General features: G+C 32.5%; 1 protein-coding gene across 7 annotated transcripts; it reads right to left on the bottom strand.

Annotated features, from left to right (window-relative positions):
* Positions 1 to 63,294: 63,294 nt before the first annotated feature.
* Positions 63,295 to 138,426, bottom strand: LOC128990730 (zinc finger protein 85-like). Of its 7 annotated transcripts, none has more exons than XR_008490560.1 (4): positions 138,238 to 138,426; positions 136,516 to 136,595; positions 122,877 to 124,847; positions 63,295 to 63,437 (listed from the first exon to the last, which is right to left on the bottom strand). XR_008490560.1 is itself a non-coding variant. In XM_054413294.1 (4 exons), exon 4 carries the CDS (start codon positions 115,413 to 115,415, stop codon positions 114,393 to 114,395), a length of 1,023 nt encoding a protein of 340 aa, XP_054269269.1. In that variant the 5' UTR covers positions 115,416 to 115,721; positions 124,674 to 124,847; positions 136,516 to 136,595; positions 138,238 to 138,426; the 3' UTR covers positions 114,272 to 114,392. The 7 variants fall into 7 exon arrangements, 4 of the variants coding, with proteins under 4 accessions (XP_054269269.1, XP_054269278.1, XP_054269287.1 ...); XM_054413294.1 differs by lacking the exon at positions 63,295 to 63,437 and adding an exon at positions 114,272 to 115,721 and having other exon boundaries at positions 124,674 to 124,847; XM_054413303.1 differs by lacking the exon at positions 63,295 to 63,437 and adding an exon at positions 114,272 to 115,721 and having other exon boundaries at positions 124,698 to 124,847.
* Between the last annotated feature and the right edge of the window lie 5,753 nt (positions 138,427 to 144,179).

Here is a 144,179-nt window from a genome sequence, read left to right as displayed (position 1 = left end):
TTATTTCACTTTCTTACAACTCCACACCAACTGAAGTCTATGGTATAAGTAGGTTACTTGAATGTGGTTTACACATTTGTAGAATTAGTTAACAACAATTCCCTTATGTAGGTTTGCACATAGACGTATGAGCTGATATTAGTAAGTAACAAAGTTATCATCGTATCCATTTTGTTCTTTTAACTTCACCTCAAAACACCCTGTGGCGGCGTCGTAAAATATCCCTCTACACATCTTTCAAAGCAGTAAAAAGTTTTTCATTGCTAAAATATCTCTTGATAATTGACCTAACTGCAATCGTAGTTGTAACAAACCTTTCTTGGAAACTATGGTTTTCACTGGTTGAAATGGGGTAGGATAATTTAAGGTGGTTTTCATCATTTAAGGTCGCTCTCATTTGCCAATAACACACTGTACAATTAGTGGTAACATTTGTAATTTTCAGTAATGTCTGATTATAATATTCATAGTTACATAGTCTTTTGGTATATGACTGAACTATAAGACGAAATTGGGAAAGTTTAATGAATGGTGAAACTCTACGAATTCAACAATCGCTCCATTCAAACGAAAGCTGAGACGACGATATACGGTAACTAAATCGTGACTTGAAACTTTTGATCTGACTCCACTAAATTCCCTTTTGCTTCAACTTTATATAAAATAAGCAACCCAGTTAGGGATGAGAACTTTTAGTTGGAAAGAAATGTGGTTAAAACATTGTGGTTGTTAGAATAGTTTGGTGAACCAAAAATGTAAAGTTATTAGTATCGTGTAGTTTTCTGTGTAATGTAACTGGAGTAGGCCTAAGTTTTTTTTTTTTTTTTTAATAAGAGAAAAAGGGTTGGCTATAAATATTTTACCAAGAGTTATTAGTAAGCAATAACTAATGTTTAGTTATTAAAACCAGTTTTCATAGAAGTCAGACGTAAACTAATTCTTTCATAACTGGCTTAAAACAAATATTACTATTCAGTTGCGGTTATGATACTCTGGCAAATATATAATTAAACTTATGTTAATTGAATAATTTCCCATACATTTGATGATCTAATTATGCATTTAAGTCTCAAGACATTTGTCATACATAAATTACTTTGTTATGCTTTTTGCATAACATTTTACTTAGCACTTACATTTAAAAATGTTTTAATTTATTTGCCAAATCAATTTCATAGACCCATAGATATAAACTTTTACCTCTTCAAAGCATGTGTCCCAGCTTGTAGTGATTCTATTGTCCGGTTTCATCAATTGACAATTCCTATCATGGATCCAGTCAACTTCGATACTTGTCAATTAAAAGTTGTCACAATGTTCAACAATAAGCTTGTCTGGACTTTGCACCACCTGTGGTCTGAAAGATTTTCTTCATCGACACCTCTTGAATGTTAATTACCAACAACTGAACGGATTGAAGCTGAAATATCCAGTTTTAAACTGTCTTGAAGTACTTGTTTTATTTAAAAAAATTATAGTTTCTGAAGCATGTTCATTATGATCAAATAAGGAATTTGTACAAGTTTGGACGACCCCATACAACAGGTTAAGCCTGAACACAATGCTTCATATTGTCATGCCCTACAAGCACTCGACAAACTTAAGTTAAGCCCAACAATGGAACAGGGAAATAAGAAGCACTGAACTGTATTTGCACATGCTTGTTATATTATTGCTTATTGTGTAATAAGTGTATTCTTGATAAAAATCTCCCTCCGAATTCCATTCACAATGAAGAGTTGTTAATGACACAGTATTTTGAACTGGTTGGTATGTACGGTGAATTATTGTACTTCAGTTGAAATTTGTTTTTAATTATTTATTAACGTATTTGTTTTTCGAAGGATTTTGCTTTTTTACTTATTTTGTAATGGAAATGTCTAAACCGTTTCCATCGTAATTGATATTCAATGACAAATTGCATCATGGTTCTGTAACGACTTCGCTTGGAATTGAACCGGTGACCTTAGGATTGAAGACAAGCACAATAACACTCGGTTACTAATACAATTGTGTAGAAGCTTAAACACAATTGTGAGCGAGGGTGTTTTTAAAATGTTGATGAGATTGTCCTTGCAGAAAGTTTCTAACATTAATTGTGTATAAACAAATTTAAACGAAGTTCCAAAAAATGTTATATTGTTATTATGCAAGGCAGTACCTACTTAAAAATGTTAATATGTAACGCTACATTTGTTTAGGTTTCTTTATTTTCTACTTTTAGGTTTGTCTGTTCATAAACCGAATGGACATGACGGAAATATAAATAAATATAAAGAGTAGTGTTGTTATAAAAGGACAATTGCTCTTTAAATCACTATCCTAGTGATTAAAGCTTGACAAAAGCAAATATGCCAGTTTTCATTAGTTCACCCTATATAGATCAGTTCTAAGTATGGTTAGTACAACCAGAGATATATAAATGACTACTCCAATCTGTTTCCGGGTGGATTGAAAACTCTGTCGTCGGAACACTTCCCTTACAGGGGGTGGTCTCCACTTCCGGTCACTTTGATGACTTCTGCTTCATTTCCTGTCTACTTCATCAGGATTCCGAAAATTAATGGAAACCCACCACGATTCCCAACATTAACTAGAAATCATGTAAAAATGATACTAGGTACACTTGCATTAGGCAAAAAGCTGGATGAAATAGATAGTTTTTTTGCCGCACTCTGTATTTCGTAACTGCGACCATATTCAAAGTATTTCCCTTCATTCTTCATACTAATATTCATTATTGAACAACTCGTGTGGTTCTTTTCTGATTCCTCAAACTGCTTTATACACTACAATTTAATTTATCCAGTGAATTTCAACTGCATATATAATATTATTATTTGATAAAATAAAATCTTATCTATCTACTTACCTTATAAAAATATTAGGTATATAGAAAAATCCTGGCTTATTAAAAAAAATTTAAAAAAACTATTGTAAAGCTTCTTATCTTATCTTCTAATATATTGAAAATATAAATACCTCATCCCTCTTAATAATGTATATACGTATACAGTGTTACGTTATGATATTAATTTTAAAACTTGGTTTTATCATAACATCATTTACAAACAAAATTTCTACGACTACCAGAAGCGCTAAGATTATTTATCTATATTCTGTTGTAAAGATTTTATTGAGACAATAGCTTTATAGTTTACTTTAAGACTTTTAATACTTTTCATTAAAATAGTGACCATACAAAATAGGTATTTTAAGCCAAGTATGAATGGAGATGAGTGTAGGATGAGTGGCGCGATCTTGTAGTCTTGTTAGTGACTAACTAAGGCCGACATATTCCTTAGACACATACGTTAATTAATAGCACAGCAATCGTTATAAAAATACTTTATATATTAATTCAACAGTAAAAGGGGCTTTATGGGAAGAATAAATGGGGAAAATTGCAGCTTTAACTAAATTTCTGGATAAAATATAAGCTGCTAAAGCTTTAAGTGTCTGTGAAAAAGAAAAAAACTTAAAACTAAAGGCAACATATATACATTTCCTATCAGTCAAACAAAATGCATGTTATAAGAAAATATCAAATCAGTTGTTTTACTATTCTACACAAATAAGACAGAGAGGATGATTTTATTCTGTTGATCTTGAGAACACGAACAACGCCCGTGGTGAGGTTAAACATCCTTTTGCTTGAACTCATCTCAATAAACTTTGCTGGAGAAATATCAAAGTTCATATTTTATTCAGTTTACTTCACGAATTTCATAGTTTTTTGGCTATATCCAACAAACCTAAAGCTGTTTAGCATAATTCTAGTAGAAATTATTAGTCCCGACAAAATTTTAAAAAATTACAGGATATTTTTTTAATAGAAAATAAATATGACTTGTTAATGAAATATTTTTGTTAAAAGTCCTATCAGACTAATTTAAATTTGTTACGTCTATCAATTTGGTACAAGGGTAATTTTAATACTGTTTACTTTAAGAAGGTTTATGAATATCACAAACTAATGAGAATATATTAAAGTGTGTTGTTATTTATGTTAAAGACGGTATTCAGGGTGGTTATAAACTCTATCTCTTCTATGTTTTTCTATCATTTATATTGAAGTTTTTTAGTTGTTATTTTTTGTGAACTATTGTATTATTTTTTTGTATGTATACAGTTGTACATTAAATTTAGCATTTGTACCAGTTTCAATTTATCTGTAGGTCTAAGAGGTAAGCGTTGAAAATGTGTTAACCATAAACTAGTGACTCGTCATGCCCAGTACACCCGATTTCCACTTTAAAAAAGTGGTACAGTTCAAACTCAAAAGGCTTGTACCATTTTCAAGATATTTTGAGGTAAAATAGGAATTTACTGAAAAGTTTGGTTAATTTAATCAAATTAAAATCAAAACATGAGGCATCAAATGACACTGATCTTTTCCTCCTGAAAACAACAACTGTGCAATTGAAATCCATAGGGTTATTCCGAATATTTTGCATGTGTAACTCTGGATTAATTTAGATTGTAAGATGTGAGAAGTAGTTTATGGTTTTTGGATTTTTCAGTTATCAGTAAAACACTGAGTTAGACATTTTAATATATTTCTTTACAGTACACTGGAAGAGTTTTAAAGGAGTGAACTATTGTAAAAGAAGCTCTTGACAGTACCAACAAATTGATAGCCCAATATTTTTTTTCAACAAAGGATTGATAGTATTTAATTAAAAATGTTGAAGCTATAGTTCTAGTTTGTATCCATGGGAATTTGAATGGGCATATTTATATTTAATGGTTGCCAAACAGAAAGGAAATGGTAGTTGCTAGTTTCTCAGTGATAATTTACATTAACTCCACATCTGGGATCTACAAATAGCTTGAAAACGGCACAACCCTTTGGATTTACAATTGAACAATGTTTAGGGATGAAAACTTTATGTTATTTGACATTTCACTTGACTGTCTCTTCATTTGAATTTTGGAAGTAGTCTCCTACATCTTATACGTCATGTAACTCCCCACCCCAAATGTTAAACTACTACAAAAGTATAAACATGTATTAATAACCCTATAATTTAAAATCTATCAGAGTACAAATTGTTAGACAACATAGGGAAAAGACTTTATGATCACCCTGGGTATATAGAGAGGGTCAGTCAGTATCTAGTTAACGTAACCTTAGTTTGGTGGGTTTGTTGGTTGCCCCAAGTCCATTGTAATGCAAATTGATACATCATGTCCAACTGCATCAACTCAACCGATTTTGAATCAAGTCTGACAGCCTTACTTGTCTAAAATGCCGATGTTGCATATTAGACCTGTATTAGACGTTTCATAACATTTTTTGTTATATTTTTTAAGAAAGAATATTGTTCACTATGACTAACTATGCTTTAAACAGAGTACAGCTAGTCTAGCTAGTAGAACGTGTACGTAACACCAGTCCCAAAGGGAGATTATAATTATTGTTTAATATACCAATTATACGTTTTAGTTACAGTTAATCATAGCTAATTATAGTTTATGTTTCCCGTACTTTAATTAAACGAGGATCTTGCGCTGTTTCCCATTACATTATAAAATTACTGTATATCAACATGGGGTTTTTTTCACAAAGTGGTCCTTAAATTTTAACCACTTTCATCATAACGTTGAATCTTAATAAAAAATAAGAAAAACCATTGTTTTAAATATATAAGATATGTAGAATAGAAATACAATATAATTAACAGATTATAACCTGTGTAATAATAGACATTTAACAGGGCATGTGTCTGTTGTGTAGCTCAAAAAAAGAAAATCCACACTAATTTAAACATAAACATTCCAGTTTTAATATTCATGAGAAAATATGTAAAATATTTTAACTATATGGCCGTTTTTTTTAAGTATCCGTTTCAGTTCAGTTCTTAGAATTGAAAAGTCTCTCAAAACAGCATTGTTTACTTTCATAACAGCATAGTTTTACTCATAACAACACGGGTAACGGCTAATCAGGCTCAAGGATTGAGAGAACAGAAGTAAAATTGTAATGATTTGAACTTCGACTAATCAACTGTTCAGACCAATTTAATTTTTAAATGGTGCAATCAATGTAGGCTACAATGTTTCGTTGCATCACTGCCAGTGGCAATGAGAGGTTGTAAACGAAAACATAACCTCTCTTTGAAGTTATGTATAGTGATTTTAGTAATTAAAACACTGTCGTAGATAAAGAAGTGTACGCAACTCGCATAATAGTAAACGAATAGAAAATTTAAGGTACGAGCTTTCTATAACACATTGTTTAATCTAAACCATTTAACAGTAGGATTTAAAATAAAACCATCTATTTGGACCAAACCAAAAAAAATTCAGCTTAATTGAATGATTTTGTCGTATATAATCCAAAATTAAAACCAGAATAAAACTTAGTTCTTAAAAATTGGTGTGCCAATTCAGAATGTTGTAAAATATTCTTTTTATACATGTTTTAGCCACAGTGAATGTTGGTAAAATATTAATCTGTATCAGTTACTTGAGTTTAACATTGGTTTACGTAAACAAAACAGAATTGTCAAAGAATCACCAAAAATATTTTTATCAATTACCTGGTTGATACCAACTTGTCCATAATACACTGGGTAACTTCCCAAACACCAGATCAATGTACAATGTCAACCACTCCAACATGACCATGTATAGCCAGCAGCAAATCCCTTAACATGACGTTCCTGACAATTAAACGAAAACAATATAATACGTTCTAAAAAATATTTAGAATAAATACGATTTTTATGCAAAACGACAAGGGTATAAATAGTTGTGCATTGAGTATTTGCATTTATTTTATTTTTATTTTTTTATCATGTTTATTCTTTTATTACTTATGGTGTTAGTTTGTTATTTAATTAAAGGTTGTGAGAATTACACACTCCCTTATGACCATTTTAGGTGTTATCCCAATAGAAGAATATTTTGATTTGTAAACAGGCTGGATAATTCATTTAAATATATTTCTATGACAAAATGTATGTAAAACTATTCCAGCTTATGTAAAAAAACTATTGTAAAGCTACAAATTTTATATCATGCATTTTAACAATTTATGAAGTAAAAACGCACCATAAACTAGACGATAGGTTTGTTAGTTATTGATATTAGCTGATTAATGTTTCATCGTTAACATATTTGAAAAGATAAGACACCAGTGAAAGAAATAATCTAAAAACTAATCGCTATTTTCAATATTCTTCTGTCTGCTAGATATGTAAACGTTACAACTACTTTTGTTGTACAATACCCCCTACTTTTCTGTAGTCTAAGAGCCAAAATTGTGTTCAAAATTATTTCCATCCCTATAATAAACTCGATGCCATTAAAGAACAAACAACACTTGAAATGGATCATTTAAAGACCTTTAGACTTAAAATTTTTAATATATAATAAGGTAAAGTGGATACTTTTACGTGAAAATAAGCAAATATCTTATCTTTTAGTAAGCTAGTATATCACTTTTCTATTTTTTAAATGAATCGTACTTTAGTTCCAAATACCAATAGTTATCGATTGTTTAGTTAACTAAATAGTTGCATTGGTTGGTATGGATTTAGCATTTTCAGAACGTTCTTTAAATCTTGATGCTATTAATTACCATTAAGCGTTACTTGTCTAGTACATTATTGAAATTCATTGACAAGCGTAATTTCCCTATCCAATGATGATTGGAGTGCACAATCCAAATAGTCAATTAATTATCATTTGCATACATTTACCGAATTGCATTTGAAAATATTCTAAGATAATACAGTGTGTTCAAAAAGTCCCGGAACTGCTATTTTTTTTCCAACATAGACACGGTAGTATCATTTTGTATCATAAAACCTTAAATTTTTTAGCAATCATCAATTTCCCTCTCCTCCAGGGGGTGGCCCACAAGGAGTAATAAGAAAATCTTTAATGTAAGAATAGGTTAATATGTACATCAAATTAAAGGTCTTTACTAGTAAAATACAATGCTGCAAATTTGAACTCAAGCGGAGAACTGAGTCAAAAGTGGCAGCCGTTCAAATATATCTTGAATCTGCCATTTTGATTCTTTAAACGGCTGCCACTTTTTACTCAGTTTTTACATATCGACCTATGCATACGTTTATGATATTCTTCTGACTTCTAGCGCCTTCCTGAGGAGGTAGCGTATTAGTTTACGCTATTTACAAAGCAAATTCAATGCATCTTTGAATAGCTGTCATTTTGTATTTTAATAGTAGTACCTTTAATTTGATGTGCATATCAACCTATGCTTACTTTAAAGATTTTCTTCTTACTCCTTGTGGGCCATCCCCCTTTAGGAGAGGAAAATTTAATTGCTTAAAAAGGTACATGTGTATGATAAATATCTATATACAAAATTGTACCACCGTATGCATGTAGGCTAATGAGCTATTAGACAGTTCCAGGACTTTTTAACACACAGTATATTAGGAGCCTGACAGTGGTTTCCCATTTATAATCAGTGATTACATAAAAAACTATACTTAGTTTAAAAACTTTGAAGAAATTATTTAAAATCTTTAAATGGATTAAAATATTTTCTTTTATTAAATATATCTTACTTTTAGAATGTTTATAAAAATTTCGAACACATTTATATTCGAATGTTGTGTCCATTTTATACATTACTCCTGTCCATTTTATACATTTTCTTCAACTATTTTAACGATTATTAATGTAAATAGTAAAGATGAACAAAAATAAAACCAAACAATTCATAACATAATTTCGCTATCGTTGACATTATTAAACTGTTCTTATCTGGGGTTTCTTAAAGATTATTTTAAAAAGTTGTTTGTGCCTAATATTATGACGAAATTATTTATTGCTCTAGAATAAATAGTTTGAAAGGAAGTCTGAAAATGTAGAATAAAGTTTCATAATTGGATCCAACAGTAACTCTGTAAACGAAATCAGTTTAATTGAAAACTGTTATTCTTGACAACTTTCTTACTTGGAAGAATAGAAACCCTCAAACTTTAGTTGATAATTTCGGAAACGCATTCCTCTTATTAGTAAACAATGAAAGGTTTGGATCGTATTGTTTTAAGAAGCTTATTAGGACTGTCATTATGTAAATTTCAGAAGTAATTCTGCTTCAAGAAACATACAAATTTGGATATGTAATCAAATTAAACAGTTACTGTAACTCCTGTAAATCTAATCTTATAAACTCATAAAGATTTTATAAATAATTTTTCCTACAGTTACCTAACAATGTACATGTTCTCTCACTGATTTGAGAAAGCAAAGTGGCCAATTTGCACATCAGTGAGACAATGTTAACATTGTCTCACTCTAATGACTTTGTCTCACTCACTCCAGATTTGCAACGTGAAGGCACGAAATAGTGAGCGCGTAACATGCAGACAAGGTCGTATGCGCGCGACATACGTTGGCAGCACTGGCTGTTATCAGCTGGTCAGCTGTTGTACTGTTGTATCATGAAATGTAATATTAAAAGTTCACTTCTGTGTAAAAATATGTCACGTTTCTTTACCAATTTATTTTTTTTATGGTAACTGTAGGAAAAATAAAATGTGCAACTCGAGTGCAAAGTGCAATCACCTCACTCGAGAAACCATTCCTCACTCGCCTACGGCTCGTGAGTAAGTGTTTCTCTCGAGTGAGTCAATTGCTCCCTTTGCTTACTAGTTGCACAAATAACCATATAATCCTTAAGTTTTTTTTCCTTATCCGTGGTACATTAAAAATTTTAGTGAAATGAGTGATGTTTACACATTGTTTGGCTGAAGATTCTGTGTTTAGACAATAAATCAGTGATTACCACTATAACACACCAACAATCTCAGTTGTTTGTCAATTTCAATCTAAATTTAGTTTGCAATCCGTATAGTGTTTGTTTGCTCCAAGTATTTGCATAAAATAGTTGAAGGAATATCCTCATCCTATCGAGAAATGTAAAGCCTGTTAAAACGCGTCTCTTTCATTTCAGGGATATTTTTAAGTTCATAGGAATTGTATTACACAATTCCTATAAATTTAAGCCAAACAGTTAATGTTTGGCTACAAAACCAGAGACATTTCCTTAATAACAATCTCAGATAGACGTATTGGTCTGGTTATATCATAGAAAAAAGGTGTGGACGGAGTCCTTATGTCTACTCCCGTCTAATCCTTTTATCTATGGTTATATGTGTTAGAAAATAAGTTAAATACCAAGAAAGAAATAATGAACAACAAACCATCTTATTTAAAATCCAGTAGGAATTAACCTCCAGCTGTTCAAAGTTATTGTGTTTAGTCTATGCTTCAAGGAAAGTGTATTTCAACAATTCACGAAGTGTCGACAAGATAACACTTTGGGCTGAGGTAGCCACTAGATCGTCAGCTGTCAGAATCGAACAGCTGACAAGGAGTTGCTAAGCCGCAACATCGCCCTTACAACTGAACTGACAGACTGGGCAAAGTTGTAAATGTTTCATAAACTGTCTCTAGTTTTGCAATGGTTTTGTTTGTGGTTGATCTAAGGTGGTTGCGTAAGTAGTGTAAGGTGGTATATGTTGTTGTGGTTTTTGAGTGGAGCAGTGCTGGTTTAGTAGTTATGACCTATATACCTAAATATACCTATATATACCTAAATATACGTTATGACGTAGGTATTTTATCCTGAAGACCAGAGTTCAAAATGCACCAACCACAAATGTCGTTATATATTTTATTTTTGACGGTTCAAAGCACACCATAAATGTTCACCTACAAAATACTGGATGTTTTTTTATACGTAACCCAAATGATAAGTACTGTGAGACATTTTTTTACGAAAAAAAGCTTATGTTGGTATTCCTATTTTTTATGTCAATAACAATCACCTGATATGCATTGTTGCATAGTTGTCTGTGAGGGTTAGTATTATTGGAAATTTGAATCCTCTAAAGAAAATTTTACTATTTGCTATCTTATTTTACAATTGTTTATATCTGTTTTTCTAAAACTATTCTAAACTTTTTTTGGGGAATAGAACAGTTCAACCGTTGAATTATTTTGCTCTCTAATATGATACCTGTATTTAATGAATCACCTATTATAACGTGAAACATTCAGTGAAACTTATGGTACAGGTACAACATATCAATATGTTACAGCTTGTACATTTGGAACGATAATAACAGTATACGACATTACTCGAGTAATATAGCAAGTGACCCCATAACATACATGGGTTTATGTTATTACGGTCCTAACAAAATATTGAGCATAGCACACAGTCAACTATCAAACAGTCATTTAACAACATACTCATTTCTTAAGTGAAAATATACTGTCCATAGAGACTACCCGGACGTATAATAGATAGTTTGCTATTATGAAATAGATGTCGTTTTCTTCCTCAAAACAAATTCAAATATATTTGATTGTTTTATTTTATTTTAAAAGCAAATATTCTCCTACAGAGTTTTGTCAGTATCAAAAACGTATATGAAATAAATATGAACATTATGTGTTTGGTAATTACTTCAATTATGGAATGATTTACAGTGATTAAGTTATAGTGATAAAAACACTTAAAACAAAAGAAAAGTTTGAATAGTTTAGAAAACAATTTGTAAACATAACATTTAAGTAAAAATGTGCCCAAATTTTAAGGAAACTCGATGACCGATAAATACGCAGGTGAAATAAAAATTATAAAGAACTTGGTCAATCCAGTGTCCTTCTACTGAACACTCTTTCTGTCTATCTATCTATCTATACTATTATAAAAAAGAGGTGGTTGCTGTATGTGTGTATGGGAAAAGTAAACTCGAAAAATACTGGTCGGATTGGGCTGAAATTTGGCATGATGATAGCTCACATTCCCGATTAACATATAGGCATATTCTTATTTCAAAAATCCTTTTGGGCTCCGCCCCAGTGGCTCTGGAGTTTCCCATGTTAACCTTATGAGAAATGGAATTATTGAATCTTAACAGCTGTTTCAATAAAACAAGTTGGTTCTGTTCTATGATGTTCAATAGCATTAAAGTTACAAGGATTACCAACAGGGTGCAGCACTATTTCTTTTACATTTATGACAACAGCTAATTTGCAACCAAAAGGTGAGTGAGCGTAGCGAACGAACTTCAACCTGGAGGCGAGTTAGCGTAGCGAACGAGCTAACCTGAAGGCAAGTGAGTGCAGCGAACGAGCTCCAACCTAAAGGTGAGTGAGCGTAGCGAACGAGCTCCAACCTAAAGGTGAGTGAGCGTAGCGAACAAACTTCAACCAGGGCGTGATTGAGCCATGCGAACGAGATAATCTTGAAAATTAAGAAGTTAAACGGGGCAAAGCCCGCGGGTTACAGCTAGTACCTCATAAATTGAAGCCTCATATTTCAAAGAAAAATACTTTCTTCAAGATAAACAATCCTGTCCTCTCCCTTGAACACAGTTATTTATTTTTAGGTTTTCGATCCTTTTTCATATGCTCAGACATTTTTATGCAGTGCGTCTTTCGTTCATTTATCTCCAAATCTATACCCGAGTTTCTACTTCCACTACTTAAACATGTCCTTCAGATCATCAAGGTTGCTAGTGACTGTTGGCTAAATGATTAAGATAGGCATGCGCCTTAATCATTATACGAGTGACGTTCCCTCGCAGATCCAGTAGAATCATACATTTATGCGAGTTCAAGTTGACAAGTTGAAGAGCAAAGATTATACAGCATCTCCCTGCCTAACATCCCGAGATATCTTAAACGACTTATTTTTTCTTAACTACAGCAACCCCCATGTATTTACCGGTGTCATTTGGAAAAAGTAATCTACGAGAGTCGTATCTGGCAAGTTTCGAAATAAGTATTCTCACAGTTTTGAAAGGAGTGGTTTTCCGAGACACCCTATAATTCTCACACTAAGTACCCTCTCGCTAAAGCGATGTTTGGTAAATGAAATACGTAGAATTTCTTGAAAATTTCAATTTTTTCGTTTTTCCCTTAATTATTTAAAGTAAAACAACTCTTTAATGTGTTTGGTTTGAATTTTTTAAGCTCTTCAAAATAACCATTTTGAAATACTTTATTGAATAGAAGTTTATTTAACTATCTTTCTAACTTATTTTTCGTGTTATATACAATACTAAATATTTCTGTAGCTATATTTTTACCCAATTACTCTTAATAGTGTACTTTCCAATTTTGTATTTAATTATATATTTGTTTCGCAAACCAAAGTAAAAATGTTAAACGCATTTAAAGATTTACTAAAATATACAGTGATAATTCTTTTCAACTACAAAAATTCATATTAATCAGCCTAATAGCAGCTATATACATTATCCAGCAGACACAAGATATAGAAGGCGGTGATTTATATTTGGCCACTGATCGTTGACCGCTGCAGGTCTAAATCAAACCAACAAGAACTGAGATGTCACTGCCACCATGATTTACTGCAGGAATATATCTGTGTCCAAACTATTTCATTCTTTCTTTTCTTCAAGTGGAAAACTCAATAAATACAAAAAATACTTTTACAAAGAAGTTCTTTCTAATCTGTAAGATTGTACAATATGAATAATAGTTTATTTACAAAGTTTGAATTTTCTGAAATTTGTATTCAAGCCTTGAAATTAAACTATTTTATAGCATCACTAGCTGTGTGCCCGTTCTACGCACGGGGATCTTATTGTAGTCAGTTATTGAAACCTTTTTATTAAGAACAGAATTTGGTTTGCATATTTTCAGATATGCTGGCAAAACTATTATACAGTATATAAACCTTCGCAAATACAGTATCTGACAGTTTCAAGCCAAAACAAATGCTTCGAAATTAAATGTAACCTGGGTCGTGTTGGTCCATATGTTAAATCCAATGATTAAACTAAAAAATGCTTTATAGATCTATGAGGCATAGCCCTAATGTAGGCCTATAATTGAAAGTTACCTTCCACAATGGTTAAAAGTATTTAAGGTACTACTTCAACCTCCCAATTTAACACTTTATTCGTGTTGACATTTTCATTATAAAGGTACTTTTGTCCTTTCCGTGAAACACTGAGAAATAAGGACATTAATGCTTTACTAACAGACATACACACAAAAATACAGAACTTAATTAGGGGGTTTGCTACGCTTTAAGCATAACAAAGTACTTGTAAAATTAGTATCTAAAATATTTTGTTAATGTCATCAAATTTCATCATAACAATGTATATTTGCTTGGACCGATGATGACCCGAAATGACGGCTTACTCTATGAAATGAAGACGACTGGTCCAGGGTGGTCCAGCCACCCTGGTATAGACGATTGGTAATTTATAGTAAATATTACCAAAATAGGCCACGAACTATTGATACATAAACAACGTAAAGCGTTTAAACAATTCATTATGGTTAGTTGAATAAATGTTTTACTAAAGTGCGTTATCGTTTTCTTAGCATAAACTAACATTTTGGAATCAAGAAAGAAAAAGCAAAAATTGTACAGTTAAGACATCAATTAAATTGAATACGCCTGTAATAATAAATAAGGTGCAACACCAACGATAACTAATTTGTAAAGTACAGTGATGTGTTGGTACTTAAAAATGATTCTTGCTACTACCAACAGTACCAACGGTTCTAATGAATAGAACCGGTACCAAAAACCAACGTTCACAGTTGAGAACTATAGTACAGCCGACCAATTATATGAGTTAATCAAGTCCCGAGGTTATTGATCTCTTGGTTTTTGATTTTCTCGTAAAACGTTTTAAAACGGCAATCAAAGTTATTTCCCAATAATTGCTTTATTTGTAAACAACTTTTAATGTAAACTTATCGGTGTCAGTTTTTTTTAAAAAACAACCTCATACAAACAACTTTTTGTTATTTAATAGATTAGGCCCTACGTACCTATTCTCTAAACAATGATTGGTAAAGGCTATCTAATAACATTAGAAGGAAATGTGACAAAAATCACACAACGTTGGGTTTTTGGACGTTTGTAATTTTATTTCTTAAGTAGGTAGGCCGTGTATTCTAGGGAAAAGTACCGGTATCAAGGATCGTCGTCGAACAGTTTGTTATGAATAATTGGGTAGGCGTACGTACCCAAGAGCATGGCTGTATGGTCCAGCGATTGCATCACACGGTGAGTAGGTACTATTGACTATATATATATATAGTCAATGGTAGGAACAGAAAATAACACATTAGAAAAGCGAGTTTAGCATCATCCGTAAACCTCTGTTACAATCAACCACTGCAGTTGTGATTTTTTACTTACCACTTTACACAACCGCCATTGAAGCGCCGTGTCAATGAGTGGAAACCATATTTCTAAGCCATTGGCGACGATCATTATTAAATTTAAAGTTTCCCAGCCGTATACAACACTGATTCAAGGTCTTCTTTCTGGTTATCAAAACTCAAGAACAATTTATACACAAAGAATCTCTGGTTCCTGAACTGGATGATGCCTAGTTATTTAATTTCATTTACACGGTTACACTATTACACTATATTATTGCACTTTCGATTAATTAAATCCGTTATGTAAGAAAAACGTTTTTAATCACTTGGGATTTACATTCAAAACGTGATTGAAAAAGGTTGCGGTATTTGTAAACAACATTTGTAAACATATCAGTGACAGCTAGGAAAAATAATCTTGATCCGAACAGCTGTTCGTTATTTCATAGATGATTATGCAATAAAAATTGGACGAAAACTTGACATAAATCGCACAAAACTACATTTTTGAACGTTCGTAATATTATTTACAAAGTAGTGAGGCCATATTTTAATGGCTAAAGACAATCTCGCCAATCCAGTGAATACATTAAAGTGACTTGGATCTTTATAGGTACTCTCGTTTTCCAGGAGAAGATAGCGTAAAATGCCATCTTGAGTGTTACAGACAAAGGGAAAGACAGACAGACAGACAGACAGAAATTGAGATAAGACTCGTTTCTGCTTATTTAATGTATAAGACGTAAAAATAACCTAAAAATATATAATTCTGAGCAATGTACAGACAAAACTCTAATTTTATTTATATAGATGGAAAGCAAAATAAACCTTACTAAATATATTTGAGCAACCTTAACTTAACAAAACAGGTGAACAATAAAAAAATATATTCTTGGCACCTCTATTCTGCACCCACAAAACTTTCTTGATTTTTTTATATTTATAAGATTTAAAACAGATAAACGCTATAAGAAAACAAACTCTGAGGTAAAATAACTTACAGCCATATAGTAGTACTTCTTTATAGTCTATCTATAGATGCTCTACATAATCCTCAACAAATATTCTTTTGACAATCAATACGTTTATAGTGGTTAGACAACGTCTTACCAACGAGGTACAACCATTACGGCCCACCCGTAATATTTTCTTTTACCAATAATAGCTCGGTAAGTTGTAAAACAGGCGATAAAAACAACTTCGCTTCTACATTCATATCATGATGTAAAAATGTCAGAAATAGTAAATATTTGGAATTTTAGAAAGAACCCGTATGGATCATAAACATAAAACATACGGTAGGTATCATAATCCATAAACTATATTATCATTGATACCCAAAATGACATTTTTATAACGAAACATTAGTTCACTGGCAGGAAAGTAAACATGTTGTTACTTTGGTATCATACCGACCACGCCTAAATTGGTTAACCTTAGGTTAGGTTAGTTGGTTATCTTATCCTAACCACACCTAAATATAACACAGTTTAGGTGTGGGTGGTGTAATACCAAAGTACCAACATATTTGTATTAATACTTAAATGAAACTGTCAAAAAACTTACAAACCAGCTGTTACGGCTATTAGTATAGACATTCGGGCCAGTGACGTAATTTGTCTATGTTTACGATCCATGCCGTTTCTGTTCTAATAATCGTGAGGAATAGTGGTGCTATAAACATATGTCATAAAACTCATGTTATGTTAAAATTATTTTCAGTCAGGTGTTTTAGTAAAACATAAATAATTCAAATACATGTTTATTTGTTTACTTCGGTGAAAATAGTGAATTCATAGTGTCTCTACGAACTATTTAATCCGTAAAATATTATACAATTTTAAATTCCACCATGATCCTTCCACTCTTCATTCCAATCTCGTCTTCGTTCAATGTCTCTCCCCACTTTACGGCGTTTTCGAAACAACTCATCGTCAACTCCAGCATTCTCTGCATATTCATCAGTTGTCTCTCTGTGATGTCGAACTTCGCAGAATACATCGTCGCAGGAATTGATGGAACCAGTGGCGCTAGCCTGATGTACTTATTCTTCACTGGACTTATATTATTCTCTTTCATCAACATCTTGGCGGTTTACAGAGACAACCAAATTATACTCTACTTCTCATTTTTTCTTTGGTTTCTCACTACACTGTTCTGGTTTTCTATGGTAGCTTTGTTATATTCTGATCGAGCCACGATTCCAGACCTTTGTATTAATCACAGATGTCCTGATTCTTTCTGGCTCAACGAATGGTACTGGAGCTCCTTCCCGATGAGGAACTCTTCTCTTAATGAAACAACTTTTGGAAACTCCTACTTTGTGAACAACTCTACCTCCACCTCGAGTAGACAGGAAGCGGACTTTTGGTATTCCCTTGGCTCACTTCTAATCTGCTTCAGCTTCCTGCTTTATCTGGCTCTGCTAGGCAGTCTTGTTTGGAACCATTGCTCTGCTGTCTGTGCTGCTAGGAGAGCGGGTGGCCAGACTCCAGTAGGACCAGGGGGATACTTGTATGTCGTCGAACTTAGAAGGTGAGCATTGAAGTTAGAATCTATAAGAAGTTATAAGGTAGAATAACATAGTTGTCGAACGCAATAGTTCAAGGGCAGTGTTTATATGACTGTTGAAAAAGATATTGTTAGTTGAAATCCAGCACACACACACTTCTTCACAACACTTTCTTCTTAGATGACTTCTTACAAACGAAGTACAAACATTTGGGCCCACCAGGTAATATTTTCACTTACCAATAATTTCTTATAATAAGGTGTAGAAGATCCCGTAAACACAACATCACTTCTATATTCATTTGGCGATGAAAACATGTATACAGTGGAGAATAGTACAGTAACGTACCTTATGTTTAAAAACAAATTTCTTCAACAGAGACGTTTTTTAATACATAATTTGCTTCTAAATGAAAGGATTTATAACGATACAATTTTCCTCTTATTTTGTATGTATATATATACCTTAAAGTATACATAATTATGTATAACTATGTTATTTCTTCTCAAATATTGGTAGGATTTAGCATAGAAACATTATCTTTTGGCAGCTACTAAGGGAGCAGCTACTAAGTATCACACATGAATGTACGCTACGTCATAAACTCCAGTTGTGAATTTTGCTTAGTAGCTTTCTAGCTTGGCATTTTTGTAGGTGTATATATGAGCAGTCAATAATAGACCTAATGCGATTTAATGTTTTAGTAATATTTTAATTCCGTAGGCGCAGTACAATTGATGAAAGTAATAACCCAGCGACTTCTACAGTACAGAATTCGCAAAGGAATCAAGACAACCAGACTGTATCCCCAACTGGACAGAATCAGCAAAAGATTTCAGCAAACAAAACCGACACACAAAATGGTCCTAAAACTACTATCGCTAAAAACAGTGGTTGAAATAGTCTTAACTGATCTTTGAGATTACTCAAACTCAAATTAATGTGATAATGTATTTGTTAAAATTATACTTTCATTAATTAAATAAATCTACTTCATTTGTCTCATTTTCTTTTTTTGATCAAACAAATTCGAATTCAAGACAAAACAGAATACGTTCAGAGGTTGTTTGAATTTAAAAAATATGGACGCTATTTTAGAGCAATAGAAATTTTTTGGCGGTTTAGTTTCCTTAAAGAATGTTTTAATATTATAGTTGGCTTAAGGAAGCTATGTAGATGAAAATATAGCTTGTCTTCACAGAATTATGTAGGCCTGTATCAGTTTTTTTTTTTTTTTTTTTTTTTTTTTTAACAAATTTATTTGATTGGCTTGGTAATATAAAACGTAGTTTAAGAAACTAAAACAAACTAAACGGCAATTGTAATTGATTTAACAGTCCTTTGATGTGCTTGTTAACATTCGTGGTGAAGTTTAAAACTCGTTGAAAGCTTTCATAAAAACAAACACTTTATGAACACAGTTGAACACGCCGGCTGAGGCTGCTTTGAACACCACTCTCTCTACCTAATTTTCTATTTATTGGTTCAAAAGTTGCAACTTCGTCTACCTCCTAATTGTTAGAACACAGCTCAGTCAGTATTATTAATCACCCAAAATAGCAACGTTTAAAGTAAAACTCTTTTACCAATAGGGTTATAGGAATACATTTTCATTGACCACAATCAAAACCAAATCACTAGTGTAGTCTCTGACATTGACTCATGATCCTGCAAGTAAACTTTCATCCTATTGTATAGTTCAAAACCTGACGCATTTCATGTCCGATACATAAGGCGACTTAATTTAATAACTTTTAATTTAATATATATTTTCCCACAACTACTAAAAAATATTTGTCAAGACCTCACTGAGATTTGAAAAGTGAGTAAATTCGTTTAAAAGATAACTGCTAAACATGCATGCATAGTACATAAACCAATCCTACATTAAAATTGTCGTTTACTAGACCTTTGAGGATGAAAAGATTAGAAGGAGCTGTGTTCAACCTATGCCCCTAGTTACATAGTTCCATATATATAGTACAAAATGTAGACAGCTACAAGTACATGAGATGATTTTAATTCAGCAAATGTTCAAATAATAATTCTGTATCAAATAATACTTTCTCAATACTATTAACAATACTAGGCATATATTGGAGGGAGTGAAAAGTCCGTAATCTTAAAAACCATTGAACGAAGACTTATAAAATAGTAGTCAAGCGAATTTCCTAATACCATAGATACAACATAGTCCCCGCTAATACACAAAACATTTAATTTTATTGCTCTAATTCAATGCTGTCTACTAGTTAAGTGTTATTAGTTACCGATTTCAAAATATCTCACCAATGGTGTCCGACGTGTTTGTATTTGTTTAAAACTTGTTTAACAACAAAACAGTTCAAAGAGTTTTGTTTGACCATGTAAAAGCATAAAATGAGTGCTGGCTCTATCCTAGTTTTATCGAATATTTAAACTATACTTGATTTGATGAGTTTAGCCATTTTGAAATAATTATCTGACTTACAATTTTTCCTCTAAATTTTTTCCTCTAAAGTTTTTGTACAATACATGTAAATCAATGTCTGTGTATCTTAAATATTCAGCTAAGAAGTTATATTTTTGATATGTTACGCTCGGGTCCTTAATAAAGTAAAGTGGAAATGAAGCTGAAGCCATTTGAGAGACCGGAAGTAGGGGAAGCTTCCTCTAAGGGTGGTGATGACGGTGTATTGAATCAACCCGGAACAGATTGAGGGAGAGAAGTTTGTATGTCTTTGGTTTTATGTTTACATCCTTAAAATGTACATAGATATAAAATGAAATCTAACAAGCAATAAGGAAAATGTAAATAGCAACGAATTTCTTAATTTATAATTGGATTAAAGAAAACTGCAAATTTACTTATAGCAATTTGTAATTTTTTCTTCAAGACAACGTTAAGAATTTAAAAACTAATACATCTAGTATATAATAAATTTAAAATGAAATAATGACACTGACTATTGAGATTGGTAGGTTAATATCTTTGGTAAGTTTTATTAGTTTCAAAGGACAACCCAGGGAGATATTATTATACCTGTACACGATATTAGATTTAACAAAACAAAGTAAAAACTATTAGCTTGCACACCAAAGATTGAAAATAATTTTAAAAACATCTCAAGAATAAATATACACTCTTAATAATAAGTATAAACAAAGATCCATTATATATCGTAAAGTTTTCCAAGCATGCTGTTAAAGATACAGTACATCCTCTATAGAATCGTAATGGATGAACATTGCTGTAGGACATTGTAAAGAATAAAGATTAAGTAAAGAGAAAAAAAACAAGCATATTATTTAGAGACGACCCAGTATTTCTTGTTTCAAAAAGGTATTGTTGTGTTTATATCAAGCTTATTGACCACTCTTTTATTATTACAATGTATTTAAGTGCAATCAAGGCCATTCTCTGTAGTAGCCTAGTCATAAACATATTCAATAAGAGATCTCCTTTAAATTTTCTTGGAAATAAATTAAGTTGGTTTATAGTTTTAGAAGTGAATAAATAATATATTAAGTACATATACTTTGGTAATAATTATATTAATAATGGCAGAGCGATTATATAGATCAATTTCTTATTAGAGGGGGTTTCTATTTCAAACTCTACACCTCGTCTAGTTTGATACACTGGAAGATGAATTATCACTGATAATTGAAGATGTCACACCCTGTGATAAAATATATTGCAGAAATATAAGCAATCTTGCAAGAACAAAGGCTACTAAACAAAAAGGTATTTTACATTCTTGCCATTAAAAAAAACATTAAAAGCATTCAGGGCTTGGAACTGACGTTATTGAGACCATTGCACTTTTCGAAGTAAACACATAACTGAATTTATTTGTTTATTACTTATCTTCCCGTTTGTGATCATAATCATATTGTTCATTACGACCCAATATGCACAATTATTACTTTCAACCATTAATTATGAATTGAGTGATTTCGGCTATTCCAAATGTTTCGTTTGTACTATGGACTTAGATAATAAATTTATGGACTTAGATAATGGACTTAAATAATGGACTTAGATAATTAATGGACTTAGATGTAATAAATTTACATAGATCAGTCCAATAGGACTAGGACGGTGGCGTCGTCCTGTAATCCAGGTACTAGGAGGTCACGAATTATGGATATTTACAGGCATGCAATGTGGATGCGATGCTCCCTGGTGTGGATATACGTCCGCACTTGTGAGTACTACGACTTTCCGCAGTACTATCCTGATAACTAGACCAATTCGTTAGTTACAAGGGGAAAATATGGTTCGGTTGTATTGGCTATTAATTAACATTAACAGCTGTGTCTAAGGAACATGTCGGCCTTCACTAGAAAGACTATAAGATCGGGCCACTCATCCTACACTCATATTTCTGTTAACATACCATAGTGGCGTCCCCATCTTTAACAATTTATATAATCTATATATATAAAAGGCAAAGCCCTCACTGACTCACTTACTCACTCACTCATCACTAATTCTCTTACTTCGAGGAGGCTGAAATTTGGTACACTGATTCTGTAGGCATTAAATAGGAACTAAGCTGTTTTTATTCTGATCGGACTCTCGGGCTCCGCCCCAGTGGCTCTGGAGTTTCCCATGTTAACCTTATGAGAACTCATGTTTAAATGGAATTAATGAATCTTAACAGCTGTTTCAATTAAACAAGTTGGTTCTGTTCTATGATGTTCAATAGCTTTAAAGTTACAAGGATTACCAACAGCGTGCAGCACTATTATTTCTTTTAAATTTATGACAACAGCTAATTTGCAACCAAAAGGTGAGTGAGCGTAGCGAACAAACTTCAACCTGGAGGCGAGTTAGCGTAGCGAACGAGCTCCAACCTAAAAGTGAGTGAGCGTAGCGAACGAACTTCAACCACGACGTGATTGAGCCATGCGAACGAGCTCACTTATGAAGTTAAACGGGGCAAAGCCCGTGGGTACAGCTACTTGATTTATACAATAATTGATGATTATCTGGATATATATAACTATTATCTGGATATCTATAATAATTGATGATTATTATTATATTGATGATTATATAATAATTGAAACATTTTAAGAAGTAAAGTTTTAACATGTTTATAATAGTTTTCTAACAGAAACTAGCGTTTTCTAGTGATAATGTTAAGCTATATTTTTTTAGTGAATGCAAAACATTATACTTACACTTAGATTTTTAAGGATGCTAGTTTACAGCAGGAGTAATTGCGCTGTATGTGCAATGTTATGTTAGTTTCGATGGTAGCAACATGTGGTCATGTAAGTTATGGGACCTTCCATGTTACTTGATGTTCAACCATGAACCTACGGTATCAAAGTGGCCATGTTTATCAACCTGTACACTGTAAAGTAGATGACAATATACAATTGAGAGTTAATTTGCATTGCGACATTTTATAGATCATAAACGGATTTTTACTCCAACTTTATCTCCTAGATTTTTTTCTAAAACGAAATCCGAACTAAAGTAATTAGGTATTTTCGCTCGAATATAATTTTTATTGTTATTAGTTTTTAAACTGAGTGAATTGGTATACCAGAATTAAATCCCATCTCACAAAAGATTTGAATGGACATCTTTCTATAACTGAGAATTATTCTGAAACATTATAGTGCTAGAACAGTCTTGCGTTTCGAAACATTCTTATACAGAGTTGGCCAGCCGATCCTGAAACAAGAAGAATAATGTTAAATCTAAGTTCATTCTGAAGAAGTTTTTTTTATTGTGCTTTTAATGTTCTTTTCCAATAAAGAAAATGCTGGAGAATAAGACGACTAGGATGTGAGCCCCTTTCTTGGATAGCGTTAATTTAATATCTAGCCTATACACCCTGTACCTAATTTAATTATAATAAAAATATAATAACAAGAAATAAAACAGTATAAAATTAGTCTATTATCAAAGAATTTAGCCCTAACTTGTTTTTGGATAACTTTTTTATCCTGTTTTATATAATACAAGTTACCAAATTTGGTAAAATTTTTCCCGTATTAAAAACTCTTATGGATGTCAAAAGTTTTTTTTTTTTTTTTTTTATAGAAAGTTTGACAACAGTATTAAAACGAGAATAATGTATGATTATTTATACAAATAAATTACGTAACGTTGGTTTTAACTTTGTCTTATATCAAAAAAATTACCGTGTTTTTCCTTGAGTGTAGCATTTAATTCCAATGGTATTATGATTAGGATTTAACATATTTCTCTAAAATCAATAAAACCAAAGTGAACCAAAATCATCAATAATTGATTCAATACATCAAACAAACAATGGCTCTTAACCGTTACAACAGAAGAATTTAATCAGTTCAGATGTGTACACTTCTCCAGCAGACACAAGATATAGAAGGCAGTGATTTATATTTGGCCACTGATCGTTGACCACTGCAGGTCTAAATCAAACCAACAAGAACTGAGATGTCACTGCCACCATGATTTACTGGAGACCAAATGGAACATTTGTCAACATCAGAACTATTTCAGATATTTTCACATCGATGTTAACCGTTGCAATAAACCTGGTGAATCAGTGAATTGCTAGTAGTAATTCATTTTGACAAATCGCCCACAAATCTTACAATGTCTCAAACATTTTAGTGGATTGTTTGTGACTTGGTTTTAGTAATTTATCGTGACAAATCAGAAATTACAAAAAATCTTTTTTATACAAATATTAGTAAAAGTATTTTTTACCTGATAAAGTTAAAACAAAGAATAGAATAAATTTAAACTATTTTAAGTAGAAAGACGCCTAATTATTTATACCAACAAACTAGTCTAAAGTAAATGTTTATGAACATTACGCCCATAATTGCCATTGTATAATGTTAAGTAACATTTGAAATCTAGGTACTTTCCTGTTAAAGGGAACATTCATTATTATCGATGATTTTTCTCTCGATATATCGATATTAACCGATTGAAACATATCAGCTGACAACTACGATAAATTTTGTTCAGTATCAACAAACAATAATGAAATGAAACTGTTCTAAAAAAAATAACCTAACATAACTAACCAAACTTGCTGTGTAACATTTAAAAATTCCGTGTTTAACTTGTTTTTCTGTTATCAAGAGGAATTTTTAAATAGTACAGCAAGTTCGGCTGGTTATGTTAGGTTAGCTTGGAACGTTTTCATTTATTATCCATACAACAGACTATTTTAGCCTAAACAAGATTAGTTGTCAAATTTGTAATGGATCGGAAAATAAAAATATCGATATATAAAAAAAAATCATCGATAATAATGAATGTTCCCTTTAACAGGAAAGTACCTTAAAGGGTACCTATTTTAAGTAGAAAGACGCCTAATTATTTATACCAACAAACTAGTCTAAAGTAAATGTTTATGAACATTACGCCCATAATTGCCATTGTATAATGTTAAGTAACATTTGAAATCTATAATGCGTTTGTGAATACAGAAATTAAAAACTTCGAAATTATAACGGAAAATTTCCTCAAAACACCCTCAGATACAACAAAAGGTATTTTTTGAGAAAATTGAGTAAAAAAGAGCTATTATACTGATTCAAAATTAGTTAGATTGTTGCAGCTTTGGACGTGATGTATCAATTTGCATTACAAGGGACTCTGGGTAACATACAAAGCCAATCTAAACCAAGCTTACACACCACAAACATTAACAGAACACTGACTAGCCGTTACTACACCTAGTGTATTCCCAACTTCACCACATAAACTATTTTTCCCCAAAACATAAATATCTATTGCGGTTTTTCATGTTTTTAAAACTAATGTATCCATTCAGTTGATGATATGGGTTGGAGATGTTTGTGCTTTCTGTGAAATACAAAAATCAATATTGCAAGTTAAGTTTACTGAAAAGTGGTTTAATTATGTTAATTTTGGAAAAGATACTTTTGTAATGACTTCCGAACACTTAAGCATACATTTAGATGAACTAAAAATACCGTTGGTATTTTAATGATCAGCTGAAATTCCATATGAAAGAAAATTTAAAAAATGTATTATTACCAACATAAATTGGAGATTTTAATTTCATTGAGATTTACTCAACGACGCGTCATGGTTTATTGAAAACAGCAGAATATTAACTCTTTTGCTCTCTCTCTCTCTCTTTCTATCCAACTCAATGATGCTGCTTGGATAATTTTAACACTTAAAAACATTTGCCTACAAAATAATTAAATTTTATATTTTTTTAATTTATAGTTGACTAGCTGTTGTACCCGTGCTTTGCAACGGGAAGAGAACACAAAATAGAAACATTTTGATCTTTACATCTGTTGATAAAATAGTTACACATAAGCCTTTTTAAAACAAAATTTAACTTTTATGGCCTTTATAGGAGGGATTTTTCATAAATGTACAAAAATAATAGTACTGCACCCTGTTGGTAACCCTTGTAACTTTTTAATGCTATTCAATAGCATAGAACCAACTTGTGTAGTTAAAACAGCTGACAGAATTACTTTATTTCTTTTAAATATGATTACTAATATGGTTAACATGGGAAACTCCAGAGCCACTGGGGCTGAGCCCGAAAGGACTTCTGAGATAAAAATGCGTCTATATGTTAATCGGGAATATGAGCTATCATCATACTAAATGTCAGCCCAATCAAACCAGTATTTTTCGTGTTTACATGTCACACATACATACATCCATCCATTCATCCAAACATTCTCATTTATAAAATTAGTAGGATAAATATTTTTCTAATCGATAAGGACACGGGTGATTTAGGAACAAAAAGGTGTTGAATATCGAATAAATGCAAATAATACATAACAAGCTACCGTTATTGAATTGTCCAATAAAGCCTTTGATGCTGCTCGTAAACATCCCAGGTGAAGTTTCAAACTCATTGAAAGCTTTCAGTAAAACAAACACTTTGTAAACACGGTTGAACACGTTGAGTAAGGATGCTTTGAATACCACTACTCTGCTTAATATTCTGACATTGTTTAAATGCTACGTCACTGTCCTTAAGATTAATTTTATGACCATTGTTAAGACTTGTTATCAGGTCAATTTTGATTACTTTTGTGTAAATATATTTCGTCTCGATGAACTATTGGTGATTAAGGAAATTACTTCTCTAAGATTACTATAAAGCTTTGCATCTCTCGTGCTTTAAAGTTACAAAATGCTCTGTTATATTTCACCTATATTTTTAATGACTAGTAATGTAAAACAAAAATGAATTTAATTGTTTGTTATTAAACATATCTCTATCCATTATTGACTTTGTATTAATATAACTTTATTTCTCCTAGGCCACATTTTGGATCATTTTCTAAAACTTTATTCCCTTAACTTTCCCTCCTGATATACGAAAAATTATTCCAAAAGGAAATAAATACCCAATAAACTAGAATCAAAGTATTCTAGGCAAACAAATCTTCAGCTGAATCTACATAGTAAGAACGGAAATTTAAAAAAAAAATTCTTAAAATAAGGAATTAATTTCAACAAGAACATACCACACAGTAAAATCTGTTTGACATCTTCAAACAAATAAATGTAATAGACATCAATGTAGATCAAGTTAAATAAGTAAAATGAAGTTGTGTTTGAGTTTGATTAGAGTGACCTAAAAATAGTGATTATTTACTAATCAATCAGACAGACTGGTTTGACGGTGTAAAAACAGTTGATAAGTATTTCCATTGCTGGATAAAACCACAAGTGTTCACACAATCGTTTCATTTATTGAATTATCTGCAATGCGATCAACTTTATTCCAAATTATTTAATCATATTTTCCCCCACATGAACAGAAATTATAATTAATTTTTGCTTGACGTTTCAGGACTAATAATTCTTGATTAGTGCACGAAAAAAATAAAAAAACATAATTAATTAAATAATAAGCTTTAAGAAAATTATATCTTTGACTATTAATACAACTTCCGTATCCAATAGTCAATGGATATTTATGTATATTTATGTTTTCCTTCACAAATATGTTAAAAGAAGTGTAACCTTACAATAGAGGAATTTAATCAGTTCAGATGTGTACACTTCTCCAGCAGACACAAGATATAGAAGGCAGTGATTTATATTTGGCCACTGATCGTTGACCACTGAAGGTCTAAATCAAACCAACAAGAACTGAGATGGCACTGCCACCATGATTTACTGTAGACCAAATGGAACATTTGTCAACGACGAAAATATTTCAGATTTTTTTACATCAATGTTAGCTGTTGCAATAAACCTGGTGAATCGGTGAATTGCTAGTAGTAATTCATTTTGACAAATCACCCACAAATCTTACATTGTCTCAAACATGTTAGTGGATTGTTTGTGACTTTGTTTTAGTAATTTATCGTGACAAATCAGAAACGACAAAAATTATTTTTATACAAATATTTTAAGTCATTTTTTATCTAAGTCAACATAAACAATTTTAAGTGGTAAGACAATTAATTATACTAATAAACTAGTCTAAAGTATATGTTATGGACATTACGCTCATACTTGCCATTTTATACTGTTAAGTACCTCTATAAAGCGTTTCTCAATGCAGAAATTAAAAACTTAGTATTAGAACAGTTGCAAAATTTATCAAAACGCCCTCAGATACAACGACAACAATAGTGATTTATGAGAAAATTGAGTAAAAATAAGCTTTTATACTGATCCAAAATTAGTTAGATTGTTGCAGCTTGGACCTGATGTATCAATTTGCATTACAAGGGACTCTGGGTAACATACAAAGCCAATCTAAACCAAGCTTACACACCCCTAAACATTAACAGAACACTAACTAGCCGTTACTACAACTACTGTATTCCCTACTTCACCACATAAAATATTTTTCTCCCAGAACATAAATATCGATTGCGGTATTTTATGTTTTCAAAACTAATGTATCTATTCAGTTGATGATAAGGGTTGGAGATGTTTGTGCTTTCTGTCGAATACAAAAAATCAATATTGCAAGTAAAGTATAATGAACAGTGGTTTAATTACGTAAATTTTGGAAAAGATATTTTTGTAATGACTTCCGAACACTTAGGCATACATTTAGATGAAGTCAAGACTTCGAAATGTGCACTATAATATCGATTTTAGGTACAAGCTAAAAATACCGTTGGTATTTTAATGATCAGCTGAAATTCTATATGAAAGAAAAATAGTAAAGATGTATTGATACTAACAAAATTTGAGATTTTTGTATAGAAATTGGCTCAAAGATGGATCAGCATGATGGATTTGCATCTTTAAGCAAATCTCAATGAAGTTGCAATGACAATCTCCAATATTTGTGTTGGTATTAATACAATTTTGAAGTTTTTTTTTCATATAGAATTTCAGCTGATCATTAAAATACCAACGGTATTTTTTGCTTGTACTTAACATAGATTTTATAGTGAAAATTTCGAAGCCTGGACTTCATCTAAATGTATCCCTAAGTCTTCGGAAGTCATTACAAAAGTATCTTCTCGAAAAGTAACGTAACTAAACCACTTTTGATAATAATTTTATTGTAATATTGATTTTTTGAACACATGGTTTATTGTACACAGCAGGATATTAACTCTTTCTCCCTCTCTCTTTCTTTCTATCCTTCTCAAGGAAGCTGTTAAATCATTTTAACGCTAAAAAAACATTGCAATAAGAAATATTTTAAAGTTTATATATTTTTAATTTTTAGTTTGTAAACAATTTTCTAATCGTTAAGTTCACAGGCAATTAAAAATTTAAGAGATTGCAAATCAAATAAACACAACTAATAAAACAAGCTACATCGATCGAATTGTTCAATAAAGCCTTTGATGATGCTTGTAAACATCACCTATGAAGTTTTAAAGTTTGAAGTTCATTGAAAGCTTTCAGCAAAACAAACACTTTGTAAACACTTTTGAACACGTTGAGTAAGGGAGCTTTGAATACCACTACTCTGCTTAACGTTTAGACTATTGTTTAAATGTTACGTTCCCTTCCCAAAGATTAATTTTATGTTTTTTTGTTTAACCATAAGCATTGTATGATAATTAATTGTTGTCAGGTTAATTTGGCTTACTATTAAAGATAAACTTTGCGATAGTGTAATACATAAAATTTAACATTTAATAACACACAGTGTTCGAAATCTATTTTTCGTCATACTGCAGGAAAAATATTTTTTTAATGCATTCGTTGCAGGTCTAAAGTAGCATTGGAGTAAAAATCTTTTTTTAGCTCCTAGGGAGTAAAAATCAGATTTTGCCAAATTGGTATATTTCGATTGTACAAAATCTCATTTATCGATTGTTTAATCGATTGTTGTTAATTAATGCCTTATTGTAAATAGTTCGACATATCGATGGTACACTAGCACAACCGTAATAGACGAAACGATTAAATGCCTCACTAAACAGCTGCTGGTTTCCATTAGATAATTGAATTGAAAACAAGTTAGAAATAGTTTTGAGAGGTTATCTTTAAATTAACAGGTTTTTAGTTGTTGTAACTTAGTTTGTCTTTTTCAAAAATAGTGTAATATGATGAAAAATATTGTTTATTACACGGGCATCTCCATCCAGTATTAACTTTGTTTAACATAGGCCTAACTGTATTTGCCCTAGGCTAATTTTTTGTGTCATGTTTTAGATCTCTTTTCCCTTGTGGTCCACGCAAAATATACTCCTAGTGGTAATAAATAGGTACCCCAATAAATTATAACCAAAGTATTGAAGGCAAAATTATTTGCAGCTAAATCAAAAAGGTTATGAACTGAAAAAAAAGTACCTTAAAGTAACAAATTAATTAAAACCAAAACATACCACACAGTAAAATCTGTTTACAATCTTCAAACAAATAAATAATGGTCACAAATGTAGATCAAGTTAAATAAGTAAAATGTGGTTGTGTTTGAATTTGATCAGAGTGACCTAAAAAGAGTGCTTATTTACTAATCAATCAGACAGACTTGTTTGACAGTGTAAAAACACTTGATAAGTGTTTGCATTGCTGTAAAACTAAACGTGTTTACAAAATATTTTCATTTGTTGGATCATCTGCAATTCGATCAACCTAATTTCAAATTATTTAATCTTATTTCCTCTACATAAAAATAAATTATAATAATCTTTTCCTGATGTGTCAGGAACAAAGAGCTTGTTGTTCCCCTCTTCGCTTAAAAAAATCCTTCATTATGAAAACAATATTTAATGTATTTAAAATAAGATTTGAATGAGTTATATCTACTTATGTTTGCCTTCACAAATGTTCGAAGAAATGTACAGGGAATGAAGCAAACTTATTTAAAGAGGCCGGAAGTGAGAATTTCTTATCTGAGGAGCTCTCGTATCGTATAGAAACGTATTTCTTGACTAGTAGTGACATTTTTAGCCAACTACAATATATTCATTGTAGCGTGGTTAATTGTATACAAGTGTATTTTGTGCATACATTTTATATGTAAGAACTACTCATAATACCCGTTAACTCTCACATAAAGTCAGTTTAGTATGTGGTGTGCCATATGTGATCAAAGATTATATTAAACTGTAAAACATTCACCATGTAAATTAGTTATCCAACTTTAGGCGATTCTATTGTCTGGTTTCATCAATAGAGAATACCAATCACAGATCCAGTCAACTTCGATACCTGTCAATTAAAAGTCACAAAGCTTAACAATGAGCTTGTCTGGACTTTGTACCGCCTCTGACTGCGGTCTGAAAACTTTCCTCCGTCGACACCTCTTGAATGTTAATTACCAACAACTGGGCAGATTGAGTAAAAAAATTTCATTTTCACTTTGGCACGGAACAGATAAAAGTTGACCTTTTTCAAGTTGCATAATGGTTTACGAATATTCACTATTGTATCTATTCGGTTTTTTAAGTTTAGATTTTTTTAATTGAATCATTGCAATAAAAAATATGCATAGACTTTCTTAGTACTTAATACAGTTAACGAGTTATGTATTGAACGATCGTCTAATACGAGTATTACTGAGTTGTTTGAGTTGCAGCCAAGACGACATAGTACTATCGCAGATTGGAGAGAATACCTTATACAGTGGAACCTTGATAACAAGACTTTCATGGGGATTGTAAAATAAGGCTTGTTATCAAGGTTGACTTCTTATCGAGGTTTGTAATAACATGTGATTAGGGGTAAAATAATTTTAAGGGGGTTTGATATTGACACTTGTTATCAAGGGTGACTTCGACTGTCCTACAAACAAGGTGAAACATAAACAACTAGTTTATGATGATAAATCTCAACTTTATGTAAAACGTATACAATATGACAGCCAGATGCAATTATTCTCAGTATGAGAAAAATTTTTAAAATGAAATGAAGAAAGGCACCTTTTATACAAGAAAATGCAGCTGTCATTTGTATAAATTAAATAATTTAAAACTCTTTGATTCTACAACCTTACCCGTACTTCACATTGGGAGGAGAAAGCGTAAAAGTATAATGTGGTTCTATATATCTGCTGGATGAAATAGTTAGACATGTATATTTTATTTTAAAGCAAAGCAGTATTATATAAATTATTTTTTCCATTAATTGCTTTGAATTCAGGTTATGGTTATTCATTTTCCTAAGCACCTTTGCAGCAAATAAAAGGCACTTATACCTGTTTGAAAATACTGCAACTATACGATTTAATTTGAGTAAATACACTTACTTAAAGTTGTAATTTCTTGTTAAGGTCCTAATTTTGTTTAATGTCAACAGACCCAAAAGGATTTAAAGATACCTTATTGTAGGAATAAAATCAATTACTTGATAAGTGGAAAATCAGTGGGAAAGCCTCAGGAGGGTTTGATAGAATAGGAATTATGTAGTATATTGTAATAGATCCTTCTAAATAACTTAGATGGAATAAAAACAATGCCATTTGTTCTCCTTTTTACATACAATATATACATAACATTTATTTGACTTGAACCTTATAATATTAATTTGAATATGAATGTCAGCTCATTAGTCCAGTAACATGAAATGAAATGAAATGAAAAATTCTTTATTTTACCAGGCAAAGTTAGGGCCACATGGCCCTCTCTTACACTTAACCTGACAAACTTAAATATAAATAAATAAAAATACAATGACATTTCATAATCTAATATAAATATACATATTTAACACATCAAGCAAAAATTCAATTTATTTAACTAATTAACTAATAAAAAAAAAATAGTAATTATTATAAATAGAATATACAAAAGAAAACACACACACACACACACACATGCATACGCACCAGCAATCGCGCAAAGACACAGAAGCCCTAGGACACGCCAGCAGAGACCATTTGCTCAAAGTAGAGATTTTTTAGTGCCGCCACAAACTGGGAACGTTTATCAAGGGATTTAATGTGTAGGGGTAGGCTGTTCCAAAGACGGCAAGCGGTAACAACAAAAGCCCTGTCATAAGCGGTGGTCACATGATGAGGTATACGCAATGTGATCGAAGAAGAACGAGAAATTCGTGAACTACCCTGAGACACAAATTTAAAATCTGATGTAAGATATTTCGGGGAGCCTGATTTCAAAATTAAAAAGACTAATGACAAAATTTTGACGGATCTTTGATAATTTAGTTTCAAGATGTTTGCCTCAAGGTAGTATGGCGTGATATGCTCCTCACGCCGCAGACCATAGACAAATCTCAAAGCGTAATTCTGAGACCGCTGGAGCATATCCGCCTGAATCACAGTCATGTCATTGATCAATGAGTTGCAGTAACTGAATTGGGGCAGTACAAGTGATTTGATCAAATGAAGTTTTGTGTGTTGTGGCAAAAAGTTCTGCAATCTTTTAAGTGAATGTATGGAGGCAAAACCCTTTTTTCGTGTGTCCGTAACTGCTGTGTCCCAAGTAAGTGAAGAGTTGAAAGATATGCCAAGATTCTTTACTTTGTCGTAGTAGGGAAGTGCTTTGCCACTGACTGTGATTGGGTTTATTGTGTCCAAGTCAATTGAAGGGCGAAGTCGATAACGTGATGTGATTCGCCATGTGATATACTGACAAACATCCCAACTTGTATAGTTATAATATTATAAAGTTTTTACAAATAATTTAGAGGACATTGTTTGAGCCACTTATTAAATGTTAGTGTCTACTAACATTACTCGTATTTGTGAATCAAATGAAACTGATTGGTTAAAACAAAGAACGGATTTTACATTTTATCTTGCGGCTCTTATACATACTTTTTTTAGAATAGAAACAAGGTAAAAGGTTCAGTGACTATCAATAACCAAAACTACACATACATTCAATCTTTAATTCTATTTATGACTTCTCAAACCATATGAGAGTATAAATACGTCAAAGTGCGATGAAGGAGTTACAAGCAACATGTGGTAGATGTAATGAGTATTTTATGACTTCATCAATCCGCCCTCAGCACTACATGTCCCAGCTGATTGTATCGTCAACGTTACTGGAATATTCCAATAGTAGTAGGGTATATACATTTCAATAATATAGTGAAGACTAAAGTAAATTAATTCATGGAGTATTTGATACCTCTTGAACATTCGTTGTATTGTAAAACATCGAGTTTGCATTGAAAACTGTTAATACAAATATATTGACAACATAAACCTTTTGCCTTAAAACTCTGAACTCAACAAAATAAAATTATCAACATGCATTGAAAGTAGAGGCTAACGTAAAATAAGATTACATAGGGAACAAGAAATAAAGTGCTTGGAACTAAGGCGTCTGGCCAATCTTTCGATATTCTTATAATCAGATTCGTGTACTTATTAAGGTTACATGTTACATATATTAATATTGCAATTATGAGGTCCATAAGGAGAGTTTATGCTGGAATAGGTATTGGTTGTTTGTGAAATGGGGAAAATACTATAAGATTTTCTTATAGACCTTCAATTTATTTTTAGGCATCTTCCTCATACATAATTTTAGTACATCATTCATATATCATTTTAGTAGGAACAAATATTAATGTAAATCAAGTTAACAATGCACTAAGTATTTAATAGATTTAACTATCGAGATTGTGTTAAATCTATTTTTTACCTTACAGTATTTATATTATACAGTACATACAGTATGTATATTATACAGTATAATACAGTATATTATACAGCAAAAATATACAGGGTGTTTTTTTTTTTTTACACTTGAATCTTTATTTATGTAAAACCGCAATAGATAGGAATATGCAGTTTGTGGGAATCATCTATTGACGTAGGGGGGCCATTTTTTTAGAATTCAACGTTACATTCACATTCACCTCCTTTTCCCCCCTGCCCCCAATTTATTTTTTTTAAATAGCAAGATACCCTTTGTGACATATCAAATAAAAGAGCATGAAAAAAGAAAATGTTTGATGAAAAAAATTGAAAATCGGTTAATAAATTTGTGAGATTTAAAAAATATGAGCGTATTTTGAAGAATTATCACTATAAAGAGAGTTAAATGTAGTCGAAATCAGCACACAAACGTAATTAAACATGACACGTCAAAATGGCCTAGTATTTTGAGACAAAATGAGTCTTCACAAAGTAATCAAAGACAACATTCATTAAAATGTGTTATCGCTGTTACAGCATTTGTTAATAACTCTTTAGTAAGTTAAACTAAAATTTCCTGACAATAGTTTGTAAATTCATCCGTTACATCTGTTCCAATGGTGTAAGCGAGGGTTCGTTGTTTGACTGTTGATGCACTGAAGGTGCTTTGGACATTCACCTCTCTCATCTGATACAAGTGAAATGGAAATATGATCTCTTCCAACAAACTAATGACACTTACATTACTTTATATTCACTTTAACCTAAATAAATAAAATCCTACTGATCGATGGGGCTTAGTTTGTGGTAAGCGTGCAGTTTCTTTTATCTAGGTGTGAAATTATGTATCAGAAAAAACTTACTGATTAAATTACAGTGTTATAAGCTGACCGAATAATTATTTAATAAGCTACAAATGTATCGAATTGAAACCATAAGTGAAACTAAAATTGCTTTACTATGGCAGTGTCTTATTTTGCGTAAAAATCTTTAGCTAAGTAATAATGGAGGACGAGAGTAGATTGGAATGGTCTTTTCTTTTAGTCCATCTCATATTGAAAGCGCCAGTTCAAAGACAGCTGTGTCTAGTTTCAAACCTTCAAAGAGCTTTTGACTTTTTTCAAGATTGAAGTAACAAACTTGTCATTAGTAGGTGAGCACTATAACCACTCTGCTGCCGAGCCAATAGGGTCTCGTGCTTTTGGTGATCTTCTGATCGTTTGGTGAGCACTCTAATAGTTTTAGCTGTATCTTATAAAACCTTTTTAGTGAATTCCTCTATACGGAAGTAGCTATTACAGTAGGTCTCATGGTAAGACTTGAGCCCGTGACCGATTTACTCTTTCATTTTGAGGCCAAAAACACTATTCGTTCAAATTTTTATATGTGTGTGTATAAACGCAATAACTTGAGTAATTTCTGTCCGATTTTGGTGGAATTTGGCTTAAAGATGTAAGGTGGGATAAACTTGAATGAGTTCGCGAACCAGCATGAGCATGATCCGATCATGAAAACGGGTTACAGGGCTTTTATGTGGTAAAAATTGGTTTTTCTCATTTCTTTACTATCAAAACACAAAAGTTTTCCAATTTTTCTCCGTACCATTTTAAGGAGCTTAAAAAGGTAAATAATTTTGTATATTGAAGTTTTTTTGTTTGGTTATTGGTTACGGAGAAAATTTAAAAACTTGTAAATTAAAAAGTCCAATGTTATTCTTATAGAGAATATTATAAAATGTTGTAGTTTGCTTGGTATGGATATATTTTGATCAAACTTGGCGAATTTATTTAATTTATAGTAAGCAATATTTTACTACAACACACTGTATTAGCCTCTTTGTAGCAGCAAACTTAGGTACTCGTTTAATCTAAAGTTATTTAAATAATTTAATTGTATATCAATTCAGGCAAATGGAAATTCGCTTTTGCTGCAGGTTTGCTGCAGCGGGGGTATTATTTTGTTGGTGTTTCCTTGTGATTCTTACATATCATATAAAAATAAATTAAATCTATGGTATTCCTAAAATTGACTTGTGGTAAAACTTGAAAACTCCAACCCAACTTTTAGAAGTTAAAATGTTATTCAAGTGCACGTGGAAACGTAGGGGTAAGTAGTGTGATCAAAATGTTGTAGTGGAGTAACATTATGCGAATCATTTTTAGGATCATTGGGTTTTACTATTTTGCGCCGTGTTCTTTAATAACATCCATCGGCCAAAGAACACGTTTGTGGAAAGTACCTTTTACCTCTTTAAGGTCATTGTAAAAATCTCCATCAGCTACCAATGGGAAATAAAACGAAAAATAACTATAAGTGATGCATTATTATCCACAAAATGTCATTTAATCTAATTATTTTTCGATCACAGAACTAATATTTGTTATGTTTGCTATTAAAAAAATTCAAACTTTTACATGAAAAAACTATGTTTCAAAATCGGTAATACAAAAATATAAAGGTTTATATATAGAATGATTCATATCCATTGCTTACCAGTTTGTTAGTGGGTAAGAGCAAATTCTAGCTTTACAGTAGTTTTCTTTTATAATGACAGTTTATATTAATTCCAGTAGATTAAGCCATGTATTCAGTTACTAGGTTCTAGTGTGAAAAGCTAAATGGAACAATCATTTTTGCAATCTTTGACAGTTTGTAAATACTAAGCAAACGTTTCCGACACGAATAAACAGACCAAGAGCAAAACTAAGCTGTAACCCTTCCGCTGTTGGTTCAAGCCCATGCTCCTGAATAAATATACAGGGTGTTTTGAAAATCTCGCCTGAAACTCCATGGTCAAAACAAAGCAAAAATATCATACAAATAGACGCCCTATTTCGCTTCGTCTTCCATCTGTTGGTGTGTAGGTATTTTTTTTTTCATTACTTCCATAACTTTTGAACCACTTGAGGTACCAGCTTCAAACTCAGTTTGTGTAAAAATGAACTACTCATTTGCAAAGCATCACGTTTTTACTTTGTATAATTTCAAAATGGCGGTCATCTTAATTTTTCAAGGATGGAAATTTAATGTACTTTACAGACATGTACAATTTGAATTTGAATTTGTATAGGGTCATATCACAAATAAGGGAGAAAAATTAAATTTTCTTAAGTTAAAACAAAGGATTTGGGCAAATTCAATAGTTTTGCAGGTATTACCTTTATAAAAATTAAATTGTCTCAGTTTTTTGTGTTATAAGGGTTAAAAGATTTCTTACGGTTTATAAAACAATACATGAGTATCAGTGAATGTTTTATCCACAAACTCAAATGGGTATTGTTAACATATCTAAAAACCAAAATCCACGAGTTTTACGAAAGAAAAATCCAATAAAATTATCTAACTAGGTTGTTTAACTGCTTACGTACCTTAATTACATAATACAACTGGTTCTGACCTTCTAAATTTGAAAAACATTTTTTCCTTTAATAACCATTCCTTTTCAAATATGTGTATGCACCTTCAATAGATAAGATAAAGAAAGACAATCGAACCGTAACTTATTGAAATGCGTTTGACAATGACTCAACTTATAAAACCCCTTTCTTCGTTATTCCCTTCTACTAGTTTGATTTCCAGTAATATATCCTTGAAATTGGTTCACATCACAGTTCAATGAATCAGCAGAACAGAGCTTGGTTTTGACATTTCGATAAATCTTGACAACAATAGAACCTTGGTCAGCCAATAGCCTGTCATTGACTTGAGACCTATTAAAACTTTGGTAAACGTTTCACATATTTCATTCTATTTCCTGTCTCAAAAGTTGATTAATTCTAATATTAAATTTCAAATGTCTCGATATCTATACAATGTGGATTCCTTTTTCTTATTTTGTTTATTGTTTAAGCCCTACGAATTATCGGGTAATATTAAGGTTCCAAACTGTTGTTAGTAATTTGAAAAGAAATAATATTTTAGTTTAAAATTATTTCATTCAGCAACTAACGCGAGTTGTAAATTAATATATTTTTGTAAACACGATTAATTTTTTTGTTTAAGCCGTTCTTTTATTTGATGCCCATTTACTTGTTTCACAGTTAAAAAGGCAATGTCAAAGGAAAGAAATTTAATGAGAAAGGTAAATTATGGTTGAATGAATTGTGGTAATCGGAAAATGTGATGTTGGTTTTATTATCCTAGGTCAAGTTCGATAAAGTAAGACATTATTAGAACCTAATGCAACTTTTCTTTAAATAAGTTAAACCAAGAAGTGGAATAATATACTGCACCGTTTGATTTTAATCATTTGTGTGTATATGATCGTCGTTTTAATGTATTGATTGTTAGTAAATTATGATTTTGATCATGTTGATACTAAATAGTTGTCAAGCAGACAAGGTTTAAGGTAAACATGGCCTACAGCGAGAAATACCATACGCACCCTAATGTATCGATATTTGTAACTTGATATATGGACAGAGTGCAGCTGCTAGAGTACTCCAACCTTTTACACACTATTGTGTACTACCCTGAGAAATTGAGAGTGTTTTTGACATTATCACAACTGTAAAGTACTACTGAAGGCTTACATGTTTATGATATGCGTAAAATAAAAATGTACTGTGATAAAAGAAAAACATAGCTAATTACTTTCATCCATTATACATAGTATATAAAGTATTTAAGTATTTAGTGTATAAAAAGCAGTGTCAATCTTCTCAATCTTCTCTAGTTTGAGTTTTCGGTGGAATATTCGTTTTTGGCCTCCTTCAAAAAAGTGGTTTTCGAAACGATGTGTGTGTGTGTGTATGAAATAACGGGTATCTCAAAACCAGCTTTGAAGATGTTACTAGCTTTTGTGAATATAAATTTATTAATAAAATTTACTGCAATGGTTTTTACAATCCATTTTTGTTTGAAAATATAGGTTAATGTTAATACAATGAAGTTAAACGTTTTTATCCACTAAAAACTGAAGTTTCTGTTGTAATACATATTAAAATAAGAAATTAGGCTATTTTAAAATGGCTAAATAACAACACGCACTACAATATTGTTAAAATAAAATGGCAAACAGTTCAATGTAAACAAGTTTAAACATTGTAAAACAAACTTATAGCCTAATTACATAACATAAATTTTAAAGTAAAAACATATTTTGATTAAAAGATAAATAATAAGGTTTTCATCTTGTGAAACTCCTCCAGCAGGCTCAAGATATAGAAGGCAATGATTTATAAACCAGAAGTAGGATGTCATTGCCACTATGATTTGCTGCAAAATCCCAATGGGAACATTTGTCATCCTCAACACTATTTCAGACATTTTTATGTTGATGCTAAGTTTTTGGGTTACATTTAAGCTAACAATTCGTCTTGTCGAATTTTTTAAAAATACAATCGAATTTTTTTTGTACTCTGACAATTACAATCTGAATGTTTCTGTATTGTTGTGAAATGTTCTCTGGTGTTGACTTCTTTGATGCTGGTAACTTATCGTAACGAAAAAAAAAACAAGAACATTTTCTTTTAAAGGTTGTTTTATAATAACAAGTTGGAATACATTATTTTTAGTTTAGTAGTTTTAGTAATAATTTAGTTTAGAGAAAATTTTGGAATGACATTTCTCTTTTACATCAACTGAAAAAAATATGTAACTTTTATGAATCTACGGTTTTCTCTTAATAAATATGGGTCTTATAATTCCTTTAAATTTTCCTCAAAAAATAAACCAAAGTGGAAAAATGCATGATTTAAATGTAACTATTCTGCTAATTTTCATAATGACATGTCTCCACTTTAAGCAATATAATTTTTAATTGGGTCAATCCATGAAGGGCAGGTTATTGTGTTTCCTTATCCTTTCCTATAATACCTTTTAAAATGAATTATGTTGTGCGAAAAAAATACAAACTTGCCCAGGTTTTTAAATGAATATCATACCAATATACTTTTAACCAACTGAATAAACATACAGAATTATTATATCCTACACCATCCTGATAAGTTCAAAAAAATTTGTATTACAAAATTTACATTAAATAACTAGATAAAAAAATCACAAGGAGATATGAATATTTTTACTCATCATAAATTTAGAAGAATATGTATCGAAGAGAGACATGTAGGTTGCATTGGCTATTCTCAGTATTGTCATCTTAAGGGAGTGCTCTTGGCCATACACGGTCGTCTGGATTTGCTGTCCATGTTATGGATCTATTGTTAGGGAAAATAGATGTGTCAGAACACATACTGGACCTTAAGGTTTTTGTATGTATATTTTTGAGTTTTTATCATTCGGAATTGAAAAGGTAACTAAATGAGATTAACTTTTGAGCTACTGTATAAACGTAAATGAGCAAGAAAATGATATTATAAATAAAAGTAAAAATGTAACAGCTAAGTGGGGTAAAAGCCTGTTTATTATTTATTTATTGCTACCATTTTCCCTAGGATATCACATTATACTAATCCGGAATGTACACGTTTACTCCAAGTAAATCTGATAGAAACTATGTTTTATTTATGTTACGGTAACAGTTAACAAAATAAATTTACAAAGGATATTAAAGGTATCTACTGTACTCGAGGGGGTAGACGGGTTCTGTTTCTTCTTTACGATAAGTTAGAAGAAATTGATAGATATTTACAAACTCGTAAATACATAACGTAGTATTTATGGTACTGGTATTTTACAGATATAAAATTATGAGTCAACATTTCCAATAGAAACAGATAAACGCTGAATGGTAAGGTGTGTACGCACAATTTATCAGAAGTGGTCCAGAATCAGGATCACTGCGGCTTGGAATTGATGTATCAATTTGCATTACAAGGGACTTTGGGTAACATACAAAGCCAATCTAAACTAAGCATACACAACCCAAACATCAACTGGGCACTGACTAGCCGTTACTCCTATCTCTTTCTAACTCATCCGGTATGTTTTACTCGGTTTTTTGCAACATTTGAATTTTCATATTTTAACAAATAAACTTGAAATTCGATATTTTCATTTTTTTCAACGTTATCCATTAGCAAATTCATCAAATATTATTCGCAGAACTAAATGTTAGACAACAATTATCAAAAAGTCACTAAGCTCTGAGATATTAAGTGGAATGTAAAGAATAAAAGACTGTAAAGTGTTACCAATATTAACTTCGATTGGGTTAACTTTAAAGTTTATTAAAATGAGTTAAAATATGTTTAACTACACATCGAGTAATGTTGATCTATGAGGATCACAGGATTTTCTCTCTGTTTTACTTGAAGATACAAGCATAGACTAAGCAACACAAGGGAGTATGTTTTATCTATGATACAAGCAAAAGAAATTTTTACTTTCCCTCCCATTATACACAGTATATTTGGTAGTATATTTCACTACTAGTCATGAAAGTGACCAATTTTGGAGCTTGATAGTATTTCCCATGCTCGTCTTAGACTCGCATTTCAATCACTATCTCGCCCCGAAATGGGACTTTCGTGACGAGTAATAAACGATATTTTTTATCATGACAAAAATACTTCTTCATCAAACTTTAAAAAATTATCTGATAATTCGTAATCTATTCATTTTTCTAATCTAAACACAATACGGCTGTACAATTAATTTTAGGGTAAAATTTAACTGATTGAACATCAACAAACTACCAAAACGAACAATCTCCTTTTGAGCTAACCGGGAACTTCAGTTGTAACTTTGTTGATGTCAGGCAAAGTATTGTTTGTGTAGCGAAAAAAAGTTTATGCCAGGAAAAGACAGCTGATCACTATTGGTTTTTGGTATATGGACATTTAAGATTTTTTAAGATCTCACCTATATGGAAATTGGCTATTTTCGAATACAGAGTAATGAAACGATATTGTTTTCGTCAACAATTTCGAATTTAAATTGTATTTTCTAATGTTAAACTATTAACTTTGAATACTTAAAATTCCTCTGAGAATCAAATAGTAGTAAAATAATAAGGGGTGTACGGTGGAATAATAAATAATTTTCTACGAAGACACGAAGATAATAATGTACTAACTAAAGTACGTATGATATCAGTATAGAAACTAGATTATTAATATTACTCATTAATATAATTAATCTTGTAAATCAGTTGTTCGCTTCAACCAAACTGTCGGGTGAAATTTGGGAAAGTTGTATGAATGTAGAAACTCGAAGCAACAAAGTTTGATCACAACTTTCAACAAAGGTGAAGCAATACCATTCGTACCTTGACACTTTCAACGGACTTATTTAAACTTTCTTTTATTCAGCTCAACACGGCTAAATTATAGTAGTGATTTCAACACGACTATATCGTGGTAGAGATTTTAAACAAAAGTAATTCCAATTTATTTTCATGTAGGGAGATTTATAACACAAACACAGTCTTTAGAGCATTAGATATTTATATTTTTTGGGGTAAACCTATAGTGCAAGTCCTGTTCCAAGCCATCGAAACACATATTCATAACTAATGCTAATTGAATGATTTCGGTGTTGTTGGTTTGTAATGCTATTGTTGTTAAGTATCAAATATACAAACGTAAAGTAAATAAGAAATACTCCCGCCGCAGCAACCCTGTCAATTAAGCGAATTTCCATCTGCCTGAATTGATTTTCAATTAAACCTAAAATTTAAATTACATTACCTAGAAGGTAACCTAAAAACGTAATATTGGCAAACAACCATGTTTTAAAACAAGACATTAACATTGCAAAGTGGAAAAACATTGGAAGCTGGCAGGAAAAGGTTCTCTATATAAACAAATACTGAAAAAAAATATCATGAAACTCTGTAATAATGGGATGGTAAAAATAGTTATGATTTCAAATCGAAAAACTATATTTTTTTTAATAGTGACAAATATTTCAAGATTAAAGAGTAAAAGATAATACCTTAATAAACTAAGACATTTTTTTCAATCAATAGTTTTCTCCTGAGGTACAAGTGAAAATTCATGAACAGCATGTAATTTGCATAAGGCAAATAACTCAATATATCAACATAAATACCATTATAATAATTATGTTAAACTGTATATAAATCTGACTTTATGAACTTGTGACTGATAACTCGCAAATTAGTTAAAATTACATGAAAACCCTGTATATCATTTGACACTAAATAATGTTTCCTACCTTGTTGCGATTCTATTGTCAGGTGTCATCAATATAGAATTCCAATCATGGATCCAGTCAACTTCGATACCTGTCAATTAAAAGTTGTCACAATGTTCAACAATGAGCTTGTCTGGACTTTGTACCGCCTGTGGTCTGAAAACTTTCCTCCATCGACACCTCTTGAATGTTAATTACCAACAACTGAACAGATTGTAGCAGAAATATTCAGTTTCACTTCAACTTTGTTAGGAAAACTTTTACTAATAACAGATTGTCTATTGTTGAGTGTAACGATGGTTAATTTATTTCGTTTTTTTTTTATTTATTAAATGGATTGCAAATGTTATATTGTTTTTTAAGTATAGTTACCGCCACAAACCAACGTGTGCAAACCAATTTATGAACTATACAAAAAACTTAAATGAATAAAGCTTCGTAAGGTGCCAGGTTTTCTGAAGAAAACCGTAAAACACAGTTTATTTATTTATCTTTATTTTATAGTTAGTAATAGGCTGTTTTATATTATATTTTTTTTAACCTACTGTGATTTTCTATACGAATTTGTTTCATATATTTTTTTAAATTTCAGAAATAGCTTTGACATTAAAGCGATGACATCACATAGTACCATAAAATACATCAAGGTGTAACGAAGGAGTTACAAGCAACATGTGGAAGATGTAACGAGTATTTTATGACGTCATCAATCCACCCTCGGCACTACACGGCTCAGCTGATTGTATCGTCAACGTTAATGGAATATTCCAATAGTAGTTGCTGCGTTCATGGACCATGTGATACACTACGATACATTGATAGCTCTATGATAATGTGTATGTCTAATGCCATAGAACAATTGTATTGTATAGTTACGGGCCAATATATTGTCCACATACGCCATTGAAATCCATGCAAAAGCTAAATCAGTACAACTGTTGTGTTCCTCGAACACAGCCTCAATCAATTGTTTTAGATCTCACAAGGTAACATTGTTTATTTTAAAACATTAGTGAGTTGATAGGAAATATGAGTGATATGAAATTCCCCCTGGGACAGTGAACATGCTACACCATTAATTAATTAATTAACCATTAATTAAGAGGTGTAAATTACAAATTTCCTGAAACGCTAAACTTTTACGGTAGGAAAAACTACACATTTAGTATGATCATAAATTATTAATACTTTGTAATACCCTATTATTTACTTTGTAAACAACTTAAAACGTAAAAATGTCAATGATACAGTTTACAGAAAGTAAACTTTATTATATTACACTTAAAAAAGTATAAAGTTGTAATGTCGACCAAGTGTCGGTTGCTAGACCTCTTTTCGAAAATTCAAATTCAACTAGTGTATTTGTTGCTCGAATTTGAGCAATTACGAAGTTTTACAGGCATTATTTCAAAACGAATAACAGTCATAATTTCCAATGACTTTAAAATATTCGACTCAAAGATTATGGAAATACTCATGACTTACACAACAGTTAGATATAATCAACATTTCTTGTAAATATCTTATCGTTTTTTAAAAGCTGATCTTCTAAATAGAATTCAGTAAATATAAAGCGATTTTGTTCGATTTTAATGAAATTTGATTTGAAGGTGTAAGCTTGAATGAGTTTGCGAACCAGCATGATCGAACCATGGGAACGGGGTTTTGCGGGGGCTTTATGGTGTAGTTCTGATATTGAGCTCTCAGCCAATTTGGACTTAAAGAGTATTCAAAATTTTTTAAATCAAAATAACCTTCTATTGAATACAAGCAAATCAATGACAGTAAGTTTCTCCACAAAACAAAATAAAAAAGCTCTGGATCCAAAAATCAAAGTTGGCAATAACATAATAAATAAAGCAAATCAGACAAAATTTTTAGGACTTTTCATTGATCGACATCTATCTTGGAATGATCATGTTGATAATGTAGTGAAAAAGATGTCATCAGGAATATATGCTTTGTGGCAAATGTCAAAAATATCTGACCTTACAGTGCTGAAAACAATGTATTATTCTTTAATACACTCTCATCTGGCATACGGAATTTGTATATATGGAGCTACCTCAATATATAATTTGGACAAAATTCTGATAAAACAAAAAAAAGCAATACGAATCATGTTAGGTTTAAATACCCCCGCCGCAGCAAACCTGCCGACTAAGCGAATTTCCATTTGTCTTAATTGATTTTCAATTAAATATATTTTAATAACATTAGGTTTAACGAGTACCTAGGTTTGCTGCTACAAGGAAACTAATAAAGTGTGTTTTTTGTAAAGTATTGATAGCTTAGTACAAAATAAATAAATTTGATCAAAATACAAAATATATCCATAAACAAGCAAACTACAACATTTTACAATATTCTCCATAAAAATAACATGGGAATTTTAAATTTAGAATTTTTTAATTTTCTCCGTTACAGTACTATTAACCGAACAAAAATACTTTTATATACTAAATTAATTGTTTTTTTAAGCTCTTTAAAAAGGTCTAAAGAGAAATTGGGAAATTTGGTGTTTTGAGGGTCAAAAGTGAGAAAAACCAAATTTTACCCCATAAACCCCCCCCCCCCCCGTAAAGCCCCGTTCCCATGGTCCGATCATGCTGGTTCGCGAACTCATTCAAGTTTATCCCGCTTTACACCTTTAAACCAAATTTCATCAAAATCGGACAAAAATTACTCAAGTTATCGCGTTCACGGACGTATATATATATATATATATATATATATATATATATATATATATATATATATATATAAAAGTCTATATATATATATATATACATATATAAAAATTTGAACGAATGGTGTTTTTGGCCTCTGGGGACATCAAAATGAAAAAGTAAATCGGTCCCGGGTCTAGGTCTTACCTTGCCACCTACGGTAATAGCTACTTCCCTATAGGGAAATTCGCTAAAAGCACAGAGAGTGTCAAAAACTTCTTTAATGATTTTAAAATTTTGACAGTTTACAGTCTTTATGTCTTAGAAACAATAAAGTATGTCAAAGAACATGAAAATATCTTTGAATATTTTTTGAATCCAAGCATCATTATGATACCCGAAATAATATTATTTTTGATAAACATAATCTGCATTTTTATAAAAACAAAACTAAATATATGGGCACCAAATTGTTTTACTCATTTGCCAAATTTAATTAGAAATGAGCAAAATTACAATAAATTTAAAAACTTGCTGAAAGAATATCTAGTTAATAAAGTTCTCTATTCTTTTTCAGAGTTTCCTTAAGTAAGGGCTCCACTACTGGTTGCCTGGGTTTTATATATAGTTTTAAATGTATTGTATTTTAGCTATATAGCATGAAAGTGTGTGATTTTTAGTTATATGTGACTCTATTCTGATGCTGCTATGTATTCATATAAATAAAGTTTACTTTGACTTTGACTTAAAAAATGATTTTTCTCTTTTTGACCCTGAAAACATAAGATTTACCAAATTCTCCATAGATATTTTTGAATAGCAAAAAAACAAATAATTTAGTATATCAAAGTGTTTTTGTATGGTTATTGGTAACAGAGAAAATTCAAAAAATTTTAAATTTAAAATTCTCATATTACTCTTATAGAGAATAATGTAAGATGTTGTAGTTTGCTCGTTTATGGATATATTTAGACCAAACTTGGCAAATTTATTTATTTTATAATAAGCTATTTATATATATAAAAAACACACTCTATTAGTTTCCTTGTAGCAGCAAACCTAGATACTCGTTAAACCTAATGGTGGGGTATTATTTTCCATTGTAATTTACGCCAACCCAAATTCAATAGTAAATATTTCATTTCAACCGAGTCAGTAAATGTTTGTAGCACACGGTTCCTTAAATATCAACAAAAATATTAACAGCAATTAAATTATCCAGCTGATCATAACGTAAACAAAGTTCTTTATAAAGATAACATGGGAACTTTAAAAAGCCACTGGGGTAGAGCCCAAGGGACTTTTTCAAAAATGTAATGTCAGTTTGCAAATACACAAACCGAGACAAACGTTTTTGTATATACCATGTGGGGTTAAATCTAAAAACAAAAAAGCCTTATTTTTCACAAAGTTTCATGTAGCGTATTAATCATATAGGTTTCTAAAAATGTAAAATAAAAATTGCCTTGCTACATATCCTTATGTAGTTATCCGACATATCCTTGCTCTTGAAATTATCTTTTTTTCAACAGAAGAATCATGAATATCCGCCGAGTGGTTGGTTTAGAATCTTCCAATGATTAATCCACGCACGTTTTAATATCACCGAGCTGGAGGTAGCACTGACACGAAGTAATTCTGCTAGAAAATTGAGTCTTCGTGAAATTCGGTGATGTTGGTACCAACAACATAGCATAATCAGCTCATTCGCTCATAACTTTATGAATGTACGTACATTCTTACATACCCTTATCCAAATGTACTGAGTAAATAAATCTTTTCTTTGCTAAAATGGCTGCTAACGTCTTGCAAGCAATTCTCATCTTTATTTGTATTTCTAGGTCAGTTTTAAAAAATAAAATAAGATTCGCAAAATATTTTATGAAGGTGACATTGGTAAATGTTATCTCAAGTGCTCTTATATTTGATCATTTGTAAAATAATTTTTTAAAACATTTTAGTCTAAGTAAGTTGGCGTTCAATGTGTGGATACTCAAATCAAGTTTTCCTAGGAGTTAGACTCAAACCACGTGTTATTAGATCTCCAATAATGTGGTTGGGTAAACTGAGTTGACGTCGTTGAAACTTCAGGAAGTTTACAGGATAAGAGGATCAGTAATATGGATCAAAATAGTTCTATTTGAAAACTCTGTTCGATTTATTATTCTATCAAAGAAATAAACAACACTAATATACAATATACCCGTGGCAGCAAACCTGCAGCCTGATTTCAATTCGCCAAACTAAATTTGGGATAAAATATTTCCTTAAACATGTCGATTAATTCCCTATTTAATTAGTGGTTTACCTAGGTTGACCGCTACAGGGCGGTAGTAAAGTCTGTTTCAGTGAAAAATTAATAGGTCAGTACCGTATGAAATACATAAATTAGCCAAATACTTCTTTCCCATTAATATAAATAGCATGGAAAATTTACATTTTCAGTTTAATTATGTTTTCCTTAACTAGAACATAAGCTAGAACGTCCTAGGATGTAAAGATGGGACATAAATAATAAAAATAAAAAACAACCTGCTTGCGTATAAAATAAGTATAGATATTATGAAATTGTTGTCCAGCATTGACAATAAACTCGAATCTACAGGGTGTCCTGGAACTCTCTGCAAACATTTTAGGATTTTTCTGAGTAAGAAACTTCTAAATATTATATTTAAATTGTCCGGGAGTCCTTAGTTACTCACACAGCCACAATACGAAAATGAAACTTTGCACAAAAATTTATGACAACTAGGCAATGCTACAAACAATTATGACAGTTTTACAAATTCATAAAACAAAATGGCGACTATTTAAATTTTTGTAACTTAAATAACAAAAAAATTGTTGAATTTACAAAAGTTTTAAACGACAACCATTTTGTTTTATTAACTTGAAAATTGTCATAATTTTTTGTAGCTTTGTCTAGTTGTCATAAATGTTTTTGCAAAGTTTCAATTTCGTATATTTCATCACTTTTTAGAAAACAAAGTGAAAAAACTAAGTGGCGGCTGTGTGAGTGACCAAGGACTCCGGACAATTTAAATATGATATTTAGATCATACGTTTCTTATTCAGGAACAATGCTCTAAAATATTGGTAGAGAGTTCCGCGACACCCTGTATAAACAACATCCCTATATTATGCCAGTTATAAATACTGTAACACTTGCAGAGATATATTGTATTGGCCGTAAATTATCCAGTTATAGCCAGGTTTGGCGACGTATGAAAGCATTCATTGTTTGTCTGTTGATGTATTGCAACTGCTTTGGACATTAACCACTCTTACTCTTACCTGTTAGTGTCTGTTACAAGTGTGATGAAATTATTGTCTCTTGCCACAAGTAATTGGTCCTGGCAATAACGTTATATCATAAACAATTGTATTATTAAATCGTACTGTCCTGAATAAACATAACTTGTTTAGAAGTTAACTAAACAATTCATTTCCACTGATTAAAGTAAAACAGCTTATTCTGAATTTTTCCGCCTGATCACACTAACATTTACTTGTCTACGCATTCGTTTTTACTTTCGTGCAATCAGTTTACTTTGTCACACTCCAGTTATATTTTTGGAGGACGTTTTAGCACTTAACAGCCAGGTGAAAAACGAAATTCGTGAAAAAAGTTGGTAACACTAGCTGTAAATACTTGTAGATCAGCTGTTGCTCTGTTCTTGTCAACAAAATTGTTATAACTTAATACATCATCCACTGAAGATCATTGTTTTAGGAGGCCTAATCTGTACTTCAGTGAGTGATAAAAATAAATACTTATATTTCAATAAAACTTATGCTAATTGAACTGATTTTCTAGGAGATAATTTTAGTAATAAAAGAGTTGTTAGACATGTATTATCATTTAAAATGTGAAGGCATAACATGTTTTCTTCTAAGTGCGTAGGCGAGGAAGTTATAAATACTGTAAGTAATAAATATCGCTGCTGTGATGTAAAATGTTAACCGTAAGACGTGTATTAAAATTAGTACTTCAAGTATCTGTAATTTACTAATAAAAATATTCCGATGAGCATCATGCGTTTCTATCAAATGTGACCAGTTAGGTTCTAATTAATTTATTAGATTACTATCGCCAATAACTATTACGGACGAGGTTCAGTTAAGTGATCGCGGGTGGAAATCCACAAACCATTAACGTGTGTGGAATAAAATCAATATTATGGTGACTAACATGCACATTGAGGTTAGTGGCCTCTTTGTATTCATAGATATTAAGTAAAATATTTATCTTCGGAAATAATATTGGCTAAACCGTTTATGAAAATTGGTTCAATATGTTGTTTGAAACATAAATTACTGTTCTTTTAAATTTTCTCAGTGAATAGAGTGCAATCTTTTACACAAACCTTGAGCTAAACATTCACTTTACAAATAATAACTCACTAAACCTCTCCAACCTCTGTTGAACTTTTGGAAACAGTGTAAAACAGTACTGAAGGGCTATAGAGCTTTGGAAGAATCCCATCTATTCTTAATGGTTACCAACAGTTAAAAATTAAACAGATTGAAAGCTTTTAAAGAATGGGCATCGTCTTCATTGGTTATTGAGTATTGTGCGCTCTTGAAAGAAAGTTTTAGCCGTTATCGCCTAAAACAAGTATCCTATACTTCTAAAACATTAATTTTGTTTTTAGGTGCCTCACCTTCTCTTACCTTATTTCTTCCCATTTATTTCAAACACTTATGATTCATTTGCTAGTGTTTTGAGTTAAGCGTGTGTAAAAAACACACTTTATCACCATCCCCTATTCCCCTTAGCGGAATACCTGACTAGGCCTACTCATCAAACTTAATTAACATCATGAATTAACATCAAGTTTGATGAGTAGGCCTAGTCAGGTATTCTGCTACAGGGGTGGTGATAAAGTGTGTTTTTAGTGAAATATTGATAGCATGGTATGAAATAAAAAAATTTGCTAAATTTTACCAAACAAAATTGCCAAATGTAAATAAAATATATCCATAAACTATAAAACTGCAAAAGTTTACTTATTCTCCATAAGAAGAACATGGGGAATTTAAATATTAATATAATATAATATAATATATATTTAAATATATTGTTTAAACTTTTCTCCGCTGCCATTTAGCGTATACTATAACGCTTCATTACACCAAATTGTTATTCTTTTTGAGCTCTTCAAAATCAAAATGGTTCGGAAAGAAATTGCAAAGTTAATGTTTTGAAGGTGAAAAATGGGGCCAGGTCCAAATTCACCAACATTTTTGGGGTCGTTTCTAATGTCCAAATTCACCAACCTTCTACCTTTAGCAGGTACGATATTTCTCCCAGCGGGCGGGGAAGGAATTCCCTCCGAATAGTTTGCCATCGCCTGCTCCGTCTCGTCTCAGCGAGAGTGTACTGTAACCTAACCTAACCTAACTTAACCTAACCTAACCTAACCTAACCTAACCTAACCTAACCTAAAGCTGCCTGAAACAATCACAGCTTAAACAGTACTATTAGGGCTAAGCAGTACACTCTCGCCGAGACGAGACGGAGCAGGCGAGGGCAAACTATTCGGAATTCCTTCCCCGCCCGCCGGGAGAAATATCGTACCTGCTCCAGGTAGAAAGTTGGTGAATTTGGACATTAGAAACGACCCCAAAAATGTTGGTGAATTTGGACGTAGCCAAAAATGGAAACCCCCCATTTTTACCCTATAACACACGATCTCATGGTCGGGTCACCCTGGTTCGCGAACTCGTTCGATTAAACGTATGGTTTAAACGTGTGTACCATATTTCATCAAAATCGGATAGACACATATAAGATATATATACTACATGAATTTGAACGAATGGTGATTTTGGGGGCCTCAAAACGTAAAAAGTTAATCGGTCCCTAATTATTCAGGATTAATTAACGAGTGGTTACTGTACTTGTAAAAAGGAATTTCTGCAACTGTAATTTGGAATGTCCTTAAGCCTTACATCCTTAATGGGGATTTATTTTTACCAGCCAAACGACGTACCGGTAGTTCTTTTACTTTGACTTAAAATGTTAGATTTATGTTCTAAAAGTTGGAAACATTAGGTGTTCAATACGAAACGAAACTAATAAAATTCCGAATACCACTAATAAGGAAAGATCTTCCCATTCGAAATATAAATAAATGTCAATAAAGTATTTAAAGTATATAAAGTAAGAAATAAAATATACTATTATTAGAGTACCTAATGACTATATAACACGAACATTTTGAATCAAAGATGACCGACGTGTATAAATATCATTTAATATTAGATGCTGATACACATTTTCTATAACGGATATATATTTTAATACATGATAAGCACAATGCAGCATCATCTTATTACGTTATCCGATCCGGATGAATTTGTGCTATTCTAGTGTCAGTTACAATGAGACGATAGATTAATTTGCTCCAAAGATTCCAATCTAGAAGTGTCAGTGTATATCACAATTAAACTTTAAGTTCATTAATCAAACAATCCTCAAGAGCTGCATTTTTCTCAAAGATAAATATAAACATAATTTGACATCCCTCTTCCTAATAAAACCTCGCGACTGTCAAAACCCTTCTGCTTGATCCAAGGTTATTTACCGTTTCTTTAGTATTTCACATATTGGGGAGTGAGCTGGTCTAGTTGTAGAGGGAAGGACTTCTGTTTTCGAAGTTTCATGTTCAAATCATGTTAATCGCCTATGAATTTTAACAATGTGATAATGCCGCAACCTCTACGCCTATTTTGTGTGAACAACAATCCCGGACTAGAGATTAGCATCCTATGATCCTATGATGTGAAGGCGAAACATATATGCATATACAAATATTTAGCATATTCTGTGATACAATATAAAATTGACAAATTAAAACTAAAAAAACTGCATCTGACGCATACTTTCTCCCATTAGATTTTCAACATGGGTATGCGGTGGGAGTCTCTTTAATAATGTATAGGGAAAATAAAAAAATAATAATACAACATTTAAGTTTCACAAGGTTTGCAAAATATATAGATAATATACACACAAGCATAACAAGACTTTTCTATAAGACAGAAAAGATAACCAATCTTTGGTGTTACATTGGTATAAACACGATTCTAAAACAAATTATCTTTGACACATACATGTTCAAAATTTGGATTTTTATAACAACACAAACAAGGAAGTACAATAATACTGATTCTTTGGCACTTACAATTTTCCTTTTAACATATTAAAAACATTCACTGACTTTGTCAAGTAGGATTGATTCATTTTTTTACATCTTTGTTCAAAGTTTCCCCGAGAAGAGAACTCAAATGTTTTCAACTCAAACCAGAAGGTTCGAACACCTTGATTTTAATATATTCTTGAGTCAACACTGAGCCACTAGTTAGATCCCGAGCGGCTATAATGCTTTTTCCCAGTTTCTGATAACAGCTCCTCTCACAAGCAAGGAATTCCTTGACAGGACTGCCTAGAGCTTGTTTAACAGTCCAAGTCTTTGACCATTTGTTTTAACTCGTCCGGATCCAAAGAACAACAGTGATTGCTTCCTTTCCACTGTCACAAAATTTAAGTTTATGTCTTTAATAAATTGTCCACACACGTTAATGGTTTGTGGATTTCCACACCGCGATCACTTAACTAAACCTCGTCCGTAATTGTTATTAGTGATAGTAGTATAATAAATAAATTATTTCTTGGTCACATTTACGAGAAACGCATGATGCTCATCGGACTATTTTTATTAGTACATTACAGATACGTTACGTACTAATTACCATACGCGCCTTACGGTTACCATTTGGCATAAAAGTAGCACTATTTATTGTTAGCAGCATTTATAACTTTCTCGCCTACGCACTAAGAAGGAAACATGTTATGCTTTCAAATATTAATTGATAATATCTGTCAGTAGGTTATTCGAAATATTCCTAACAGCTTCAAACTATTTTGTTACTCATGCTTAAGAAAATAATTTCAATTTGTATAAGTTTTATTGAAACATGAGTATTGATCACTCACCAATGTGCAGGTTAGACCTCCTACAACAATAATATTTCAGTGATGGTTGCAAACAGTTCGTTAACAATAACATAGCAACAGCTGATCTTACGGTGTACAGCGGTGTGCAGGTTCACTAGCGGTGTATTTACCGCTAGTGTTACCATCTTGTTTTCACGAATTTAGTTTTTCACCTGGCTGTTAAGTGCTAAAACGTCCTCCAAAAATATAACTGGAGTGTAACAATGTAAACTTATTGCACGAAAGTAAAAACGAATGCCTGGACAAGTAAAGGTTGGTGTGATCAGGCGGAACAAATTCACAATCAACTTTATTACTGTTAATCAGTGGAAATGAATTGTGTAGAACTTTAGGACAGTATGATTTAATAATCGATTTTTTATGATATAACGTTATTGCTAGGACAATTTACTTGTGTTAAGAGGGTAATAATTTTATAATAAATAAATAAATAATGTCATTTATCCTTTGTGTCATGTATTTCCTTTGTGTTTGGATGACAACTAGTGTTTTAATCTTAAAGACGACGGTGGATTATGAAATATTTTAAAGAGAATTGAATATTTGACTATACAAGACATTGTGAATTATTAAAGTAAAGCCTTTAGGTTATTATCACTATTAAAAATTATACTTGTAGCTAAGATTTCTTTGAGACAAACAGATACACAAGAGCCTGATTACATGCCTAAATAGGCCAATTTAAAATCTAAATGCAGTAGGGCAATAGTAATCACTAATCATAAAACTAATCAATCGATAAAATCAATAATAAACAGTAAATTCAGCCGATCAACCCCTAAGGCCACAACTCCCCCTTGTAGTAGCGTCGATGCCACATCCACTCCATGGATAGAAAGTTTGGTTCATTTGTTAATTTAGATTGGTTGATTAATTATTAATCGTTTGATTGGTATTTTTATTTTATTTGTGATTTTAGTGAGTTTTTACTGGATTTATGGGCTTATTTGCTTGATACCATGGCTTTAACCCCAATTTTAGTCGATTTATGGGCTTATTCCCTTGATACCAAGCCTTTAACCCTAATTTTATTATATTCTACAGTCTAATTCATCATTAAATGTTTATTAAATTGGTTACCAAAGACTACAAAGTCAAGATAAGGCTATGACTCTTACGTTTTGAATCGTTTTACTTGCAGAGTGGCAACCACTGGTAATCATTAAATTTACGAAAAACTCTACATTTAAATTACTTAAACTTCATTACATTCCATGTAATAGGTGCTTAAGCAGTGAAATATACAAAAATAAAGTCATAATTTACTTTTATAGAGAAATAAATAAAGGAATAAGTCTGTAGTGTTTTTCAAACTATGTTTGTCATAATAGATTTTTTTCCAGTTTTTGCTAAACTGTACAGTTTTTTTTTAAGCTCTCCAAATGTGGTTTTCCAATCATTTACTAGTATAGTTTAACTAATTTGATGTTAAAATCCCATAAAAAATCACAAAACACAATTTAATTTGCAATAATCTTACCGATAACGTCTGTAAAAATCATGATGATTGCTGAAATATAAAGCTATTGAAAGGATTATGATGAAATAAACTATATAATTACGTTTATTGCTATACATGTCACAGTAATACATATATTTCAGCCATTAAATATGTTTACTTTTCAAGGTTAATTACAATAAAAGGTTTAAATTACCTGTATCCGTCAAGTGATCCTGGTTTGTAGTTAATTGACTACAGCCGTTTCGTGTTGTAAAAACACATCTTCAGGTCAAACGTATATACATTGATTTAATCCATGGAATGGTCGTCAAGGTTTAAAGTTCACAAAAATAACACATACACGTGTATGTGTTATTTTTGTGAACTTTTGTGATTTAATCCATGGAATGGTCGTCAAGGTTTAAAGTTCACAAAAATAACACATACACGTGTTTGTGTTATTTTTGTGAACTTTAAACCTTGACGACCATTCCATGGATTAAATCAATGTATATACGTTTGACCTGAAGATGTGTTTTTACAACATGAAACGGCTGTAGTCAATTAACTACAAACCAGGATCACTTGACGGATACAGGTAATTTAAACCTTTTATTGTAAAATCAGTGATCCAGAGGCTATACCATAAAAACAAGGTTAATTACTATAAAGTTACTTTTTTGCTCCGAGTTGGACTATTTTAAGTCACAGATTGTAGACTTTTAAAGTGTATATTAGTGTAATATTTACTATTTTAGGCTATCATGAGTGTCAACGGTACTTCATTATCCTTTGGTTAGTTCAAAATTGATGTAAAACAGTTAAAATCCTAATAAAGATCTTTTAAATTCAAATAACAATCGTAGCATTCATCTAGATGAGGGGATGTCTTTAGCTGGAGAAAACTCTTGGTATATAATCTGTTTTAAGCTAATTATTAAAAGTTTCATTTGAACAAAAAGATGTTATTTCATAGCGGTAGTGTACTATTCTTTCTGTCATTGTTTCCCAAACATTGATAGAATGTGCTGACAAAGAGATTACGCAAGGTCACGGTGCGCTGTTGTACGTCTATTATACTCTAATATGTAGGGCAAAAATCATAGAAATGCCACTTTTTGGGGTAATGGTTTATTAGTAAAGTTCAAACACCATACAGTTTACCATACACAGACCCTTAAACCTCAAGTTTTAGTCGGTTGAAATTTGCATTATCTAATGTTAAATTAGAAAGCTTTAACTTAATTAAAAGGTTATAAAGCTATTAAATCCCAATTATCTATGAATCAACAGTCTTTAACCCATAAAAACTGAGTTTCCAATGCAATTTGATCATTCTGATGGTGTCCTGTAAATCGCCACCAGTGACATTCGCTACCAGTGACAATCGCTACCAGTGACAATCGCTACCAGTCCGGCCCGTTCATGGAAAGAGGGTTCGTGGGTGTTGTGATGAGGGGGGGAGGGTGTGTCATACCATGATCACGGCTACTTCATAGTACCAGAATTAGCTAGTTCCGATCCAGAGTAGAGTTAGCGATAAGTCCAAAGGACAGTCAATTTCAAAAGTTAACGTCACAATGTATATTGATGTATTTTTGATATTGATTCTTACCCTATTTGTTTTTAGTCAGTATACGTGGTTTTTTTAACTTATACACTAGCCTGCCTATGCTATCAAAAAGATCAGAAGCTTGTGATTAACTCATTGCAATGCATCAACGGAATGGACTGGTCAACATTAAAATTGTCTTGTGGCATTATATTCTGCATTAATAATAACTAGTGTGTTATTAAAAAAAGATATACAGTAAGTCAAAAAAGTACGTTTTAAAACTCTTAAAACAACGTTCCTTTATATTCTGACTGTCATGTTGATTTTTATAAAAGAGCTAACAATATTCATTTTTAGATGAATACAAAGAATAAAACGAAGAACATTTAAATGTACTCCGTGTTTTTCTAAGTAGTTTAGGAACATTTCTGTACACCTCCAGACTTGAATATCTAAACTTTATTAAAAGTGAGATTGGAGGCAGAATCTGCATGGTGTGGCGCGGCAGTACAATTTAAGTTACATTACAACCAAACTAAATAAGCTAAAAAGGTAATTAAAAAATCAGCGTCGACCTCTGTTTCGAACAACAGTAGTATGAACTATAGTACCGTAAACACAGAACCGTTTATGAACCGTTTACACAGAATGAATTATAGGTATTACTTCAGTGGTCATTCCCAATAGGGTGGTTTGGTTAGTGAAGGGAGGGGAGTATGTTAAGGTATGCCGTCACGTAGTGGTGAGGGTGGTGACTCACGGCCACTGGTAGCGATTGTCGCAAAATTTGAGTTGGTAGCGATTGTCAGTGGTGGCGATTAACAGATATTCAGTAGATGTTTGAGCCCTGGTTGCCGTGTTAAGAGGCAAGCTTTGAGTAGCAAGCGCCTGAATTTGTAGAAGAAGCCAGAGCTCAGGGGACTTCTTAACTCTCGCCTACAGTATACTGTAGTCCTAGACAATAAACAACAGTATTGTATAATAGGACACACAATTATTACCTACTATAGTGTATAGTGGGTATAAGCACTTGTAAAGGATACCATCCCTGCAGCAGCAAAATTAAGTACTCATTAAACATCTTGTTATTGAAATAGGGGATGGACCTGACATTTTTAAGGAAATATTTAAGTGAAAATGCAATAAGGCGACAATGTATGTAGATAACATTTCCTATATTACACAGTACTCCATTCCTATGCAGGGAGGTTACTTATTTAGTATAATAGTTCTTTTTGTTAGGTTTAGCAATCTATAATATTAAAACGTGACAGGGTTTTTTTATTTCACGATTCTGAATCAACCACTTGACGGATTTTCATGATTTTTGTGTTAAAAGAAAGATAACTTTGAGAACTAGAGAATGTCGAAGTCATAATTTTAGTTTAGGGTCCCAGTTTTTTAGAAATTAAGTTTTAATTTTTAAAAAATCTAGCAGCCGACGCCAACATTCTAAACTAGCTTTTGGTATGATATAGTTTGCTTAACGCAGCTGTAAACATTCAGCGTTTTTGACACAAATTCAGCACTTGGATGACAAAGAAATGACACACTTACAATTTAATAATTTATACTATGTGTAATGCTATAATCATTGATACGTTCATTTATTCGATAAGACGATGAGAGTTTATCCTACTAATATTATAAATGAGAAAGTTTGGATGTATGGATGTATGGATGTATGGATGTATGTTTGTGACAAGTGAACGCGAAAAATACTGGTCGGATTGGGCTGAAATTTGGCATGATGATAGCTCACATTCCCGATTAACATATAGGCATATTCTTATTTCAAAAATCCTTTCGGGCTCCGCCCCAGTGGCTCTGGAGTTTCCCATGTTAACCTTATGAGAAATGAAATTATTGAATCTTAACAGCTGTTTCAATTAAACAAGTTGGTTCTGTTCTGTGATGTTCAATAGCATTAAAGTTACAAAAATTACCAACAGGGTGCAGCACTATTATTTCTTTTACATTTATGACAACAGCTAATTTGCAACCAAAAGGTGAGTGAGCGTAGCGAACGAACTTCAACCTGGAGGCGAGTTATCGTAGCGAACGAGCTAACCTGAAGGCAAGTGAGCGCAGCGAACGAGCTCCAACCTAAAGGTGAGTGAGCGTAGCGAACGAGCTCCAACCTAAAGGTGAGTGAGCGTAGCGAACAAACTTCAACCAGGACGTGATTGAGCCATGCGAACGAGATAATCTTGAAAATTAAGAAGTTAAACGGGGCAAAGCCCGCGGGTTACAGCTAGTTTAAATATACATAGTAAAATACTAGATGTTCTAATTTATATTTTTGAACAGTCTTTAAAATATTTAGTTTGTTTTAGTGCAATATAATTTTTTTATAACAGCTGGTTGAATAAAAAAAATATTCTATAGAACAATGAGGTTAGTTTATTTACTCTGTGATTTTTTCGTTCATTATAGGAAATAAGTAAGATTCTACAGTATAACCATTGCTGTATACGAATCGAAGCTCACGAATCTTCAAAAGAAAGCTTATGCAAATTATTTTACTACTCGACTATTTGAGGAAAGGTTGGAAAATAACAATGATCACATGATTTCAATTCATCCTGGCAGCTTTTTCTTTACTATAAATTTTGAACTGCTTAAACTACAGTATGCTAGAATTAGTATAAGACACAATATATACAGTTTTAATGGATTACTCGATTCCCGTACGTAGGACGGGCCAACAGCTCGTTATTTATGAAATCTAGAGTTCGTCCATTGGTGGAAAACTTTACTAAAAATATGTAATGTGTACCGTACAGACTTCTCTATTTTTTCCCCATGCTGTAAATAAAACATGTGATTAGAATTGCTTCCATTTGTTTAATTTTCCGTGTATATTTTCTTGTTATTTCGTCACCATCATGGCAAACCATAAGGTCCATGTTATTTTTTTATTATTTTAAGCCTTATTTAATTTATCGAGGAATTTTTCACATCTTAAGGAAAATACCTTTCTACCAGTATGCGTAGATTTTAGTATGCGTTACATTAGGTTTGGTTGGATTACAGACGAAAACAGCGAATAGTTTAGTGGGATATTGAAAAAATAGTGGGATATTGAAAAAAATAGGCGTACAATCTAAAAAAGACACTTATTTGAAGTCATTAAGGGGCCCTCTATTATGTAACACAATTAAAAGGTCTTTCTCGTGTATGAAACAGTAAATGTTTCTTCATATCGCCTTTGGATGTAAAGGATTTTCCACATGTAAAAAACTTTTAAGGTCTCTCTCCTGTATAAACTAATGTCAAATTAAACTAGCATTTATTCCGCCAAAATATTTACAAATTACATCATGTTAGTTCCATACGAAAATGTTTAAAATTTTGTATAGATTTTTTTATAATATAAAAATTAATATAAACATAAAAATATAAAAAAGCTTTTTACATTCGCGATATATCTTCCACAAAGAAGGAATACATCTGTGCGTGGAAGAAAGTCGTATTGTATATATTTATATTTTTTAAACTAAAGTGATGAAGGAACAAAGTTATTTTAGAAGAAAAAAATGATTTTGAAATAATAGATACGCTGGAGGGCATAATGGTAAGTGAATGTAATACTATTAAATATAAATTAATGTCTCTCCACATCGCCTTTGGATGTAAAGGATTTTCCAAATGTAGATCACTTATAAGGTCTCTGTCCTGCATGAATCAATGAATGCCTCTTCATATAACCTTTGGATGTAAAGGATTTTTCACATATAGAGCAATTGTAAGATCACTCTCCTGTATGAACCAATAAATGTATCTTTATATCCTCTTTGGATCTAAAGGATTTTTCACTTGTAGAACACTTATATGGTCTCTCTCCTGTATGAACCAATGAATGTGTCTTCATATCGCATTTCGATTTAAAGGATTTTTCACATATTGAGCACTTGTAAGATCACTCTCCTGTATGAACCAATGAATGTATCTCCATATCGCATTTGGATGTAAAGGATTTTTCACACGTAAAGCACTTGTAAGGTCTCTCTCCTGTATGAACCAATGAATGTCTCTCCATATCGCCTTTGGATTTAAAGCATTTTTCACATAGAGCACTTGTAAGGTCTCTCTTCTATATGAACCAATGAATGTTTTATCATATGAGTTTTGGTTTTATAGGATTTTCCACATGTAGAGCACTTGTAAAGTCTCTCTCTTGTATGAACCAATGAATGTCTCTCCATATCGCCTTTGGATTTAAAGGATTTTTCACACGTAAAGCACTTGTAAGGTCTCTCTCCTGTATGAACCAATGAATGTCTCTCCATATCGCCTTTGGATTTAAAGCATTTTTCACATAGAGCACTTGTAAGGTCTCTCTTCTATATGAACCAATGAATGTTTTATCATATGAGTTTTGGTTTGAAAGGACTTTCCACATGTAGAGCACTTGTAAAGTCTCTCTCTTGTATGAACCAATGAATGTCTCTCCATATCGCCTTTGGATTTAAAGCATTTTTCACATGTAAAGCACTTGTAAGGTCTCTCTTCTATATGAACCAATGAATGTTTTATCATATGAGTTTTGGTTTGAAAGGACTTTCCACATGTAGAGCACTTGTAAAGTCTCTCTCTTGTATGAACCAATGAATGTCTCTCCATATCGCCTTTGGATTTAAAGGATTTTTCACATGTAAAGCACTTGTAAGGTCTCTCTTCTATATGAACCAATGAATGTTTTATCATATGAGTTTTGGTTTTATAGGATTTTCCACATGTAGAGCACTTGTAATGTCTCTCTCCTGTATGAACCAATGAATGTCTCTCCATATCGCCTTTGGATTTAAAGCATTTTTCACATAGAGCACTTGTAAGGTCTCTCTTCTATATGAACCAATGAATGTTTTATCATATGAGTTTTGGTTTTATAGGATTTTCCACATGTAGAGCACTTGTAAAGTCTCTCTCTTGTATGAACCAATGAATGTCTCTCCATATCGCGTTTGGATTTAAAGTATTTTTCACATGTAGAGCACTTGTAAGGTCTCTCTCCTGTATAAACCAATGAATGTCTCTCCATATCGCTTTTGGATGTAAAGGATTTTTCGCATGTAGAACACTTGTAAGGTCTATCTCCTGTATGAACCAATGAATGTCTCACCATATCGCCTTTGGATTTAAAGTATTTTTCACATGTAGAGCACTTGTAAGGTCTGTCTTATGTATGAACCAATACATGTGTCCTTATATCGCCTTTGGATGTAAAGGATTTTCCACATGTAGAGCACTTAAAAGGTCTCTCATCTGTATGAAACCATACATGTTTCCTTATATCGCCTTTGGATGTAAAGGATTTTCCACAAGTAGAGCACTTAAAAGGTCTCTCATCTGTATGAAACAATGAATGTATCTTCATATTGCCTTTGTCTTTAAAGGATTTTCCACATGTACAGCACTTGTAAGGTCTCATTCCTGTATGAACTAGTGTGTGTCTCTTCATATAGTATTTTGATGCAAAGGATTTTTTGCATGTTGGGCACTTATAGCGATATATCGCAAAATGGATCAACAAATGTCTTTTTACATGGTGTTTTTGGAAAAAAGTTTTCCCACATGCCAAACATTTAAAGGGACGCTCTCCCGTGTGATACAATATATGAGCCTTCATTGCGGATGGAGTTGAACAACTTTGCACACATATTGGACACTTAAGAGAAAATCTTTTGAAGCAAGTTAACATTTCTACTTTTGCAATTTTATATCTATAAATCTTATCACATAAGCTAGTAACTAATTAGAAAAGTCATAAATTCGTATGTAACTAAAACTTGTTTTTGTAGGCCTTGTTAAGTGGCTAGTAACTACATGATAGGCTACCTCTTTTACTCAACATTGAATCACTTCATAGTCAAATCTTGCAATGCGTATTAGATATTTTTACAATACACTTGAGGGAATTTCTTTTTTCTCGTGTCTTCTTTATTCTTCTTTTGCATTATATTACTTCTTAAATCAATTTAATCAGTTGTTTTGATTATTTTTTGTCTCGACCTAAAACAGAAATGTTTATTGAAACTCTAGTCAAACAAAACAAATTGTTTTATTAAACTTGTGTAGGGAAACATAACATTTGGAGTGGTTCTTCAAAGTATTACATCAGGGAGTATATCAATTAATTAGTTCTTTTAAAGTTGTTAAACTATATTCTCCTCTCTTTTTGTCTTCTCTTCTAAGAAAGATCGTACCTTATTAAAACATTTATTAATCTATTCAAATGGTTTGAACAATCAATTAACAATATTTAAATTTCTACTAGCGTGAGAACATTAAAAGTATCCAAATATAGGGCTTAACTGTTTTTCTCAACATAAAAAAATGCCACTAACCATTAACACCTCAAATCCGAACACCGCTTAATATGAATCACCTGTTGCAGAGAAAACTGTTCCGTATTTAAAATAAAAGAAAACTATCTATTATTCTTATTCTGTAAGGAATTTGTGTACAGCAAAACAATTTTATTTATGAACCCATTTTTATGGTGTAATTGTCAAATTAAATGGAATTCTCTGTAGAAGTCATGGAATAATTTGTGTCACGCTCAGTTTAGTGTGCTTCACTCTTTTGTATTTTAAAGTTTCCATGTATTTTTAAAGATCAAAGTAATAAACGGTATCAGCATTCTGACACATACTTTCTCTTATAAGCTTGTCAGCAACCTTTATCATAGTAAGCGGTGAGAGTAAATATGATATTTTATGGTTAAAAATAACAAAAGTTTCAATAACTTTTTATCCGTAATTGTTATAGCAATGGGGAGTTGTACTATTTTTTTTTTAATTTTAAGGACCATAACATATTAACTTTTATAAATACTACTTTTTTCCAAAAATCCGATTTTTTTTATTTTATTGTTTTTTATAGGAAAATGACATAAGTTATAGTCACTTTTGAGCCTTATTTTTTACGGAAATGGGATTTCTACCATTTTGTTCGGAATTAAAAGGACTATAACATACTAAATCTTTTAGAAAATCGTTCAGGCCATTTTCGAGAAAATTATATTTTGCCGTTGTTTTATGGGAAAATTCCCATAAAAAATTAAAAAATAAAAAAATAAAAAAACTTTCAACATTTTTAGGACCATAACATACTAAGTTAAATCAAAACCATGTTTCTTAAATCCTATCGTTATTATATGGGGTTTTATGGGAAAATAACATCATTTATAATAGTTTTGAACCATAACTTTTACAGAAATTGTATTTGTACCATTTTGTTCAGAATTTAAAGGGCTATGCCATTGTACATTTTATGTAAATCGTTCGGACCATTTTTGAGAAAATCCGATTTTCCGTGTTTTTATGGGGTTTTATGGGAAAAACAAACATTAAAAGTCTAAATTAAAAAAAAAATTAAAAAAGGCCTGGAGATATCAGGGATTAGTACCTACATATCAAGTTTCATCAAAATTGGACTACAGGTGTAGTCTGTAGCTCTTTCATAAAAAAACCCCTTTTCTCTTCTGTAATTTTAATATTTACTTTTTCTGTTTATTCATCAGTTAACTGTCAAAATACAACGATGACTGATGAAATTGGTTTATTCCATCCAGAGTGTTAAGGGTTAAATATCAGTTTATTTCATTATATGATTGTATTTTATTTTCAGATATGGTGGATACGGGTGTTTAACGTTTTCATAGATATTGTTACTGTATGTGTTGTTTTCAATTTTTAATTTGGATTATAATAAAATAACGCAGAAGAAACAATCCAGTGTTTGCGAGGTGGCAACTTAAGAAGAGAGATCGTATGAGAAGAAATCATGAAAATTGAAAGAAATGTACGTGATAATTTTTATATTGCACGGACAGATGCTGTCACAACAGACTTTTTTCACTTAGGAAATCTTACTGAGGACGAGGAATGTGCTTACTGTAATGACAAACTGTTTATTTGTGAAATTAATAAAACTTCCCTGTATTACTATTATAGAAGTCTTTTTTTGAAACACTACAATGCCATCCTAATTTATGGAACTTGATTGTAAGTTTCAACTAACATTATATGGACAATATAAGAAGTTACAACAGTGCTATGTATTTCGCCTAGCAAGTATGGGTATCTTTAAGTAGATATTTAACACGGGTCAAAGTAATAAAGATCAAAGTAATAAACGGTATCAGCATTCTGACACACACTTTCTCCCATAAGCTTGTCAGCAACCTTTATCATAGTAAGCGGTGAGAGTAAATATGACATTTTATGGTTAAAAATTACAAAAGTTTCAATAACTTTTTAACCGTAATTGTTACAGCAATGGGGAGTTGTACTTTTTTTTAATTTTAAGGACCATAACATATTAACTTTGATAAATACTACTTTTTTTCAAAAATCCGATTTTTTATTATTTTATTGTTTTTTTTTAGGAAAATGACATAAGTTACACTTTTGAACCTTATTTTTACGGAAATGGGATTTCTACCATTTTGTTCGGAATTAAAAGGATTATAACATACTAAATCTTTTAGAAAACCGTTCACGCCGTTTTCGATAAAATTCTATTTTGCCGTTGTTTTATGGGAAAATTCCCATAAAAAGACAATAAGAAAAAAATAAAAAAAACTTTCAAAATTTTTAGGACCATAACATACTAAGCTAAATCAAAACCATGTTTCTTAAATCCTATCGTTATTATATGGGGTTTTATGGGAAAATAACATCATTTATAATAGTTTTGAACCATAACTTTTACAGAAATTGTATTTGTACCATTTTGTTTAGAATTTAAAGGACTATACCATACTAAATTTTATGAAAATCGTTCGGACCATTTTTGAGAATATCCGATTTTCCGTGTTTTTATGGGAAAAACAAACATTAAGAGTCTGAATTACAAAAAAATAAAAAGGCCTGGAGATATCAGGGATTAGTCCCTACATATCAAGTTTCATCAAAATTGGACTACAGGTGTAGTCTGTAGCTCTTTCATAAAAAAACCCCCTTTCCTCTTCTGTAATTTTAATATTTACTTTTTCTGTTTATTCATCAGTTAACTGTCAAAATACAACGATGACTGATAAAATTGGTTTATTCCATCCAGAGTGTTAAGGAGTAAATATCAGTTAATTTCATTATATGATTGTATTTTAATTTCAGATATGGTGGATATGGTGTGTTTAACGTTTTCATAGATATTTTTACTGTATGTGTTGTTTTCAATTTTTAATTTGGATTATAGTAAAATAACACAAAAGAAACAATCCAGTGTTTGCGAGGTGGCAACTTAACAAGAGAGATCGTATGAGAAGAAAACATGAAAATTGAAAGAAATGTTATGGAACCACGTGATAATTTTTATATTGCACAGACAGATGCTGTCACAACAGACTTTTTCCACTTATGAAATCTTACTGAGGACGAGGAATGTGCTTACTGTAATGACAAACTGTTTATTTGTGAAATTGATAAAACTTCCCTGTATTACTATTATAGAAGTCTTTTTTTGAAACACTACAATGCCATCCTATCCTAATTTATGGAACTTGATTGTAAGTTTTAACTAACATTATATGGACAATATAAGAAGTTACAACAGTGCTATGTATTTCGCCTCTTTTGGAACAAACATTGTTCTTCCACCTGGGCTTCCTTATTGCTTCAGAATATACGTTGCAGTTTACCATAGAAGTGGCGGACTTACCTACGGCACCACCCCTAAGCCCGTTCGGCCGGCCGTCCCTTTGTGTTTCGCAAAAAAAGGAAAAGGTTTAAACTTAAAATCTATATAAAATTGCCCGTTGTTGGCAAGCTTAATAATGCATTTTTACAAGAAATATATAGTACAATATGAGTACAATTATAAGTTGTATTTATAGGTATTAAGATAAACATATATTTTGTGGTTGAGATATAGCCTAAAAGAATATGAATAGCCTAATTTAATCGCCAGACGCATTGAGGTTCTTGACTTAATTCAATTGAAACGTATTCAGTTAAAATTGGTTAAATATGGATATTTATTTAATGTAATAATATCATATCATATGATATCGTAATTAATAATAAAGAAATATATAAAATAAATAAGGTCTTTATTCATGAGCGAATTTCAGTTATAAAACTATTTTACAAATTGACTCAAGTCAGGATTTAAACTAAACACAACTTCTCATAACTATAAGAAACGAAATGAGATTGTATTTGACATACTACTGTGACTTGTGATATGATAATATTTTTTAAGGTTGTATACGAACCTTAGGGAGCAATTCTGCAGCCTGTGAAGTATTGTGATTTGTTCCTGTGTTAAACTGTACCAAAAACAGGTAGGCATCAATAAAAAGTAGGGGAAAACAGGGATTTGACCAACCTCAACTTGATGTTTGCTGGGAGTAATGTTCTAAACCTGTTAAACACTTTTAATTTTCCAAAAACACGTTTGGATATCTGTTTGACATGGCTAGAAAAAGTCAGCTGTGAGTCAATTGTCACCCCATGAATCTTAATGCTCTTGGAAATTGAAAGCTCTGAGTTATCAACTGCGACTTTGATGCTATGTTTTCCAGCTGCTCAAAGATTGCTGCGTTGACAAAGTGCATAGCAGAACATTTTTCAGGGTTTAGATTTAACCTATGATCCTTAGACCATTCACGAACCTTTCAATGGTCACTACTCGTATGCTGTAATGCTTCCCCAACCAAAGTATGCTGGTATAAGAATACATAATCCCGAAATTCAATACTGATTAAATACATGATATATACAGATTGAACAAGATAGGACCAAGACAACTTTCCTGGGGAACAACTACTGTCTATGCCAGTGACGATGAGAGATTTACTATATCTAATGAAACTCTTTTCCTTTGATAGTTTGCGGAACGCTGTACCACTAAACTTTTTTTAGTTTTTCATTTACTATTATTATTTTCTTCGAATGCATATTTGCAAAATTAAAATGACTAAAAAAGTAAAACAATCAAAAGCGGATACAAAAAATAGTGTTTTCACTTTAATTAAATAAATAAGGCCTATTATTAATACATTTTACATTTTAGATTAAATAAATATAAAATATTGTTCTGCCAAAACAAAAATATAATAATATTACTGCTTTTAACACGTCCCATGTATCATTACGAAAAAGTAATAAGATAGGCCGATTTTTTATTGTGATTCATTTATGAGTACTTTAATCAAGAATTAATCAAATAGGCAAAAATTTGAGCAATGACGTAATTGCCCTATTTATAAACAGCACTTTCGCAGTGGGTTAACGACAAAATACACCATACAGTCATGGACGAAACACTTATGTTAGTATGTGCATTAGAAGCGTGTGGTTATCTGGAACCAAATGTTAACAGAAATCATTGGGTCCATCCCTTCATTTAAACCCACGCCTTTTCCCGGCACCTTCTGTCTGAGTAGTCATTCAGTTTCTTGTCCCACAAACATGGCTTGTCTTTGACCAGTTCTATAAGCTTGTCTGTATCAAACATTGTTTGAACACCACGTAACCGGTAACAAACACACAAAACAAACTAAAAAAAAACATGGGAAATGTCCGAAGAATAAATACAATGAGTGCGGCTGCCGCGCGGTCGAACCGTATCGTGTGGCCATTCTCATAAGACTGCGTATGTCATTCATTCCCTCCAACGAGGCTCAACTTCGAACGGTCGGGGGACGACATGGCGCAGCTCAACCGTACATGCGGCTAAACTTTGCCTCGTGTGGCCACTCTCATTTGATTTAATGTGTTGTCGAACCCCTTAACTTCGCGCGGCTTAAATTCGCGCGGTTAAACCGCCTCGTGAGGCCGGGGCCTAACCACCACGACTGCCGCAGCGCCGCCCGTCACCCGCTGACGCGCCGATCAGTACCTGCCGTCCTCCTAAAATTAATACGTCGACAGTTCCCATGCCGAATTGATTTTGCCATGACCTTCACAAAACATTATGGATAGGCACTTGACAAAGTTGGTCTTTAACTGCCAGAGTCATGCTTTCACCATGGAACATTATATGTAGCAATGTCAAGATGCCACGCTTTTTATCAACAAAAATAATGGTTAAATAACAGCGAAACCAACGTCATATGGCTTATAAGACATTAGAATGTTTACGAAAATTATAATATGGAAAGAGATTCTCCTTTAGCATGTCAAAAGTAAGATGAAAATGTTAGCTGGTCTGTCAGTCAGTATTCTTTATTTTGTGAAAACCTTTATTAAAACAGTATTGAGCTTAAAAGTTTTTGTATATTTTTAATTTATTTATCTCAAATTTTCCTTTTTTTGTGAAATGTTATGTAAATTATTAAAAATGATATTGATATATAGCTTTCGTTACACTACTGTGAAATGGCCTGATTTCGTTACATTTTATCACCTGCGAAAATTCATCATTACATTGTTTACTACGGAAAAATAATGTTTAGTATGCGAAGTAAAATATTTATTATATATTATGTAAAATATTTAGGTCTAACTCTTGACAAAAAATTAAATTGGAAATCTCATATCTGGTGCAAGAGACAGCAAATGGAATTTAAACTTAGTACTGTAAACTCAATTGGCTACTAGGTACGAATTCAAAATTATCTTTGGCTAACAAAATTTTACTGTATAAAGTTATGATCAAACCAATTTGAACATACGGAATTCAACTTTGGGGGACCTCGAGCAAATCGAACATCGAAATTCTTGAACAATTTCAGGCTAAGGCACTGAGAAGAATTATTGGCGCACCCTGGTTCGTATCCAACACTACAATTAGGAATGACTTCAAAATTAAATCAGTGAAAGAAGAAATTACAGATCTTAGCAAAAATTATCAAGAAAAATTAGAATATCATCCGAACAGTCTTGCTGTTAATCTGCTGGACAATAGCCAGTGCATTACCAGGTTAAAAAGTGTTGTGCATGTGCTGGACCTAAGCTACAGATTTCTGTAAATATTTAAATGACTGATCCAATTTTTGGCAAGACTTGTTGATGAACAAGTGCTTGCTTCCTGACATTGTATTGATATATGTTTTACATATTGTTCTCATATTTGAACAGATTGTAAAATAAATTCTGATAAAAAAAAATATGCGAAGTAATGTTTACTATCTTTTTTTTTATTTTGCCAAAGTAAACAAACAAATATTTGTTATTGTTTTGTTAACTGTTTAAATTTTCCACAACCAAAACTGTACAACAAAAGTAAATATTAACTGTTTGTTAATATTTGTGTTACAACCTGTAATATGCTATGAGTACTTTCTTTAATACTACTGTAATGTTTAAGAAAATAATTAGTCTTTGTAGTGTAGCGAAAAAGGATGTCCAAAACAAGAGTGAAAGTGGGTCTATACATATTCTCGACCATTTAAAGTGCTCGATAAATCTCGCACTTCAAACATGGTCTCAAATATGTTATATGACTCACTTCGCACTCTTGTTATAAAATATTACTGAAAACAACTAGTATGTTATAAACTAACCAGTGTGTTTAGCCGACCAAGCAACTGACAACTGTAAGTGAATAATCATGACAAGGAAAAGGTTTGTAAGATGCATCTTAATTTTTTATGAGACTGGTTAATTTTGAATAACTGCTAACATTTTTGTAAACTTAATGTATCATATTTTCATTACAGGACTTCCAACCCACTGTTAAAAAGAGTTTCTGCTGGGACACTTTAATCAATTTGGTAAGCAAATATATGATGATGGTATCAAATATATGATAATCTGATATGAGGAACCAGTATGTAGGCCTAGTGTAATAAAAATCGTGTATGTTATCAAAGGTCAAATTCAAAAACATTTAAAATAATTAGTCTGACAGAGTTATAACTCCAAATTGCAACCAAGTCAGTTTAAAGGTTATTGTTTATAGTGTTCGAGGGTATTTCTGATATATTAAATATTAGCTTGTAGATTCATATACAAAAATGAATAGTACTTGATAGATAAGTGACCAAACAAAGGTTTTAAGCTCAATGAAAAAATACAAAGCCAATTAAATATTGAAAGCCTAGTAATATTATAGGGCCTGCTAAAGATATAATTGGTCTTGAAAAGTTTTCTTTCACTATGGTATGCTCCGAGCTCGTTAAATTTTATAAAAAATAATCAGCTCGGAAGAATAATATCACTCATTTTAGGTATTTCTAGGAAGTACTTTGTACATAGCCTACAAAAACACGAATTCTTTCATGTCAAATCCACAATGGTTAAGTACGAACACTTAGTTTTTCTACCACAATATACTTTACAGAAATTCCTACCTAAAAACAAACATGTTTTTTTTATTATGATTAAACAATTTAGTTTTTGCCTCACAGCTAATAACTGGGACGGGTGGCATCGTCCTATAGTGGACGAAACGAAGTTATTAAGTCTTCCTGTCAGGTCTAAGATCCTTCATGCAAATCTTTGTAAATAAAAGGCTATTTTATTACGAGGTTAAAAAATCTGATTCTTGGACGGTACCACAAATTTATTTTTGTGTGTAGCTCTTATAAAACTATATTCTAATACGTTTCGTGGATGTTTTCGATTTAACGTTATTACGATTTTCGAAGGACTTGTGGTCGTGGTAGTTCATTTGGCTATCGTAGCGTACGTTTAGTTGTTATGTTTAGCTTTTGCTTACAAAACAACAAGAGAAAACAGTGAACAGGCAAACCCAGAGAGAGAACTCAGAGAACATAATTTCAGTACATTTAAGGCATTCGATTTTTGACATAAAGGTCCCAAAATAATTTGTTTACAACAATAATAGGTCTTTTATAAATTACATCTTTCGTCGATCATCTGCTGTTGGTGAAGATCTGAGTTCCGGCAACCTGCATTGGAATTATAAGAAATTCCTGTACTGTACTACAATTTGTTGGTATATTAAGAAGTTAGTGAATTTAGAATGAAATAACTTTATAGCTTACAGAATAAAATCACTTAAGTAATGCGATTCATTGGCACAGCCTTACTCAATGCATATCTTAAACACACTACTCAGCCTCAACACCTAGGTTAAAATAGCATTAACTTACTGAACTTAGCAAAGATATAGTTCACTGATAGGTTAAAAATGAATTTGGACACTAGAACTTCCTTCGATAGCATGAACATATTTTCCAGGATCTGGCCTGGATAATAAGCAAGACTATATGATAAGTCTAAATGGACTTCAAGATGACAATATTCTTACCCAGCTTCGTAGGTTGTGGACACTAAGCATAACGGGACATTCCATATGAAATCAACCAATAAAAAATTATTTTCAACCTGACCATCTTGGATTTTGATGATATTTTAACTGCTGGTCCCATTTTCATCCCACTTTGAAATTTTTATAGTGTACTTACTAGATTACTTTCTTTAACATATGTAATTTTCAAAAAACACTATCTTAATTTTTTTTTTCAAAAACATATTTTGAAATTTTCTAAAAAAATTAATTTTTACCAAAGTAGGTTGAGTTTGGTATTAGATTAAAGGCAATTGAATCCTCTTTGAGCCATTGTGCAACTTGATAGGACCAAAAGAACTCAACCTAGACAATATTTTAGATTTGTGCGCACGGTAAAAAACGCCAATTTTTACCATTTTTAAATATTTATATCGTAAAAACTATAAAAGATAGATTTTTTAAAACATATTTGGATTCAAGACTCAAAATACTACTAGTATGCAAAACTTCATCAAAATCCAAGATGGTCAGGTTGAGAGCCTAGTTGATTTGATATGGAATGACCCTAACACATAAATAAATAATAATATGGTGAAAAATGCCTCTTAGACCTATAGTTATGTTTAGTTATGGCCCAAAAGAAAAAGAAGACACATGTTAAGAGTTAGAGACGGATAGTGTAGTTCTACCCCATCAAGTAAAATAGCCTAAGGTAGGCCCTAACCTACTAAGGTTTTCTTAAAAGAAAGATACCCAATACAACTATCTTGTGGTTATTAATGTTGCAGGCTTGACAGGTTCTTTACAATTAAAACTTGGCGATTTTATTATAGCTATTTATTAACACTGAATAATCTTTATATACAGTAATTACAATCACCTAAAACCTAACTAACCCTATCAAAACCTAGCTAATGCCTATTCTACGAGGCATGTTTTTAAGTAAGTTCCGTTTTTAAATGTCTCCGTTCTAGTGCTGCGATTGGCATTTTGGACATTTGCGCTGTGTATGTGCATCTATTGGCAAGCCTGCACCGTAAATTTCGCATTCAAGAGCATTCAAAATGGCACCGCCAATTAAGACTGCCGCCGACTGTGAAGTGTGTGCTGTAGTTAGATTTTTAACTGCTAGAAGTGTAAAGCCATTTTAATTCATCGAAAGATTAGTGAACTGTATGGCGAGAACATTGTGAGTGACGAAATGGTACACAAGTGGGTAAGGGCATTTAAAGACGGTCCCAATAACGTTTATGATGAGCAAACGCAATGGGTGGCGTCATTACTGTCAGCCCTATACAATTATGATTCCCGGTCTTTTCCTGGTTATCAAAACTGAAGAACAATTTGATACACAAAGAATATCCGGTTCCTGACCTGGATGATGCCTAGTTATTTCATTTCATTTGCGGTTACCAATATTGCACTTGGGATTAATTAAATCCGTTATGTAAGAAAACACGTTTTTTAATCGCACTTGGCCTGGATTTGCTTAACGTGATCAGGAATGGTTGCGGTATTTGTAAAAAACATTTAATGTAAACATGTCAGATAAAATAGGAGATGGGAAAAATAATCTTGATCCAAACAGCCGTTCGTTTTTTTTTTAGATGTCGTACTTTCCAAATACATCGTAGGGGGGAAACTTGACAAAATTCGCACAAAATTGATTTTTTGAACGTCTGTTGTTATTTAACAAAGTAGTGAGACCATAGTTTGATAAATAAAGACACCAAAAAAAACCCCATAAAGAGACCAACCCACCGAATACATTAAAATTATTTGAATCTTAGGTACTCTCGTTTTTCAGGAGAAGGCAACGTAAAATGCCTTCTGGGCCGTGACAAACAGACATACGGGCAGAAATTGAGATAAGACCGGTTTCAACTTCTTCTATAAGTATAAAAGAGGATGTTTGTATATATATTTGGCAGTGATAAAATCAGACACCGCTGAACCGATTGCCACGAAACTTGGTACATACGTGTAGAATTTCATGGAATAGGTTTATACACCATCAATTTCGTGATCCGTCCAATCGGCTCCGCCCCAGTGGCTCTGGAGTTTCCAATGTTAACCTTATGAGAAATGGAATTAATGAATCTTAACAGCTGTTTCAATTAAACAATTTATTTCTGTTCTATGATGTTCAATAGCATTAAAGTTACAAGGATTACCAACAGGGTGCAGCACTATTATTTCTTTTACATTTATGACAACAGCTAATTTGCAACCAAAAGGTGAGTGAGCGTAGCGAACGAACTCCAACTTGGAGGCGAGTTAGCGTAGCGAACGAGCTATCCTGAAGGCAAGTGAGCGTAGCGAACGAGCTAACCTGAAGGCAAGTGAGCGCAGCGAACGAGCTCCAACCTAAAGGTGAGTGAGCGTAGCGAACGAGCTCCAACCTAAAGGTGAGTGAGCGTAGCAAACGAACTTCAACCAGGACGTGATTGAGCCATGCGAACGAGATCATCTTGAAAATTAAGAAGTTAAACGGGGCAAAGCCCGCGGGTTACAGCTAGTTAATGTATAAAAACATAAAAATAACAATAAAATATATAATTCTGAGCAATAAACAGACAAAACTCTAATTTTATTTATATTCATATACAATTCAAATTACTGATTTAATATACCTCATGGAACAACATCTTGTAAAAAGGGCGGAAAAGGCTACATTAGACTAGATAATATGTAATATACAAAAAACACTTATAAGGTTAAACGTTTTAACAGACTTATGAAAAGGCGTGATTAGCATTAGTTTACAGTTTCAGCAATGTAAAAATGTATATTATAATTTTCCTATGAGTTTTAATCTTAAAACCTTTCTCCCGAAAAATGCTGAATTGTTTGATTCACCTTTTAAACATAAACCCAACGATATGCAATGGTAGCATAGGTATGGTAGCTCATATTTAAATGTACCAAAACAGAGAATTACATAGATTTCCAAATTTTCATTTCCATAGAATTTGACCCATACATTTATATTTGGAAAAATAAATTGGACCCACATTGTACAACGTTCAGACAAAACACCCGGTAGTACACGAGTCTACAAGCCATTACCTATCTATTGCAGCCAATTATACAATTGCATCATTCAAAATCCCAAGAAATTACATATACCCCACAACTAATTTGGCAATGTATAGGATATTAATGCATTTTGATATTAAATTGAAATAATATTGCATTGTAGGCTACACTCTTTCGTTTTCATTCTTGTACTTAATTTTATTGTCACTGATTTTAAGACGAAAGTGAAAGTTCCATAGGCCTAATTAGCGCTTTTCCTTTCGGACCCCATTTAAATTGCATTGTTGTCATAACGACTCACTGTGCACCGCTACATTGTTGAAGCAAATTTTTATCAAGTGTTTGTATTAAAATAGAAGTTATATACTGTTAGAAAGGTGATACTCGGACAAACAAGCTTATGTAAATTTTTTTCAGCTACATATAACCAATTCAGTGATACTTAGCAAAATTATTGTAAAAAATCTAAATAAAAAACAAAAAGGTTAATAAAGTTATACGAATTTCATAGTGTTATGGATCTAAATAATGGTGTACAATATACCATCGGAAAGCTATTTTTTTTTCATGATTAATAATCACTAAAATTGTAGGGCAATATTAAAATATGAACCCGAGTTATATAGGGAAATGTAGAAGCGCGTCACACAACTTTGGCGGCCATATTGATTACGTCATAAACATCCATAGAGTGCCAGACAAAATTGTACTTCATGTACTATCTGAATCCAAAAGGGCGCGTTGGTTGCCAGATGTGAAGTTTTTTCAGCTAACACACCCCACTAATTAGCTGTTTGGGCTATTATATAACAGCTGTGTCTAAGGAATGTGTCGACCTTAGTCACTAACAAGACTACAACATCGCGCCAATCATCATTCACTCTTATTTGGACTAAAATACGCAATTAGTGGCGTCCCCATCTTAAATAATTGGTAATTTATTATTACTGTGATGGTGGTCTTGCAGTTAAGTGTAATGGAAAATGTCAGGAAACATGGGACAACGAATCACAGTGCGGGGAGGAACTTGATTAGACGAGTGGATAAGTTTGTGACAAGGAATGTGGCAACAAACATTATCAGTTCAAATCTACAATATAGCAACAGAACGTACAGCAAATTATTATTATTATTATTATTATTATTTAGGTAAAAAAAACTATTGTACATGTTCGAAAATCTGGTAAATTAACTCTTGATAAGAAACTCAACACGCCAGGGAAAACGCAAAAAAGCAGACCAACACAAAGTGCAATTAGACGGGTTGGACATCGTTTTGACGTACATGAATTTGTATTGTACTTCTACAATATTAAGTCGAGTAGTAATAGCTATTTACCTTACAAGTGTAGTAAGAGCGTTTTTACATCACGCAGGTGAATGTTGTGCAACGAGCGGAAGCGAGATGCATAATTTACCTAAGAGAAAACATATATGACGGGGTTTATGGTCAAAAACTGTAAATTTGAGGTACAGTGCTTAGTGTAGACTCGTTTTTAATATTTCTTCAACAAATTATGAAGTAAATTACATGTATTATATATATTAATGGAGTTGTGAAAATCTAAACTTTAACTTAAATCAATATACATTTTTTTTTCGCTTCCGGGTCCCCTTGAGATGTTGAAAAAATAGGCATACAACAATGAAAAAATACACTTTTTTGCAGTCACTAAGGAAATTTCCGCATATTATGTAACACAATTTTAAAGGCTCTCTCCCGTATGAACCAATAAATGTTTCATCATATTGCCTTTGGATGTAAAGGATTTTTCACATGTACAGCACTTATAAGGTTTCTCTCCTGTATGAACCAATAAATGTCTCTTCATATCGCCTTTGGATTTAGAGGATTTTCCGCATGTAGAGCACTTGTAAGGTCTCTCTTCTGTATGGACTAATGAATGTTTCTTCATATTGCCAATGGATGTAAAGGATCTTTGACATGTAGAACACTTGTAAGGTCTCTCTCCTGTATGAACAAATGAATGTCTTTCCATATCGCCTTTGGATTTAAAGCATTTTTCACATGTAGAGCACTTGCAAGGTCTCTCTTCTGCATGAACCAATGAATGTCTCTTCATAACGCCTTTGGATGTAAAAGATTTTCCACATGTAGAGCAATTGTAAGGTCTCTCTCCTGTATGAACCAATGAATGTCTCTTCATAACGCCTTTGGATGTAAAAGATTTTCCACATGTAGAGCAATTGTAAGGTCTCTCTCCTGTATGAACCAATGAATGTCTCTTCATAACGCCTTTGGATGTAAAAGATTTTCCACATGTAGAGCAATTGTAAGGTCTCTCTCCTGTATGAACCAATGAATGTCTCTTCATATCGCCTTTCGATGTAAATAATTTTTGACATATAGAGCACTTGTAAGGTCTATCTCCTGTATGAGCTAATGAATGTCTCACCATATCGCCTTTGGATTTGAAGTATTTTTCACATGTAGAGCACTTGTAAGGGCTCTCTCCCGTATGAACCAATGAATGTGTCCTAATATCGCCTTTGGATGTAAAGGATTTTCCACATGTAGAGCACTTGTAAGGTCCCTGTCCTGTATGAACTAGTGTGTGTCTCTTCATATAGTATTTTGTTGCAAAGGATTTTTTGCATTGTTGTTTGCAATATATGAGCCTTCATTGCGGATTGACTTGAACAACTTTGAACACATATTGGACACTTAAGAGGAAATTTTTTGAAGCAAGTTAACATTTCTACTTTTGCAATTTTTATATCTATAAATCTTATCACATAAGCTAGTAACTAATTAGAAAAGTCATAAATTCGTATGTAACTAAAACTTGTTTGTAGGCCTTGTAAAGTGGCTAGTAGTTACATGATAGGCTACCTCTTTCACTCAACATTGAATCACTTTATAGTCAAATCTTGCAATGCGTATTAGATATTTTTACAATACACTTGACGATTTTTTTCTTTTTCTCTTGTCTTCTTTATTCTTCTTTTGCATTATATTACTTCTTAAATCAATTTAATCTGTTGTTTTAATTCTTTTTGTCTCGACCTAAAACAGAAATGTTTATTGAAACTCAATTTCTAGTCAAACAAAACAAATTGTTTTATTAACCTTGTGTAGGGAAACATAACATTTAGAGTGGTTCTTCAAAATATTACATCAGGGAGTATATAAATTAAATTGGTTCTTTTTAAGATTCTCCTTTTTTTGTCTTCTCTTCTAAGAAAGATCATACCTTATTAAAACCATTTATTAATCTATTCAAATGGGTTGAACAATCAATTAACAATATTTAAATTTCTACTAGCGTGAGAACATTATAAATATCCAAATAAAGGGCTTAACTGTTTGTCTCAACATTACAAAAATGCCACTAACCAATAACACCTTAAATCCGAACACCGCTTAATATGAATCACCTGTTGCAGAGAAAACTTTTCCGTATTTAAAATAAAAGAAAAACTATCTATTATTCTTATTCTGTAAGGAATTTCTCGTGTACAGCAAAACTATTTTATTTATTAACCGATTTTAATAATGTAATTGTCAAATTAAATGGAATTCTCTGTAGAAGTCATGGAATAATTTGTGTCACGCTCAGTTTAGTGTGCTTCACTCCATTGTATTTTAAAGTTTCCATGTATTTTTAAAGATCAAAGTAATACACGGTATCAGCATTCTGTTACATATTTTCTCCCATAAGCTTGTCAGCAACCCTTATCATAGTGTTACAAGTCAGGAGCCCCACGCAACAATAGCCAGGCACCGTCTCAAAAGGGTTGTTTGTTTACACGGATTCCTCCGAACGTGCCAGTGACAGACAATAGACCCATATCAACGGACAACCTCAATAGGGGCTCCAGAACCTTCTACTTCTAAGCCGGTTTGTAAACAATGGATACTCGAACTTTCCACTCTAGAATGATCCACGGCAAACTGATATAAGGGATCGTCTTCCGGCACACGGCAGTTGAGTTGGGAACGGGACGATTGGCACACATTTTTGGATCTTCTGCCCATGGCAGTATTGGCACAATCATTTGAGCGGAATAAGTAGGGTCAACTCGCCTGCTTGGAAAAGGCACGATTGGCCCAACCGCTCGACCAGGTAGATGCCATCGAACGAGGGAGAACGGGAAGTTTAAAATTCCCCGTCAACTCTGTTACTACAGTCATTTGCCGGTAATGTAGCGTATTTTCAAAGAATAAGTTAGGTTAGGTTAAGTTAGGTTAGGTTAGGTTAGGTTAGGTTGAGTTAGGTTAGGTTAGGTTAAGTTAGGTTAGGTTTGTGTAGTTTTATTTGGATCCAGCTAGCGCAGTGACCGTAGCTGCAGATTTGTCGTGCAAACTTACACCTTCCTTACTCCAATAAGCACCACAGCAGGAAATTTGTGGGGACAAAACAATATCCGTTTCCCGCATTCTGGCTACCTGGCTGCTACTTCCTTACCGGTCTGTTGTGCAAAAAATCCTAAAATCCGATTTGTTATTATTTTATTGTTTTTTATAGGAAAATTACATAAGTTACAATCACTTTTGAGCCTTATTTTTACGGAAATGGGATTTCTACCATTTTGTTCGGAATGAAAAGGACTATAACATACAAAATCTTTTAGAAAATCGTTCAGGCCATTTTCGAGAAAATTCTATTTTGCCGTTGTTTTATGGGAAAATTCCCATAAAAACAAAAAGAAAAAAAACTTTCGAAATTTTTAGGATCATAACATACTAAGCTAAATCAAAGCCATGTTTCTTAAATCCTATCGTTATTATATGGGGGTTTATGGGAAAATAACATCATTTATAATAGTTTTGAACCATAACTTTTACAGAAATTGTATTTGTACCATTTTGTTCAGAATTTAAAGGGCTATACAGTACCATAGTAAATTTATGAAAATCGTTCGGACCATTTTTGAGAAAATCCGATTTTCCGTGTTTTTATGGGAAAAACAAACATTAAAAGTCTGAATTACAAAAAAAATTAAAAAAGCCTGGAGATATCAGGGATTAGTACCAACATATTAAGTTTCATCAAAATTGGACTACAGGTGTAGTCTGTAGCTCTTTCATAAAAAAACCCTTTTCTCTTCTGTAATTTTAATATTTACTTTTTCTGTTTATTCGTCAGTTAACTGTCAAAATACAACGAAGACTGATGAAATTTGTTTATTCAATCCAGAGTGTAAAGGAGTAAATATCTGTTAATTTCATTATATGATTGTATTTTAATTTCAGATATGGTGGATATGGTGTGTTTAACGTTTTCATAGATATTTTTACTGTATGTGTTGTTTTCAATTTTTAATTTGGATTATAGTAAAATAACACAGAAGAAACAATCCAGTGTTTGCGAGATGGTATGAGAAGAAAACATGAAAATTGAAAGAAATGTTATGGAACCACGTGATAATTTTTATATTGTACACACAAGAACATAACATCCACATTTGTAACATCCAAGAAAATGAGGATTGACTAACTTCAAGAAACAAGACATCTATTCACCAACCCAATCTACATCATCAACAAACGATACTTCAACAACATCAACACAGGATGAAATGGATTCCACTTAAAAGGACTTCTATACACCATGGAAGATAGTTGTCCTACATAAAGGTACTACAAATGATCATTGGCATTTTTTATACATAGCTTCACATGGAAAGTTTATGACCAATTCCAAATTAGGTATTGATATTTCACAATGTACAACATAAAATAAAAAATGTTGGTTGTATTCAATGTTTACAAAATTACCTTCATAGTGGAAATGGTCAAGAAGTCGTTACAGATTTTCTAACAGAAGAAGATAAATCTTTAGTTTGTTGTAGTAGGCATAATAAAAATAATCAATTTAGTTTTAAAGCTTTTGATGAATGTGATAGTTATTTTGATGGATCGACAAACAAGGGAATTGTCATCACTAATGCTCACTTGATTGAGTTGTTTTTGGAAAATAAATGCTTTACCGAATCAGCAGCAAAGATTTTGTTAACTGCCAAACCTAACGGCCAAGAATTCTTATTTAAAAAGTTTGCAAACGATAGAATCAAAATTGCTATTCAAACAAGTAAGATTATATCATTTGGGGGAAAATCATTCCAGAGGTTACAAAGAGCCAAGCAATATTACGAAAAAATATCCAATGATATTAATTTTTCCGAGCAATTGGTCAAATTAACAAAATGGTTAGAAATGAATTCTATTGATGTGCGTGAATTCGCTGACATAACCTACAACCATTTTAACAAAAAATCTGGGAAAAAATATTTTTTAAAGGACCACCGTCTACCGGTAAAAGCATGATCATTGAAAGCTTAATAAGTTGTCATTTCAATTATACCCGGTTGACGGGAATAAATGAAACTTCATCCTTCAATTTCTCTTCGTTAGTACATTCTAAAGCGTGTTTTATGGATGAAATAAAATTAACAGAGCCTTTATTTGAAGTATGGAAAATACTAGCTGCAGGTCAGAACTTCTTAACTGATGTAAAATATCATGAGAAGTGTGAGATTACAAATTGTGTGTTATACACAGCTTCTAACTATGATATTGAATTATACTGCAAAGTTCCTTCGGCAAAAAAATTCTATAAAAGCTAGAACCTATACTTACCATATTAAACAGCCATGTTCTGAATACTTTAATGTTGCTCCCCATACTTGGGAAATGTTTTGGAATACATATAATTAGTGCTGTATATGAACTTATCATATTGTAAATTCTTACCAATAAATAAAAATGTTAATCCATATTTTAATGTATTTCCTTTGTGTTTGGGTGACAACTAGTGTTTTAATCTTAAAGACGACGGTGGATTATGAAATATGTTAAAGAGAATTGAATATTTGACTATATAAGACTTTGTGAATTATAAAAGTAAAGCCTTTAGGTTATTATCACTATTAAAAATTATACTTGTAGCTAAGATTTCTTTGAGACATACAGATACAGAAGAGCCTGATTACATGCCTAAATAGGCCAATTTAAAATCTAAATGCACTAGAGCGATAGTAATCACTAATCATAAAACTAATCAATCGATAAAATCAATAATAAACAGTAAATTCAGCCGATCAACACCTAAGGCGACAACTCCCCCTTAAGTAGTGTGTGCGTCGACGCCACATCCACTCCATGGATAGAGAGTTTGGTTCATTTGTTAATTTAGATTGGTTGATTAATTATTAATCGATTGATTGGTATTTTTATTTTATTTGTGATTTTAGCGAGTTTTTACTGGATTTTCTGGGCTTATTTGCTTGATACCAAGCCTTTAACCCTAATTTTATTATATTCTACAGTCTAATTCATCATTAAATGTTTATATTAAATTGGTTACCAAAGACTACAAAGTCAAGATAAGGCTATGCCTCTTACGTTTTGAATCGTTTTACTTGCAGAGTGGCAACCACTGGTAATATTTTAATTTACGAAAAACTCTACATTTAAATTACTTAAACGAAATATACAAAAATAAAGTCATAATTTACTTTTATAGAGAAATAAATAAAGGAATAAGTCTGTAGTGTTTTTCAAACTATGTTTGTCATAATAGATTTTTTCCAGTTTTTGCTAAACTGTACAGTTAAAAGCTCTTCAAATGTGGTTTTCCAATCATTTACTAGTATAGTTTAACTAATTTGATGTTAAAATCCCATAAAAAATCACAAAACACAATTTAATTTGCAATAATCTTACCGATAACGTCTGTGAAAATCATGATGATTGCTGAAATATAAAGCTATTGAAAGGATTATGCTGAAATAAACTACATAATTACGTTTATTGCTATACATGTCACGGTAATACATATATTTCAGCCATTAAATATGTTTACCTTTCAAGGATAATTACTATAAAGTTACTTTTTTGCTCCGAGTTGGACTATTTTAAGTCACAGATTGTAGACTTTTAAAGTGTATATTAGTGTAATAATTACTATTTTAGGCTATAATGAGTGTCAAAGGTACTTCATTAACCTTTGGTTAGTTCAAAATTGATGTAAAACAGTTAAAATCCTAACAAAGATCTTTTAAGTTCAAATAACAATCGTAGCATTCATCTAGATGAGGGGAGGTCTTTAGCTGGAGAAAACTCTTGGTATATAATCTGTATTAAGCTAATTATTAAAAGTTTCATTTGAACAAAAAGATGTTATTTCATAGCGGTAGTGTACTATTCTTTCTGTCATTGTTTCCCAAACATTGATAGAATGTGCTGACAAAGAGATTACGCAAGGTCACGGTGCGCTGTTGTACGTCTATTATACTCTAATATGTAGGGCAAAAATCATAGAAATGCCACTTTTTGGGGTAATGGTTTATTGGTAAAGTTCAAACACCATACAGTTTACCATACACAGACCCTTAAACCTCAAGTTTTAGTCGGTTGAAATTTGCATTATCTAATGTTAAATTAGAAAGCTTTAACTTAATTAAAAGGTTATAAAGCTATTAAATCCCAATTATCTATGAATCAACAGTCTTTAACCCATAAAAACTGAGTTTCCAATGCAATTTGATCATTCTGATGGTGTCCTGTAAATCGCCACCAGTGACATTCGCTACCAGTGACAATCGCTACCAGTCCGGCCCGTTCATGGAAAGAGAGTTCGTGGGTGTTGTGATGAGGGGGGGAGGGTGTGTCATACCATGATCACGGCTACTTCATAGTACCAGAATTAGCTAGTTCCGATCCAGAGTAAAGTTAGCGATAAGTCCAAAGGACAGTCAATTTCAAAAGTTAACGTCACAATGTATATTGATGTATTTTTGATATTGATTCTTACCCTATTTGTTTTTAGTCAGTATACGTGGTTTTTTTAACTTATACACTAGCCTGCCTATGCTATCAAAAAGATCAGAAGCTTGTGATTAACTCATTGCAATGCATCAACGGAATGGACTGGTCAACATTAAAATTGTCTTGTGGCATTATATTCTGCATTAATAATAACTAGTGTGTTATTAAAAAAATATATACAGTAAGTCAAAAGGCGACAATGTATGTAGATAACATTTCCTATATTACACAGTACTCCATTCTTATGCAGGGAGGTTGCTTATTTAGTATAATAGTTCTTTTTAGCGAATTTCCCTATAGGGAAGTAGCTATTACCGTAGGTCTCATGGTAACACTTAGGCCCGGGACCGATTTACTTTTTCATTTTGATGTCCCCAGAGGCCAAAAACACCATTCGTTCAAATTTTTATATATGTATATATATATATATATAAATATATATATATATATATATTATCTCTAATATATAAAATTCTCGTGTCACAGTGTTTGTCTGCAAACTCCTCCGGAACGACTTCACCGATCGTTATGAAATTTGGTGTGTAAATTCTGTAGGTATGCGAATCGGACGTAAACTATTTCCCGTTTCGAAATTCTTAAAAGGGCTCCGCCCCAGTGGCTCTGGAGTTTCCCCTGTTAACCTTATGAGAAATGGAATTAATGAATCTTAACAGCTGTTTCAATTAAACAAGTTGGTTCTGTTCTATGATGTTCAATAGCATTAAAAGTTACAAGGATTACCAACAGGGTGCAGCACTATTATTTCTATTACATTTATGACAACAGCTAATTTGCAACCAAAAGGTGAGCGTAGCGAACGAACTTCAACCCGGAGGCGAGTGAGCGTAGCGAACGAGGTAACCTGAAGGCAAGTGAGCGCAGCGAACGAGCTCCAACCTAAAGGTGAGTGAGCGTAGCGAACGAGCTCCAACCCAAAGGTGAGTGAGCGTAGCGAACGAACTTCAACCAGGACGTGATTGAGCGATGCGAACGAGATCATCTTGAAAATTAAACGTAACGGTACTTTCTTTCCATCGGTCTGTCTTAGGGGAAACCTATAACTTAGGCGATACGAAGTTCGCCGGGTCAGCTAGTATATATATATATGTGTCCGTGAACACGATAACTTGAGTAATTTTTATCCGATTTTGATGAAATTTGGTTTAAAGGTGTAAGGCGGGATAAACTTGAATGAGTTCGCGATCCAGCATGATCGGACCATGGAAACAGGGTTTTATGGGGGGTTTTATGGGGTAAAAATTGGTTTTTCTCACTTTTGACCCTCAAAACACAAAATTTCCCAATTTTCCTCTAAACCTTCTTAAAGAGCTTATAAAAACAAACAATTCGGTATATCAAAGTGTTTTTGTACTGTTATTGGTTACGGAGAAAACTAAAAAAATTGTCAATTTAAAATTCCCATGTTATTCTTACGGAGAATATTGTAAAATGTTGTAGTTTGCTTGTTTATGGATATCTTTTGATCAAACTTGGCAAATATATTCATTTTATACTAAGCAATAATTATTTTACTTAAAACACACACTTTATTAGTTTCCTTGTAGCAGCAAACCTAGGTACTCGTTAAACCTAATGTTATTTAAATAGATCAATTGAAAATCAATTCAGCCAAATGGAAATTCGCTAAGACGGCAGGTTTGCTGCGGCGGGGGTATTGTTAGGTTTAGCAATCTATAATATTAAAACGTGACAGGGTTTTTTTATTTCACGATTCTGAATCAACCACTTGACGGATTTTCATGATTTTTGTGTTGAAAGAAAGATAATTTTGAGAACTAGGGAATGTCGAAGCCATAATTTTAGTTTAGGGTCCCAGTTTTTTAGAAATTAAGTTTTAATTTTTTTAAAGTCTAGCAGCCGACGCTAACATTCTAAACTAGCTTTTGGTATGATATAGTTTGCTTAACGCAGCTGTAAACATTCAGCGTTTTCGACACAAATTCAGCACTTGGATGACAAAGAAATGACACACTTACAATTTAATAATTTATACTATGTGTAATGCTATAATCATTGATACGTTCATTTATTCGATAAGACGATGAGAGTTTATTTAAATATACATAGTAAAATACTAGATGTTCTAATTTATATTTTTGAACAGTCTTTAAAATATTTAGTTTGTTTTAGTGCAATATAATTTTTTATAACTAACAGCTGGTTGAATAAAAAAAATTCTATAGAACAATGAGGTTAGTTTATTTACTCTGTGATTTTTTCGTTCATTATAGGAAATAAGTAAAATTCTACAGTAGTACCATTGCTGTATACGAATCGAAGCTCACGAATCTTCAAAAGAAAGCTTATGAAAATTATTTTACTACTCGACTTTTTTAAGAAAAGGTTGGAAAATAACAATGATCACATGATTTAAATTCATCTTGGCAGCTTTTTTCTTTTGAACTGCTTAAACTACAGTATGCTTAAATTAGTAATAGATACAATACATACAGTTTTAATGGATTACTCGATTCCCGTACGTAGGACGGGCTAACAGCTCGTTATTTATGAAATCTAGAGTTCGTTCAGTGGTAGAAAACTTTACCATAAATATGTAATGTGTACCGTACAGACTTCTCTATTTTTACCCCATGCTGTAAATAAAAAATGTGATTAGAATGCTTACATTTGTTTCGATTTTCCGTGTATATTTTCTTGTTATTTCGTCACCATCATGGCAAACCATAAGGTCCATGCTATTTTTTTATTATTTTTAATTCATTTTAAGTAATTATTTTTTCGTTAATTAATTTATCGAGGAATTTTGCACATCTTAAGGAAAATACCTTTCTACCAGTATGCGTAGATTTTAGTATGCGTTACATTAGGTTTGGTTGGATTACAGACGAAAACAGCGAATAGTTTAATGGGATATTGAAAAAATTGTGGGATATTGAAAAAAAATAGGCGTACAATCTAAAAAAAGACACTTATTTGAAGTCATTATGGGACCCTCTATTATGTAACACAATTATAAGGTCTTTCTCATGTATGAAACAATAAATGTTTCTTCATATCGCCTTTGGATGTCAATGATTTTCCACATGTAAAAAACTTTTAAGGTCTCTCTCCTGTATAAACTAATGTCAAATTAAATCAAATCAAAATAGCATTTATTCCGCCAAAATATTTACAAATTACATCATGTTAGTTCCATACAAAAATGTTTACAATATTGTATTGATTATTTTATAATATAAAATTTAATATAAACATACAAATATAAAAAAGCTTTTTACATTCGAGAAATATCTTCCACAAAGAAGGAATACCTCTGTGTGTGGAAGAGAGTCATATTGTATATATTTATATTTTTTAAACTAAAGTGATGAAGGAACAAAGTTATTTTAGAAGAAAAAAACGATTTTGGAATAATAGATACGCTGGAGGGCTTAATCGTAAGTGAATTTAATGCTATTAAATATAAATGAATGTCTCTCCACATCGCCTTTGGATGTAAAGGATTTTCCACATGTAGAGCATTTATAAGGACTCTCTCCTGTATGAACTAATGAATGTCTCTCCATATCGCCTTTGGATGTAAAGGATTTTTCACATGTAGAGCACTTGTAAGGTCTCTAACCTGTATGAATCAATGAATGTCTCTTCATATCACCTTTGGATGTAAAGGATTTTTCACATGTAGAGCACTTGTAAGGTCTCTCTCCTGTATGAACCAATGAATGTTTCATCATATGAGCTTTGGTTTTATAGGATTTTCCACATGTAGAGCACTTGTAAGGTCTCTCTCATGTATGAACCAATGAATGTCTCTCCATATCGCTTTTGGATGTAAAGGATTTTTCGCATGTAGAACACTTGTAAGGTCTCTCTCATGTATGAACCAATGAATGTCTCTCCATATCGCCTTTGGATTTAAAGCATTTTTCACATGTAGAGCACTTGTAAGGTCTCTCTTCTATATGAACCAATGAATGTTTCATCATATGAGCTTTGGTTTTATAGGATTTTCCACATGTAGAGCACTTGTAAGGTCTCTCTCATGTATGAACCAATGAATGTCTCTCCATATCGCTTTTGGATGTAAAGGATTTTTCGCATGTAGAACACTTGTAAGGTCTCTCTCCTGAATGAACTAATGAATGATTCTTCATACTTACTTTAGTTGTAAAGGATTTTTCACATGTAGAGCACTTGTAAGGTCTCTCTCCTGTATGAACCAATGAATGTCTCTCCATATCGCCTTTGGATTTAAAGCATTTTTCACATGTAGAGCACTTGTAAGGTCTCTCTTCTATATGAACCAATGAATGTTTCATCATATGAGCTTTGGTTTTATAGGATTTTCCACATGTAGAGCACTTGTAAGGTCTCTCTCCTGTATGAACCAATGAATGTCTCTCCATATCGCTTTTGGATGTAAAGGATTTATCACATGCAGAGCACTTGTAAGGTCTCTCTTCAGTATGAACCAGTGAATGTATCTTCATATGAGATTTGGTTTTATAGGACTTTCCACATGTAGAGCACTTGTAAGGTCTCTCTTCCGTATGAACTAATGAATGTAGCTTCATATTGTCTTTAGATATAAAGGTTTTCTTACATGTAGAGTACTTGTAAGGTCTCTCTCCTGTATGAATCAATGAATGTTTCTTCAAGACGCTTTTTAATTTAAATGATTTTCCACATATAGAGCACTTGTAAGGTCCCTGTCCTGTATGAACTAGTGTGTGTCTCTTCATATAGTATTTTGTTGCAAAGGATTTTTTGCATGTTGGGCACTTATAATGATATATCGCTAAATGGATCAACAAATGTCTTTTTACATGGTGTTTTTGGAAAAAGGTTTTCCCACATGCCAAACATTTAAAGGGACGCTCTCCCGTGTGATACAATATATGAGCCTTCATTGCGGATTGACTTGAACAACTTTGAACACATATTGGACACTTAAGAGGAAATTTTTTGAAGCAAGTTAACATTTCTACTTTTGCAATTTTTATATCTATAAATCTTATCACATAAGCTAGTAACTAATTAGAAAAGTCATAAATTCGTATGTAACTAAAACTTGTTTGTAGGCCTTGTAAAGTGGCTAGTAGTTACATGATAGGCTACCTCTTTCACTCAACATTGAATCACTTTATAGTCAAATCTTGCAATGCGTATTAGATATTTTTACAATACACTTGACGATTTTTTTCTTTTTCTCTTGTCTTCTTTATTCTTCTTTTGCATTATATTACTTCTTAAATCAATTTAATCTGTTGTTTTAATTCTTTTTGTCTCGACCTAAAACAGAAATGTTTATTGAAACTCAATTTCTAGTCAAACAAAACAAATTGTTTTATTAACCTTGTGTAGGGAAACATAACATTTAGAGTGGTTCTTCAAAATATTACATCAGGGAGTATATAAATTAAATTGGTTCTTTTTAAGATTCTCCTTTTTTTGTCTTCTCTTCTAAGAAAGATCATACCTTATTAAAACCATTTATTAATCTATTCAAATGGGTTGAACAATCAATTAACAATATTTAAATTTCTACTAGCGTGAGAACATTATAAATATCCAAATAAAGGGCTTAACTGTTTGTCTCAACATTACAAAAATGCCACTAACCAATAACACCTTAAATCCGAACACCGCTTAATATGAATCACCTGTTGCAGAGAAAACTTTTCCGTATTTAAAATAAAAGAAAAACTATCTATTATTCTTATTCTGTAAGGAATTTCTCGTGTACAGCAAAACTATTTTATTTATTAACCGATTTTAATAATGTAATTGTCAAATTAAATGGAATTCTCTGTAGAAGTCATGGAATAATTTGTGTCACGCTCAGTTTAGTGTGCTTCACTCCATTGTATTTTAAAGTTTCCATGTATTTTTAAAGATCAAAGTAATACACGGTATCAGCATTCTGTTACATATTTTCTCCCATAAGCTTGTCAGCAACCCTTATCATAGTGTTACAAGTCAGGAGCCCCACGCAACAATAGCCAGGCACCGTCTCAAAAGGGTTGTTTGTTTACACGGATTCCTCCGAACGTGCCAGTGACAGACAATAGACCCATATCAACGGACAACCTCAATAGGGGCTCCAGAACCTTCTACTTCTAAGCCGGTTTGTAAACAATGGATACTCGAACTTTCCACTCTAGAATGATCCACGGCAAACTGATATAAGGGATCGTCTTCCGGCACACGGCAGTTGAGTTGGGAACGGGACGATTGGCACACATTTTTGGATCTTCTGCCCATGGCAGTATTGGCACAATCATTTGAGCGGAATAAGTAGGGTCAACTCGCCTGCTTGGAAAAGGCACGATTGGCCCAACCGCTCGACCAGGTAGATGCCATCGAACGAGGGAGAACGGGAAGTTTAAAATTCCCCGTCAACTCTGTTACTACAGTCATTTGCCGGTAATGTAGCGTATTTTCAAAGAATAAGTTAGGTTAGGTTAAGTTAGGTTAGGTTAGGTTAGGTTAGGTTGAGTTAGGTTAGGTTAGGTTAAGTTAGGTTAGGTTTGTGTAGTTTTATTTGGATCCAGCTAGCGCAGTGACCGTAGCTGCAGATTTGTCGTGCAAACTTACACCTTCCTTACTCCAATAAGCACCACAGCAGGAAATTTGTGGGGACAAAACAATATCCGTTTCCCGCATTCTGGCTACCTGGCTGCTACTTCCTTACCGGTCTGTTGTGCAAAAAATCCTAAAATCCGATTTGTTATTATTTTTTTGTTTTTTATAGGAAAATTACATAAGTTACAATCACTTTTGAGCCTTATTTTTACGGAAATGGGATTTCTACCATTTTGTTCGGAATGAAAAGGACTATAACATACAAAATCTTTTAGAAAATCGTTCAGGCCATTTTCGAGAAAATTCTATTTTGCCGTTGTTTTATGGGAAAATTCCCATAAAACCAAAAAGAAAAAAAGAAAAAAAACTTTCGAAATTTTTAGGATCATAACATACTAAGCTAAATCAAAGCCATGTTTCTTAAATCCTATCGTTATTATATGGGGGTTTATGGGAAAATAACATCATTTATAATAGTTTTGAACCATAACTTTTACAGAAATTGTATTTGTACCATTTTGTTCAGAATTTAAAGGGCTATACAGTACCATAGTAAATTTATGAAAATCGTTCGGACCATTTTTGAGAAAATCCGATTTTCCGTGTTTTTATGGGAAAAACAAACATTAAAAGTCTGAATTACAAAAAAAAAAATTAAAAAAAGCCTGGAGATATCAGGGATTAGTACCAACATATTAAGTTTCATCAAAATTGGACTACAGGTGTAGTCTGTAGCTCTTTCATAAAAAAAACCCTTTTCTCTTCTGTAATTTTAATATTTACTTTTTCTGTTTATTCATCAGTTAACTGTCAAAATACAACGAAGACTGATGAAATTTGTTTATTCCATCCAGAGTGTAAAGGAGTAAATATCAGTTAATTTCATTATATGATTGTATTTTAATTTCAGATATGGTGGATAAGGTGTGTTTAACGTTTTCATAGATATTTTTACTGTATGTGTTGTTTTCAATTTTTAATTTGGATTATAGTAAAATAACACAGAAGAAACAATCCAGTGTTTGCGAGATGGTATGAGAAGAAAACATGAAAATTGAAAGAAATGTTATGGAACCACGTGATAATTTTTATATTGTACACACAAGAAAATAACATCCACATTTGTAACATCCAAGAAAATGAGGATTGACTAACTTCAAGAAACAAGACATCTATTCACCAACCCAATCTACATCATCAACAAACGATACTTCAACAACATCAACACAGGATGAAATGGATTCCACTTAAAAGGACTTCTATACACCATGGAAGATAGTTGTCCTACATAAAGGTACTACAAATGATCATTGGCATTTTTTATACATAGCTTCACATCGAAAGTTTATGACCAATTCCAAATTAGGTATTGATATTTCACAATGTACAACATAAAATAAAAAATGTTGGTTGTATTCCATGTTTACAAAATTACCTTCATAGTGGAAATGGTCAAGAAGTCGTTACAGATTTTCTAACAGAAGAAGATAAATCTTTAGTTTGTTGTAGTAAGCATAATAAAAATAATCAATTTAGTTTTGAAGCTTTTGATGAATGTGATAGTTATTTTGATGGATCGACAAACAAGGGAATTGTCATCACTAATGCTCACTTGATTGAGTTGTTTTTGGAAAATAAATGCTTTACCGAATCAGCAGCAAAGATTTTGTTAACTGCCAAACCTAACGGCCAAGAATTCTTATTTAAAAAGTTTGCAAACGATAGAATCAAAATTACTATTCAAACAAGTAAGATTATATCATTTGGGGGAAAATCATTCCAGAGGTTACAAAGAGCCAAGCAATATTACGAAAAAATATCCAACGATATTAATTTTTCCGAGCAATTGGTCAAATTAACAAAATGGTTAGAAATAAATTCTATTGATGTGCGTGAATTCGCTGACATAACCTACAACCATTTTAACAAAAAATCTGGGGAAAGAATATTTTTTAAAGGACCACCGTCTACCGGTAAAAGCATGATCATTGAAAGCTTAATAAGTTGTCATTTCAATTATACCCGGTTGACGGGAATAAATGAAACTTCATCCTGCAATTTCTCTTCATTACTACATTCTAAAGCTTGTTTTATGGATGAAATAAAATTAACAGAGCCTTTATTTGAATTATGGAAACTTCTAGCTGCAGGTCAGAACTTCTTAACTGATGTAAAATATCATGAGAAGTGTGAGATTACAAATTGTGTGTTATACACAGCTTCTAACTATGATATTGAATTATACTGCAAAGTTCCTTCGGCAAAAAAATTCTATAAAAGCTAGAACCTATACTTACCATATTAAACAGCCATGTTCTGAATACTTTAATGTTGCTCCCCATACTTGGGAAATGTTTTGGAATACATATAATTAGTGCTGTATACGAACTTATCATATTGTAAATTCTTACCAATAAATAAAAATTTTAATCCATATTTTAATGTATTTCCTTTGTGTTTGGGTGACAACTAGTGTTTTAATCTTAAAGACGACGGTGGATTATGAAATATGTTAAAGAGAATTGAATATTTGACTATATAAGTCTTTGTGAATTATAAAAGTAAAGCCTTTAGGTTATTATCACTATTAAAAATTATACTTGTAGCTAAGATTTCTTTGAGACATACAGATACAGAAGAGCCTGATTACATGCCTAAATAGGCCAATTTAAAATCTAAATGCACTAGAGCGATAGTAATCACTAATCATAAAACTAATCAATCGATAAAATCAATAATAAACAGTAAATTCAGCCGATCAACACCTAAGGCCACAACTCCCCCTTAAGTAGTGTGTGCGTCGATGCCACATCTACTCCATGGATAGAGAGTTTGGTTCATTTGTTAATTTAGATTGGTTGATTAATTATAAATCGATTGATTGGTATTTTTATTTTATTTGTGATTTTAGCGAGTTTTTACTGGATTTTCTGGGCTTATTTGCTTGATACCAATCCTTTAACCCTAATTTTATTATATTCTACAGTCTAATTCATCATTAAATGTTTATATTAAATTGGTTACCAAAGACTACAAAGTCAAGATAAGGCTATGCCTCTTACGTTTTGAATCGTTTTACTTGCAGAGTGGCAACCACTGGTAATATTTTAATTTACGAAAAACTCTACATTTAAATTACTTAAACGAAATATACAAAAATAAAGTCATAATTTACTTTTATAGAGAAATAAATAAAGGAATAAGTCTGTAGTGTTTTTCAAACTATGTTTGTCATAATAGATTTTTTCCAGTTTTTGCTAAACTGTACAGTTAAAAGCTCTTCAAATGTGGTTTTCCAATCATTTACTAGTATAGTTTAACTAATTTGATGTTAAAATCCCATAAAAAATCACAAAACACAATTTAATTTGCAATAATCTTACCGATAACGTCTGTGAAAATCATGATGATTGCTGAAATATAAAGCTATTGAAAGGATTATGCTGAAATAAACTACATAATTACGTTTATTGCTATACATGTCACAGTAATACATATATTTCAGCCATTATATATGTTTACCTTTCAAGGATAATTACTATAAAGTTACTTTTTTGCTCCGAGTTGGACTATTTTAAGTCACAGATTGTAGACTTTTAAAGTGTATATTAGTGTAATATTTACTATTTTAGGCTATAATGAGTGTCAAAGGTACTTCATTAACCTTTGGTTAGTTCAAAATTGATGTAAAACTGTTAAAATCCTAATAAAGATCTTTTAAGTTCAAATAACAATCGTAGCATTCATCTAGATGAGGGGAGGTCTTTAGCTGGAGAAAACTCTTGGTATATAATCTGTATCAAGCTAATTATTAAAAGTTTCATTTGAACAAAAATATGTTATTTCATAGCGGTAGTGTGCTATTCTTTCGGTCATTGTTTCCCAAACATCGATAGAATGTGCTGACAAAGAGATTACGCAAGGTCACGGTGCGCTGTTGTACGTCTATTATACTCTAATATGTAGGGCACAAATCATAGAAATGCCACTTTTTGGGGTAATGGTTTATTGGTAAAGTGCAAACACCATACAGTTTACCATACACAGACCCTTAAACCTCAAGTTTTAGTCGGTTTAAATTTGAATTTTTTATAAGTGTTTTAAGTAAAGATGTATGGATTTGAGTTATTGATCTGTATAAACAATGTTTATGGAACAATATTATGATGAAAAAATAAATTAGTAAGTAATAAAAACATTAAGAAAGCATTTAATCTTTGTAAAAAAGCAAAAACTTGAGTAGTTTTAATGCTAATTATATCCATATTTTTTGGTCATTTAACCATAAATGTAGAATTAAAATGTTTACTTTTAGGTACCTTACTAATAAATCTAGGGTTACATCACTTGACTTTGACCACAAATACAATAGAAAATGATTTTACTTCTCACATGTTAAGCTATCATGACCATCACCTGCCGTTTGCAGAACGCAACGCGTAGTACCTCTAACGCAGGCGGTCGATTACAACCCTTAAAGACCCATGAATTTAATTATGTTAGGAAGAAATTACCTTTAATTCAGTGCAAATCCCATCTCTGTATCACTTTTGGTTGTTGAGATATTTGCATTTAAAGTTTTGTATTAGTTTTTTTTTTTTTTTTTTTCATTAGAAATTACATAAATATTATTTTAACATACAATTTGCATTATCTAATGTTAAATTAGAAAGCTTTAACTTAATTAAAAGGTTATAAAGCTATTAAATCCCAATTATCTATGAATCAACAGTCTTTAACCCATAAAAACTGAGTTTCCAATGCAATTTGATCATTCTGATGGTGTCCTGTAAATCGCCACCAGTGACATTCGCTACCAGTGACAATCGCTACCAGTGACAATCGCTACCAGTCCGGCCCGTTCTTGGAAAGAGGGTTCGTGGGTGTTGTGATGAGGGGGGAGGGTGTGTCATACCATGATCACGATTACTTCATAGTACCAGAATTAGCTAGTTCCGATCCAGAGTAGAGTTAGCGATAAGTCCAAAGGACAGTCAATTTCAAATGTTAACGTCACAATGTATATTGATGTATTTTTGATATTGATTCTTACCCTATTTGTTTTTAGTCAGTAGACGTGGTTTTTTTTTAACTTATACACTAGCCTGCCTATGCTATCAAAAAGATCAGAAGCTTGTGATTAACTCATTGCAATGCATCAACGGAATGGACTGGTCAACATTAAAATTGTCTTGTGGCATTATATTCTGCATTAATAATAACTAGTGTGTTATTAAAAAAAGATATACAGTAAGTCAAAAAAGTACGTTTTAAAACTCTTAAAACAACGTTCCTTTATATTCTGACTGTCATGTTGATTTTTATAAAAGAGCTAACAATATTCATTTTTAGATGAATACAAAGAATAAAACGAAGAACATTTAAATGTACTCCGTGTTTTTCTAAGTAGTTTAGGAACATTTCTGTACACCTCCAGACTTGAATATCTAAACTTTATTAAAAGTGAGATTGGAGGCAGAATCTGCATGGTGTGGCGCGGCAGTACAATTTAAGTTACATTACAACCAAACTAAATAAGCTAAAAAGGTAATTAAAAAATCAGCGTCGACCTCTGTTTCGAACAACAGTAGTATGAACTATAGTACCGTAAACACAGAACCGTTTATGAACCGTTTACACAGAATGAATTATAGGTATTACTTCAGTGGTCATTCCCAATAGGGTGGTTTGGTTAGTGAAGGGAGGGGAGTATGTTAAGGTATGCCGTCACGTAGTGGTGAGGGTGGTGACTCACGGCCACTGGTAGCGATTGTCGCAAAATTTGAGTTGGTAGCGATTGTCAGTGGTGGCGATTAACAGATATTCAGTAGATGTTTGAGCCCTGGTTGCCGTGTTAAGAGGCAAGCTTTGAGTAGCAAGCGCCTGAATTTGTAGAATAAGCCAGAGCTCAGGGGACTTCTTAACTCTCGCCTACAGTATACTGTAGTCCTAGACAATAAACAACAGTATTGTATAATAGGACACACAATTATTACCTACTATAGTGTATAGTGGGTATAAGCACTTGTAAAGGATACCATCCCTGCAGCAGCAAAATTAAGTACTCATTAAACATCTTGTTATTGAAATAGGGGATGGACCTGACATTTTTAAGGAAATATTTAAGTGAAAATGCAATAAGGCGACAATGTATGTAGATAACATTTCCTATATTACACAGTACTCCATTCCTATGCAGGGAGGTTACTTATTTAGTATAATAGTTCTTTTTGTTAGGTTTAGCAATCTATAATATTAAAACGTGACAGGGTTTTTTTATTTCACGATTCTGAATCAACCACTTGACGGATTTTCATGATTTTTGTGTTAAAAGAAAGATAACTTTGAGAACTAGAGAATGTCGAAGCCATAATTTTAGTTTAGGGTCCCAGTTTTTTAGAAATTAAGTTTTAATTTTTAAAAAATCTAGCAGCCGACGCCAACATTCTAAACTAGCTTTTGGTATGATATAGTTTGCTTAACGCAGCTGTAAACATTCAGCGTTTTTGACACAAATTCAGCACTTGGATGACAAAGAAATGACACACTTACAATTTAATAATTTACGAGGTGTTAGCCCGTCCTACGTACGGGAGTTCAGTAGTCAGTTAAAACCGTGTACAATTCAGATCAGCTAGTTTACACAAATAAAGGCAAAGTTTCTTGCAGCTTTAATGTGAAAAATAATCTTGTAAACAAATGTTGTGTGACCAAATCTATTTTTATTCCATCATAGGCTTATACGATATGCATTTTAAATCCGATAATTTTACAATAAAACAGTAATTCTGCATTTTTTACGATGTGAAAAGCGTTTAAGTGAGATTTGCGCCGATTCGCACAGACGCACACTGATTATAAGTAGCCTACGGTAGAGAGAGTAATAGTCAATTAAGAATTGTATAGACCTAGTCAACGATACCACCTTCCATAGCATACCTGCCTCTTCCATAATTATTGTCACCAAAATACAACTACTATACACAATTTCCAGTAGGTCTGAATAGAAACGACCTCAAATTAAACGATAATGTCCAATAAATTCACAGTACACATAATTTAACTTTGGTGTTCTAACATCAAAACTAATCGTCACACCTATCCTTTATATCAATTTCACTGCATTAATTGCTAAATAAATAAATGTAAACAAAGAAAAGTAAAAACAATAACAGTTTGTTTTGAAACAGCTGTTTGGTTCAAATAACATTCAATTGAAAAAAAGAACTGGTCACATGTAGCAGGAATATAAAAAGTAAACACGCTAGTAAAGCTAATGACGTAATTGTCAATGTTTTATTATCCATACTCTACTAAGGTATCAGTGCTATCCTTGATAATTACCCACCCTCATTGAATAAATACATCGTACATTTCCCATATTAGGTAATTTAAACTACAATATATTCATAGTTGAAATAAAAGTGATATTTTCACGTTTGGGGGCGCTGATATAGGCGCCCCTAAACGTAACCACAACTGCACACGATTTCATAAAAGGATGGTTTGTCTAATCGCTGTATCCTAGGTCAATGTTGACGTTGTGTTCAATCTATGTCATCCATCTGTTTATCTTTGTATAAAACCCGGCTGAGGTTGTGGTTGTAATTTAAAATCGTGATTCATAAATAGTCTTGATCTTCTTTTTTGATTTCCTGGCCTAATCCAAACAAAGTTAAAGCCGACAAACATTAATTGTAAACAAAAAGCTACCATTAAGAATTTAAACATGTAAACATAGTTATTTTTCTAATCTTTCCTTGAAAAAGTTGAGCAGTAATATAATTTGCATTTATCCTTTTTTATTAAGACTCGTGTACAGAGGCTCGATTTGTACTGTGGTTTAATTAATTTTGGTTAAAACTGTGGTCTAATTATCTCTACTAATCTCACTTATTTCCTATAATCAATGACAAAATAAGAGTAAATAAAATAACCTCATAGTTCCATAGTTTATATTTAACCAGCTGTTAGTTAAAACAAATTACTGTATATTGCTCTAAAACAAATCGAAGATTACAAAGATTGCTTTAAAAAATAATTTGAACATCCTAGTATTTTACTATGTATATTTAATTAATCTGTAATCCTCTTACAGAAGAATTGAACGTATCAATGATTAGCATTACACATAGTATAAATAAGTCAACCCTAAGTATGTCTTTACATTTTTATCCAAATGCTGAATTTGTGACTCAAAAGCTGAATGTTTACAGCTGTTATGTTAAGCAAATTATTTTATGCCAAAAGCTAGCTTAGAATCTTAGCGTCGGCTGCTAGACTTTTTAAAAATTAAAACTTAATTTCTAAAAAACTGGGACCCTTAACTAAAATTATGGCTTCGACATTCCCTAGTTCTCAAAATTATCTTTATTTCAACACAAAAATCATGAAAATCCGTCGAGTGGTTGATCCAGAATCGTGAAATAAAAAAACACTGTTTCGTTTTAATATTATAGATAGATACTATGTGTAATGCTATAATCATTGATACGTTCATTTATTCGATAAGACGATGAGAGTTTATTTCAATATACATAGTAAAATACTAGATGTTCTAATTTATATTTTTGAACAGTCTTTAAAATATTTAGTTTGTTTTAGTGCAATATAATTTTTTTATAACAGCTGGTTGAATAAAAAAAAATTCTATAGAACAATGAGGTTAGTTTATTTACTCTGTGATTTTTTCGTTCATTATAGGAAATAAGTAAGATTCTACAGTATAACCATTGCTGTATACGAATCGAAGCTCACGAATCTTCAAAAGAAAGCTTATGCAAATTATTTTACTACTCGACTATTTGAGAAAAGGTTGGAAAATAACAATGATCACATGATTTCAATTCATCCTGGCAGCTTTTTCTTTACTATAAATTTTGAACTGCTTAAACTACAGTATGCTAGAATTAGTATAAGACACAATATATACAGTTTTAATGGATTACTCGATTCCCGTACGTAGGACGGGCCAACAGCTCGTTATTTATGAAATCTAGAGTTCGTCCATTGGTGGAAAACTTTACTAAAAATATGTAATGTGTACCGTACAGACTTCTCTATTTTTTCCCCATGCTGTAAATAAAACATGTGATTAGAATTGCTTCCATTTGTTTTGATTTTCCGTGTATATTTTCTTGTTATTTCGTCACCATCATGGCAAACCATAAGGTCCATGTTATTTTTTTATTATTTTAAGCCTTATTTAATTTATCGAGGAATTTTTCACATCTTAAGGAAAATACCTTTCTACCAGTATGCGTTGATTTTAGTATGCGTTACATTAGGTTTGGTTGGATTACAGACGAAAACAGCGAATAGTTTAGTGGGATATTGAAAAAAATAGGCGTACAATCTAAAAAAAGACACTTATTTGAAGTCATTAAGGGGCCCTCTATTATGTAACACAATTAAAAGGTCTTTCTCGTGTATGAAACAGTAAATGTTTCTTCATATCGCCTTTGGATGTAAAGGATTTTCCACATGTAAAACACTTGTAAGGTCTCTCTCCTGTATAAACTAATGTCAAATCAAATCAAATCAAACTAGCATTTATTCCGCCAAAATATTTACAAATTACATCATGTTAGTTCCATACGAAAATGTTTAAAATTTTGTATAGATTTTTTTATAATATAAAAATTAATATAAACATAAAAATATAAAAAAGCTTTTTACATTCGCGATATATCTTCCACAAAGAAGGAATACATCTGTGCGTGGAAGAGAGTCGTATTGTATATATTTATATTTTTTAATCTAAAGTGATGAAGGAACAAAGTTATTTTAGAAGAAAAAAATGATTTTGAAATAATAGATACGCCGGAGGGCATAATGGTAAGTGAATGTAATACTATTAAATATAAATTAATGTCTCTCCACATCGCCTTTGGATGTAAAGGATTTTCCAAATGTAGATCACTTATAAGGTCTCTGTGCTGCATGAATCAATGAATGCCTCTTCATATAACCTTTGGATGTAAAGGATTTTTCACATATAGAGCAATTGTAAGATCACTCTCCTGTATGAACCAATAAATGTATCTTTATATCCTCTTTGGATCCAAAGGATTTTTCACTTGTAGAACACTTATATGGTCTCTCTCCTGTATGAACCAATGAATGTCTCTCCATATCACCTTTGGATTTAAAGTATTTTTCACATGTAGAGCACTTGTAAGGTCTCTCTCCTGTATGAACCAATGAATGTCTCTCCATATCGCTTTTGGATGTAAAGGATTTTTCGCATGTAGAACACTTGTAAGGTCTATCTCCTGTATGAACCAATGAATGTCTCACCATATCGCCTTTGGATTTAAAGTATTTTTCACATGTAGAGCACTTGTAAGGTCTGTCTTCTGTATGAACCAATACATGTGTCCTTATATCGCCTTTGGATGTAAAGGATTTTCCACATGTAGAGCACTTAAAAGGTCTCTCATCTGTATGAAACCATACATGTTTCCTTATATCGCCTTTGGATGTAAAGGATTTTCCACAAGTAGAGCACTTAAAAGGTCTCTCATCTGTATGAAACAATGAATGTATCTTCATATTGCCTTTGTCTTTAAAGGATTTTCCACATGTACAGCACTTATAAGGTCTCATTTCTGTATGAACTAGTGTGTGTCTCTTCATATAGTATTTTGATGCAAAGGGTTTTTTGCATGTTGGGCACTTATAATGATATATCGCTAAATGGATCAACAAATGTCTTTTTACATGGTGTTTTTGGAAAAAAGTGTTCCCACATGCCAAACATTTAAAGGGACGCTCTCCCGTGTGATACAATATATGAGCCTTCATTGCGGATGGAGTTGAACAACTTTGCACACATATTGGACACTTAAGAGAAAATTTTTTGAAGCAAGTTAACATTTCTACTTTTGCAATTTGTATATCTATAAATCTTATCACGTAAGCTAGTAACTAATAAGAAAAGTCATAAATTCGTATGTAACTAAAACTTGTTTGTAGGCCTTGTAAAGTGGCTAGTAGTTACATGATAGGCTACCTCTTTCACTCAACATTGAATCACTTCATAGTCAATTCTTGCAATGCGTATTAGATATTTTTACAATACACTTGAGGGATTTTCTTTTTTCTCGTGTCTTCTTTATTCTTCTTTTGCATTATATTACTTCTTAAATCAATTTATTAGTTGTTTTGATTCTTTTTTGTCTCGACCTAAAACAGAAATGTTTATTGAAACTCTAGTCAAACAAAACAAATTGTTTTATTAAACTTGTGTAGGGAAGCATAACATTTGGAGTGGTTCTTCAAAGTATTACATCAGGGAGTATATCAATTAATTAGTTCTTTTAAAGTTGTTAAACTATATTCTCCTCTCTTTTGTCTTCTCTTCTAAGAAAGATCGTACCTTATTAAAACATTTATTAATCTATTCAAATGGTTTGAACAATCAATTAACAATATTTAAATTTCTACTAGCGTGAGAACATTATAAGTATCCAAATATAGGGCTTAACTGTTTTTCTCAACATAAAAAATGCCACTAACCATTAACACCTCAAATCCGAACACCGCTTAATATAAATCACCTGTTGCAGAGAAAACTGTTCCGTATTTAAAATAAAAGAAAACTATCTATTATTCTTATTCTGTAAGGAATTTGTGTACAGCAAAACAATTTTATTTATGAACCCATTTTTATGGTGTAATTGTCAAATTAAATGGAATTCTCTGTAGAAGTCATGGAATAATTTGTGTCACGCTCAGTTTAGTGTGCTTCACTCTTTTGTATTTTAAAATTTCCATGTATTGTTAAAGATTAAAGTAATAAACGGTATCAGCATTCTGACACACACTTTCTCCCATAAGCTTGTCAGCAACCTTTATCATAGTAAGCGGTGAGAGTAAATATGACATTTTATGGTTAAAAATTACAAAAGTTTCAATAACTTTTTAACCGTAATTGTTACAGCAATGGGGAGTTGTACTTTTTTTTTAATTTTAAGGACCATAACATATTAACTTTGATAAATACTACTTTTTTCCAAAAATCCGATTTGTTATTATTTTATTGTTTTTTTTTTTAGGAAAATGACATAAGTTACACTTTTGAACCTTATTTTTACGGAAATGGGATTTCTACCATTTTGTTCGGAATTAAAAGGATTATAACATACTAAATCTTTTAGAAAACCGTTCACGCCGTTTTCGATAAAATTCTATTTTGCCGTTGTTTTATGGGAAAATTCCCATAAAAAAACAATAAGAAAAAAATAAAAAAACTTTCAAAATTTTTAGGACCATAACATACTAAGCTAAATCAAAACCATGTTTTTAAATCCTATCGTTATTATATGGGGTTTTATGGGAAAATAACATCATTTATAATAGTTTTGAACCATAACTTTTACAGAAATTGTATTTGTACCATTTTGTTTAGAATTTAAAGGACTATACCATACTAAATTTTATGAAAATCGTTCGGACCATTTTTGAGAATATCCGATTTTCCGCGTTTTTATGGGAAAAACAAACATTAAGAGTCTGAATTACAAAAAAAAATAAAAAGGCCTGGAGATATCAGGGATTAGTCCCTACATATCAAGTTTCATCAAAATTGGACTACAGGTGTAGTCTGTAGCTCTTTCATAAAAAACCCCCTTTCCTCTTCTGTAATTTTAATATTTACTTTTTCTGTTTATTCATCAGTTAACTGTCAAAATACAACGATGACTGATAAAATTGGTTTATTCCATCCAGAGTGTTAAGGAGTAAATATCAGTTAATTTCATTATATGATTGTATTTTAATTTCAGATATGGTGGATATGGTGTGTTTAACGTTTTCATAGATATTTTTACTGTATGTGTTGTTTTCAATTTTTAATTTGGATTATAGTAAAATAACACAAAAGAAACAATCCAGTGTTTGCGAGGTGGCAACTTAACAAGAGAGATCGTATGAGAAGAAAACATGAAAATTGAAAGAAATGTTATGGAGCCACGTGATAATTTTATTATTGCACGGACAGATGCTGTCACAACAGACTTTTTTCACTTAGGAAATCGTGCTTACTGTAATGACAATATGTTTATTTGTGAAATCGATAAAACTTCCTTGTATTATAGAAGTCTTTTTTTGAAACACTACAATGCCATCCTAATTTATGGAACTTGATTGTAAGTTTTAACTGAAGTTACAAAAGTGCTATGTATTTCGCCTCTTTTGGAGCAAACATTGTTCTTCCACCTGGGCTTCCTTATTGCTTCAGAATATACGTTGCAGTTTACCATAGAAGTGGCGGACTTTGTACCTACGGCGCCACCCCTGAGCCCGTTCGACCGGCCGTCCCTTTGTGTTTCGCAGGAAAAGGTTTAAACTTAAAATCTATATAAAATTGCCCGTTGTTGGCAAGCTTAATAATGCATTTTTACAAGAAGGATATGGTACAATATGAGTATAATTATAAGTTGTATTTATAGGTTTTAAGATAAACATATATTGTTGAGATATAGCCTAAATAAATATGAATAGCCTAATTTAATCGCCAGACGCATTGACGTTCTTGACGAAATTCAATTGAAATGTATTCAGTTAAAATTGGTTAAATATGTATATTTATTTAATGGAATAATATCATATCATATGATATCGTAATTAATAATAAAGAAATATATAAAATAAGTAAGGTCTTTATTCATGAGCGAATTTCAGTTACAAAACTATTTTACAAATTGACTCAAGTCAGGACTTCAACTAAACACAACTTCTCATAACTAAGAAACGAAATGAGATTGTATTTGACATACTACTGTGACTTGTGATATGATAATATTTTTTAAGACGGTTGTATACGAACCTTAGGGAGCAATTCTGCAACCTGTGAAGTATTGTAATTTGTTCCTGTGTTAAACTGTTCCAAAAACAGGTAGGCATTAAGAAGTAGAGGAAAAAAAGGATTTGACCAACCTCAACTTGATATTTGCTGGGAGCAATGTTCTAAGCCCGTTAAGCACTTTTAATTTTCCAAAAACACGTTTGGTTATCTGTTTGACAAGGCTAGAAAAAGTCAGCTGTGAGTCAATTGTCACCCCAAGAATCTTGATGCTTTTGGAAATTGAAAGCTCTGAGTTATTAACTGCGACTTTGATGCTGTGTTTTCCAGCTGCTCAAAGATTGCTGCGTTGACCAAGTGCATAGCAGAACATTTTTCAGGGTTTAGTTTTAACCCATGATCTTTAGACCATACACGAACCTTTCAATGGTCACTACTCGTGCTGTAATGCTCTCTAACCAAAGTATGCTGGTATAAGAATACATAATCCAATACTGATTCAATACCTGATATATACAGATTGAACAAGATAGGACCAAGACAACTTTCCTGGGGAACACCGACTGTCTTTACCAGTGACGATGAGAGCTGAACTATATCTAATGTTATATAATGAAACGCTTTTCCTTTGGATAGTTTCCGGGATGCTGCACTACTAAACTTTTTTAGTTTTTCACTCATTATAATTATTTTATTCAAATGCATATTTGCAAAACTAAAAAGCGGTGACGAAAAAAATTGTATTTTTTAACTTAAATAAACATAAATATTGTTCTGTCAAAACAAAAATAATAATATGACCGCTTTTAACACGTCCCCTCTGTATCATTACGAAAAAGTAATAAGATAGGCATATTTTATATTGTGATTGAATTAAAAGTACTTTAAAATCAAGAATTAATAAAATTTGCATAAATTTTGAGCAATGACTTCATTGCCTTATTTATAATCAACATTTTCGCAGGGGGTTAACAACAAAATACACTATGCTCTAAAAAATGGCCTGAAAGATTTTAAATTTAACATTCAAAACAGCTAACAATAATTTAACTTATAATAAATCTGTATTGTCACCTCATATCAGTTACGTTTACAATGTAACATTTAACTTCAACTTTAAAGGAATATAGAGGCCCTATACTGTATTTATTTTATTTCAAGATCGTACTCAAAACACGATTTTACCTGATTAGAATCTACCATACAAATGATTACAGTCATTTGTTATACTGTTGTACTGTATGCATTAATTACATGTATATACACAGCATTTACCAGATATTTTAATGACTGACATCATAATTAATACCTTTATGATCTTCACCACTAACCACCGCGCCGCCCGTCACCCGCTGACGCGCAATCGCCACCTTCTGTTCCCCTAAAATTAAAACGTCGACAGTTCCCATGCCGAATTGATTTTGCCATGGCTATCACAAAAAATTATGGATAGGCACTTGAAAAAGTTGGTCTTTAACTGCCAGAGTCATGCTTTCACCATGGGACATTATACGTAGCAATGTCAAGATGCCACGCTTTTTATCAACAAAAATAATGGTTAAATAACAACGAAACCAACGTCATCTGGCTTATAAGACATTAGAATGTCAACGAAAATTATAATATGGAAAGGGATTCTTCTTTAGCGTGTAAAAAGTAAGAAGAAAATGTTAGCTGGTCTGTCAGTCAGTATTCTTTATTTTGTGAAAACCTTTATTAAAACAGTATTGAGCTTTAAAGTTTTAGTATATTTTTAATTTAATTTATCTCAAATTTTCCTTTTTTTGTGAAATGTTATGTAAATTATTAAAAATGATATTGATATATAGTTTTCGTTTCACTACTGTGAAATGACCTGATTTCGTTACATGTTATCACCTGCGAAAATGCATTATTATATTGTTTACTACGGAAAAATAATGTTTAATATGCGAAAGTAATGTTTACTATCTTTTTTTTACTTATCTTTTTTTTACTTACTTATTTTTTACTTACAGCCAGCTTTGATTACTTATAATTTAACTAGAAAACAGAACTACAGCTAACATTCCAAACTAAACTGCTAAATAGTGTAAAATTTTAGATGATGATAAAATAGGTCTATTGCGTTCCCTAACTACTTATTGAACAAAATTGGACTCCTAATGCGATTTCTGCATGATTTAATACTTAAATTTTCAACGTGGTGACTATTGCATGTCTAGGAATGATTACCTTGTTAAGCGAGGTAATCATAATTTTGGAATTTACATTTCTACGAATGGGGCAAAACCCTGCCGGCTTCCCCTCATATAATTAATCTAGCCTGGCATCTTAATCTTAGTACTACTTAATGTTTAAGGACTTATCCTGATTTAACAACGGCATGGTGAGATCGGAAAAATTGAGTTTTGCAGCTGGTCCAACACTAAGCGGCGAGAGACAAGACGGAGGAAATCTCGATTCCGTAGCTCCTTGACGTTTCTCGGGAAAAAAAGCAAGCGGCAGACCGAAGGAGGAGCGCTGATCGCAAGGCCAGCGATTTCGTTGTGTGGCACGATATAATATAGTGGCGCTAAGCGTCACACCCTACCTAAACCTAGCTAATGCCTATTCTACGAGGCATGTTTTAAGTACCGTAAGTTAATTTTTTTTTTTTTTTTTAATTTCTCTGTTCCAGTGCTGCAATTGGCATTTTGGACATTTGCGCTGTGTATGTGCATGTATTGGCAAGCCTGAGTTGTAAATTTCGCAAAACTCGGCCGTGTTTGGATCCGGTTTCGAGCATTCAAAATGGCACCGCCAATTAAGACTGCCACCGACTGTGAAGTGCGTGCTGTAATTAGATTTTTAATTGCTATAGGTGTTAAAGCCAATTCATCGAAAGATTAGTGAAATGTATGGCGAGAACATTGTGAGTGACGAAATGGTGAACAGGTGGGTAAGGGCATTTAAAGACGGCCCCAATAACGTTTATGATGAGCAAACGGGTGGTGTCATTACTATCAGCCCTATACAATTATGATTCCCGGTCTTTTCCTGGTTATCAAAACTGAAGAACAATTTGATACACAAAGAATATCCGGTTCCTGACCTGGATGATGCCTAGTTATTTCATTTCATTTACGATTACCAATCATTGCACTTGGGATTAATTAAATCCGTTAGGTAGGGAAACACGTTTTTAATCGCACTTGGCCTGGATTCGCTTAACGTGATCGGGAATGTTGCGGCATTTGTAAAAAAACATTTAATGTAAACATGTCAGTTAAAATAGGAGATGGAAAAAATAATCTTGATCCAAACAGCCGTTTGTTATTTTATAGTTGTCGTACTTTCCAAATAAATCGTATAGGAGGGAAACTTGGCAAAATTCGCACAAAATTAGATTTTTGAACGTCCGTCATTATTTAACAAAGTTGTAAGGCCATAGTTGGATGAATAAAGACACCAAAAAACACCATAAAGGGACCAATCCATCTAATACATTAAAATGTTTTGAATCTTAGGTACTCTCGTTTTTTCAGGAGAAGGCCTTCTCTTAAGGTAAAATGCCTTCTGGGCCGTGACAAACAGACATACGGGCAGAAATTGAGATAAGACCGGTTTCACGGTTTCACCTTCTTTAACGTATAAAAACATAAAAGTAACGATCAAATATTTAATTCTGAGCAATGTACAGACAAAACTCCAATTTTATTTATATAGATATACAATTCAAATTACTGATTTAATATACTGTACCTCATGGAAAACAACATCTTGTAAAAAGGGCGAAAAAGGCTACATTAGACTAGATAAAATGTATTGTATTAAAAAAAACACTTACAAGGTTAAACGTTTTAACAGACTGATGAAAATGTGCAATTAGCACATTTAACTTTAACCTTAGCACTTTTAACCTAGTTTAAAGTTTCAGCAATGTAAAAATTATATGAGTTTTAAACTTAAAACCTATCTCCTGAAAAATTCTGAATTGATTGATTCACCCTTTAAACATAACTCCGACGATATGTAAAGGTAGCATAGGTGTAGCTCATATATAAATGTACCAAAATAGAAAATTACATAGATTACTGAAATTTTCATTTCAGTAGAATTTGACCCATACATTTATATTTGGAAAAATAAATTGGACCCACATTGTACAACGTCCAATGTGTTGTGGAGCCACGGCAGTAAGTAAGTAAGTACTGTACAACGTCCAGACAAAACACCCGGTAGTACGAGTCTACAAGCCAACACCTATCTATTGCAACCAATTATACAATATTGCTTCATTCAAAATCCCAAGAAATTACATATACCCCACAACTAATTTGGTAATGCATTTTGATATTAAATTGAAATAATATTGCATTGTACACTCTTTCGTTTTCATTCTTGTACTTAATTTTTCTGTCACTGATTTTAAGACGAAAGTGAAAGTCCCATAGGCCTAATTAGCGCTTGTTGTCATAACGACTCACTGTGCATCGCTACATTGTTGAAGCAAATTTTTAGCAAGTGTTTGTATTAAAATGGAAGTTATATACTGTTGGAAAGGTGATACTCAGGCAAAAAGGTTTATGTAAAATGTTTTCAGCTACATATAACGGATTCAATGATACTTAGCAAAATTATTCTAAAAAATCTAATTAAAAAAACAAAAAGTTTAATAAAGATATAAATATTCATAGTGTTATGGATCTAAATAATGGTGTACAATATACCATCGGAAAGTTAATTTTTTCATGATTAATAATTACTAAAAATGTAGGGCAATATTAAAAAATGAACCCGAGTTATATAGGAAAATGTAGAAGCACGTCACACAACTTTGGCGGCCATATTGATTACGTCATAAACATCCATAGAGTGCCAGAAAAGATTGTGTCCCGGACTTTTTAGACTCGCTCCTCATGTACTAACTGAATCCAAAAGGGGCGCGTTGGTTGCCAGATGTGAAGTTTTTTCAGCTAAAACACCAATGGGTTTGTTGTAGCTGATTGGGCTATTATATAACAGCTGTGTCTAAGGAATGTGTCGACCTTAGTCACTAACAAGACTACAACATCGCGCCACTCATCATTCACACTTATTTGGGTAAATACGCAATTAGTGGCGTCCCCATCTTAAATAATTGGTAATTTATAATTACTGTGATGGTGGTCTTGCAGTTAAGTGTAATGGAAAATGTCAGGAAACATGGGTCAACGAATCACAGTGCGGGGAGGAACTTGATTAGAAGAGTGGATAAGTTTGTGACAAGGAATGTGGCAACAAACATTATCAGTTCAAATCTACAATATAGCAACAGAAAGTACAGCAAATTATTATTATTATTATTATTATTTAGGTAAAAAAAACTATTGTACATGTTCGAACATCTGGTAAATTAACTCTTGATAAGAAACTCAACACACCAGAAAAAACGCAAAAGAGCAGACCACCACAAAGTGCAATTAGATAAGTTGGACGTCGTTTTGTCGTACATGAATTTTTATTGTACTTCTGCAATATTAATTAAGGAGTAGGAAAATAAATTTAAATCGTAGTTGCCTACTTTGGTTTTTACGCAGTAGATGTTTGAGCCCTGACAGCCGTGTTGAGAGGCAAGCTTTGAGTAGCAAGCGCTTGCATTTGTAGAATAAGCCAGAGCTCAGGGGACTTCTTAACTCTCGCCTACAGTATACTGTAGCAGGCCGCGGCCTTCGAACTGGCAACGTCGCAAGTGGTGTTGTAACAGCTGTTTTGTTTAGAAGCAGATAATGGCATTTGTGTATTTACGAAAGATTGGTTACTGGACTATGACAATATTGACTCCACTTAAAATGTACAGATATAGATTTTAATTCATATTGTTTCGGTTTTCAATTCTGTATGTTTTATTTTCAATATTTTAATAAATTTATGTTCATAAATTTAAATTTAAATCAATAAAGTGTGAATTAATGAGCTGATGTCACCTGTCTGCCATGTTATCTTATGAGACGTCTGGCACTGAACAACACCACTTGCGATTTTGCCAATTTTACCAGGCCGCGGCCTGTAGTTAAAGGCGGCCGTGACTGTAGTCTATATATTTTAATATTTAAGTGAAAATGCAATAAGGCGACAATGTATGTAGATGAAATTTCCTATATTACACAGTACTTCATTCTGAAGTAGATCGGGTGCTGGGTTCAAGCCCGCTAGGGGTGTTCAGGGATCTATCGCCTTGTTCACCTCTGGTTTCCCAGCAACTGGGTAAGGCCTCGATCGGGTAGTGGTGTAAATAGGTGGTTGGGGTTCCCCCCATCAGCTTGCTGGTGGTCCCCTTCTTCCTGGCTTTGATGGCGGGCTCTGCCTGTCAGGGATTGGATAGGTCCCGAGTGTTGCTTGCACTAAATGCGTCAGGGCATTCCATTATGGTCCTTCTGGGTTTTGTACCTGGGGGAACCCAGGTGGAGTGACGCTTAAACAAGTAGCCGGTATCCCTGGTTAGGATTGAGGGGAAACCCTCTCTCCGACGGGTTGCTTCGGCAGCCGGTGAGCCTGATGACCTTAAGTCATCCTCCCATTATGTGCCAAAGGTTGGTGCATTTGCTTCGGCCTACATCATGGGGCCCGGGTATGTTTAATTATAGGTACCGGGTTTGAAATCGGAGGGTTACTGGCTCTTACGATAAAACGAATCGAATCGAATAGTACTCCATTCTTATGCAGGGAGGTTGGTAAGGTTGTTACTTATTTAGTATAATAGTTGTTTTTGTTAGGTTTGGCCATTATTTATGAAAACTAGAGTTCGTTCAGTGGTGGAAAACTGACCAAAAATATGTAATGTGTACAGTACGGACTTCTCTATTCCCCCCTCCCCCCACGCTGTAAATAACACATGTGATTAGAATTTCTTTCATTTGTTTTGAATTTCCCGAATGATTACTTTTAATCGATAAATCGATTATTCGATATACCGATTATATCAATCGTTATTTCGATGGTTTTAATAAATTATTAAATAGTACCTGTCCTTCGTACGGGATTGTCATATAAGTATAAAATGCTCATTGCATTTATACTCAAGCTTTGCGTTTACAATGGGGGAGGACACAGTTTGATAAAATTTCCTTCTTTTCACATCTACCATAGCCATACTGTTCTACCACTTCAGCTAAACAATCAGAGAAAAATAAATTATTAAAGATTTGAAAGATTAAAGATTTAAATGCGTGATTGAACTTCAAACAAACAAACACACAAACTTTCACATTTATAATATTAGTAAGATTTGACAATTATAAAAATAATATTATTGTAAATAAACAAAGTTAAAGTTGAATTAATTTTCTTAGAAAAATGACGTTTAATTTTAGATAATTTTCTGAAATTGCATTACAGTGTTATTTAAAGTGTTTTTTAAATTTACAATTTGTAAAATTGGTTCCAAAACACCTAATTGTGATGCTTGTGATAAAGAAATGAAGATTTTGGTAAGAGGTCCATCTAGTGTTATATTTGAATGCCGTAGTAAAAGCAAAGTTCAAGGTCATTATAGATGTATAATCGCACTACAAAACACCTTAATGTTATATCCTGGGCTTTAAACAGTGTTTTTAGTTGTTTTTAACCTTGTTTTTATGTTAGAACTTTGTTAAATATAGTTTTATTATATTTTACCTACGACCGTTTTTTAAAGTAGCCATTTCAGTCAGTACAGTTCTTAGAATTGAAAAGTTTCACTTAACAGCAGTGTTTACTTTCATAACGGCATAGTTTTTCTCATAACAACACGGGTAACGGACCAATGAAGTTCAAGGATTGAGAGAAAATAAGTACAATTAATTGTAATACTTCGAACGTCAAATAATCAGCTGATCAGCTGCAGCTGATCAGTTGACAATTTTAATTGTTGATCCGGCTTGTTCCTGTTGATACTTGCGTATTCTTAACCTAAGTTGGTGGAAGTTAAATTAAGGTTGATTTTAAAATATCAGTTATTAAAAGTGATGTTGACGAGATGGATATAAGAGCACAAAATGTTTGTGCTAATCTTTTGCCACCAAAATCAAAACAAAGGTATGCAATTACATACCAGCAATTCATTAAATGGACGAAACAAAATTAGGTTAAATTGATAAATGTAAATGTTCTTCTGGTTTATTTTGAAAACCTCTAAACCACTTTTTCACCCAACTCGTTGTGGACCACATAGTCGATGTTGAGATCTAACTTTAAATTAACTGTTTCACTATATTATTCAGTTTTCCAAAAATATATGCAATATTTCCCTAATTGTAACTGAAACAGTATTTATAGTAAGAATGCTGATAGCAGAACCTATTGCCTGAAAAAGTAACGTATTATTTAACAAAGTTTTACAAACACGGTAATTACATGAAATCTGCTGATTATACAATAAGTCGTTGCATCACTTTCTGTAACAATGACAATAAACGAAAACATAACCTCTCTAGAAAGTTATGAGTAGTGATTGTTAGTAATAAAAACCAGATTTTTAGCAATTAAAAAACTGTCGTAGTGTACGCAACTTGCGTTAATAGTCTTTACGACACTCGTAGAAGTTTTTAAGGCACTCGCCAAGGCTTGTGCCTTAAATTTTGTACTCGTGTCGTAAAGACTAACTTAACGCAATCGTTGCGTAAACTACTATTTCCATTCGATATTTCGTTTGTTTATTTATAATAACCTTACCTAACCAACCAAACGAAAATTAATCTATCGTTATTGTAAAAATCAATATATTGAATAATCAATATATCGATTAAAAGTACTCATTCGATAGTAGTGCCGACAGATATGGAAGTGTACCCTTATAATATACTCTAGGCTATCACAATCTATATATATAAAAGGCAAAGCCCTCACTGATAAAAGTGTACCCTTATAATATACTCTAGGCTATCACAATCTATATATATAAAAGGCAAAGCCCTCACTGACTGACTGACTCACTCACTCATCACTAATCCTCTTACTTCCCATTTACCTAGGAGGTTGAAATTTGGTACACTGATTCTTTAGGCATTAAATAGGAAAACTAAGCTGTTTTTATTCTGATCGGACTCTCGGGCTCTGTCCCAGTGGCTCTGGAGTTTCCCATGTTAACCTTATGAGTTCTCATATTTAAATGGAATTATAATGAATCTTAACAGCTGTTACAATTAAACATGTTGGTTCTGTTCTATGATGTTCAATAGCATTCAAGTTACAAGGATTACCGACAGCGTGCAGCACTATTATTTCTTTTACATTTATGGCAACAGCTAATTTGCAACCCAAATGTGAGTGAGCGTAGCGAACAAACTTCAAACTGGAGGCGAGTTAGCGTAGCGAACGATCTAACCTGAAAAAACCTACTATGAAAACTATGAAGAGAAAATATATATGACGGGGTTTATGGTCGAAAACTGTAAATTTGGGGTACAGTTCTTAGCGTGGACTCATTTTAAATATTTTTTTCTGTAAAAAATTATTAAGTAAATTACATGTATTATATATCATTGGATTTGTAAAAATATAAACTTTAACTTTAATTAATAAAAAAGTTTTTTTTTATTTTTCGCTTCCTTGAGATGTTGAAAAAAATAGGCATGAAAAAATACACTTATTTGCAGTCACTAAGGGCCTTTCCGCATATTATGTAACACAATTAAGGACTCTCTCCCATATGAACCAATAAATGTTTCTTCATATCGCCTTTGGATGTAAAGGATTTTTCACATGTAGAACACTTGTAAGGTTTCTCTCCTGTATGAACCAAAGAATGTCTCTTCATATCGCCTTTGGATTTAAAGGACTTTTCACATGTAGAGCACTTGTAAGGTCTTTCTTCAGTATGAACCAATGAATGTATCTTCATATGAGATTTGGTTTTATATGATTTTCCACATGTAGAGCAATTGTAAGGTCTCTCTCCTGTATGAACCAATGAATGTGTCATCATGTGGGCTTTTGTTTTATAGGATTTTCCACATGTAGAGCACTTGTAAGGTCTATCTCCTGTATGAACTAATGAATGTTTGTTTATACTGCCTTTGGATGTAAAGGATTTTCCACATGTAGAGCACTTATAAGGTCTCTCTCCTGTATGAACCAATGAATGTGTCTTCATATCGCCTTTGGATGTAAAGGATTTTCCACATGTAGAACATTTATAAGGTCTCTCTCCCGTATGAACCAATGAATGTTTGTTCATACTGCTTTTGGTTGTAAAGGATGTTCCACATGTAGAGCACTTGTAAGGTCTCTCTCCCGTATGAACCAATGAATGTAGCTTTATATTGTATTTAGATATAAAGGTTTTCCCACATGTAGAGCACTTGTAAGGTCTCTCTCCTGTATGAATCAATGAATGTTTCTTCATGACGCTTTTTAATTTAAATGATTTTCCACATATAGAGCACTTGTAAGGTCCCTGTCCTGTATGAACTAGTGTGTGTCTCTTCATATAGTCTTTTGATCCAAAGGATTTTTCAGATGCTGGGCACTTATGATGTACCAACAAATGTCTTTTTACATGGTATTTTTGGAAAAAGGTTTTCCCACATGATAAACATTTAAAGGGATGCTCTCCCGTGTGATACAATATATGAGCCTTCATTGTGGATTGAGTTGAACAACTTTGCCTACATATTGGACATTCAAGAGAAAATTTGTTTATGCAAGGTAGCATTTCTACTCTTGGCCCTTTTATTTCTATTAATCTTATCACATTAGGTAGTAACTAATTAATTAGGGAAGTCATTAATTCGTATGTAACTAAAACTTGTTTGTAGGCCTTGTTAAGTGGCTAGTAGTTACATGATAGGCTATCTCTTTCACTCAACATTGAATCACCTCATAGTCAAATCTTGCAATGCGTATTAGATATTTTTACAATACACTTTTACTTTTTCTCTTGTCTTTTTTATTCTTCTTTTGCATTATATTACTTCTTAAATCAATTTAATCTGTTGCTTTAATTCTTTTTTGTCTTGACCTAAAACAGAAATGTTTATTGATACTCAAATTCTAGTCAAACAAAACAAATTGTTGTATTAAACTTGTGTAGGGAAACATAACATTTGGAGTGGTTCTTCAAAGTATTACATCAGGGAGTATATCAATTAATTAGTTCTTTTAAAGTGATTAAACTATATTCTCCTCTCTTTTGTCTTCTCTTCTAAGAAAGATCATACCTACCTTAAAACCATTTATTAATATATTTAAATGGATTGACCAATCAATTAACAATATTTAAATTTCTACTAGCGTGAGAATATCATAAATATCCAAATATAGGGCTTAACTGTTTTTCTCAACATTTAAAAAAATGCCACTAACCAATAACACCTCAAATCCGAACACCGCTTAATATGAATCACCTGTTGCAGAGAAAACTTAGTCGTATTTAAAATAAAAAAAAAACTATCTATTATTCTTATTTTGTAGGAATTTCTCGTGTACAGCAAAACAATTTTATTTATGAACCGATTTTGATGATGTAATTGTCAAATTAAATGGAATTCTCTGTAGAAGTCATGGAATAATTTGTGTCACGCTCAGTTTAGTGTGCTTCACTCTATTGTATTTTAAAGGTTCCATGTATTTTTAAAGATCAAACTAATAAACGGTATCAGCATTCTGACACATACTTTCTCCCATAAGCCTGTCAGCAACCTTTATCATAGTAAGCGGTGAGAGTAAATATGATATTTTATGGTTAAAAATTAAAAAAGTTTCAATAACCTTTGAACCGTAATTGTTTTGTTGTTGTGTTGTTGAGCAATGGGGAGTTTGACTATTTTTTTAGAATTTTAAGGACCATAACATATTAACTTTGATAAAAACCAGTTTTTTTCCAAAATTCCGAATTTTTTTATTATTTTATTGTTTTTTATAGGAAAATGACATATGTTACAATCACTTTTGAACCTTATTTTTTACGGAAATGGATTTCTTTTTGTTCTGAATTAAAAGGACTATAGCATATTAAACGTTTTAGAAAATCGTTTAGGCCATTTTCGAGAAAATTCTATTTTGCCGTTGTTTTATGGGAAAATTCCCATAACAAATCAAATATAAAAAAAGAAAAAACTTTCAAAATTTTTAGGACCATGACATACTAAGTTGGGTGAGGTTCATAATGTCCAAATTTCACAAACTCCAACGTCTAAAATATTAAATAAACAGTGTGTTTCATAACCTCCAAACTTCATAAACTCCAAAACTATAACTTTCAAATAAGCACAGTTTCACAATGTCCAAATTTCACAAACTCCAACTTTTAAATATCAAATAAACAGAGCGGTTCATAACCTCCAAGTTTCATAAGCTCCAACGGTATAGTCTCTGCCATAAGTCAATCGAATTGGCGGGATACCGAGGCGGACGGGCCGAATGAACCTCTCTGTTTTACACAAACATACATTCACTCAACCTGCTCTGCTACACTTATTTGTTAACATACAAATTTCAAATTGATATATTATTTTTCTGGAAAAACCAGTGCTCATTACTATGTAGCTAGTTTTTACCTTAACATAATTTTTATAATTTATTTAGGCAAATTAAAACAGATGATTGTTTTTTAACACCATAAAAAACATGAAAAATGTAGTAAGCGAGGAACTTTTTTATTTTTTGGTCAGGGAAAAAATTCCTGCGGCAAAGTTTTAGATCAAAGTATGAATTTTATTTTTTATTTGAAGCTTTTTTTGATACGGAGCCTGCTTGTATCATTTTTAAGCGATTACAAATAGGCATAAAATCGCTTGGCGCGGCATTGGCGCTAGGAGTTTGGCCGGCTCAGCATCAGTTTACGGGATATAGAAACTGAGTTTCTAGCATTTAATTATCATTATACTGTATTACATCAAATATGTCATTACATTACGAAGAATGGTAACTTAATTTACAGGCGTATGTTTGTGCATTTTAATGCTTACCGGTAGTCTATAGTTAACAAAATTCTTTGATATAAATGCTTCCCCGATTGTAATTTCGGAAATTGTCAACCACTGTAGAGTCTTCTGGCTCAGACTGTACCGTTGGAGGTTATGAAATTTGGACATTATGAACCGCACTGTTTATTTGGTATCTTAACGTTGGAGTTTGTGAAATTTGGACATTGTGAAACAGTGATTATTTGAATGTTATAGATTTGGAGCTTATGAAAATTGGAGGTTATGAACCACTCTGTTTATTTAATATTTTAAGCGTTGGAGTTTGTGAAATTTGGAGTTTATGAAACGCTCCCACTAAGTTAAATCAAAACCATGTTTGTTAAATCCTATCGTTATTATATGGGGTTTTTATGGGAAAATAACATAATTTACAATACTTTTGAACCATAACTTTTACAGAAATTGTATTTGTACCATTTTGTTCAGAATTTAAAGGGCTATACCATAGTAAATTGTATGAAAATCGTTCGGACCATTTTTGAGAAAATCCGATTTTTCCATTATTTTATGGGTTTTTATGGAAAAAACAAACAATGAAAGTCTAAATTTCAAAAAAATTATAAAAACACCTGGAGATATCAGAGATTAGTACCTACATATCAAGTTTCATCAAAATTGGACTACAGGTATAGTCTGTAGCTCTTTCATAAAAACCCCCTTTTCTATTCTGTAATTTTAATATTTACTTTTTCTGTTTATTCATCAGTTAACTGTCAAAATACAACGATAACAATTATTAGTATATCTATTAACAGTAGAAGGAAATGTGACAAAAAATCACACAATGTTGGATTTTTGGACATTTGTAATTTTATTTCTTAAGTAGGTAGGCCATGTATTCTATGGAAAAGTACCGGCATTAACGATGTCGTCGAAAAGGTTGTTATGAATAAATAGGTAGGCGTACGTACCCAAGAGATGGGCTATGGGCCCATTGGCTGTATGGTCCAGCGATTGCTTCACACAGTGAGTACAAATAGAAAGTGATACATTGGAAAAGCGAGTTTTGCATCATCCGTAAATTCGGCACAATCACCCACTGCAGTTGTGATTTTTTACTTTACACTTTACACAACCGCCATTGAAGTGCCGTCAATGAGTGTAAACCTTGCTTGTAAGCTATTGGTGACGATCATTAAGTGTTCCAGCCCTATACAACACTTATTCAAGGTCTTCTTTCTGGCTATAAAAACTCAAGAACAATTTTATACACAAAGAATGTCTGGTTCCTGACCTGGATGATGCCTCGTTATTTAATTTCATTTACGGTTACACTATAATATTATTCCACTTGCGATTAATTAAATCCGTTATGTAAGAAAAACGTGTTTAATCTCACTTGGTTAGGATTTGCTTTCAAAACGTGATCGGAAATGGTTGCGGAATTTGTAAACAACATTTGAAAACATATCATAGACAGCTAGAAAAATAATCTATCCGAACAGCTGTTCGTTATTTCATAGATGATTATGTAATAAACATTTGACGAAAAATTGACAGAAATCACATAAAACTGCATTTTTGAACGTTCGTAATTTTAGTTACATAGTAGTGAAGCCATAATGGCTAAAGACACTCTCGCCAAACCATTGAATACATTAAAATGACTTGGATCTTGATAGGTACTCTCGCTTTTATGGAGAAGATAGCGTAAAATACCATCTTGAGTGTTACAGGCAGACAGAAAGACAGACAGAAATTGAGATAAGACTTGCTTCTGCTTCTTTAATGTATTACACGTAAAAATAACCTAAAAATATTTAATTCTGAGCAATGTACAAACAAAACTCTAATTGTATTTATATAGATTTTTTAGAAGTTGCAATCAGCTAACATGACCATCAACTTCAACAAATCACAGTTTTGCAGAGAATCAGTACCATTCCTCGGGTACACACTGACAAAAGAAGGACTTATAATGGATCAAAGCAAGGTAGACCCATCTTAAAATACCCTACACCAAAGAACAGAACACAACTTAAATCATTCCTTGGTTGTATTAATTATTACAATAAATTTCTGAATAATTCTTCTTTACAATTCAACCTTTATTGCGACTAACTTCTAAAAAGAATAAGTTTATCTGGACACCTGCAGACGACATCACCTTCAATGAGATCAAACAACTTTTCCTGCAAACCAGTGTATTAAATCATCCTGACCCAGCCAAAGAATTCTACTTACAGACTGATGCCTTAGACATAACCATCAGAGGTCACTGTATCAAATCAAAGAGAACGGAGATAAAGCTGCTATCATGTTTATGTCCAGAACGCTACAGCCTGCCAAGCAACGGTTCACTACCACAGAAAAAGAGTTATTGGCTATAATTCATTGTCTACAGAAATCTCGATACATTACATTAGGTACCAAATTGAAAATCATAACTGATAATCATGCCCTTACTTTCTTAAAAACTTGTAAACTCCTCAACAACCGCCTTGCTAGATGGATTTTAGCTATCCAAGAATATAATTTCACAATAATCCACTGCAAGGGCACTGAAAATATAACGGCCGATACTCTTAGCCGGATTCCACCAAACCAACAAACTGATTCATGTAATATAACAAATGAATTAACTATCCTCTACATAGAAAGAACCACAGACCCACAACAACATGAATACCTTCAAAATCTACCCCAGTTACCTTTGTTCCAATGGTTATAAACGATAGTCATAATCACATGTATTTAGTTATAAGAAGTTATCATCAAGCAATCATCATCAACAACTGTCAAAATTAATTCAATGTACTCCATATTATCTGTAAGCATCATTTATCTTGTATATGTCTCATGTTCCCTTCATATATCAAAATTTAAATTTATCATTCAATTCATGTATTATGTTAAAAAAAAATTGTTTTAACCACTTTAATTAATGTTATGTTATTAAAGTTTGTAGAAGATAGGAGGGGATTAGTTATCATTTTGTTATTTTACAATTATGTTATTGTTATGTTCGTTCCAACTAGAATTTTGTTCTAGATAGAATAGAATAGAATAGAAATCTCTTTATTGCAGGAATGACAACAATGTATATACAGTACAGCATAAAAATTATAGTCCTTCTTTTATTTCTTAATGAATAAAGTAAACTAGTGAGTAAAACTAATACTAAGAGAATAAAAACTAATTATGACTATACAAAATAAAATAAAAAATTACTACTTAATCTAAACAGAATTATTAAAACCTGCAAAAGGTAGCCCCTACAGGCAAAAGCCCAGTTATAGGGGAACCCGATGCTAATAACTTGGTCTCCCGTAAAAACCCTTACATAATAAAATTAACAATAAAACAAGTCGAGTACATTATTTGAACAAATATGGATGATAAGATAAAATGATCATTTGAGACAATATGGAAATATACACAAATACACACGTACATAAAATACCTAAACATGTTACAAAAATAAGGAAAGTTGAATGATTAAGTATGATAACGAAAGTATGATAACAACAGTATAGCTAGATTAAATTCTTATTAAATAACATTTTGTGAAATAATGTCAAAACACTTATTCCTAAATTGTCTGAGTCCAGTAGTGAAGTCAATATGAGCAGATACAAGATTCATCAAAGTGAACGCTGATAACATACGCGAAGTCGCGTGCCCCACCGTCCTAGCGTAATCCACATACAGTAGCCTACTAGCGCGACCACCGCGTCTCGGCACATGCCACGGCACGTTGGCCAAGAGCTCAGCATCGTCCACGGACCCAGTCATGACACCCTTCAGAAAACATAGGCTTGCCACCTTCCTCCTGACCTCTAAGCGATGGAATTCAAACAAATGTAGAAGCTCTTCATATCTTATTGACCAAATAGGATAAACACGAACCCCAAAAGCCTTGAAATACAAAGTCCTCAAGAATCGCTTCTGAACTCTTTCAATCATTTCTACATAGAACGATGTGTGAGGTGACCACACTATACTTGCAAACTCGAGCTTTGATCTGACTAGTGACTTATAAAGAGTTAAGAAAGTAAGTGAATCGTGGAATAGCTTACAGGTTCTAGTTATGAAGCCCAACGTACTAAAAGACCTATTAACCATGTTCGCTATATGTTCATTAAACTGCAAGTCTGATGTCATGATAACTCCTAAGTCCCTAAAACGTTTTACTCTTTCTAAAATTGTACCATTGATGTTATAAGGAAACACAGTGGGATTTAGTGATCTAAAAGATAAAACATTATGTAATGTTAAGCTAGTTATATTTTTTTCATCTCAATCAAGTATTTGTTAATTGCTGTTGTTAAATTAAATATGTTTTCTCGTCATTTATCGAAAACAAGTCATTAAAGAATTTAATTACATATTTTCTAAAGGGGATATTGTAATGACTCAAAAACTAATGTTTATAATTAATATAGTCATTAGGCCTAATAAAATTCCAAACTAAATCTTGTTATATTTTCAATATTTATTCATGTTCATTGTTAATATTAGTAAAACCATATTGTCTCAACATATATATAATTTATAATCAAATTTTATTCATTGGCTTATTCAAAATTATTATTCAAAACAATTCCTCCATTTAAAATACAGTGCATCTAGGTTCAAGATTGTCAATAAAATTCAACCATGTTTTTAAAAATGTAAGCCCCATAATTTACAACAATGAACAGTGAGAGTGCAGTTAAGGTATCCAAGAAGAACATACAGAAACTATTAGTTGTGATAAAAAAAAAGTGAAATTATAATATAAACTATTGTCAAAATATCAAAATTAACTGAAGAAAGAAGAATTAAAGCCTATATTATTCAGAAGAAAATTATTATTCCAGAAGATTGGTGAGAACATTCAATTTATTATTAACTCAAACTATAGACATCTCCAGGATCTTTTTTGGGACTAAAACGACCTCTATATTTCAGTAATATTAAGAAAAGAAAAGACAAATTTATGATCTTACTAAAATATTGTTTCCAAATTATTATTCTAATTCAATCTACATCTTAACTTATTGCATTTTATAAAGTCAAAGAAATCTTTTGATTCAGTCTGCACTAATCCCCACCCTTCAAGACTTTTTGTAACCCTTTATTTACCATTAAACATTGTATCCAATAACATCTTGACCTCATCATTTCTATTATTAGTTAAGACAAAAATGAAATAACAACATATTTAGAGGTTTATTACAAAGTAATGAATGATTCTTCATACTAACTTTGGTTGTAAAGGATTTTTCACATGTGGAGCCTTGTAAGGTCCCTCTCCTGTATGAACAAATGAATGTCTCTCCACATCGCCTTTGGATGTAAAGGATTTTTCACATGTAGAGCACTTATAAAGGCTCTCTCCTGTATGAACCAATGAATGTCTCTCCATATCGCCTTTGGATGTAAAGGATTTTTCACATGTAGAGCACTTATAAAGGCTCTCTCCTGTATGAACCAATGAATGTCTCTTCATATCGCCTTTCGATGTAAATATTTTTTGACATACAGAGCACTTGTAAGGTCTATCTCCTGTATGAACCAATGAATGTTTTATTATATGAGTTTTGGCTTTATAGGATTTTCCACATGTAGAGCACTTGTAATGTCTCTCTCCTGTATAAAACAATGAATGTTTCAGCATATGAGTTCTAGTTTTATAGGATTTTCCACATGTAGAGCACTAGTAAGATCTCTCCCCTGTATGAACTAATAAATGTCTCTTCATATGACCTTTGGATTTAAAGGATTTTCCACATGTAGAACACTTGTATGGTCTCTCTCCTGTATGAACAAATGAATGTCTTTCCATATCCCTTTTGGATTTAAAGCATTTTTCACATGTAGAGCACTTGTAAGGTCTCTCTTTTGAATGAACCAATGAATGTCTCTTCATATCGCCTTTGGATGTAAAAGATTTTCCACATGTAGAGCAATTGTAAGGTCTCTCTCCTGTATGAACCAATGAATGTCTCTTCATATCGCCTTTGGATGTAAAAGATTTTCCACATGTAGAGCAATTGTAAGGTCTCTCTCCTGTATGAACCAATGAATGTCTCTTCGTATCGCCTTTGGATGTAAAAGATTTTCCACATGTAGAGCAATTGTAAGGTCTCTCTCCTGTATGAACCAATGAATGTCTCTTCATATCGCCTTTGGATGTAAAAGATTTTCCACATGTAGAGCACTTGTAAGGTCTCTCTTCTGTATGAACCAATGAATGTCTCTTCATATCGCCTTTGAATGTAAAAGATTTTCCACATGTAGAGCAATTGTAAGGTCCCTCTCCTGTATGAATCAATGAATGTCTCTTTATATCGCTTTTGGATGTAAAAGATTTTCCACATGTAGAGCAATTGTAAGGTCTCTCTCCTATATGAGCTAATGAATGTCTCACCATATCGCCTTTGGATTTAAAGTATTTTTCACATGTAGAGCGCTTGTAAGGTCTCTCTTCTCTATGAACCAATGAATGTGTCCTTATATCGCCTTTGTATGTAAAGGATTTTCCACACGTAGAGCACTTAAAAGGTCTCTTATCTGTATGAAACAATGAATGTATCTTCATATTGCCTTTGGTTTTAAAGGATTTTCCACATGTACAGCACTTGTAAGGTCTCATTCCTGTATGAACTAGTGTGTGTCTCTTCATATAGTATTTTGATGCAAAGGATTTTTCGCATGTTGGGCACTTATAATGATATATCGCAAAATGGATCAACAAATGTCTTTTTACATGGTGTTTTTGGAAAAAAGTTTTCCCACATGCCAAACATTTAAAGGGACGCTCTCCCGTGTGATACAATATATGAGCCTTCATTGCGGATGGAGTTGAACAACTTTGCACACATATTGGACACTTAAGAGGATATTTTTTGAAGCAAGTTAACATTTCTACTCTTGCAATTTTTATATCTATAAATCTTATCACACAAGCTAGTAACTAATTAGAAAAGTCATAAATTCGTATGTAACTAAAACTTGTTTGTAGGCCTTGTTAAGTGGCTAGTAGTTACATGATAGGCTACCTCTTTCACTCAACATTGAATCACCTCATAGTCAAATCTTGCAATGCATATTAGATATTTTTACAATACACTTGAGGGATTTTCCTTTTTCTCGTGTCTTCTTTATTCTTCTTTTGCATTATATTACTTCTTAAATCAATTTAATCTGTTGTTTTAATTCTTTTTTGTCTCGACCTAAAACAGAAATGTTTATTGAAACTCAAATTCTAGTCAAACAAAACAAATTGTTTTATTAAACTTGTGTAGGGAAACATAACATTTGGAGTGGTTCTTCAAAGTATTACATCAGGGAGTATATCAATTAATTAGTTCTTTTAAAGTTGTTAAACTATATTCTCCTCTCTTTTTGTCTTCTCTTCTAAGAAAGATCATACCTTATTAAAACCATTTATTAATCTATTCAAATGGGTTGAACAATCAATTAACAATATTTAAATTTCTACTAGCGTGAGAACATTATAAATATCCAAATATAGGGCTTAACTGTTTTTCTCAACATAAAAAAATGCCACTAACCAATAACACCTCAAATCCGAACACCGCTTAATATGAATCGCCTGTTGCAGAGAAAACTTTTCCGTATTTAAAATAAAAGAAAACTATCTATTATTCTTATTCTGTAAGGAATTTCTCGTGTACAGCAAAACAATTTTATTATGAACCGATTTTGACGATGTAATTGTCAAATTAAATGGAATTCTCTGTAGAAGTCATTGAATAATTTGTGTCACGCTCAGTTTAGTGTGCTTCACTCTTTTGTCTTTTAAAGTTTCCATGTATTTTTAAAGATCAAACTAATAAACGGTATCAGCATTCTGACACATACTTTCTCCCATAAGCTTGTCAGCAACCTTTATCATAGTAAGCGGTGAGAGTAAATATGATATTTTATGGTTAAAAATTAAAAAAGTTTCAATAACCTTTGAACCGTAATTTTTACAGCAATGGGGAGTTGTACTATTTTTTTAGAATTTTAAGGACCATAACATATTAACTTTGATAAATACCAGTTTTTTTTAAATTCCCAATTTTGTTATTATTTTATTGTTTTTTATAGGAAAATGACATAAGATACAATCACTTTTGAACCTTATTTTTTACTGAAATGGGATTTCTACCATTTTGTTCGGAATGAAAAGGACTATAACATATTAAATCTTTTAGAAAATCGTTCAGGCCATTTTCGAGAAAATTCTATTTTGCTGTTGTTTTAAGGGAAAATTCCCATAAAAAATCAAAAAGAAAAAAAGAAAAAAACTTTCAAAATTTTTAGGACCATAACATACTAAGCTAAATCAAAACCATGTTTGTTAAATCCTATCGTTATTATATGGGGTTTTATGGGAAAATAACATCATTTATAATAGTTTTGAACCATAACTTTTACAGAAATTGTATTTGTACCATTTTGTTCAGAATTTAAAGGGCTATACCATAGTAAATTGTATGAAAATCTATCTAAAGACGGATTCTAAAGTGCAGCCGAATTTTGTTTTTTTTTAAGCGTTGGTGGATGTGTAACTATTTTATACAAATGTAAAGATCAAAATGTTTCTATTTTGTTCCCTCTTCCCGTTGCAAAGCACAGGTACAACCGCTAGTTTAAAATAAAAGAAACCTATCTATTATTCTTATTCTGTCAGGAATTTCTTGTGTAGAGCAAAAATATTTTATTTATGAACCGATTTTGATGACGTAGTTGTCAAATTAAAGGAAATTCTCTGGAGAAGTCATGGAATAATTTGTGTCACGATCAGTTCAATGTGCTTCAATCCATTGGATTTTTAAGTTTCATGTATTTTTCAAGATAAAAGTCAAAATTTAGTAAGTTTACCTGACATGATTAATTTCTTAAAAAAATAGCTGTCTTCATAAAAATAGCCCTATTCTCTTCTGTCATTTTAATATTTCCTTTTTCTGTTTATTCATCAGTTTACTTTCAAAATATTCATGAGCGAATTTCAGTTATAAAACTATTTTACAATTTGACTCAAGCCAGGACCTAAACTAAACAAAACCTCTTATAACTAGAAAACAAAATAAGATCAGTTACAAACTGTTAGAAGTTCTCTCTGATTACTATGTTCTGCCTGCCTTTTGTGCACAATAATATGTTTTATTATATTGTTAATACTCTATTTACATTTTTGTTTACATTTTGTCAGTTCTTTAATAATCATGTTCATTAAACCATCTCTTGAATTTTATCTTTTTTATTGCATCAATTTTACTATCTATCCAGTATTCATCTGCTCTTCAACATCTGCACTCCACCTCGAATTAGTCACAGATTACTCTGCAGAAGCATTCATTGCAGCATATAAGAGAATCACAGCTCGCCGTGAAATTTCTTCCACTCTGTCCAGTGATTGTGGTACTACATTTATCGGCGCTGATGCAGCACTAAAACGTCTATTCACGGCTTCAACAACGGCAAGTACTAAACTAAGAGATCTTCTAACTAAAGATGGAACATTGTGGAAATTTAACCATCCATCTGCTCCTCACTTCGGTGGTCACTGGGAAGCAGGAGTGAAGTCAGTGAAATATCACTTAAAACGAATCGTTGGTAACACTCAACTAACATACGAAGAATTCACTAACATTCTCACACAAATCGAAGAGGTTTTGAATTCGAGACCTCTCTGCAAATTGACTGATGATCCTGATGATCTACATTGACTCCTGCACATTTTCTTGTTGGTGCATCACTATCTACAATACCAGAACCAGACCTCAAGAAAGTACCAAGAAATATACTTTAAAGATGGAAGTTGTTGCAGCAAATGTTACAAAGTTTCTGGAAAAGATGGTCAAGGCAATATCTTCAGCAACTGTAGACAATTTATAAATGGAGATTTCCAAACACAGAACTTAAAGTAGGATCAGTAGTCCTTATCACTGACGAACAATATCCTCCGTCAAAATGGCCTTTAGCAAAAGTCATAGAAGTTCATCCTGGGCTTGACAATCTCATTCGCGTGGTAACAATGAAGACAGCTACTGGAATACTGAAAGGACCAATAGCGAAATTGTACCTTCTTCCTGTCACAGAATAAAATTGCCCAGTTCCCTGTTGCAATTTAGGGGGGGGGGGGGAGTATGTTAGCAGTTCTCTCTGATTACTATGTTCTGCCTGCCTTTTGTGCACAAATCATATGTTTTATTATATTGTTAATACCTTTACATTTGGTTCTCAAAATTGAAACTATAACATAATTCGTAAGATTACAAAACAAATCTTCAATTTTAAACTAGAAAAGATGTGCAATGTTTGGCTGTATGATTTCAGCTCTGATTTGTCGTTCTCCGGGCTCAGGCCAAACCATGTGCACGTTTCCTTTGTTAATATGTTGTGTTATTGATTTAATCATTATTTTACAATTGTATTTCAATGACACATCAGAAGCAACTAATATACGACTCCAACGGAAGGAAAACCAAGATATAAAACAAGAAACACTGTTAATTTTAAGAAACATAAAATTGATAATTTTAAAAACATATCTCGAATATTTGCCATTTTATTTTATTAAATGTTTTTTTTATTGTAGTCTAAATTAGGGGCTATGGCCCCTGCAGGCCAATAGTTGTAGATATTTGAATTATATACACCCGGGACTAGCTGTTCAAAAGTTATGGCCTGTTGCAATCTCAATTTTGAAAACTTTTTTCACTCCAAAAATGCCATTTTTAATGTTTTTTTTTTACCCTTTGAGTGCGAACGTCCGGGGAACCGGACGTTTTTAAAACGAGCCAAAAGTGCCGACGTCCGGCCGACTGGACGTTTTTAGAACGAGCCAAAAGTGCCAACGTCCGGCTGACCAGACGTTTCGTAATGATCGAACAGTTGTCATAACAACCGAATGGATACTCGGATTCTTTTAACCCATATATTAACATTGAGTCGAAAGTTACTAGATGCGATACATCGATTTTCGTTGGTCGAAATATCGAAAATTCGATTTTTACGAAATTTTAACCTAAAAATCGCCAGATCGCGCTCGGCATTTTTAGCGCGACCTTCGGGAAAAATCATCGGCATTTTTTGAGCGTTACTTTTATTTCTCGCCTGGCACTCTAAGGGTTAAATTTCTTTACAGTTTTTATTCTTTATCAAATGCTCTTAGGTATAGTATACCTACAGTTGGTTTAATCTTATTCCTTATCAAGTAATTATGACAATTCACAACCATGCAGCCAGACAGATATCACATAAGAGTTCCTTATCTGTTCTCAGGCTCATGGTAAGAAACCAATAGACAAACTAATCCTGTCTCAGCTGTGCTGTAAGTGTGAATCAGTAGTTTCCCCCACTCTACTACTAATCAATCTCCTACAGCACAGCTGATATTGATATACTCTCAGGGCCTCTTCACACTGGGCCACCATGGTGGCGACACCGGTGGTGACACTGGTGGCCGGTCAAAATGTGCATGGACCACCAGCTCAGCCACCAGTGCAGCTGCAGCCACAAAGCTGGACGTCGAAGAGGCAGGTGCTTAGCGTATATATTTTTATTTTTTTAAATTGTGAAAACATAAAAAAACATATTTTTTTGTTCATTCATTTTTATGAGATATAAGTACCAGAGAGACTTTTTTCATTCACTACTAAGACCTTAGAAATAACCCTGACACGTTTCACAATGACTACTTACTCAAGAATGTGTGTTTTAAGTTTTGATGAGCTTCTGGGACGTCTGAAAGATAAAATATCTCCAGAAGAGAAACTGCTACTAACGTTGCGGAAAATTAAATAAAAACATAGTTAATATACCATTTATTAATAAAACTGTAATACCTTGACTCAATGTATACATTGCAATGACGAAAAGATGTAAATGAAATAGAGTACCTATACATTGTGATACATCAATAAAATCGTTTCCCCATATTTATTACCTTAACAACTTCAAAAATTAGTAAACTAGTATACTGTGTAATGCCCGCTGGTAGTGACTGGTGGCGCTGCCAGTCGCTCCAATGTGAACAGACCAATAAGACACCATGGTACGACGTGGTAGCGCCACCAGACTGGTTTCTCTGAAAATCGCAACCCCGAGCCACCGCATTTCTGGTCGCGCGGCCAGACGCGCCACCAAAGCTCAGTGTGAAGATGTCCCATTTAAATCAATGCCAATGTAACGTAGCCACCATGGTGTCGCCACCGGTGTCACCACCATGGTGGCCCAGTGTGAAGGGGGCCTCAGAGGTCTATCTCTTCAGCTGTGCTGTAAGAGATTTATTAGTAGTAGAGATTGTGAGAATGATTTAATAGAGTATTGTTTAGAAAATTATAGATTTTCAATTAAATCTATTTTTAGATATATAATAACAAATATTGGCCATTTTAAAGCCAATATATCTATATTTTTTGGAGTAAGTTGGTACAATGATGTATCCAGTAATTATGTTGGGTTAACTTCATCTACTGAAGATTTCCACAGTTGGGCTAGTATAAATTTAAATCTAAATAAGATGTTTTCAGAAATTGAAAAAAAGGAAATACACAATTAGTTATTACAAGAGGTGGAGAAGTTAAGATTATTAAAAGAATATTTGCTTCTATCTGTTGATCACAATGACTTACAAAAAAAACTCTAATGATGTGTTATTTTGAATAAATTTATAAATTGTATAATAATCACAAGTATTGTATTAAGTAATACATTGTATAATAATCACAAGTATTGTTTTAAGTAATAAATGTATACTAATTATATTTGTTGTTTTAATTTAACCTTCCTTATATGTGATAATTAATGATTATTTTTTAAGCGTTTGACTGTTTGCTGATTGCTAGAGAAAATCAATTTTTGTGACTTTGTTTTAGCAGTAACCACAATAATGACATTACATGACATTTTATTTTAACAACAGCTACTCAATCTTTACTGTCCACAAGGAAGTATCAGTATACTAGGTCAATCTAGTTTTCACAACACTGAGTGCTTGCTCAGCAAATAGTTGAAGTGAATCATATCAACCTACATTTGGAGTCTCAACTACAATACATGTCTAGTACATTTTATTTATATTTACTGCATAAAATGTATAAGTAAAAATAAGTGTTAAACGGTGCCACGGAGAGCGGCATGGTTATTAATCACTTTGTTCAACAAGGACTGGACTCATACAATCTTTTTTTTTACTTATAAATAACTGTGTTTTTTTCTTTCATGTTGTCACAAATACTGGAGACTGTGACGACATAGTTCCAAGGTGAATTTGATTTGTGATGTAAAAAACTTGTATTTGGGGAGTAAAGTCATAAAGGCATTATTTTATTTCGATACTGACCCTAGGCTTTGCCCCTTTGGCTTTAAAACTTCTGAAGTGAACATTTTAAAAGTAAATATTGATTGGTCTCCATGGCTGCAATGAGAACACTAACAATGTTTTATTCCTACAGTCAACCGACAAAGTTGGCTTCCTTGTACTGTTTATAGTACAGAAAGCTGCTAATTGCTGCATATTTATACTTTGCCGTATGGTTTATACTTTGTCGTACGGTTTATACTTTGCCGCACATCAGGATTCCATTGAAACAACACAAAACAGCATGGTTCTATTATGCACGTAATCCGTGTACACTTGGAAATAGGTTGGCAACACTTAAAGATAATAATACTACGGAGCAGCTGATTGACTATTATAACTACGATTTAACCTGTCATTTTGTGTTTATAGTTTCGGTATTTCTGAACTTTCTGGACTTTTCTTTTCAAAGTTTTTAAAACATTCCTACGCTCTTAATAAACAAGAAAATACCTTTAAAGCATTTTTTTAGGCACGGAAACCACTTCAAATTACAAAAACATACGGAACTATATTCTCAAAAAGCGGAGCACATTTCTTGCCAAGGAAAAATAGCAGAGTGATACGGACCGAGTGTACTACTTTCTCTAGGGCACCATTTGTGTTGCCAGCTGAACCTAAAGACGTGTTGTATAGTGTTTGAAAGACTAATTATTTATATGCTTTATAGTGACTGTAGGAAAAATATAATGTGTAACACAAGTGAAAAAGGCCTTTGCTGCACTCGAGATGTAACACAAGGAGAACTAATGTAAACAAATGTTAAATGTAAACAAGGAGAACTGCTAAACTGCATTTTCACATTTTCAGACAGCTGATACAAGGAAATTAAATAGGCTAATATTTTGCATAACTATGAGGTAGGTTTATTTTAATCTAACCTTTTAGTACAACCATTCCCCCTGTTGTTGGTTAACATTTATTCCTTAATTTGTAACTAACCAAAAACTCTTAAGTTCCCCACACACACTCCATCGGCTGGACCTGACCTGCCGCCAGGTCTAGCCATGTCGTCCGAAAATGATGTAGAAACCAATCAAATGGACCTAGAAACTGCAAAAGCGGTTGATTCAATAATGGATCACTTCTACTCCACCAACCCAAATATAGAAAATACCCCAACCGCTCACAGGTGGCAGTTTTTGAGGTTATTAGTGGTCGTATCGCATTGAGCAGTATACCGTTGAATTCGTCGTGCGATTCTGCACAATTTGAGTACCCACAACATGGGTTTTGAGCAAAAACAATTTTTTCCCGTTTTTCCCATTTCCCGGGAAAACGGGACTTTTCCGCAAAAAATGAATATCATTTTTGGAATCAGCACTAAAAAACGAACATTTTGAAAAAAAATGTTTAAAGCGTTGACTGGAGGTCGATAGTTTTACCTTATGCACTATGCTACGTCCATTAACAGACAACGTTGAGGGTTGGAATGAGGACGATCATATCGGCAGTGGCCTAGCTTCTATTACTGGTATTTTACGAGAGTAAATTCAATTTGTTTCTAATTTATGTTGCTGTAATTAAGTTAATAATTTATGTATCACAGTTGGCCATTTGCTTTTTAAAGTCCATTTGCTTTTACAAATCTAATTAATACATATTGTAGTTCTGATTTTGCTCTCATATCGTCGTGTTTGGTTTTGTCCGTTTAGTATCGAATGTAAACAACTGACAGCTGTTTCCACTCGACAAACCTTCCTCCCCTTTCAACTTTCCTTTTTTTCCTTTCCTTTTATCTTTGTGGTGTTATTTTCGCCACTAGGACTTGGACTCGTCCAAACCACAAATACAGTATGTGAATAACTCAACAAAACTGAGGCTTAATATTAATTATTTAACTGTAGGCCTACGGCCACTTAGGAATCTCTCAGACGAAAACTGATTGTAGGGCCTATTTTTGGATTCAGCGGGAAAAATAAGTTACTGTAGGCTAAGTTAAGTACTGTAGACATATAAAAACTACATGATAAGTTATCGCGTTGTATTCAAAAAATAAAACTATAATTTTTTACTTTTTCCACTTTACCGAAAAAATACACTGTCTAAATCATTAAAATTACTAAGTTATTTCTAGATTCTCCTGTTCTTTCCGAACAAAATGAATATAATGTTTTAGGTTTAAGTTACTTGTACGGTTGAATTTTTACGGATTTTCAAAAAAAGGTCTGCAAAATCGCCAAAATGGGTTGGCCATTCCCCACTTCGGTACTTATTTAGGACAAAGACCCCAGCTTAAGCGTTCTAAAATCTTTTTTAAACTATTCTAGGACATCAATACTACAACTTTATTAAAGAATTTTTTGGCGCCGAGAACTCCTTTTATTATTAATTAAATATATAAAGAATAATCCCAACTCACTAGGGGGTTGGTGGGAATTCGGGGTTTTGGGTGGGGGAGATAAAATGTGGTTAATCATGGGAAGAGAAGGGTAATTCGGCGGGGAAAAGGGTACGGTAATTAATAGGTATTACCCAGCAAGAATGGGAAATTAGTCTGTATAAATGGGTACTTTCCTTTGCCGCTGAGCCAACGACGAGGAGCAGAGCCGGCAGAGACAGGAAGACCATCAGAATTGTATTGTACCATATGATATAAATAAAAACAATAATAAAGTAAAAATAATGTTGTTTGTTTATTTTATCCTATATATTTAAACTTAGTCAAAAATGGCTTTGAAAATATTTTAACAGGTCATTAAAAAGTGGTGTAAGTTAACATCATCTATCACCTGTGTAAATAGCCAATCCTAAAGTTACCTCTAAAAACGTGAAGTTAAGTTTTCAGCCTTCTTTTGGCAAATTTCCCTACAGGGAAGTAGCTATTGTTTGAATATTGGTAGTTTTATTTATTCAAGTTCATAAAAACGTACACCGATCTTAACTGAATGTTTACATTCAAAACATCAATAAAACATATAAACAAATCATAACCTAGTTCCATGTTTGTTTAAACATTGAAAAATTAAAATATTTTAGAAACGATATATCGAACCAAATCTATATCGATATTTCTGCAGACATATGTTATGAATACATAGAGAAAACAAACTCATCAAGGAGTATGGAATTAATAATTAAATGAACAAATCTATGGAATCACCCAACACAAGTTGTTAGGTACTCGTTTATCGTGTTTACAGTAGGTAGTTCATGTTGGTGTCACTGGATACACTGGTGTCTACAAAATCTGATTTATTAATAGGGTTATTTACTGTGAATTTGTTATTTAGTTTTATGGTTTGTACTTTACTGTTTGGCTGTATATCTGGGTAACGAGTCCTCTTATAAAACCGATTTATGAAATCATACAGCAATTTAGGTTGGTTTGGTTAGTTTAGAACAGTTTCATTTCATAATGAACCATTATTTTTCCTCTGAAAATCATACAGCAAGTTTGGTTGGTTTGGTTAGTTTAGAACAGTTTCATTTCATAATCAATAATTATTTTTTCCTCTGGAAATCATACATCAAGTTTGGTTGGTTTGGTTAGTTTAGAACAGTTTCATTTCATAATCAATTATTATTTTTTCCTCTGAAAATCATACAGCAAGTTTGGTTGGTTTGGTTAGTTTAGAACAGTTTAATTTCATAATCAATAATTACAAGCTGCTATACCTGTGCTTTACAACGGGAAGAAAATGTGACCTAGAGAGCTATTAAAGTAATTCTGATGTGTGTTTTAAAATACGGAAACTTTATGATTTAGTTTGAAAATATAAACTGATTTAAAAGTGTAAACCTGCTTACTTCAAAACCCTACTTTTTATGTTAATAGATCCAAAAGAATATGACAACAAACCTTAGTGTAGCAATAGCATCAATTGCTTCATATTGATGCTACACGAATGACATGTTTTACCATAATTCTTCAACTTTAGTCAATCTTCTTTACACGTAGCTTACTATATAAATTACAAAATGAAATCTTTGAGCAATTCTTTACAAACCGTATACAAACTTTTCTTTAAAACCAATCATAACCCTCCTAAATCTACAAAGCGTCACAAACATCTTTTTTGAGTAAATAAACAAACGCCAGTTTATTGTACTGACAAGCTGTTTTACTAACTAAATTAAATTAAATCATGTACACTTAGGAACCATGCCAGGCGTAGCCCTTTGAAAATTAGCCTGTGCAGCAGAGCCCTTAGGAAATTCGTCCATATCAATACTTTTCGGCAAATCTACACACCTTCAGCTTCATTTTGATGTGCCATATGCCTATATTTTCATTTGGTAAATGGCCTTAACCGTTTACATAAAATTTGATTGTATCACTTTAATAATATAATAGATTTTTTCCTCTGGAAATCATACAGCAAGTTTGGTTGGTTTGGTTAGTTTAGAATAGTTTCATTTCATAATCAATAATTATTTTTTCCTCTGGAAATCAAACAGCAAGTTTGGTTGGTTTGGTTAGTTTAGAACAGTTTCATTTCATAATAAATAATTATTTTTTCCTCATGTAATCATATAGCAAGTTTGGTTGGTTTGGTTAGTTTAGAACAGTTGCATTTCATAATCAACAATTATTTTTTTCCTCAACAAGTGAGTGTTCATAAGATCTACATGTCGAAATCTTAACTGCAGTACTTTGTAATTAAAACGGGATTTTACGAGAAATACAGAGGGAATTCAGGTTAAATTGAGGGGATTCTAGGGGTAATTGTGGTACGGTAACCTTTCACTGCAACTGCATTGCTATTGTTTGTGGTAAAACAGATCAACAGATGATGTAATTGTGCAGATTTCTGATTGGCTGATGATTTCTTTCGTGTAGTTATCTGATTGGCTGGTGGTTTCGTTGTTAGTGTTTTGTTTAGAACTGTCTCCATGACTCCATGTTGTTAGCCTAGTTCAATTCAAAGTGAAGTAGAGACACAGGAGGACGTAGCTCAAATTTGTGATTTATTTTCATTCTGATTGTGTCGGAAAATTGTGTTCGGACATTATGTAGAAAACGGGGTGATTCGTGGTGAAATATGTGGATACCTATCAAAATATGTATTTGTTGGACAAAGTGATTTTAATTTTCGTTGGATAGGCTAGTTGCTGGTTGGCTATCGGCAAACCAAAGACATGGTACTCTCCGTGCGTGTCGGTTTTGGTTATCTTTGAGTGAGACAATAGTAAATTATATGTCGAGTGCATATTCCTTGTGAATTTTTCACGTCGATATAGTGAATCCAACATTCTTGAAAGTGTGGAATTGTGTAAAATTGGTGTAGGCCTATATTGAGGTTTAAATGAACTGTTGTTAGGGTCGGTTTTATTAAATTCCAGTCAATATTTGGGACTGGAATTGCTTTTCCCCCAATTATTATCCTCCAAAACTTCATTTTATACACTTTTTACACAATTTCACACTTCAGAAAGTGTTTTTAAGCTGGGGTCTGGGTCCTAAATTTTTACCCCCACTTCTAATATTGGCCACTGCTAGAGTTAGAGCTTAACTTAGGTCAATAAGTAAGTTAGGCCTGATAAAATTAATGGAATAGGTAACTTATAATTTCGGCTACCTGTTTTAGGCTATGTAGGCCCGATCAACATAGGATGCAACACTGAGAACTCTTCCTCAACAGATAATGCAACTTGAGACCTGTAAAGACAATTCTGTGAATAGCTTTTAACACGTTGACTACTAACGCCGACTCTAGTAGGCGTCACTAGCACTTCAATGTGGCGCGCACCGACAAAAGTCGGCACCAGACCAACAGAAATATATTGAGTCAGTGTGAGCTTAGCCTCAGACGGAGACGTTATAATCGATGCCAGCCTGCCAGCTTAGAATGCGAGCTTTACTTTGGTGTAGGTTGGTACTAAAATTTCCCGTAAAATCCTGTCTGGCAATGCTTTCGTCCCGGTTTCGGGGATTTTTTCTCTTCAACCCACATTACAAAGACACTGGATACGGATCCGTCCAGTGCTGCTACCTTTGGGTGTTTCAGTGAACTACATCCACTCTCGGGGTAACGCAGCACAGTCACCACTGCTCTTTTGTGATTCGTCAGAATGAAATATTTGAATGCCAATTGCGTTCGCTGATTCGGTTGCGTGCCGGGGCTTCGCCCGCCACTGGGGAGCGCCTATACGTTGTTTTCAGCAGTCATCATGTTAAGGGTACCGTAGGCCAAGGTAGGTACATAAGCAAATTAACCCTCCAAGCATCCATCGTCGAAAAATCGACGCGCTACACACTTTGTGTAGTGTCACGCGTCGATTTTTCGGCGCACTTTCGACATCGTTTACGGCGAAGGCTCTATGACTGACTGAATCGGATTGAACTGGATCGAGTTAGGTATCGTTCTTTCCATTATATTCTAAGCTTTCTCCAGAGGTCTGTCTCAGCGCTGTATGTTCTCCGAGCCGATCGTAATTGTAGCAGACAGCTGACGTGCGTATTCGTAAACAGCTTGGTTATCCTCGGACCGATGACTGATGTGTTTTATTACGTTTATCATTCTTTTAGTGTTAAAAATCAAAAGTAGTGATATAGCCTACGTGGTGCATTATAAGAAGATTTAAGTGATTTTGAAGGGCTGGTTGATGATCCTGATGAAGTAGGTAGTGATATTGATGTAAATTATCAGCCAGATTCCTAGCTATGGTTAGGCTATGCATTCTTAGCTAAACGCTATGTACTGAAATCCGTTTTTCACTCATAACTTATTTATTTGATAACTTACCTCACTATATGATTATATATTTGTAATCCTCATTAAATTTAGAACAAAGTGGCTATTTTCAAATATTTATAGGCCTATAATTTATACAATTTCATTGAGCGCAAACTTATTTTTTTTTTCAATTTTTCTAAAATAATTTTTTTTTACCTAAAAAATTTTTTGGAAACAAATATCTATTCCTTATGTTTTATGTATGATATGGAAGCCCATGATTTTTTAAACAAAATGGTATATAGAACATTAGAATTAACATTGTTTTAAGCTTCTCAGATCCGTTTTAATAAAACCTTGCAAATGCGCCAAAAATAGGTGGACATTAAGGCCTAAACTATGGACACTTGGAGGGTTAAAGCTACATAAAGGCCAATACAAAGTTAGGCTACATGAAATGGTACTCATGAAATTTTGTCTGTAAACCACTTGTTATGGAACTAAGGGAAATTACTGTGGAAAGGGTGACCAAGAGTACCGGTACCATAGTAAAATTACTAGCCTATAGGCTTATCAGGCCTAGGCTTATCATTAGAAACTATTTTTATATCATTAGATTTTTACCTGAAAACAATGGTGCAAAAAGTTTTCTGCTGTCACAAAAACCAAATTAACTAAGATTTTTTTTGTTTTTTATTACTGTAATACATCTAGTCGCCTTTACTTTACTGTGAATTTTGAATTGACTCTGACCAAGTAATGATTAATGAATGAAATAAATCAAATCAATTAGGAATGGAATGAACGATTGAGATTGAAATTGAAACATTGAAAGAGAAGAGAAGAACAGAAGAGAATGAGAATTGAGAATGGTGCACTGAGCTAAAATTATAACTGGAGGTAGCACTGCCATGGCAGAAGTCTGTCAAAAGCGTGTCGCTGATTTTGTTAGGTTGGTATAGCAGTAAGTTTTCTTACCATAGCAATAACATGGCTTCTTATAACTAGGTTGGTATAACAGTGAGTATTTTTGTCATACTTGAATACTTTTAATACTTTAATAATTTTCTTTGAAATGGCGACCATACAAAGTAGGTATTTTAAGCCAAGTATAATAATAGTTATAGCAATAATATGGCTTCTTATGACACCAGACTCACGCAAACATGGCGGCTGGCGACACGCATCTTTGACATTCAGTGCTACCTCCAGTTATAATTATAGCTCAGTGGAATGGTGTTAGGGAAGAAGAAGAAACCTAAGATGAAAAAGAGTAGGTTTATACAAAGAGGACAAAGAGGTAGAGGGATTTATAAATTCAACTGAGCGTTGATTATGAACTACTTTAGTTCTTTTGTGTGTTATGCGGATTGCGGACTCGTGACTGTATGTGTTTTGAAGTTAGGTTAGGTTATATTAGGAAGGTAAGGTTTAGGAATTGGCACACGGGAGGGACTAAGGCTAAAGGTGTAGTGACGTCATATCTCTAGTGGTTAATGTCTTCTCTTGAGGCAACACGATTACCGTTAACGAGACGGTGACACGGTGTGATTTCAGCGGCGTTCGTGGCATAGGTGGTAGCGTTTCGGATATTCAATTCAATTCAATTCAAACATTCTTTATTCATAAATTTGCACAAAGGTACAACAAATAGTGTCAATGTTTACAAAAAGAAATAGTAATAGTAATGACAATAATCCTATATATAAAAACAGTTACACTAATTTCGTCTAAATTAAAAGTAAATTAATTAATGTGTATGGAAGGTTCATTTTCTTATCAATTAGTGATTTGATTTGTTACTCATCAATTACTCTAAACTCTGTGGTTTTCGAAAAAATTGGTTAAAGAGTATGGGGCTAATTTTACCAAATATTCCTTTAAGTCATTCTTGCATTTACTTAAGTTTTGTTCACCAAGAAATGACCTTGGTAAATGAAACAAAAATTTTGTTCCCATATATTTCGTTTTCTTTTTGAAAAATTCTAAATTAGGTGGTTCTACCGGTCTATTTAATCTGGTGTTGTACGGGTGAACGTTGTTTACAAAATTTAGATTTTCAAGTTGTTTCACATACATTACAGTCTCTAAAATGTAGAGAGCATAAGCCGTTAGGATTTTTGTGGAAGTAAATAAATGTTTAACAGATTTACCCCTTTTCAACTTAAACATAATTCTTAACGCATTTTTTTGTTTCCGCAAGATTTTATCTAAATTTTTCTGCGTTGTTGCTCCGTAAATGCTTATTCCGTAGGACAGGTGAGAATGAATTAAAGAATAATAAACTGTTTTTAATGTTTCTAATTTACAAAATTTAGCCATTTGTCTCAAGGCAGACAAACCTGTTGACATTTTGTTAACAACATGTTTTGTATGATCGTCCCAGCTCAGATTAGCATCAATGAAGAGTCCCAGAAATGTTGTAACTTCTACTTGGTCTAATTGATTGTCATCTAAATAGATTTCTGGTTTTAGTTTGACCCTCGCTTGTTTCGTACAAAAAGATATGAAAGTGGATTTACTTGAATTAAGAAGAAGGTTTTTACCATCAAGGAAATTTTTAATAATTGAGAGACTAATAAATGATGCAATTTCAATACTCTCCTTGGAATTCCCTGTCACAGTGATATTAGAGTCATCGGCATATAAACATACGTTACTGTTTACGGGTAGTAAGTCAGGTAGCCCTTTTATGTAACAAAGAAACAATAAAGGTCCTAAAATTGACCCCTGTGGTACTCCGTGTTTAATTTTTAAATTTTGAGAGTTAAACTTCCGGATATAGTTATAGTGATTTTTTGAATTGTTGAAGTTAATAGTGTGCTCAATTTCTACAAATTGCACCCGATTTCCCAAATATGATTCAAACCATTTAGACTCTTTGCCAGTAATTCCTAAATTTTGCAATGCAATCAAGAGTTTTTTGTGTGACACACTATCAAAAGCCCTAGTCAAGTCAAGAAATATACCAACCACTTTTTGCCCTTTATCTACTGAATCTATTATTGACTGAATGAATTCTATCCCAGCTGATATGGTGGATTTTCCTTTTTGGAAACCGTGCTGCTCTTTATCCAACAAATTGTTTATGGTTAAATAATCTACTAATTGAGAGTAAACTACTTTCTCGTATATTTTAGAAAAAATTGGGAGAAGCTATACCGGACGATAACACGATGGGTCATTTAAGTCACCTTTCTTAAAAATTGGTATAACCCTTGCAATCTTTAGTTTATTTGGAAAAATACTTGATATTAAAGAGGAATTTATTAAATGTACAAGTGGTTTTAAAATACTAGGAAGATTTTTTTTATGATATCAATGGAAATTTCGTCATATCCTGTTGAAAATTTATTTTCAAAAGAAATAATAATTTTCTTTACGTCTTGTTCCGTCACTGGATGAAATTTAAAACGCGGTTTATCGGAATTTTTATTTAGTTGTGTAGATTCTGTACTTTGAGGAATCTTAGGTAAAACTGAATCTTCAACTACAGAGACAAAAAATTTGTTAAAAGCATTAGCAACTTCAATTGGATCTGTTAATATTTTTCCAGATTGTATAATAGATTTATTCGAAGTACAAATTGATTCTTTCTTAACTTCTGTTCTAATTATGTTCCAGGTGGTTTTTGTTCTATTTTTTGAATTCATAATTTTACTATCAAAAAAGTTACTTTTTTCGTTAAAAATACATCTTTTCAGATCCTTCTTTAAATCTTTAACTCGTACCTTAGTATTTTCATTTTTACTTAACCTAAAGCTTTTTTCCAATTTAATAATTTCATTTTTCTTATGAACGATCTCATCGGTTATCCATTGATTACTTTTATCTTTTTTTATCTTATCCATTATTTTAGGGAAACAGTTGTCAAAATTGTACAAATATATTTCTAGAAAAACATCATACTTTGCCTCTACTGGTGATTGATAAACCTGCAGAAAAGACTTATATGATGACTTATATGACTATGCTTTTCTTCTTAGGGGGTTGGTAATAACAGTGCCTATGGATGGACGTAGTTGAATGTGGTGTGCATAAAAACTTTATTCTTATTTGTTAGCAGTGATTTATAACAGCTTTCAGTACATTACATAGTTATATTAGTATATTTTCTTAAATATTGAACCAGCTAACAAGATCCGTAAGTTAACAAAATGATTTTACAGCTCAATATTAGATTTAACCTCATCAGGAAAAACTAAAATAGGCTTGATCATTCACCAAATTAGTCCCAGTGCGCATCTACTTATGCGCCGCAGCCAACTGTAGATAGTGAAATATCACTAGCTGTTGGACTTAGTGACAAAGTGAATGCCTGTGCCATCTGTTAGGCATCACTAGAACTACGGCTGGTGAGGGGGCTACGCCTGCAACTACCCCAACGCAACCCGCCATCCATCAATGCACTGCATGTCTTCGACCCAAATAATGAAGGGACTTCTATAATCTGTCCTAGTTAGACATTTAAACGAACATATTCAAAAACAAGTTTTTTTGTCCCGACTTTGCTGGATTACATTTTTTATGTATTTATTTTTTTTAATACAAAATGTTAAATAGTGGATGTGAGACTATTTTTGAATCAGATGTGACTCGGGATTCTGCCATAGAAGAACTTGTTTTTAATTTGACACAAGAACTAAATAAACTTACATGTAATTATCCTGACACCAATTTTGACATAATGACAAGTATAGTATCAGAGTTACTTTGTAATTTTGACTCTATCAATGAAGAGTTAGACAAAAGTGTCTCAGCACTGGAATTCTCAAAACATGATCTTGATGTTTTGTCTAACAAACTTGAGCTAGACAAACAGCAGAGGGAGAAGGAGCTGAACGTCAGCCTCGCAGCGCAAGACGTCCTCGAGGAAGAAAAACGTTCTCTCGATCTTCAACTTCAATCCTTGAAATCCACGCTCATCGAACGAGATGCCGAGAAAGCCAGCGTGATTCACGAAAACATTGTTCTATCGGATAAACTTAAAACTATTAATACCAAGGTTAACAGCTTAAAATCAAGCAATGTAAAAATGTGTAATTCTGTTCGAGATTTAAGGTGTAAACTAGATGTAGCTACTGCCAACAGTCTCTCTAAAATCCCTGTTGAATTTAAGTCTCATGACAAGTGGGTAGAGGATGACATCATAAACTCATATTTTGTCACAATGTCAGAGTGTGTAGATATAGACACACTCTTTTTTGGGCCGGCTACCACTCAATGTTTAAAGCTTGCTGTTTCTCAGGAAACGGTAATCGATATATTGTCCAAATCACCTTTTTATTCTTGTAAATATGCATTTTTGTGTGTTAACAATAGTGAGGAAACGAAAAGTAGTTCTTCAGGTTCTCACTGGTCTTTATTATTTGTCGATAGAAACAGTAATGAGGCTTTTCATTTTGATTCTCTAACAGGTGTAAATGGAAAGTCTGCAAAAACACTTGCTTCACGCCTCGGTGTACCTAGTGATAATTTCTTTGATATGAACTGCTTTCAACAGAAAAATGGGTTTGAGTGTGGGATAAATGTAATTGTAAATGCTAAGTTCATCTTACATTTCTACTGTATTCCTAGAATTTCTAGTTCTTTCAGAGACTGGTATGGCAATGAAAACAATAAGCCTACTCATGAGCATTTGTTGCGGACTAATATAGACAAGACAGTTTCAAGAGATGCCATTACTGTGACTCCTGGGAAATTAGTGAAGTCTGTTGAACATGGTAAATGGAAACTTGTGAAGGGAAATATAAAAAACAAAAATAACCGGATGAAATCGCCTCAAAATGAACAGTCTAAGGTAGTCCACAAGGTTGTGTGTGGTAATAGATTTGAGGTACTTTCTGTTGACAATGATGATAAGGAACAGCCTAACTCTACTAAATTAGTCTCTGCTAAGCCAGTCAGAAGTTTGGATATTCGAAATTCAAACAAACCTATCAATGTAGACCATGATAGGCCTTGTAGCATAAAATCTAATGTTAAGGTCAAATTAGCAAACACTAGTTGTAAGACTGATTCCTCTAACTGTCGACTAGCTGCTCCCAAACACCACCTTGTATCTTCTAAAAAAACCTCTCAAGCTGTTTAGCGACAGCCACGGGAGATCGCTCTTGCCTCTATTGACGGAGAAGTTTGGAACCGAATTTAATTCGTTTGCTCATGTGATACCAAATGGTAAGATATGTCACATTTTGGAGGCAGCTAGACGTTCGTTGCAGGATGATGGTCAGGTAGGGTACACCGTCATAATGGCAGGAACCAATGATATTTCAAACGAGTCTGACATAAGTCATATTTCCAAACAGATAGATGATGTTTTATCAACTTACAGTAAGCCTCAAATACTTGTGATGGCTGTGCCCATCAGATATGACTTGCCACTCTTAAACAATGTTATAGTCAATGTAAACGAACAACTTGCCAGTGTATGTTCTAAACATAGTAATGCGACATTCGTACCCTTGTTTGTACATAGAGGTCATTTCACCAGACATGGACTGCACTTTAATCATGTGGGCAAACGCAGAATTGTTAGTTTGCTCGGCAACATTATGCTGAAACAA

This window comes from Macrosteles quadrilineatus, unplaced genomic scaffold (genome assembly GCF_028750875.1).
Source record: "Macrosteles quadrilineatus isolate MER2022 unplaced genomic scaffold, UCM_ALF_1.0 Scaffold_1__1_contigs__length_201487025, whole genome shotgun sequence".
Lineage (NCBI taxonomy): Eukaryota > Metazoa > Arthropoda > Insecta > Hemiptera > Cicadellidae > Macrosteles > Macrosteles quadrilineatus.
Note: the sequence above shows the minus strand (reverse complement) of the source record. Positions and strands in the feature narration are given on the sequence as shown.

Coding starts and splice junctions, on each gene's coding strand:
- LOC128990730 (XM_054413282.1), bottom strand. CDS start 124,537: ATGTTAACTTGCTTCAAAAAATATCCTCTTAAGTGTCCAATATGTGTG.